The following is a 143,335-nucleotide window of genomic DNA, read 5'->3' as shown; positions in this document are numbered from 1 at the left end:
ATCATACACTCTGTTTATCAATTAGGTGACTTCTGAGAGCAGTTAAAGTGGCTGAAAAAAATGCACCCACACTTTTCAGATTCTTATTTTTAAAACTTTTGAAAACGATGGATCATTTTCCTTTGCAATACTTTATGTTAGTTTATCATATGAAATTCCAATAAATAAACTGATGTTTGTGGAAGTAACGTGAATAAATGTGAATAAAATCCAATGGGGATGAATATATTAGGAAGGCACTGTGTTGTTAACTGAAATTTAGCATTTCTACCGTAATTTTATGTCATGCCAGATGCAACCCATTTGGATATGAATTCTGGATGCAGCCTATGTCAAAGCTTACCCAATTTCATATTCTAGTTTTTATGTTTATGACAGTACTGCCTGTTTCACTGTTGTTTCTCAGTGGGTCCTACAGACATCCTGCATCCGCTGTAGTTTGCAGCCTCCCCACTGAGCTGCAGGTTGACGGTTCTGCTTATCCTTCATTAATCTCTCCCCAGCTTCTTACTCCCCACCTAATGTTGGGTTTTAGCCTATTAATGTGCTGTTTGCATGAAAAAACAACTTAATCTACAGTTGAGGCTGAAGACGTATGTGTTAGTTATAGTGTATAACTATAGTGATAGTTATAATGGAGTCAGTGGATAACGGATGAAGCTGTGGAACCAGCGTAAAAACAAACCAGAACAATGAAAACTTAAAAAGTGACAGAAGGTAGTGCAAATAAATGCTTAAAATTCATTCTACTGATCTAATTGAGAGACAAAATTTATCATTTATTATTGTCGTTCCTTCAGCAAAATAACAATGCTGCCCCCTGGCGTTGGAATGCTAAACCGCAGGTTTGTATGCAAGTGTGAACACTCAAAAACATTAGTCACTAAAACAAGACCTGAATTTTGCTAAAAGTACATTTATTGTGAATGATATGTCATTGTGAAATTAATAATGCAAAAAAAAAAAAAATGAAGAATTGATGAAAATAAAAGAGGATATTTGAAATCTACATACTTAGTTATTGTTTTAATTTAGGTTCAGATTCATTTTGTTTAAAATCCTCCCTCCCCCTCCTTGTATATAAAAATTACATAGAAGTATTAAAGGGAAAGCAGAAATAAATAAAAAACAAAAATAAAAAGAACACAAAAACAACCAAAGCAGACACCAAAACTGTTTAAATAAAAAGATAAATTGTTTTACAGCTGTAAAAGACACAGCAAATAAAGTCTCACGTAATTTACATAGAAGCCACTGGGAGGGTAAGTTATGAAGATAACTTATTTAAGTTATTTTGCATAATTCACATATGTCATCATGGTGTCATTTACAGTGGTCTCGAAAAGAAATATCTTTCACTTTCTGAAACTTGCAGAAACCCAAAGAAATAATTAAACATTCAGCAATGTGTGTTATGTTTGCATTTATTGTTGTGTGATAAAGAAATAAAATCCAACAATATTTTGTTTCTTAATACAAATGAAGTGCATAAATCAGATAAGCAAATTCAATGCTCCTCAGCATATCAAGAGCTTTGACACTTTTGTTAATAAAGCTTTTACAAGATATTTGATACAATTTGACAAGTAATATAATACTCTATTGTACTGCCTTGTTACATAAGACATTTAAACAGGTAATGTATATGAATGAATGCATAAACAATATCGCTACTGTGTGAGTTGAATTAATTTCCATTTCTGCGCTGTTGCAGGACAGTCTTAAATGTGTTACTAATAGCTGAAATTAACTAGAACATACGTAGCTGTTAAATGTTTTTTTGCCATCACTGCAGGTAAATCTCAAAAAACTGAAGTATTAGTTCTGGAGCTGAATGGTTTAATACAGGAAGACATCAGTAGGTCTTCCCCTTCCTTTACCAGCAACACTGTGAAGTCTCTGGAATTGTCAACATGTTGCTGCATGTAAGGGTGAGTAACTGGTTTATTTTTATTCCCACTAAGACGTGTCATTTTATGAAAAACATTGGCAGATAAAAAATAAATCCATGATTTGTTTTTACCTGGAAATAAAAGGTTTATTCCTCATCACCAGTACAATCTCATAATGAATTAAGAGCAGTATTTCATATGGATGTAAAAAAAACAAAAAACAATGAACATTCTTAGTAAAAATTTTTATTTTCACAAAATACAAACACAACAAAACTTTATAAAGATTTTATTTGCTTAAAAAAAACCAACACTACATAAAGATACTGCTGTGTTGAAAACCCCTACAGAGGGTTAGGGTATCCAGATTGTATGGCCCTATTTAGAGCACCGTTACTGGTTACTTCTGATTCATTTCCAATCAGGCATGGGTTGGTTACAATTCCTCTAATTGCAATAAACCCCCTTTAACTGATTGCTTGTAACCAGAGTTTTCTTTGGCAAAAAGGAGAAGCACTGCCCCTCCCCAACCTGTTGCTGTGCACTGTTGGGTAGCTGGAAGATAAAAGGACTAAAGCTGAGTGGGGACTAAAGTGGCTGCTACTTATTAAGGCAACGCTGTATCTACGAGCAGCATGTCTGCTAAAACCAGCCAGTTTTAATCCCAGTATCAGTTAAAAAAAAGAGCAGATGGGAAAGGGTATATTCTGTGCAACACACTTTAAAGCTCTAAAATGTTTAATGGATACTTTTGATCAATGCTATGAATCTCATACCAGCCCATGCCTGCTTTGCATTTGACATAAAATGTATTAAAATGAATTACAACATTCAGAAATTAAAACACTGACTTACTTCATAAATTTGGAACATAGAGTGTCAAAAACTAGAAACCTTTATGTCAACATAAACATGTTCTGAATCTAAATTTAACAAATTTATAGATAAATGAGTGAACCCATCACCACTGCCTGCCTTACATCTTCTCATGTCAGTTCCTGTAATACTCCCGTCAGGCTTTAAGAGTTAGGCGTGTTCATTATGAGGTCACAATATCCTATACATGCTGAAATTAAACAAAGGAATCTATAATCTGGATTTTTGCAACTGCTTCAGTCTAAATGAACAACACATGTAAACAAACCAGTCTGTCAATCAGAGCTAGCAAAAAAAGTGACATTTAAACAACGGTTTATGTAGAAATATTTTTTGCCTAAAGTAAAATTTAGTCAAGGCAGCAGGAATCTTAGTGTTCTGGACCTTCATATTTTCTCTGTGGAAATCTAGTGATATCATAACAAATCCATATTCAAGTAGTGTTTCTTCATTGCTTATGGCAAAAATGTATGAATTTTCCCCAATTGTAGCTTCTACCTTCATGTCCTGAGGTCTTTAAAATTTTACAATGAACTAGTCAGTCTGAATGGACCGAATGTGATCAACCACAAAGCATCTGGTTCCATTTATAAAAAAAAGAGGAAAAAAGAACTTTACTTTGATCTAAAAAGTCAGTTCAGATGGAAGTCAGACCTAATACTGCTGCTAAGTTAGCAAGAACACCAGCTGAAAAGATATTTGCTGTTTTTCCTCAACCAAGATGTGTGTTCTGACTTCAGCCATGTTTTATAACATTGGGGGGGGGGGGGGGTCTTCATCACAACACTTTGCACTTCCTCCTTCTTGGCTTCTTAGTGGGTTGGGGGCACAGGACTGCCCGGATGGCTTCATCAAACACGGTCTTAAGGCCGCGCTGTGTCAGAGCCGAGCACTCCAGGTACTTCACTGAACCTGTATGCAAAGAAAAAAATAGCAAGGCTTTTAAATGACAGAATAAATGTAGAAACACTGGGAAGAAACAGCCGATCACAGACATACTATAAATGTATTCCTCATATTGGTAGAAGTAAGGAGAGTGACAAATTCTAAGGTCCAACAATGGTTAAAATTCTCATCTATACATTAATTTAGAATGAGCCAGAAATAACAGTTCAATTAATAATGTAAAAATTGAAAATAAAAAAAACAGCTAAAATCAAGATTGAAGTGTATCATTATTCAACTAATATCTATTCTTAATGATTCACTAGCAGAGAGAAAATATGCACAAACATAAAGACTAATAAACAAAACCAAACACTGATCTACAGAGTAATTATTAAAGGCGAATCTGGATTACTACATTAGATTAAAATGTATAGATAATTAATCTACGCTAAAACTAAAATGACTATATTGTTATTAGTAATCAGAATGTGACAAAAAAAACAGTGTTATCTTTTCTATATTCAAAGTTAAACTAGAGATGACGTTTTGATGCTCTGAGAGCTTCTAATGAGTCAGATCATTACATCAAGTCTTTAGCTACATTTTCAATCTCAAGCATCCAGGATTATGAGATGAGTAAATCAGTATAGATAGCCTAGTGTGAGATTAAGTGATGTTAGTAATGGCTGACTGATTGCTTTGAGTGCCTTGTTGCTGAAAAGCGCTATATAAATAAACTTGACTTGACTGATGCACAATCTGAGTCTCAGTTGAGTAAAGCTGGTACAGTAGTGCCAATGTATGAGCTGTGGCGGCCGCCCTTTACTATAAAAAGAATATGCTAAGAAAAATACATCTGGGCATGTGTGAAACGAAAACTGACTTATTTCCTTGGCCATGGCCAATCCCTGTGGATAGATGATGGGAGAGAGTTTCTTCTCCTTAAGCTTTTCAACCGTGTCCTTGTCATCTCTTAGGTCCAACTTGGTGCCCACCAGGATGATTGGTGTCTTGGGGCAGTGGTGTCTGACCTCTGGATACCACTGCAGGGAGAGTAGAGAAGCCAACACTTGCAGTAAGGAATGTATGGGGGCAGCATTTTTATTGTTAGGTCAATGCTGAACATCAAGTTACTATCTAATTTATAACTTCATGCTTAGCCTTCCAAACCGCTGAACCATCAAAGCAGGCTTCTCTTACCTTGGCACGGACATTTTCAAAAGAAGCAGGACTGACAAGCGAAAAGCAAATGAGGAAAACATCCTGAAAGGAAAAAAAGATAAAAATCAGTTGATCAAAAACTTGATTTAAAATGTTACACAAGTATTTTATATCTTAATGTGAGAAATCACCAAAATCATGTTGGTTTAATCAAGTTCAAATAAATTGAATAGAATAATAATGACTAACACAAATGAGGACTCATTATATTGGTTAAACACAGAGTGAGTGTCTCTCTCTGGCATAAAGACCAGATTGTTGGTGAGACAAGAGCTGCTTTTACTCCATTTTCCAGACTGTGTATATTCAGACTACTTGTCTGAGAGGGACATTGTTTTGTTAGCTAAAGAGCCGTGTTCTGGTTGGCAGTGGCTAGCTAGTAAGGTTAGGAGATATGTAACATTTTTCCAACCAATATTCATCAGTCCAACAAATGACGATGAGCAATATATTTACACCGGTGATGTTTGGACCTTTTTGTGGGCAAAGCAAGGTAAACAGCCACGGACTGATTGCCAATTTAGAACACAAAGGTCCAAAAATGGAGGACCTAGTTATCAAAAAAAATACCAAGTCTCTTATTTGGGATAAAGAGATAAACCACAGTATGTAACTAAAGCGGCGTGCCGCTTGTGAAGACGTATAGAGGTCTCAAACATGAAGAACTTGCATGATCATTTACGTGTTCACCATCTGGCTGGTCGGAGCAGTGTGTCACATGTGTCCACAAGCTCGATGTGGGGACTTTTTCCCTCCATACAGTTTATTCTGTGACACCGCATATGCGGTCGTTCAAGTCCGGCGGACGTCCGCTTTGAGTCAAGTAGGCTATGCCCGACTATTTTTCAACTACACCTCACTGCAGCAAACAGAAAGGGACGGGGATTTGGAAATGGTACCATTGCACTCCGGAAATGAAGGGGCGCTACTTTCTATACCAGCAGCTTTTTCTTTTGAAATCTTTATTGATTCTGGCTGTTAAAACATAATGAACAACTTAGCTGTAGTGTCTCACGTTTTTAAAGAAAATCTTCATTGATTCCAGTCATAGTTAAAACAGAACTGTGAAAAAATAAAATACATTTACACCTAAACTATTATAGGTAATATACTTTGCTTGTATTCGTCATTTTTAAAACAAGATTATCCAATCATCAAACCAAACATAGTTTATATTTACAGCTATTATAGTTTATTGGTTTTCCTGTTTTTTGGGGTTTTTTTTAATTACAACTTCACTATTTGCTGAGGAGTGGAAAAGTGTGAAACCGATGCTATTCGTATGAATAGTGTCTTAAAAAAACAGCCGTTGAAGGGCTTAGCGTATCGTCGATGGTCGAGAAATTCGTCCAATCGCCCAACCTTACTAGCTAGTATGGATCTTTGCAGAACACTGGACAGAGATGAGCAGTTATCTCTGGTGTTCTTAGTTAAACTCACTGTCTGAGGGTAGGACAGAGGTCTGAGTCTGTCATAGTCCTCCTGTCCTGCTGTGTCCCACAGACCCAGGTTCACTGGTTTCCCATCCACCATCACATTAGCAGAGTAATTGTCAAATCTGCAGGGAAAGAGCTAAATATTAGCTTTCACAAACATTTTTGCTGACTAGGTGTTTAGTCATTAATGTAATTATCACATGCTCAGACCACCTCCCTCACATTAACCCGCCATGTGTGGGACTTACACTGTGGGGATGTATTCTCCAGGGAAGGCATTGGTGGTGTAGCTGATGAGCAGACATGTTTTACCCACAGCCCTGAGAGGACAGATAAGACAGTTATAAGAACTGTGAACTTCCTTTAACTAGCTAAGCAGCAACTGTATTTCTCAGCTGATACTGAACAAGAGTCACGCTCCTCCGTTTTCACAAAAACGTCTTCTTCTTTGTTGCTGGAAACAAACTGTAAATATTTTCTAGACCAAGAAAATACAATCAACTTGAAAAGTTAAGAAACTGTACACCTATATTAGACCTATAATATCTTGCTGTTTTCTACTTTGAATTAACTGCTGGGCCAGTAAGAAGAAAATCATTTACCATCAAACTAAAAATTAAGACCTTGTGTACTTTCAACTTGGCGATTTTGGTGCGTATGGTTCTAGGTAGAAGTGATCCATAAAAAAAAACTGCTCACTTCATCATTTTGTAACAATAATAGTAATAATTTATTCTGATATGATTTGAACATCTCATGGTTTGTTATTTCTATGGTTATCAGTGTAGCTGATTTCTCTGCTAAATAATATATTTAGCTTTAACAAATGTTACTTTTTGTCTAAATAAAAAGACTATATCAAGTAAATTATCTGACCCCAACCACTAAAAAGGCTAAATATTATTCAAAGAAACCAGAAATCGTTATTTGCGCTCTTTCACGGCTTTCAAAGTAAATTGAGCTTTTAAAAGCGGTCTTCGGCTACAAACATTATTTTGGTTAAATTGAGCAGTTCGTTTCAAGCGAACTCAGAAGACATGACTCGTTTTGACATCCAGCTTTTTGGAAAAATGCTCTAATATACCCACTTTTACTAGATGTGTTGGCAACTCAAACTTAGGGAGCATAAATCGGTCATAGATAAAGGTTAAAACATATAAATTGTTGCGTCTGACTGACGATAAATCTGTGACCCAACTGGGGCAGCAACTACAACAACTGTCGCTCTGTCGGAATGTCATCCATCTGGGACTGTTAGCCGCTAGCCAACTGTTGCTAACTGGGTCAAACCAAAACCGCGGCTTTAAGCTTTAATTCTCTGCCGTAAGAGTCAAACCGTAATATTAGAGGTTAGAGAAGTAGATTAGCTTACCCGTCTCCCACCACCACACACTTAATGGCCTGCATCGATCTCGGTTAGCAGGTCAAGCTAGAAGCAGCTAAACTAAACCCGTCCACCTGAAAAGTGCAGTAACAAGAGAGAGAATTACTCCGAAGTGATTTAGAAAAGCTCTACATGGAAGGAACTGTTCAAATCTTCCTGCCTAGTCAGAAGCAACACCCCAGAGAAACTTCAGAGCTGTAAACCACACAGGCAACACCCAGAAAAAAGATCCCAGTAGATCCGTGCGACTCACATCCGGTCAGAGCCGGACCCTCAAAGCATGCCCTCTGGTGGCTGTTACAATATATTACACCCTCTAAATACTTGAACATTCATGAAGAATGGATGTACAGGTCCTTCTCAAAATATTAGCATATTGTGATAAAGTTCATTATTTTCCATAATGTCATGATGAAAATTTGACATTCATATATTTTAGATTCATTGCACACTAACTGAAATATTTCAGGTCTTTTATTGTCTTAATACGGATGATTTTGGCATACAGCTCATGAAAACCCAAAATTCCTATCTCACAAAATTAGCATATCATTAAAAGGGTCTCTAAACGAGCTATGAACCTAATCATCTGAATCAACGGGTTAACTCTAAACACCTGCAAAAGATTCCTGAGGCCTTTAAAACTCCCAGCCTGGTTCATCACTCAAAACCCCAATCATGGGTAAGACTGCCGACCTGACTGCTGTCCAGAAGGCCACTATTGACACCCTCAAGCAAGAGGGTAAGACACAGAAAGACATTTCTGAACGAATAGGCTGTTCCCAGAGTGCTGTATCAAGGCACCTCAGTGGGAAGTCTGTGGGAAGGAAAAAGTGTGGCAGAAAACGCTGCACAACGAGAAGAGGTGACCGGACCCTGAGGAAGATTGTGGAGAAGGGCCGATTCCAGACCTTGGGGGACCTGCGGAAGCAGTGGACTGAGTCTGGAGTAGAAACATCCAGAGCCACCGTGCACAGGCGTGTGCAGGAAATGGGCTACAGGTGCCACATTCCCCAGACCTGGGCTACAGAGAAGCAGTACTGGACTGTTGCTCAGTGGTCCAAAGTACTTTTTTCAGATGAAAGCAAATTCTGCTTGTCATTCGGAAATCAAGGTGCCAGAGTCTGGAGGAAGACTGGGGAGAAGGAAATGCCAAAATGCCAGAAGTCCAGTGTCAAGTACCCACAGTCAGTGATGGTCTGGGGTGCCGTGTCAGCTGCTGGTGTTGGTCCACTGTGTTTTATCAAGGGCAGGGTCAATGCAGCTAGCTATCAGGAGATTTTGGAGCACTTCATGCTTCCATCTGCTGAAAAGCTTTATGGAGATGAAGATTTCATTTTTCAGCACGACCTGGCACCTGCTCACAGTGCCAAAACCACTGGTAAATGGTTTACTGACCATGGTATCACTGTGCTCAATTGGCCTGCCAACTCTCCTGACCTGAACCCCATAGAGAATCTGTGGGATATTGTGAAGAGAACGTTGAGAGACTCAAGACCCAACACTCTGGATGAGCTAAAGGCCGCTATCGAAGCATCCTGGGCCTCCATAAGACCTCAGCAGTGCCACAGGCTGATTGCCTCCATGCCACGCCGCATTGAAGCAGTCATTTCTTCAAAAGGATTCCCGACCAAGTATTGAGTGCATAACTGTACATGATTATTTGAAGGTTGACGTTTTTTGTATTAAAAACACTTTTCTTTTATTGGTCGGATGAAATATGCTAATTTTGTGAGATAGGAATTTTGGGTTTTCATGAGCTGTATGCCAAAATCATCCGTATTAAGACAATAAAAGACCTGAAATATTTCAGTTAGTGTGCAATGAATCTAAAATATATGAATGTTAAATTTTCATCATTACATTATGGAAAATAATGAACTTCATCACAATATGCTAATATTTTGAGAAGGACCTGTATAGTTTCTACAGAGAATTAACAGCAAATTCACATTCTTTTTCACTCAAGATTATATACAACTTTTTGACAAAGTTAATTTACCACAGTAATGCATGTTCTTAAAAAATATGGCAACATTTTGGAATAAGCTATGTGTAGGGGTACTAAGTAAAATAATAAACTGATAAAGTTTGTCCATCTAGAGCCCACTGGTGGCCATTGTTATACTAAAAACCACAAGGATTGGGGGTACCTCTCTCTGTCAGACTGATTATAACCATTGGAAAAGAGAAGGGGTCGCACAGGTAGCAGAAATGGAGGGTGTGTTTGCACCTCAACCATAACTGAGCCGGTTTAGACTAAACCTGAAAGAAGCATGAAATGCTCTAAAATTTCCTGGTACATGGTTGTGTTGGCTGTGGGTTTTAGAAAACCCAGTGGACCAGAAACCAGCAGATGACACAAGACCCCAAATCATCACTGACTGTGGAAACTTCACACTGGATTTCAAGCACCATGAATTCTGTGGATACAGCACTGTGTGAACAACCAGCTTCTTTAGCAATGAAGGAAGGAAGAGGAAGTGCAAAGTGCAAAATAAAGATGATATCACTAGATTTCCACAGAGAAAATATGAAGGTCACTTCTTCACACTAAGATTCCTGCTGCCTTGACTAAATTTTCATTTAGACTGAAGCAGTTGCAAAACCCCAGATTATAGATTCCTTTGTTTAATTTCAGCATGTATAGGTTATTGTGACCTCATAATGAACACGCCTAACCCTTAAAGCCTGTTATTAAATTATTAGTATTAAAGTTTTATTTTTCACATTTCCCATTGAGATCATAAATTTCAATTTAAGAACTTCTTGTAGATTATTCCAAAACCATGGTGCATCATGGGAAATGCTGTGAAATCCACCAGAACATTTAAAAGCCACCATTTAGAGGCAAGGAAATGGGAGCTAGTAAAGCTGAAAGAAAGCAGGTTAATGAGGTATACTGGGAGTTAACACAGGAGAGCTTCAAAAAGACATGGTGTCAAAGAAGTCAGAAGATACACAGAATCAAGGCTCCTTAAAAAGGAAGGGCAGCATGTATGTATAGTATTGTATATTACTGTCATAAATTATAGACTGAAAAGTGGCTCCAGCCAGATTTAATTCTGAAATATTTCTTTTTTATTTTGAACGTCTTAACTAGATGATATGTACATCAAACAAAAGCTTTTAATGGTCCATATCCCCAAGTTCTTTTAAGAAGAAATATTTTTAATCATTATTCCATCAGATACAAAATTTCCTAAATTGACAAAGTTTAGCTATATTGTCAGTAAATTGCTTTAATTCCTCACATTGTAATATTTTAGCTAAAATTTAGCAGGTAATCTGCAGGTTCAGAACTTCAGGTTAGTATGTAAAACACTGTAAGATAACACTGTATTTAAGGCAGTACAAGATCTTTTTGCTCATCTATTACTGAATTCATAGAGCAGTTTGCCCTGACTATTACAGCATCATGTATGCTGCATTCATATGATACATTTATTGTCAAGCACTCTCCAGTATGTGTAGTATGTGACATAAATTTTTCTAGCTTGTTAAGCTCATTAAACAACAGTTGTTTTTAAGTGAGCTTAATAGAAAAAGCTAATCTAATGTGGGATTGGTAGCTTTTAATTATCAGTGTCATACAATGAGACATTTGAATTAAATGTTTTACTAGAAGGTAAAGAAGACCTCCTGTTGTTTGTCTTTAACAATTTCCATAACATTCTGAAGAAGTTAAATTTACCTTTAAATACCAAGAAGATAAGAGGTAAAAATAGAAAGAAGAAGCATCTTTCACTTCATATTTTCATTTGCTTTTACCTTATGTTTGGAAAACTTGGAACTTAAACAGTTAGAAAACTTGTATTTTTATATTTCATGATAATAAAAAAAAGCATGAATACAGATTTGCACAGTGTGATGTAAAAATATAATAATCATTTTTGCTTTTGTTTGCTGAAACCAGGTGCAGTGAAGTACTTGGAGTGCTCAGGTGTGACGCAGCGCGGCCTCAAGACTGTGTCTGATGAAGCCATCAGAGTGGTCCTGTTCCCCCAACCCATGAAAAAGCAGAGAATGTGCAAAATACTGTGACGGAGGTCCACATTGATTACGATTAGAGTCAGAACTCAGCCACTTGGAGCCGTGTAGATTTTAGCCTAATTTCCACAAGCATCTTTGAATTCAGTTTCCTTACAAGCACAGAGAAGATGTTAAATTGGACTTCAATATAAAACTTACAACCTTGAGCATTGTTTGTCCTTTTCTAAAGCTCCATTGGTTGCTTTGGTCCTTTCAAACTGACAGAAAGAACGTTATATAATTTTCAACAAACAATGTGAATAAACATTACCTGAACTTAAAGATGCACAGATCAGACCTTTCCTTGGGATGATCCCGATGGTGGTCCGCAGTGACGTAACTATTTTTCAGGTACAAAGTATTTTAATGCGTTACCACTGAAAATTTGGTAACGAAACGTAGTTTCTTTTTTCAATTCGGCACAACGTTATTTTTCTTAGTGGCAGATCAGAGCCGTAGCTCTGGGACAGGTCTGACAAAAGGTGGGTGTGTGTAGATGTGTGGCAGGCTGTCACCCACCTACACACTCAATACTCAAATACTCAAAATAAGACAAAATATCGTCTACAAAATAAAAGCATTCATATTTCACACAGCAAATAATTGCAGCACTGGTCTTAACAATACTGCTGGGACTCAATCGATGATGGAAATGGGTCTACTTTATGGTTCCAAATAAGGCTTACTGAAACTTTTTAAAATAAAAGCCTCATACAGTCTTACATAGTTACTACACAACACATAATTAAAGCATTGGGCTTAACAATACCACTGGGACTTAGGGTGACCAGATGTCCCGATTTGTGCGGGACTGTGCCACATTTTTCACTCCTGTCCCGGTGTTCCTCAAACAGAAAAGTCCCGAATGGGCTGGGTTAAATTCTGATACGTCAAAAAACTATCCGACTGGAGCTCTTCTAAAATGTAAAGAAAGCAGAGCTGCAGTAATCATCACAGAGCTGCTTCAGCTGTGAATACACAAAATATGCAGCAGTGTCCCACATCATGACCAACCGGCGCGCTGCGATGCCAGTAAAATAAAATAAAACAAGAAAAGGATTTTCTTGTATAGATCACCTCAATAGGCTATACAGAATATAATGGAAAGTATGTCATGGAAAAGAAAATGCAGCTACAACAAAGACTGGGAAACGGTTTATAACTAGGTGAGGCCAGTGAAAGATGGTCTCTGAGGGATGTTTATGAAGTTTGCCAAAGTTATTTTTCAATTTCACACAGAGGGAAGCATGATGTGAAACGACACTATAAAGGTGAGTCGAACAAGAACTTCACAGCTGAGAAAACCACCTGCTGATCTATGAAGTCATTTTTACTCAAACCCAGAGATGACTGCCAGACAGACAAGGTAACAGCAGCAGCCTGGTTTAATAGTGTTAAACTTTAAAATCTTGTCAAGTTTTTTTCAAACCTGTGCTAATTCATTGTTGTGCACTAACAGGCAAAGCAGATTAATGAATGTAATGTGAGATCTTTGTTAAATTCAAATTTATGACATCATCATGGTGTTGGGAATGTGTCCCACAATGGCCCTCATAAGCTTCCTTATTGTCCCGCATTCAGTTTTTTGATATCTGGCAATAGTTACTATTGATTTTTTAAGCTGATAATACCATACACAGTAACTAGAATATCAAGAAGGTTCCATATTACTAATGGACCTAAACCAGTCACACAAGACAGCCATGCTGGACTTTGAAAATAAAAACTAGGCCTACTCTACAAAATAAAAGCCTTGATATTTCAAACAACAGAAAATTGCAGTACTGGCCTTAACTCCACTTTTGGAACTCACCCAGTGTTGGAAATGGGACTAGGTCGACCCATCTTGACTGGACAGTTTCACCCGCCTAGCTTTGGTCCTACATGTTTCATAGTGAGATCGTCTGTAAACATTGATGACCATTACAACAATTATGCATTGTTTGCTGTTATTTCAGCTTTTAACTTTGTTCTCTCTTTTCTCTTCCTAGAAGCTACACCTGGCCTGACTCTGTGTCTACCTGTGACACCTTCCTGGAAAGGGGAATCGTCCGAGCTTCTGCTGGGAACAACTTAACGTTCACCCTCTACGGATGATCCACATAGCCCTGTCTTTCAGTGCTTAACCTTTTCTATCTCCTAGACATGGCTACTGACTGAGCTTTTACTGTGACTAATTATATGTGCTCTCTTTCAGACTCTAACCTTGAACTAACTGGCTCAAAGTTTATCTGTTCTTTCTTTCTAGATGAAACGACTAAAGGAGCTACATCCATTAACATTTACTTTTCCTTCCCATAGAAAGTACTCCTGGATCAGTGCTTCTGTGTTCTTTTTGTGTCTCTGCTCTGTTCTCTCTAACCCCCAGTCGGTCGTGGCAGATGGCCGCTCACACTGAGCCTGGTTCTGCTGGAGGTTTCTTCCTGTTAAAAGGGAGTTATTCCTCTCCACTGTTGCTACATGCATGCTCAGTATGAGGGATTGCTGCAAAGTCAACGCCAGTGACTGTCCACTGTCTCTACATGCTCATCCAGGAGGAGTGAATGCTACAAGTCACTGACTGGATGCAATCTGCTGGGTTTCCCTAGACAGAAAAACTTTTTATCCAATTTGAATAATAGACTGAGTCTGACTGCACTGTTCAATGGTTAGGATTAATTAGAATGTATGAACCTGACTGTTGTGAAGTGCCTTGAGACAACATGTGTTGTGAATTGGCGCTATATAAATAAAACTGAATTGAACTGAACTGAATTGAAAATTACAGAGGTTCAAAGTCCAATGACAAAACAGTGAACATGTCTGAAAACAAATGCTGCCCTGTCAAAAACAACTAAAATAAAGCCAAAAAATGCTGCAACCAGGAAAGAGAACACGTGGATAAAAATATATACTTACGTACATAATGAAGAAACCGGTTTAATTTTTTCAGCTGTTTGCACACAAAAAAAAATAACTTAGCTTTAATGTATTCAAAGTTTTATTTACACTCGGATAAATAAAGATGACTTGATATCCTGAACTTGTACATAATTACAAGTTCAGGATAATGTCAAACCTTTGTAAATTTTTTAACATTTTATACAGATGGAGGCAGCACCTGCTGGAAACCATACCTTCTCAAAAGGAAGTTTTGTACTTTTTTAAATGGAAGTTATGGTTTAATGCTTTTTGACTTCAGTTTTGTTCTGCTATCTGTAAATACATCTGCATGAATGAAATTCTTACCAATGACAACACCTGAAAAAGATTCCAAAGATTCATCAGGGTGTTGTTTCTGGTACAGAAGAGGAAGTCCAATGATTCATGCTGTAGTCTTTTCTCCTGAAGCAGAGTGTTGGTCCGTCTCTCCAGAAGTGTTTCCTCTGTTTGCTTCATTTTTAAGACAACGCAGAGAACAGATTTTTGTTAATTCACCATTAAATTGTCGAGGCTGTCTGTTCAAGCTGTCCGATGCAGAACATTAAGTGTGTGGTGGTAGGAGATGGGTGAGTTACTTTTTTATTTCCCTACCAGCCTGTATATAATATAACATGAGCTGTATTTTAACAAAAGTCAAAAATAAGATGTTTTGTCTCCTATATTAAATGTTAAAAATAAGGTAACTTGTTTGTAATGCTAAACCAAAACGGGCAATGAAAAAGGTTCTCTTGTCAAATGATCAAAAATAAAAACATGGTGTAAAATATTATTTTTATTGTCTTCATTAGGCAGTAAAGTTGTTTGTTCTGATACTATTTTCGTATAAAACAACAACACTAAGAATGAAAATGTTAAATGAATTTGTTTTCAGGAAAACAAACACCTGTCATGGAAAAAGTGTTTCCAAACTAGTTTCTCCTCATATTGTACAGGTGGAACAGGTTTTCTCACATACTGGACATTATTATGCTATGGGTGCCAGGCTGAGAATGAACAGGAGACATTATCTCACTCTCTTTGACAACATGCTCAACATATTTTTAACAGCTGTTGAAAAATACATATGATTACCTTTATTTGTCTGTTTAAGCCAAAAGAAGCTAGTCTTAGGTTAGTGGTGGTGACTGCAGCAGCTGTTCAAGGGTGTGTTTGATTTATTAACCAGGGACATCTCAGACTGTGGGATATTTATGACTCATAATCTGTAATGTTAGCTGTAGCTTTATGATAATGATGACTGAACTCTGAATTAAATGACTTTGGGTCATTTAAAAAAACAAACTTAGCTTACCTCTAACATCTTATTCTCTCGCTGTTAGGCTAATGTCATTACAAATGTATTTCTGGCTTTTCAAAATAAAAATTCTTCCTGTTTGATTCATTCAGAAATGTGACATGTTATCCACTAGTTTTCCTTAAACATGCTTATATATGGATATTCTTGGGGTAAATATGATTCAATTTAGCCACCAGTCAGACATTCAGAAGAAATGAATAGTACAGAAATGTGCTACATATTGCACAGTTTTTATTGTTTTCTTATTTGTCCCTTCAGGGCTGTGGGTAAAACATGTCTGCTTATCTGCTACACCACCAATGCCTTCCCTGGAGAATACATCCCCACAGTGTAAGTCCCACAGAGCTCCAACAGCACCAACTAATGTCCAGATGTGGTCATATTCAACCATAATGTAGGGTCAGGATTGTAAAAGAAGGCAGGCTGCAGATTCCTGCTGTCGGCAGGAATTTGATATTTTCATCGTTTAAATTTTTTTGATAAAATACCAAGTACAACATAAGATGGTTTATTTTGTAAGCTGGTTCCTAATTGTTTTCCTTCAGGTTCGATAATTATTCTGCCAACGTAATGATGGATGGGAAACCAGTGCCCTTGGGTCTGTGGGACACAGCAGGACAGGAGGACTATGACAGACTCAGACCTCTGTCCTACCCTCAGACAGTGGGTTTTTTTAAGTGAACACGAGTGCACAAACAAACAAATATATAAATTGTTTCTTTTCTTCCCTTTTAGGATGTGTTTCTGGTTTGCTTTTCCGTGGTCAGTCCTACTTCTTTTGAGAACGTCCGTGCCAAGGTAAGAACAGCCTACTCTCCTCAACAACATCATCTGTTGAGATCAGTCGAAATGATTAAACGTTTTTTGGGGAATGAGATGAAGCTTGGAAACAGCAGCTACCATTTTGACCCATCTCAATGCCTAGTTTGGGAAAGAAACTTTATATTTTATTTATATAAATATATACATTTATATGTTTAGACATGGAGCGGCAACGGTGGCGCAGTTGGGTACTCCGGCTTCCTCCCACAGTCCAAAACATGCCTGTTAGTTTAATTGGTCTCTCTAAATTGCCCTTAGGTGTGTGAATGTGTGTGTGCATGGTTGTTTGTGTGTTGCCCTGCGATGGTCTGGCAACCTGTCCAGGGTGTGCCCCGACTCCCGCCCATAGACTATCTGAAGATAGGCACCAGCTTCCCTGCAACCCACTATGGAAGAAACAATATCAAAAATGACTGACTGACGGTTTAGAACAATATCCCTAAAGAAATTACTTGAGGATATAAATGAAATGCTAAATATAATTGAAATGGATGTAACTTGAAGTTTAGATATATTAAGGGTTTTAATGAAACTTGGAAATTCAGAATCAGAATCAGAATCAGCTTTATTGCCAAGTTCGTACATACAAACAAGGAATTTATCTCCGGTACACTTTGCTCTTTTGTTCTGTTTTTGCATTACAGAATATACAAATTTACAATTTACAATGCACAATATACACATATCTAATAAAAAAGGTGCATTTGCAACATCTGTATGCTGTTGTTTTGTACTCTATTAAATGTTCATCAGAGAAACAGCCTGGGGGAAGAAACTGTCTCTGTGGCGGCTGGTTTTAGTGAACAGAACTCTGTAGCGGCGCCCTGAAGGTAATTCATTAAATGACCTTCTGTTAGGTTTTGAAGTGCAGCCCTCATCAATTCAAAGTTAACAACAAACGTTTACAGAGACCATCAAAGATCAACCAGGTTTATGCTGGTAAAATTTTAATTAGTGAAGTTTCTGTTAATAAAAAGTTTAAAGATCAGTCCAGCAGCCCCCACACATTACCCAAATCAAACAAAAATGCTATCAATGGTTGATGCTACGTTGAGCAGCTAAAATGTTTACTTCTGTCACTATCATTTTAAAGATATTAAAGCCTTAAGGTCATCCAAAGGTCAACCACCCAACCCACTTTACCTGAAACCAAATTATCTGACCTGCATTTTGTTAGTGATCACCACACAGTTCACAATCAGTTATTGTATATCCTGTATTAATATCTTTAAAATAACAACATTTATGCTGCATGCATGCTGCATGAATGTTTAACACTATTTTTGTTAGATTTTAGGTACATTTTTGGGTCAAATTAACCCAAATCTCTAACGACAGAAATAAATTATATACATGTAATGGCAGCAAAATCCCAGATCCTGATATGATTTCTAGGAAACGTCTGACAGCCTGCACAGACCGACTTTGTGAAGTCATTCTTAAGTTTTCTCTCTTAATAGTAATGTGCTCCTACTTTGGAAAGAGTTGCACCTACCCATTTTATATACCAAAGCCTGCAAGAACCACCACACTGTTAGAAATCTCCTGACATTTACAGACATATGTTACAGTCAGTCTATAGCAGGATGGAGTCAGTAAGTGATGAACTTTTCATTTTAATGTCTAGAAAACTAAGGATGCATTCACTGATTTTAGAAAAAGTTATTAGGCTTTTCTCCCTGCAGTGATTAATGTATGTAGATATGATTTAGAAAGAAAGTACCTGAGGACGGTAATCAACAAAACCCTACCCATACTCACAATGTCTCTGCAATGAGATTTTCTTTCCAGAGGAAACTGAATACTTTTAATGTAAAAAAGAATGGGTTTATTTTCTGTAGGACTTTAATTGAGTCAGTTTATTATCTTTTGTTCCAGTTTTTGTGTTCAAAACAACAACAAGTCACTAGTTGGTGTACAGCTGAGCTCTCAGACACTAATATAAGGCAGACAGTTGTCCAGCCTGGATTAACAACTTTTTAATGAATGTATTCTTCTTCTTTCAGGAAGGAGATATATCCACCCTAAAACCAGAAGTTAAAAATATAAATGTTCCTTCATCAGTTTGCATAGTTCTTAATTCGTACCACTTTAATTGATCTTACTTCTCGCTTTCAGTCAAGTTTGGTTGTAGGACATTCATGTTTCCGCTTGATTTACCAACAATCTCCCTCACCTCCTAAAGAACAAAAGAATACCAATGTTGCTGCTGTTCTGTCAGTAAGGCAATTAACAACCGGCATACACTTCCCGCAGTGGAGTATTGAGTTGAAACACCACTGCCCCAATACCCCTATAATCCTGGTGGGCACTAAGTTGGACCTGAGGGAGGACCAGGACACGGTTGACAAGCTAAAGGAGCAGAATCTCTCTCCCATCACCTACCCCCAAGCCCTGGCCATGACTAAAGAAATAGGTCAGTAATTTGGTCTACATATGTACTAATTTATTTCAAATTGAAATTAAAAATTAGGAAGTTAAAAGTGTTTTTATCTCCTAATTATAGAGGTTAATTGGTAAGCTGCTCAGTTTAAGTTCATAAAAATGTTTGCATACAGTATTGTCCATGTTGTATTTACATAGATATGTTTAATATGCATCTTACGTGAAAGTGGTTAATCACCCCAGATTTTGTAGTATTTTCACATTTGCATTTAGTTGCTAGGATTGTAAAAAGTAATATGAACTTTGTTTGGATATCACAAATGCTTCACTATAAGGGAACAGGAGTTCCTGTCTTTGTTCTTAAATGTTCTTTCTGTCACTTTTTCAAGAGGTAAAACATCTTTGAAAAAAAACTCAAAAAATCAGGATGAAACTTTCTTTTCACAGATTTTCATTTGCTCTCATCTTCTATTAGGAAGACTTGTTCTGATTAAGCTAGAAGTCTATATCTAAATGTGCATTGCAATAAATTATTAAAAAGTTAATTTATGTCCGTATTTCCATTTAAAAAGAAAATGCATATATTATATAGATTCATTACACAGTGTTTATTTTTATGAATTTTTATGATTATCACTTACAGCTAATGAAAACCCAAAATTTAATTTCTCACATAATTAAAATATAACACATGACCAATAAAAAACAGATTTTTACCAGACAAATATTATGTTATGGCCTGCACATTCACGGGAGAGACTGATGACAGTTGTCCAGCAGAGAGTCACTGTCCTTCACAAGGGTAAGCTACAAAAGGTTGGATACAGCCCTGTTCAGATTGCTGTATCTAAGCCTATTAATGGAAAGTTGAGTGGAAGGAAAACGTGACAGAAAAAGGTGAACAGGCAGGAATAACTGCAGATTGAGAGGTGTATAATGACATTCACTTTTTAAATTGAATTACTGAAATACTCTTCAGTATTGATATTAAAATTTACTGTGGTGCACATGTAATTTGACATCCTGATTTCACACAGAATGATAAAGCCTTGTGAAAATGTAATGGACCCGTTTCCTTTCTGTTGACTGAAACCAGGTGCAGTGAAATACCTGGAGTGCTCAGCTTTGACACAACGCGGCCTCAAGACAGTGTTTGATGAAGCTATCAGGGCAGCATTGTGCCCTGCACCCACTAAAAACACAAGGGTGAAGAAGAAGTGCACTATGTTATAGTGAAGATCCCCAAGGATGGAGACAGCAGTTAGAACTCAGCCTTGGAAAAATGTGAAGAAAACAGAATCAATCAATCATTCAGTCAGTTAATCAGATTTTATTTATGGAGACAAATATGCCCAATATAAAACATGTTAGTCCAGTAAAAGATGTACTTTACTGATGCGACTAATATATGAAGATATATAACTACATCTTACTTATGATGGCATCTAACATAGTAGTTAAAAGCCAGATTTTAAAATGGTGAATGTTATTAAAAAGACACTAAGATAAAATAAAAAATGGCAAAAAAACATGCAATAAAAGAATTGTGCCCCGCCATAAGTTTTAGTTTTACCTCTAGGTTCCACCAGATGACCTTTCTCAGAAGACTTGGAGGTCTGCAGGGTTCGTAGGGTATAAGCAAATCAGATAAATAGGTTGATGTAGAGCACAGAATGCTCTAAATATGACCTTTCACCTTTATTAACTACCTCACAGCAAAGTCACTTGAAAATGTCCCTGGTTAGGGTTAGGGGTCTCATGAATCTTTAAAATATTGTTTTTCTGAACCTGAAGAGTTTTGTTCTATAAGTCTGAGTGTCTGTCAAAATATTTAAGTTCCTATATGAGGATTATCAAATGTTGTTATTTTAGAAATTCAGAATATGTTCTAAAATGATCTATGTTTAGTTGTAAATTGAAATAGTGATTAATGTGTTAAACTCTGTTTTTTCATTCAGTAGAATGGTTTACATGTTTGAAATCTTTCATTTGATACAGCAACAGTCAGGAGAAAGCATTTTTTCTCCAAGGATAGTTTATTTGCATTTGTTGTCTCTCAGTGAGTCTAAAACGTGATACAAATAAAAATGTTTTTTTCTTATTGGCTGCGTGTTTTCTAAGTTTGGCTCTGATTGGCTGATCAGTCCCTTGTGATTAATCCTGTTCCCAGAAGCTCTTGATTTAGAGGCAGGTTAGTTCTGAGAGTCACAGTGAAAAAAACAGAAAAAGAAGCAAAAAGCCTTGCTCCATAAGTCAGAACCAACCCTGGGTAACTCGGGAAATCTGTTTGTGATCATTTTATTTTCTGTCTTCGCTGTACAATTAGTTACATTTGTTTAATGTTTTGTTTGCAAGTTTTTTTTTTACATTCTTCACACTGTGAATAGGTTCAGCATTAGTCACCGTTTATCTTTAAGGGCCTTTTTTCCCTCTTTGTGTCACCCGGTTACAAAACCAGGGCGGGAACCTATCCAGTTTCATCCAACACCTAAACCAGAAGAAACAGCCCTTCCCTCCTGCACCAAAGCAACTTTCAGGCCAGTCTGACCAGCTGTTGTGGTGAGATTGTACCAGTAAGATGACCTAGAAGACAGACAGAACCACAGATCTCTGGTATATTAACACTATGAGATCTAGACCACAGTAAGGTGTACCGCCTCTTCCTCTAAGGTGTTTTTCTTTGTTGCCAACGAAACCGGCTTGTCAAGGTGGCTCTGCAACTTTAAATCCTCCTTTTCCCCTCTTACATTAAGGAGGTGGGGGTGCTAAGTCAGTCTTAAAAATTAGGCTGCAAACCTTTTTTTTCCTACTACTGGTAGTAGTGATTGTGGAATTTGCATATATATATTTGTTTTTTTTAATTGAATCTTTAGAAATTAGACAGTGTAATGTGTAGTAAATTCCTTGATTACTTCAATTATTAGCTCCCTGTAGTATTTTTCATATCATTCTTGATTGAAGTGCAATCAGATTAGTGATACTACACAAATCTTAAGTCTGAGAAATATTCTAACGTCTCTTCCGTGCATTTTTAAATCATCCAATAGGGAGAAACGAATGAATCCTTTAGACAAATTTCTGTTATGATTTGAGGTTGTTTGGTTTTGGGTTTTTTCTTTATATGTTATTTCACAGTTGAAGTTTTGAATCGTGTTTCTGTTTATTTTTCTGGTCATGTTTTAGTCTTGTTCATTTTTTGTCAAGTTTGGTTTTTGGATCTGGTTGTGTTTTAGTTTCATGTTGTTCTAGTTTCTGTTAGTTTGTATTCAAGAATCTGTTTTGCTCCAGCCACGTTTTGTTCTGTCTGTCAATTGTCTTTATTCGGTTCACCTGCTCCAAGCTAATCTGTCTCCTTGCTCCACGCGCCATAAATACACACCTGTTCAGTTACACATCGCAGAAACATTCGCGATCATGTCATGCCTGTCTTGCTTGCCTCATCTGTTTTGATTCTGCCTCATCTGGAGTGAGTTTTTGTTAATTAAATTATTTTTTCACTTACCGTCATGGTGCCTGCTAATCTGCATTCTGGGTTCCTCCGTTGCTCAAGTCCTAACAATTTCTGGTAGATAAGAATGATTATTTAGGTGCATTTGGCATATGTTTACATTGTATATGCGTGCTACATTAGGCTGAGATCATTAATACTTTTAATAAAACTAATAAAAGCAATTTAAAATCAATGCTGGGGCTTTGTATGGCATAGTGGCAGCACACGCGATCCATATGTGGAGGCCTCAGTCCTTGACACAGCCGTCCCAGGTTTGAGTCCTGACCTTGGAGACCTATGTTGCACTTCTTCCCCCTTTCTCTACCACTTCAAGTCAGCTTACTTAGCAAAAATAACTAAAATAAATCTATTCTAAAATGCAGAGGTAGCCTGTGCAGATAATTCAGCTGACTTGTGCAGTAATTGTAGTGGACAGATGCCCTTCTTAATAAAAAAACAGAAAAACATTGCAATAGTCCATTTATTGTGTTATAAAAGTATGTATTAAAGTTGAAAATGTTCAGAAGATAAAACACATTATCTGTAACATTTGTGTTTTTAGGAAAAAGATTTTGATCAAAACAACATCAAAAACATTTATTTTTTACTTGAAGTAAATGGACTGAATTTATACACACAGAACAACTGAAGCCAAATATGGTGCGGCGGCAGAAGCAGGGGAGCTTGGAGGGTCTAAATTAAGAGAGGTGGAAGAATACAACTCGCATGTAGGAAGATACATGCACAACTGACTGCAACATACATAAAAGCAAGTGAAAAATCCAACCAGAGCACAGAGTTATTATTGACGCTAACTAGCTATCTAATTTTCTTTACGCAAGAGACAGTGGCGCTAATTTCAGGATTTATTTGTCTGTTCCAAGTAATCTCACAACCAATGGGATGCGTTACAAAAAATGCTTTAAAGTCACAAAACACCATCGTCCATCACAGAATCCTGTAACTCGGTATCCGAGTCAAATCAACTCTCACGCCCATTGCTCACCAGTCGGTGCGTGTAAATAGCGCCAGTTTTGAGCCATCCCAGTCATTATGGTCTTTGATGGTCCAGTAATCGCTTCATAGCATTTTGAGTTCCCATGACATTGCTTTGGTGTTCACTGGTACCCATAAGCTGTCATCAACAGAGTCGCTCTAGTGATGCCATCCCCCAGCCAATCAGTGGCCAAGAGAGTTCTGACGTTGGATCTTCCGGCCAAGTAGGTACTAAAAAGAAGCTGGTACCAAGTAACCATTGGGAAAACAGGTACTAGTGGAAAAGGTGCTTTACTTGCAGAGAAGGGTGGGTATACAAAGGACTGGCTTTGGAGCTAAATACAAATGCATGCCTTTGTGTTCTGGTATCATTGGATCCACCAGCACAGTGAAGAACACAGAGCTGGTGATAGATTTTTACAGACACACCACACTAACACCAGTAAACATGCAGGAAACAAATATTGACAATGTGGATTCTTAGAGGTGCCTGGACATTCACCTGAGAAATAAACTGTACTGGCCTTTGTTGCAATGCAGAGGAAAGGTCATAGCAGACTGCTATACCCGCTAAGGAGACTGAGATGTTTCAAAGTAATATGAGCTCCTCTAAAAGTGTTTTTTTACTATGCTGCGTCATCAGCCATTTCTATTGAGTTATCTTCTGGAATTGCTGCATCTCAATTGAGAGAGCAAGACTGGAGGGGCTCACTAGGAAGGCCAACTCTGCTGGGATGACCCAATGCAGGTGGTGGAAGACAGGAGGATGCTATTAAAGCTTTTCATATCATTTAAGGATAGTAATAATAGAATAAATGTTATTTGACCAGCTTTTCAGCCTAGGTGTATTGTAGTTGTTAACACTATTGCTTTGAACTGAAAAGGTCCTGGGCTCGTATCCCAGCCAGGGCCTTTCTGCAAGGATCTTGCTTCTTCCCACAGTCAAAAACACATGTTACAATACAATAGTTGGTTTCTCTAAATTGCCCTCAGGTCAGAGTGTTTGTGTAGATGACTGTATACCCTGATTGCCTGTGTTGCCTTGTGACAGATTGGTGACCTGGTGGTCTGACAGACTCGTGACCTGATTGCTTTTTACAGAATGCATTTTTTCCCTTGTCTCTCCAGCACTTGAAAGTATGCAGAACATTGTGAGTCTTCATTTATAAATAAGAAGTTAAAGACCAGAATAACCATTTATAACACTACTAAAAATGTATAATTTTGAAAAAAAACCTATGGTCTATTTTCAGATGTAGGATTTTACTTTGATGTTATAAAGGAATCAAAAAATGTGTAGATAAAATATAAAATATATTGGATGCATAACATTGTACATAAACCTTCAGATTGCTGCTTGTAGATATTGTTCTGAATATTTTCTAATCTATGTTTTAGTGTGATTTTACCTGAAACTTATGATTTTGGAGAGAAATTAGGCTTCTTTTTTATACTTTCAATGACATTATTTAAGTGTCATAAGTCATTTTTGAATCAAAATAATTTAACTGACCAATGAGAATAGAAATGTTTCACAGTCATGGTAATAAAAAAAACTTATAGTCTTTCAAATCTTAGTTTTTATGTATTATGATGAGAAGAAAATATTTGTAACTAGGTTTTAAAATTTGTAGCTCTAACTTTAAGTGTGAAAAACCACAACAGAATTCCACACTGCAGTTATGTTTGAAACAAAAATGAAAAATTTATATGAGAAAAACTAAGTACACCTTTGTTGAAACTTTGGATGTGGAATTCTTTCCCTTTCTTGCTTGACAAAGAACATCAGTTGTACATCAAGTTGAACACAGAAAGTGTTCGTGGTGACATAAACGTATGTAGAGATTTTATTCAAAGCTGTTCAACTGATTTTGGATAATTATGTTGTGGTTCCCAGCCCAGGACACCATGGCCTGTGGGGCGCCACCAATACTCGGTGGGGAAAAACAAAAGTAATCTGCAGGTTGAGTCCCAAACCTGTTTTCTATTGCTTAGTTGCTTGTCTACTCAACAAGGAGTGGGGCTGAGAACACGGTGAATAACAGGAGGAAGCAGAAAGAGGGTCCCATAAAGGGTGCCATTCAAAAACTTGCCATTTTATGCGGTTTATTGCCAGTTTAGAAACTCTGCGTGTTTTATTATAAATACAAATCACAAAACTGTTTCTTTCCATTGAGAATTTATTTAAGATTCAAATTTACTTGTACAAGGACTCCTGTTCAACTCACTGCACACTAAGGTGCAATGTGAAACAGAAAGAGTGACAGTCATTGAGTGCATAGGCTACATGTTTTATACAATAGAGGACAGGAATGACAATAATTGGTTGTAAATAAGGTGGGGAATCTGTGGTTTAGACGTAGAACCTCCTTCAGTGGAGCTCATGTATGACTAAACATCTCTTTGTCTCTGCCTCATGTTGAAGAGATGATCCCTTCCGCTGATGTGTGTGTGTGTGTGTTATCAGACAGGCTTTTCAGCTCTAAAGACTGCAGTCTTAAAGGTGATTGTGAAGGCGGCTCCTCCTGCTGGTCTGTACCGTCTCTCTTTAGGCAGCTGCTGTTTTGGCCTCTTTGTATTAATTCTCAATTGAAAACTGACAGAGATCATAACTTTCTCCCCATAACACCATAACTTCTGGGTTAATCACACATAATGTTCATGTTTATTAACACAGCAAGACTATGACATTAGTGATGACAAACTAGAACATAATACTCAGAGGAATCGTGTGATCTCTACACATTGCTTTGGTTTGAATCTTTTCAGTTTTACATCTAAATTCAGTATCTTGGAATACCGTAATTGAAAAGCTTTGCTGTACTTTTTAGTCACTGTATCACATAAGACACTGAATGTTTATTCATATTTACCTCTATTTAAGGCATTTGGTCAGCATAGGTTCAAATATTTTTTTTATGGTCACTCAGTTCTAAGGTCACTGACTCATATTCACTAAGAATTAACATTATTCCAGTAAGCCACAGTTTATATGAGTAAAAATCCCTAAAATAACTGAATCTTTTATTTTAGCAGCTTTTTCTTACACTGAAATATGTGAACACAAGTTTGTGTACAAGTGTTGCCTTGTAGTAAACTAATATCCCTGAAAAACTCATATTTGCCTCAACCATCATGATTATAAAGTTCAAACTGAAACATCAGGAATCAGTAACAAGACTCATGATTTTGTGGCTTTAGCTGTCCATTGGTCAAACACTAGCTTAGCAGACACTGCATCTTCAACTCCCATTCCTGTTAATGGAAAAACAATAAAACATTTTACTGAGATCATTACAAACTACAACAAAGTGCAACCCAGTTATTAACCTAGTATAATTAAATCATCCAACATACCCAGGGACTTGAAGACAGTTGTCTTCTCTCTTTGAGCAGATTTTGTTCCGTTGATAACGTCTCCTAGCTCTGCAAACACCTCAGCCTGAAAACCAAAATTACGCAGTCTTACTGTAAATAAATACTGTATTTGACATTTCAGTTCTCCAACTGGCAATTTTTTTTTAAAACAAACTGACCCCCGAAAGGATGACATCACCAGACTCTGAGAGCGCCCCCTCCCTACTGTCCGTGTACACAACAGCACTTTTCATCAACATGTCATCCAGCTCTCGCCAGTCTGGCCTGCAGGCTCCCACAGCTGCTCCACAAAGGTAAACACGCGAGGAGTGATGATGCTGAACTCATATCAGTCCACATGTCATGACTATAGTTTTTTTTTTTTAAAGGGACCCAAGCAGATATTGACTGGTAGAGAGTTTTTTAATAAATAAAAATAGAAACTTGTAGATTGTGTGACACAAGGAGAACACAGCGCATGGGCAGGAAAACAGGCAGAGGTGGAAGATGACAAACCAGATGAGCTAATTAGAGAAGCAGCTGTGGTAGAAGGAAAGCAGCGAAGCTGAGAGAGGGAGACGTATTTACACGAGTGGAGCTGAACCAACACACAAGATAATTATCAAATCAAGGGGAAGGGTCTAACAGAACTAACAGAGATAATTCCAAATGTACACAGATCGGAACACAAGAATAAACTAAGCAACCAAACAAAAGGTAATTAACTCAAATGGCAACACTTTACAGAGTATAATGAAAACAGAGAAATAAACAGGACACGACAAGACCTTATAAAACATATTAAACAACAGGGAGATGATGAGAACACAAACACAAATGAAAACCTAAGGATCATGACACCATAACACTATGGCAACCCGAAGCGAAAGTTGTAATAGCAAAGACTCCAACTTGAATGCAAGTTCATAAAGTTAGGAGTTATTTGGGAATGTGTCAAGTGAGGAGGAAGACATCAGGAGGAACAATCTAAGGGCAGTAGTTTGGAGTCCCAACAGACTTGCAACCTTATCAGAAATTTAGAAGCGCTCATGGCAAGCCCAGTCTGTCTGTAATTCACCACAGTGTCAATTGATCAATTGTGAATAAACCTAAGATTCAGAAGACCAAACAATTTTGATAGCATTCAGATATACATTGTAATTTCTGCTTCAGTTTTGACCAGCATCAATGCTGTGGTGCACCAACACTTCCATGTCTCCAAACAACTGTCACCAGAATAGCATTCTTTAGTGAGACATGCAATGACTGTGTGAAACATAAAGGTAGTGAATGGAAGCAGCTGAAAATCTCACTTCTCTACATATAATCATGTTTTACTCATAAAGGCTTAATTCCACGCAAATAATGTGGTTGTCAAAACATTATTCCATCTGTCGAGGCAACAAAAGTACTTTTCTGACAACAACATATTCGGACCTAAAAAGTTACTTAAAGCTAAAGCTTCATGTGTGGTAGTTGGAAGTTAACAATCAGAGGGCAGCAGCAGTCATAGGTTCTCCCATTCATTTTGCTCAGACACAGAGAAAAAAATGACTAGCTGCTGCAGGTATACATGCTACATCATTATCTGTATATGGAAGTTCAGATCCATTTCTGAAAGAGTGTGACTTTTTTGTCTCAGAAACGTTAGCCTAGAAACCTAAAGACAACAGGAAGGCCAATTACAATATATAGTGTTTTGTTTGTTTTATACTTTCAAGATTTGGGAATTTTCTGTCTAAAACATGTTGATAATTGACCTTTAATATTGCTTCTGCATGTAAATATATTTCTCACCTGCCACATGGGCTCCTGCTTTGACCCACTGACCATACAGCACCGGTTCAGTGGATCTAGTTACTGTCACTATGACATCTGCTCCTCTCACAGCCTCCTCTGCTGAGCTGCATCCTCTTACAGGACCTTCGACTGAGTCGACAAACCTCTCAACTCTCTCTTTTGTCTGGCTCCAAACACGAACCTAAGGTAAATGACAGAGCAAGCACATAGAACAATCATGCATGACAAATAGGAATAAAAGATGCAGAACGAAGAGTGAGTCTCCATAACAACCATTAGATGCTATCTACATGCAAACAGGTTTTTCTGGAAGTGATACCAGAAGAAAACCATTTCATTCATACCATCACTGGGAGCTTTACTGGAAACGTGTGTGTTGGTGAGATGAATTAAGATTGAGCTTTTCGGTAACAAACTGTTGAGTTGGGTTTGGCATTAAATCAAGGATGAATATGTACAACAGGCCACATGCCCACTGATAAGTATGGTGAAGGATCTGTGATGCTTTGGGCTTGTTTGTTAGACTATGCTGCATCATAAATTGCTTTAAATTGCAGGAGGTTTTAAATCAAGCTTAAGTAAAAACATTTACATATACATTTAAACTAAAAGAAATAACATAAAAGTCATTATTTGGTCTTTCAGGAGGATATGATTCAAAACATATATCCCAATCAACACGGAAATACTTTAAGTTACAAAATCAACCTTCTTCTACGGCCATCTCAGGACCCAGACCTGAATCCTATAGAAAACCTGAGGAGTAAACTAGAAAGAAGAAAGCGTGAGGAGTCAGAATGTGGATTATCTAGAGAGGAATGCTCAATGATCCCTCTTTCTGTATGCTCTATCCTTGTAAAATGTTACAGAAGACTGAGTGCTGTCACTAAGGACTGATCTTAGGACTGAGGGCAGAGTACATATCAGAATACTATTAGTAAAACCGATTGATCTGAAGATCAGTAAAAATATGTTTTTTGAAGCAGATGTTTTACTCTATTCACCCATCTCCTTGTGTTGAACTATTCATAGGTCAACCGGTCACTTACCTCTTTAAAAGAAAAGATTTCAGTGAAGACGTTATAATGACTTAGCGCCTGTTTGCCAGTCCCCAGGATGGCGAGAACCTCTGCTCCAGGAGACATCAGCAGCTGTACAGAACATAGAGACACACCAAACAGATCCACGTTACTGAAATATCCCAGAAAACAGAGTGGTTTAGTGTATTTCATTGAGTCATCAATAGAGATGCCTTAGCAGAGATGGCTGAGACTGCAGCAGTCCTCATGTCGGTGATGACCTCCCCATCCATGACCTGCAGGTAGGAAATGACTACTGTGAGAGTGAAGCAGTCACAACTGAAGCTTCATTTGAAGCTATCCAGGTATGTTTACAGAGCCTCATAAAAGTATTCACACCTCCTGAACTTTTTCACATTTTATCACGTTACACATTCCTCAACAGGGACAGGGAAGCTGATCAGAGTTGATGGGAATATACTACATAGAGTTAAATAATGGGAAGAAAAGCAATTAGACGCAGCAGAAGATTGGTTGTGACGTGACAAAACGTGAAAAACCTCCAGGAGTATTAATAGTACTTCAAACTAGTCCAGGTGTGTCCCAGTCTGACTCACAGCCTTGATGTTCCCATATTCTGGATCCAACAGAACCACTGTAGCTTGAACAGCAGGTAAAGTGGAGCTTTCCTCCCTCTTGTAAAAACAGACAAACTTTGTGCACAGGACTCCATCGTTCTCCATGTATGTGGGCATCAGTCCCATGAAGCTGAAAAGAGAATGAATTTCAAGCAGTAGCAGCAGCAGCAGTTTGTTCATGCTTACTAAACTATATCAACTGCTTCCTGAGGAAGAGAGCAGGCCTACCCGCCATGTTTCTGCAGCGGCACCACTGTGCGCACAGGCTGGATCACCTCGGCGCTGTCGCGTCGAGAAAACTTCCCCAAAGCGTCCTCCAGACGGGGGATCAGGTCTCCGTAACGGAGCAGACTTCCAACCTCATGTTCCCAAATGATAACAGGAGGATCGACCATGGCTCCTTCAGCCTGGGGTGAACAAAGTTCAATACCCGGTCCGTAAATCACTGCGGTCAAGCCAGACCCCTCGAGAAGTGTTGTAGGTCCAAAAAAATACCTATATCCCTTGCTGTTGATTTTGCAAAAAAACCTTCAGTTTCCAGTGAATACTTTCGGTTCTGGGTTATAGATCAGCCACTCCGGATGTTGCCCAAGACAGTTTACCAAACATCTGTTTTGGAACTTCTTGATTATTCACTGGAAACAGACAGTTTTGTTGCATCATTGACAGCAACTTAGATTAAAGTAAAATTCCACATCAGATATTGAGGAACTTTGGTGGGCAGCATCTGGAGGTGTTCTACTGTCATCCTGGGTTTTAATTTTGATATTTTGTTTTAATAATTATGGAAACTAAGGGAAAATAGATACTCTCAAAAAAGTAGCATCCAAATGACCACATAAAAATTATTATAATTCTTGTTTTTCTATATTCACAGGAGGACATAAACATATTTTTAGAACAAAGAAAGAATGACATCAACTAACTCAGTCAAGAAAATAAAAAAAATATTGCTTTTATTTTGAAAGGTCCAAGCCAGCATCACTACCGTATTTCATTGTGTTCATGTGATCTACAAAAGCCCATGAGGGCTGTCCTGACCGCAGTCTGAAATCTGAGCTGCATTCAACGCTCCAGTAGAACGAGGGGTTGCCCCTTTTCCCCTGGCTCGACTTGGCTCCACGAACGTTTCCATTACTGTTCTTTCCGCACCGGGAACTACTTTTTAGGTTCCTGCTCCTGAGCAGGTCTGACCGGGGCAGAGTAGGGACTACATGTGATGTGACCAGACTGCTGTTCACTGATTGGCCATTGGAGGAGGAGAAACGATAAGGTTTACGTTGAGGTAATGCAGGGAAAAGTTAATAAAACTTAAGTGCGACTACAATAATATTAAGGACCACAGTAAGCCGGAACGGGTCATACATATATTTTTTCCATTTTCAGATCATAAACCATGCCTGAAAGCTGAGAAAAAGAAAAAGGACACACCAGCTTTCCGAATTACATCCAGGCAGCGCGCTGTATTTAAAAACACCTTAAATCAGCTGATCAGAGGTACAAACATTTCCCATAAAACACACAAAACAAAACCACCACGAAACATGTCTGGTTCGGACATTTATTGACGGTCCTTCTACCTTCCCCACAGAAAACACTGCTGCGTTCACTGCACGCACACTAAGGGAAACAGCCGTTCTCAACATAGAGAAGAAATGTGCGGCAAAAATCTAGAAATACAGATTTGATTCAGATTATCAGAGCCGGCCCCAGCCTGTATGGGGTCCTAAGCAGTTTAATTTAGGGGGTCACTTCCATGTAAGCTCATCTCAATGTTTCCAAGCAACTACAGGAAAGAGGTCCCTCACTGATTTATCTGCCTGTAGTTAGTGTTTGATTTAGAATGTGATTTATAGTTTATAAACCCACTGTGTGAATTCGTGTACAAAGTTTGTGACTACTTAATTTAGGGACCCCCAGGCAGTTTGGTAACACTTGACAATCTCACCTAAATATATTAGTAAACTGAAATATTGAGTAACTTCAAATAATTAGCTTTCTGATTTTGACTGACAAGTTCTAAACAAAATTTCTGATCCCCCAGTTTCATTATAAACTTAATTTAAAACACCAGCCTGAATGTCGTTTCGTTTTTAAAAATGTTTGGTTTCAGTCATGTGGTTATGCACATAATTCCAATACTGCTTCAATATGTTATCTACTCTTACTTTCTTCAGCTTTATTCATGGTCATAATCTTTTGCATATTATAATGATGGACTCTCAATACATGCTGCAACTCCAGAAAAGTTGAGAGGTTGGACCAGAACATTACTGAAGCTATGTGGAATCATTTTTGTAGAATACCAGGAAATAAAAGGAGTTAACAACCAAAACTACTCAAACGATAAAGTGGATTTTCACATCAAATGTTGACTTAGTCTTATAAAAATATGCAAAGTGAACGCAGTTAACCTTTTTTCATTGAGAAATGAAACAACCTTTGCTGCTGCACATTGTTCCTAATCCACATCTGCTTGAAAAAAAGCACAATTATTCATAAATGCATTTCAGTTTCACTGCCATTTTAAATACAAAAAGAAAAAAGAACACTAGTAAAAAACAAAAATAGTTTATTAAGATACAGGTGATGGTCCTGCAAAATAAAACAAGCAATACCCTTTAAAAAACAAAGTTTGTAAAACAAAATCTTACAAATCCAACAGAACATTCAAACAAGGGATCCATCCACCTTCTGGAATCTTTACCATTGGGGTTCAAAAGTCACACCAGCAGTCTTTCAATAGCCATCTGAACTGACTGAATTTGAGGCTTTAGCTGAGAGCCCTCCTTTATGGTGACCGAGGTAGCAATGACGGGACGGGACACACCACAGGCCCGGCCCAGCGCCTGCTTGGAGCGGACAAACACGTACGGGACGTTCTTGTCCTCGCAGAGCAGTGGCAGGTGGAGGATGATCTCCAGAGGCTCAGCGTCAGCAGCCATGACAATGAACTCGGCAATGCCTCTGTTCAAGGTTTTAGTGGCTGGTGAGAACAAACAGACACAAAAATCAATGCGACAACCTGCAGCCTAACTTTAAACAATACAAGACTGGTTAAAGCAATGCAAATTTACAAAAACAAAGTTATTTTTATGTATGCATTTGATTCCTGATGGCACCATAGCTGGGACTAAACATCTGACCTTTGGTCCAATCAAACTATTTCATCTGAAGAAGAGAGCTTTTTTTTTTTAAGTCAACTAGTTCATAGTAAAGCACCTATATTCTAAAAATCAAATGAATTGATAAACAATTACAAGCTTTCCTAACCTAAGCAAACACCAGCATGTTAGTAAAAAACTAAAAATAGTGTGATCATATGTGGGAATTAATGTTCCTTTCTGACACCACAACATGCATTTATGAACAACTGATCACACTCCACCTCTGGGTTTAATAAAGAGTTTAAAGATTATTCCGGGTCAAATTACTCACGTATATCTAAAATATTATTTTTTTTTGGGGGGGGGGGGGGACAATTGTGATTAATATCTGGTTTGGGGTAATTCTTCACATTTTAATGCCAATTGAGGCCATTACTGACTGATTTAAACATGTTGCAACAGTTTTACAACCATTAACATGGTGTTTGCATCAATTAAAAGGTCATTAAATGCTCTTTTAACAGAAAACTGTTTCGCCATACAACTCTTTACTATTGGCCCATATGGTACCGTTGTTTGAAGCCGTATTTAAGACATTTTAAACCTATAAATGGACAACCAGATGGCATGTGACCGATCCTGTATATTTCTCTCACCTTCATTGGCCCCCTTCCTCAGCTGTTTGTAGTTGGAGGCTTGCTGCACTAGTTCCAGAATGGTTTTGGTCAGAGTAGCGTCGGCCAGCGGGTAGGCCTTTGGGTTCACTTGAGGTTCGGTCTGAATAGAACACAAAGAATTAGCCCAAGTGAGACACAGGAGACACGCATTAAGTCCGAATAAAAACATAAATTCGAAGTCCGCAGTGCCTCATACGTGTTGACAGCTAGCCAGTGTGCTAGCTCGTTAGCCGAACACAGCACTTACCATGGCGGATTATTTCCTAGTATTTCGGCCCTCTCGGCGAAATGCTTCACGGAGGACTTCTTGTTTATCTCCTGGCTCCGAGAGAACAAAATGCAAAGGACGCGATGCTTAACCTAATATTTAACAGAGTAACAGACTGTACGCTCCGCGGAATGCAGTCAGTCCAAACGTTCACCAACACGTGTAGAGCAACAGTGCTGTGCACATGCGCGCTAAAATCTTCTTCTCTTCTATAATGGCGGATCGCAAACAGCTTATAGGTGCATACCACCACCTGCTGTACAGTTGTGTGTAAAATCCACAATTTCCACCCATTCATTTCTGATTTTCAGTTTTCTGTTGCGTAGACATATAAACAACACTTTTCTAAATAGATTTTCTCCTTGTTCCCAATATTCCTTCTGAACTCCATTCTTTTCCTGCCTCTCTTACTGTTTCCTTCAATCTTTTTCAGTTCAATACACATCAGTTCAACAATATATGTTCCACATTTCTTTTTCTCCACATCATATTTTTTTTCCTTTTTTCTCCCGGTTACATACAGGTCCTTCTCAAAATATTAGCATATTGTGATAAAGTTCATTATTTTCCATAATGTCATGATGAAAATTTAACATTCATATATTTTAGATTCATTGCACACTAACTGAAATATTTCAGGTCTTTTATTGTCTTAATACGGATGATTTTGGCATACAGCTCATGAAAACCCAAAATTCCTATCTCACAAAAGTAGCATATTTCATCCGACCAATAAAAGAAAAGTGTTTTTAATACAAAAAACATCAACCTTCAAATAATCATGTACAGTTATGCACTCAATACTTGGTCGGGAATCCTTTTGCAGAAATGACTGCTTCAGTGCGCCGTGGCATGGAGGCAATCAGCCTGTGGCACTGCTGAGGTCTTATGGAGGCCCAGGATGCTTCGATAGAGGCCTTTAGCTCATCCAGAGTGTTGGGTCTTGAGTCTCTCAACGTTCTCTTCACAATATCCCACAGATTCTCTATGGGGTTCAGGTCAGGAGAGTTGGCAGGCCAATTGAGCACAGTGATACCATGGTCAGTAAACCATTTACCAGTGGTTTTGGCACTGTGAGCAGGTGCCAGGTCGTGCTGAAAAATGAAATCTTCATCTCCATAAAACTTTTCAGCAGATGGAAGCATGAAGTGCTCCAAAATCTCCTGATAGCTAGCTGCATTGACCCTGCCCTTGATAAAACACAGTGGACCAACACCAGCAGCTGACACGGCACCCCAGACCATCACTGACTGTGGGTACTTGACACTGGACTTCTGGCATTTTGGCATTTCCTTCTCCCCAGTCTTCCTCCAGACTCTGGCACCTTGATTTCCGAACGACATGCAGAATTTGCTTTCATCTGAAAAAAGTACTTTGGACCACTGAGCAACAGTGGCTCTGGATGTTTCTACTCCAGACTCAGTCCACTGCTTCCGCAGGTCCTCCAAGGTCTGGAACCGGCCCTTCTCCACAATCTTCCTCAGGGTCCGGTCACCTCTTCTCGTTGTGCAGCGTTTTCTGCCACACTTTTTCCTTCCCACAGACTTCCCACTGAGGTGCCTTGATACAGCACTCTGGGAACAGCCTATTCGTTCAGAAATTTCTTTCTGTGTCTTACCCTCTTGCTTGAGGGTGTCAATAGTGGCCTTCTGGACAGCAGTCAGGTCGGCAGTCTTACCCATGATTGGGGTTTTGAGTGATGAACCAGGCTGGGAGTTTTAAAGACCTCAGGAATCTTTTGCAGGTGTTTAGAGTTAACTCGTTGATTCAGATGATTAGGTTCATAGCTCGTTTAGAGACCCTTTTAATGATATGCTAATTTTGTGAGATAGGAATTTTGGGTTTTCATGAGCTGTATGCCAAAATCATCCGTATTAAGACAATAAAAGACCTGAAATATTTCAGTTAGTGTGCAATGAATCTAAAATATATGAATGTTAAATTTTCATCATGACATTATGGAAAATAATGAACTTTATCACAATATGCTAATATTTTGAGAAGGACCTGTACAGCACGTCATTTAGACAGGAATGACCTACCTTCAGTTTCATCATTACTACTTCTTCTTTACTTCGTCTTTCTCCACTGTGTATCTGTCAACACCTGAAGCTTAACACCTGTGAGTATGAGTGTGGACGCGCTTTTGTATACAAAGTTTCTCCACAAAAATATGCAATAGCGAGTGCGAGGACCCACAGACCTCCCCCATGGTCCCTGGACGGACACTGAGGAGATCCGAGCCACAGACATCCAAAGGCCCACCAAAGCACAGGAACCCCAGGAGAACCACTGCTGGGACTACCGCAACACCCCCAGAGAAGAGCAGTGGAGAGTCCCAGGGGAACCACCCTGCAGCAACAGTGCAGAAGCCCCAGGGAGCTGCAGTGACGAGCCCAAAGGCCCTGCCGGCAGCCGTCCACACCCGAGCAGATCCAGCCATGGACCCAGAGACCCAAGACCCCAGGATACACCTCCCCCCAAGCAGAGGCCCGACAGAGCCCAGGGGGCCAGGCCCCAGCAACCAGCCACCAGGAGTGAGCCAGCACACACCAAAGCACCCAGCCCCGGACACCGAGAACCACAAGCACACCAGCGGGCAGAGACTCCAACCACCAGCATATAGTGTGGCGGGGAGGAAATAGGCCCCCCATAATATGGGGGGGCCTAAGCTGATCCAGGAGAGGGAGTAGTCCAAGACCCAACCTGTCGCCCATCTGAAGACAGAAGCGGGAAGATGTTTGGTTATTTGTTCTGATACATGCCGCTGGGGAACTGTATAATATTTTTATCCAGTTTATGAAAGAGCTTCCAAAACCAAATTTAGTCAAGGTTGCAAACAACAATTTCCAGTTAACTCTATCTAATGCTCTTTCTGCATCTAGAGATAATATATTGTTAGATAGAAAAACTTTTTATCCAATTTGAATAAAAAGCTAACTCTGACTGCACTGTTCAATTGTTAGGATTAATTGGAATGTACTGTATGTACCTGACTGTTGTGAAGTGCCTTGAGACAACATGTGTTGTGAATTGGCGCTATATAAATAAAACTGAATTGAATTGAATATTGGTCTCAATATTTTTACTGTAGGAATAGTCTATTAAATTAAGTAATCTGCATGAATTGCGGATGAATGCCTACGTTTAATAAAACCAGTTTGGTCAGGATGTGTTATGAGAAGAGTAAACTTTTCTAGTCTTTTTGCGAGGGCTTTACAGATTATTTTGAGATTGACGTTAATAAGGGATATGGGTTGGTAGCTGGTTGGGAGTACTGGGTCTTTTCCTGGTTTTAACAAGAGAGTGATGTTGGCAGAATTTATATTTGGCGGAAGTCTGCCATTTATTTCGATTTCCTGCACCATTCTTTGGAATATTGGGGCTAAAATATTCCAGAATTCTTTGTAAAACTCTGTTGGGAATCCATCTGGGCTTGGAGCCTTTTTATTTGGCATGTTTTTTAGAGCTTCTTGGATTTCGGCTGAAGTCAGTGGTACATCCAGGGCCATCGCTTGATTATCTGATAGTTTAGGAATTGTTATTTTATCCAGAAATTGATCAATGTCATTATCTGACGAGTCTATCTGTGGTGAGTATAAAGCTTTATAGAAATCTCTGAAAGTGCTGTTTATTCTTTCAGGATCATAAACTGTATTCCCTGTTGAGTCTTTTTCCTTTGCTTTAGATGGGACTCAGGACGACATAAATTTAATCCTAATCTTTTTTATGTCCTCTTCCTTAAAATCTTTGAAAATATATTTCCTCCTTACTGGATTAGGAGCGTAGTAATGTAGTAAATGGCTTCTCAGAAATGTATTATTACATCTAGAATCAGAGAAGGGAACCCCATCAATACGAAGCTGTTTCAGATTAGGAGTAATATTAGAATATAATATGTCTTGTTTAACCATAGCCTGAAAGGATAATGGGATAGCGTTTAAAATTTGGTTATATTTTTCCTTAGTGCAATGAATTTTAAATTTGTCACAGGATTCCTGATGTAAAAAATTCCCTTCGTTGTCCATAAAATGGGCAATAGCCCAAACCTCTTTTAAGAACCATTCATCAATAAATATACATTTTCTACTAATTAGAATGTACATATTATTCCACACTGGGGGTATTATGAGGTGTGAAATTGTGAATAAAAATTAGTTTCCAATAAAGAAGGACCTGTTTATGAAAATCTGAAAGTTTCAGTAATCTGCTTAACTTAAAGTCACACCGTAAAAGGAGTTGAAGGCCTCCTATCCTATTAAATACCAAATTGGGTATATGTGACCAAATTGAAAGGTTATTATTTATAAAAAACTTTAGCCATTTGAATTTCAAAATACCATTCATAATTTCAAAGTCTATCGCATTTCTTCCACCGTCTTCATAAGTTTTAATCAGGTCATCTTTCTGTATATAGTGATTTTTATTCTTCCAAATGAAATAAAAATGTAGTTTGTTAATAGCTTTAATCATCTTGTTTGATATAGGGAGGGAATAAGTCAGACGGATAAATCTAGAGAGACTATCCATTTTAGTCAACAAAATCCTACCAAAGATTGATATGTCCATGTTGTTCCCAGTATTTACCTTCTCAGAAATAGATTTTTCCTTTGTTATCATTACTCCCAAATATTTGACTTCTTTTTTAACCTTATGTTAAATAGTGGTTGTACTAGGTGATCTTTCAGGGAAAACAGCTCACATTTATCCAAGTTTAATTGAAGTCCAGAACCCCTAGAAAACAGATTTATGGTTTGAAGAGCTAAAAGAATTTGATCTTCCCTTTTCAAGAAAAGGGTCGTGTCATCAGCCAGCTGACTTATAATTATTTGCTTGCCCATTACTTCAATTCCAGTTATTCCGCCATTTTTAATTAGAATAGACAGCAACTCTGCAACCATTATGAATGGCAATGGTGAACATCCACAGCCCTGATGAATACTTCTATCAATGTTGAATCTGTTACATGTTCCATGACTTAGGGCTACAGAACTATTTATGTCTGTATAACGATCTTGATAAAGTTCCTGATTTGTTCTCCAAATCCTAAGTAAGTGTTTTAAAGATAAATTTATGTTCAACAGAATCAAATGCTTTGTAAAAATCTAAGAAATGAATAAATCCATTTTCATCAATCAAGTCACTGTAATCTATAAGGTCTAACACATTTCTAATATTATTATGAATAGATCTTCCTTTCAAGAAACCTCATTGAGTTTTATTAATTATATCTGAGATTCCATTTTTGAGGCTAGCTGCTATAGCACCTGAAAAGATTTTATTGTCTATGTTTAGCAGGGTGATGGGTCTTAAATTATCTAAGTGCCTTTTATCTTTGCCTGGTTTAGGGATCAGAACAATCAATCCTTGTTTCATACTTAATATTAATACTTTTTTGTCGACACACTCAAATAAAGCTCTAAATAACATTATTCTTATATCTTCCCAGAAAATTTTGCAAAAATTAACAGAGACTGTCAGAACCTGGAGATTTATTTGAAGCCATTTTCATAATAGCAGCATCCAGCTCTTCAATTATAAGATCAGCATCACAATCTTCTTTAAAAGTTGTCTCAATCTTCGGTATTAGAGTGGAAATATCATTAAAAATGTTATTACAATCAACTTCTGAATATTTAGTTAAGCACAGTTCAGAATAAAACATAAAAATGTCCTTCCCTACTACTTTAGGATCTTTACATTCCAACTTGACACTTTTGGCCCCAAAGAGAAAAGATCGGACGCCATTTTCGCCCAGGTTTTGGCCGCTTTGGCGCTTCATTTCTGTGTTGACACGAGAGGGCGCGCTTGTCTGCTGCGTGTCTCTGCTCGCGAGCGAAGAACGCGCGGTTAATTCTGGGTAGGACACTTTGAAGGTGGCCATATTGGTTTATTGTCCTGGCTGAAGGAGAGAGATGAAGGGGATCCGGGGAATCAGTCAGCTATCGGTGAGAGCTCGCCTAATGGAGCTTTTATGTTGGGTGTTTGGGGAACAGGAGCACACACCGAGACCTTTAGTCTTAGTGTTGAAAGAGGCGAAAACACAGGGGTCCTGCTGGAGGAGGCTGTGATGAAGAGCAGCCGAGGAAGCTGCTAGCTTAAGTGTTTAACCTGGGAATATTACATCATAAACACAGATTTACTACTTGTCAGCTTCCATGAATCTGCTACAGTTTTTAGAACTGGAAATGATTCATATTTGAGCCGAATGACAGCTAGCTGCTAGCTTCTTCTAACCGGATCGCTTTAACGCTTCTCATATTGGATTTAAAGAAGTTTATTGTGTGCTCAACTTACTAGCAAAACTGTTAATGTTGCCTAGATGCTGCTTAAAATGACTTTGGTAACGCTAGAACGTTCAATGAAATTTAACGTCATTGAACATGAAATAATTTTCCAAGTCTACATTTAGCTGAAAGTCTATGAGGAAGTAGCAAAATAAACCTTTTCAAATGACTGTTTTATTATATCAGTCAGTTCAGTGTGAATTATTCTAAATATTATTATCTAAAAGTATTTACCATCGTCAGTGTTACGGGGTGTCCTTGTGTCAATCTCCCCAGACCCCAGTCACACAGAAAATAAATGTTTAGCGAGTAATTTATATTTACTTAAGATGTGTCCAGCTTCCTGAATGACTGAAGACTAATTTAGCTTTAGTCATATTTGTGTGCTAACCTGCACTTAAAACTCATTAATGCTCTGCAGCTCTGAATAGATAACTATACCTTTAGATTATGATGTAGAATATAATGGGGAAAGTCATATTTGCTGTACATATATGAAGCATGGAGTTATTTTATAGTAAAATCTTTGAAGTGTCTAAATGTAAAGTTTTCTTTTAGTAGAAATGCACCAATCACAATTTTGTTGCTGATTTCCAATCTCTGGTTTTTCTAAGTTTTCTACCTGCCAACACCGATTTTCAGCCGATATGTCTTTATAAACTAGATCAGGGGTTCCCAAACATTTCAGCCTAAAAACTCCCAAAATAACATTGGCAGAGACTGGCGAGCCCCCTAAAAATACAATAAATTATTTCACTCTATACATAATTACATTTTTTTATTAATTTATTTTTTGTAATGACATTTAATTATTTACTGTGTGGCACAGTTGGTAGCACTGTTGCCTTGCAGCAAGAAGGTCCTGGGTTTGATTCCCGGCGGGGGGTCTTTCTGCATGGAGTTTGCATGTTCTCCCCGTGCATGCGTGGGTTCTCACCGGGTACTCCGGCTTCCTCCCACAGTCCAAAGACATGACTGTTAGGTTAATTGGTAACTCTAAATTGCCCTTAGGTGTATGAATGAGTGTGTGTTGCCTTTTGATGGGCTGGCGACCTGTCTAGGGTGTACCCTGCCTCTCGCCCATAGACTGCTGGAGATAGGCACCAGCTTCCCTGTGACCCACTCTGGAATAAGCGGTAGAAAATGACTGACTGATTATTTAATTGTGCCTTTCATAAATTAATGGTATATTTAATTATTCAATAATGTATTAAATAAATAATATATTTATGGCACATCTTTTTATTTCATTGTACACTTATTTATTTAATGGGACATTCACATTTATTTCATGATATATTTATGCAATTGTGTCTCTTTTGGCACTCCATATGCCTCAGGCATCACATAATGGTGATTCTGAAAATCATCTGGAGACCCACCACTTGGTGTCTCGCAACCCCCTAAAGGGGTCTTGACCCCCACTTTGGGAATCCCTGAACTCGTTAAAGATGTAAGATCAATATTTAAAATATATTTCTCCAGGCTTTCTGCTGTATGCAATCATTAATTATTAATTATGAGAAAGCAGTCACTATAAAATATTTGTTTATTGTTATTTTTATGCAAAGACAAGTATTTACACAGTTAACATTTTTGACTGTCTTCTGCATCTTATATTAGCGATAGGGTTGGTTAGTGCAACAAGCAGTACTAAAACCACAGCCTCCACATATAATCCACATGTTAGAAAATGTAGGTTGTTGTGTTCCTTTACATCTCTTACTTGATTTCAAACACCTCACTGATACTGAAATATCTATTTATATGCTTTCTGTAGTCAGAGAAATATACAGGATTGGTCTCATTTTTGAATCTGGTCACCCATCTGGACAAATCAAGTTGAAGATTGGCTTGTTCCCTTCACAAGCCTATATTTGGAATGCTGCTTATTTGTTTATATTATTCAAAGCGTTGATGAAGACCAAGTATAATATTTTGCTTAACATTCTCATTCTTAGTCGCAGGATCAACTGCATTGTTTTTCATCGCTCCTTGTAGGGCTAGCTGCTGAGCAAAACCATCATATACTGAATACAATTAGAGATGCATCGATCAGGGATCTTTGAGATTCACTCAATATATTCTTTTCTTGGCTTCTTGCTGTGAGCTGTCATTATTTGCATATATTGAGACCAAACATCACACTGTGTCACACTATGTGTGTGTGAAAGCAGTTGCTTATAAAACTGGGTTTTAATATTTTAAAACCAAGAAATAATCACAGTCTTTATCATTTTTTATTACTGATTAGTGTTGTTCGCAGTTTACTGTTAGTCTCTCTGTCTTTTCCATAGAGAATATAAAATCTTAACTCTAAGGTTTCCAAAAAGCTACCAACATTTTCAAATCCACTGTTTTCCATGTTAGACAAAGGTCGAAAGCTGAAAATAATAAAACCGCATAAAGTGACTCTTTTAGATTTAGTCTTCCTGGTATATATTAAAGCTGCTGGATCAATCCACTCCTTTGGCCCATTATGGTCACCAGCTTGCTTCCTGATGTATCTCTGCATACAAATATTGTATTAACCTGAAAATGGTAAAGACGTTTCCACAATATGAGTTCTTGAAATGGTCCATTATTCCACCACAAAGCCAGTAACACATTAGTTGTAAATTCCTGCCTTCCCATGTTCTCTGTTTTTCCAGACAAGGCTTTACGCAGCCCAGGCTGCCCGTAAGGTGGAAGCGACTGGGTTTCAGCCACAGGATGTGCAGGTCAGTAGATGTTGACAAGTTTTTTTTTCTCCACAGAAACGGTTCTATGCCGCGGCCAGAAAAGGCCAGTCCCTCAACGAGCCTCTGGTTGGTCTGAAGCTCTCTCCAGGAGCTGCCCACTCCTACCAGGAAGTCTGTGTATGTCGGGACATGTCCCCTGCAGGCTAGACTTTGCCTTCATGAGTCTGGACTCATCGTTTTGTGTTATGCTTCTGTTTGAAGTTGCTAAATTGTCTTAACTAAGCATATAGATGATCCTAGAAGCTAAGGCGTACTGGCAAGCTCTGTTGACTGTATTTTATGGTAACTGTCTGTGTCCCCCTGCCCAGGTAAGCAGGCTGCCCAGCGGACTGGTGATCGCATCCCTAGAGAACTACTCCCCAGCTTCTAAGATTGGTGTCTTCATCAAGGCCGGCTGTCGCTATGAAACCCCTGACAACCACGGTGTCACCCACCTCCTCAGGCTGGCCTCCAATCTGGTATAACCTTGCAGATATGCCTGTTGTAGTCCAATACTGTATGCATTGTTTTTATCTATCTTTTGTGCTACAGACTCACATTAGTGATTTAAGACGCCCAGGTACGACTAGACTTGTAAATATATTGCTAGTTGATAGAACGTCATTAATAATCTATAAGATCCTGTAATTTTTAATGGACTTCAGTGTTTAGTTTATGATTATTTTTGAAAATAAATCTCTTTTGTTGTTAATATTTTATTACTCAGCAAATATATTATATAGATGCATTACACAGTCAAATATTTCAAGTATTTGTTTCTTCATTGTTGGGTCTGGTGTCTCCCATCTTCCTCTTGACAATACTCTACAGTTTCTCTTTGGGGTTCAGGTCAGGCCTGTGTTCTGGCCAGTCAAGCACAGTAACACTATGGTCATTAGACCAGCTTTTGGTACCTTTGGAAGTGTGGCCAGGTACCAAATCCTGCTTGAAAATGAAATCAGTGTCTCCATAAAGCTGGTAGATAGCCATGTGGCTGGCGCACCTCTTCATACCACAATTTTTTCTTCCACTAACCTTTCTATGAATATGCTAAGACATTTTCACATTAACACAGGGCTGCATGGTGGCAAAGTTGGTAGCACTGTTGCCTTGTAGCATGAAGGTCCTGTGTTTGACTCCTGGTCAGGGGTCTTTCTGCATGGAGTTTGCATGTTCTCCCCGTGCATGCATGGGTTCTCTCCGGGTACTCCGGCTTCCTCCCACAGTCATAAAACATGACTGTTAGGTTAATTGGTCTCTCTAAATTGCCCTTAGGTGTGAATGAGTGTGTGCATGGTTGATTGTCCTGCGATGGACTGGTGACCTGTCCAGGGTGGACCCTGCCTCTGGCCAGTAGACTGCTGGAGATAGGCACCAGCTCCCTCACGACCCGCTATGGAAGAAGCGGTATAGAAGATGAATGAATGTTTTCACTATATTCTAAGACACTAGAGTGGGGTTTTTTATTATCTGTATGTGATAATTACAAGAACTAAAGCCATATGTGTAAACTATTTTTATTTATGTATTTGCTCACTTATGATCTCCTTAAATATTGTCAATCTTTTTAACAGAGTGATTTTGTTTTCTTAACAAAGTGTTACTTTGTTTTTAAAAATCTTATTTTTAAAGAACTTTAAAAGTTTTGAACGGTGCTACATGAATAGTATTCTTATTAGTAGTTTTATTGATTTGTTGTATTTAATATTAACATGCTTCTTTTTACTCTGCAGACAACCAAAGGAGCATCAGCGTTTAAAATTTGCCGCGGTATTGAGGCTGTGGGAGGCAGCCTGAGGTCAGTGACCCCACCTGGATACAACCCTGTCAGATTTATCCAGTTCTCTTATTCTCTATGTTTGGATGTTTCTGTGCAGCGTGACTTCATCCCGGGAGAATATGATGTATAAAGTCGACTGCCTGAGAGATGACATGTATGTGTTCCCACCATGCATTTCTATCAGAAAGTAGCTCATTTTATCTCTTCTTATATCCGCTCTTGTTTTTCTCTGCCTCCATCTGCAGCGATACAGTGATGGAGTTTTTGATAAATGTGACAACGGCTCCTGAGTTCCGTCCATGGGAAGTGTCGGACCTAACGGCACGGGTAAAGTGGGACAAAGCACAGGCTGCACAGAACTCCCAGATAGGTGGGCATTTAATATTATTTGAGTCACACTTGCTGAGTGAGAAGGATCACCACTAAATATGTTCCTTTATTTGTGCTGCATGATTAATAATACACCTGCCTGGTATTTACACTTATAGTACAGAGATACAAAGGGGAGAACAAATATTTGATATGCTGCTGATTCTGCATGTTTTCCTTCTTGCAAAGCATGTAGAAGACTTTAATTTTTATCATAGTTACTCTTCAACTGTGAGTGATGGAATCTAAAACAAAAATCCACAAAATCACATTGTGTGATTTTTAAATAATTCATTTGCATTTTGTTGCAAACAGAAGTATTTGATAGATCAGAATATTTGGTACAGAAACCTTTGTTTGCAGTTCCAGATATCAGATGTTTTCTGTAGTTCTTGACAAGGTTTGCCCACACTGCAGCAGGGATTTTAGACCACTCCTCTATACAGATCTTCTCCAGATCCTTCAGGTTTCAGGGCTGTCACTGGGCAATAAGGACTTTCAGGTCTCTCCAAAGATTTTCCATTCCAGGACCTTGAGATGCTTCTTATGGAGCCACTCCTTAGTTGCCCTGGCTGTGTGCTTCGGGTCATTGTCATGCTGGAAGACCCAGCCACGACCCATCTTCAACGCCCTTACTGAGGGAAGGAGGTTGTTGGTTAAGATCTCCTGATACATGGCCCCATCCATCCTCCCCTCATTACGGTGCAGTCGTCCTGTCCCCTTTGCAGAAAAGCATCGCCAAAGAATGATGTTTCCACCTCCATGCTTCATGGTAGGGATGGTGTTCTTGGGGTTGTACTCATCCTTCTTCTACCTCCAAACACGGCGTGTGGAGTTTAGCCCAAAAAGCTCTAATTTTGTCTCATCAGACCACATGACCTTCTCCCATTCCTCCTCTGGATCATCCAGATGGTCATTGGCAAACTTCAGACGGACCTGGACATGCATGGCTTGAGCAGGGGGACCTTGCTTCTGCTGCAGGATTTTAATCCATGACAGCGTAGTGTGTTACTAATGGTCTGCTTTGAGACTGTGGTCCCAGCTCTCTTCAGGTCATTCACTAGGTCCTGCTGTATAGTTCTGGGCTGATCCCTCACTGTAGGAGCTGGTGATGAAACTGTTTGGATATTTGGTCACATGGTTAATCAGCGGTCTATAAGGGCGGAACCTTTCTTTGTGAGGCAGGTGGAGAAACAGTTTTTGACCGCTGAAGTAAGATGCTGTCAACAGGTGTAAGCGTGTGGAAATATGTTTGTCTTCAAGAGGAAACGGATGAGATGTAAACAAAATAAATAGATGATCTGCATAATGAGTAGTGTTAACTCGGACTTTAATTCATCCAACAAGACTACAATCAGCGCATCAACACTATCCCGGTGTATCACCTCAGTGGCTTAAAGCATTGGCTTGGCCTCTACACTCACCTTCCTCATGATCATTGATGCCCCACGAGGTGAGATCTTCCATGGAGCCCCAGACTGAGGGAGATTGACCGTCATCTTGAACTTCTTCCATTTTCTTAGAATTGCACCAACAGTTGTTTCCTTCTCACCAAGCTGCTTGGTTATTTTCCAGTAGCCCATCCCAGCCTCCCAGCCAGGAGAGGTTGGAGTTTGTTTGACTGAGTGTGTGGACAGGTGTCTTCTATACAGATAACGAGTTCAAACAGGTGTGGTTAATACAGGTAACGAGTGGAGGACAGGAAGGCTTCTTAAAGAAGAACTAACAGTTCTGTGAGAACCGGGATTCTTACTGGTTGTTAGGTGATCAAATACTGATGTCATGCAATATAATGCTAATTAACTACTTAAAAATTACACAGTGTGATTTTCTGGATTTTGTTTTAGATTCCGTCACTCACAGTTGAAGAGAACCTATGATAAAAATGTAAGACTTTTACATGCTTTGGAAGTAGGAAAACCTGCAAAATCAGCCGCGTAACAAATACTTGTTCTCCCCTCTGTATTATTGCCTTGCAGCTCTGTGCATCATTTATGATTCTCAGGTTTCTGCAGGCATTAAATCCAGAATGGGAATAATATGACTTCAACAACACTGTTTCTATTCTGTTAAACCTTCCTCATTCAGGTGTGGTTGAAGGTCTCCATGCAGCAGCATACAAGAATGCTCTGTGTAACTCCCTGTATTGTCCAGACCACATGGTTGACAATATCCAGTCTGAACACGTGAGAACATTTTATCCTTCTTTTCATTCTGAAACATGTGTTTAATGTGTTTTTTCCTGATCCTTGTTTTTTTTCCCTCAGCTTCATCAGTTCGTCCAAAACAATTTCACAAGTGCAAGAATGGCTCTTGTAGGACTCGGTAAGAGGGATCGTCATAATTAAACATGATAGTGATATCGGTGATAGGCCTTGTGGCTACATTTGTAAAAGTCGTGAAAAATAATTGATCTTTTATTGTAGCAACACAACCTCACACCCCGGAAACTGTTAATTTTAGTAGATCCGTTCAGTGGAGAAGAATCCAACATTAGGAAAATTAACTGTTGGTCCTACTAACACTCCTTTTTCATGTTAAAGTACACAAAACCTTTTTCTTAATTTATTCTTTAGTTTTTAAGTTCAGAGATTCTGGGAACTTCTATCTAGTAATATATCACATGGGGTATCAATATGAACACAGGCCTGAACACAGAGGTCCCTCTCTGTTTGTACTGGGATGCGGACATTACCACCACACAGTAAACAAGATGTTAATGAAGGTGAAAAATGTCCAAAGCCCACTGCAGCAAAGATCTTGGAGTCCAGATATTCCATAAGGTGCTGTGGGCTAGTTTTTCCTCCCAAGCTCCTGGGAACCCTGTTAGAGTGCATGCTTCCATGAACCCACAATGGGTTCCTCACAATGGCTCTAGATTTTTATCTATAATCTTTAAAATACCAGTTCTGATTGTGATGTTCCCTGGTTCACCAGGTGTTGACCACTCTGTGCTGAAGCAGGTTGGGGAGCAGTTCCTCAACATCCGCGGCGGAGCAGGAACCACAGGGGCCAAAGCACAGTACCGTGGAGGTGAGCTGAACCAACAACACAAAGAAGAAGAAAAAGATGGTCCAAGATGTCTGACACCATATTGTAGTTACTGTACAGAACTTGATGTGAAGAACCATCCAGTTGTTGTCTGCTCTTGTCTGCAGGAGAGGTTCGTCTGCAGAGCATCGGCAGCCTGGTCCATTCTGCCGTGGTGAGCCAGTCAGCAGCAGCTGGCACCAGTGAAGCTCTGGCATTCAGCGTGCTGCAGCATCTACTGGGAGCTGGACCACACGTTAAGAGGGGCTCCAGCGTCTCCAGCAAACTGGTCCAGGGGGTTGCCAAGGCAACCGCAGAGCCCTTTGATGTGGGTGGCTCTCAGTTTCTCTTTAAAATGATTCATCTATAGAGGAAGATTTGAGCATGACATCAGCAGGGTGAAGGTCGCTATGTGCAGCTATGATTTTTCTTTTCTTTCCTCCTCCAATGGATTTCTAACAGGTGTGTGCTTTCAATGCAAGCTACTCTGACTCTGGTCTGTTTGGGGTCTACACCATCTCCCAGACTGCAGCAGCTGGTGATGTGAGTAGGTTTGTCCAGCAGAATAATCTCTGACCGACTGGTCTTCCCAGATCACCCTGTTCATATTTTTTCCTTTCAGGTGATTAAGGCTGCCCTCACCCAGGCTAAGGCTGTCGCTGATGGTGGGGTCACAGCTGCTGACCTGACTCGAGCCAAGTAAGAAGCACAGATGGACAGTTTGTTGAGAGAATTAGTTCACAAACCCATAACTATCAGTTTCTTCTTCTACTATCAGTTTAACTAAACCTAATTGTGATCTCACATCATGTCATTAAAAGATTGAAGAAGAGATCAACATTTTATTTCTCTCACATAAAATCATTTGTGGCTTTTCTCATTTTCTTCTTCAGGGCTCAACTAAAAGGTCACTTCCTGATGTCTCTGGAAACCTCTGAGGGTCTGCTGGAGGCCATGGGCTCTCAGGCTCTGGTTGATGGATCCTACCACTCTCCAGAGGAAATTTCCAAAAACATTGACAACATCTCCCTGACTGATGTAGCAAATGTAAGAGCTTTGGTTTTATCGGTGCTCAGTTGGGGCTTAGTTAAAACGTTTAAAGGTTGAACTGAGATTTGCAACCTTTTATTTCAACCCAGCCACATACAAGTGACGGAGTGACATTGTTTCTCATGATCTTCAGTGTTGTTAGATCTTTTTGTCAGATATTTCTGTGGTGTTCTGGAGTTTAATAATAAAAAGGTTCTAAAGGCTTTTATTAACAAATACATTAAGTTTATGAAGCCTTTCCAGGGGGATTAAGATTCGACGAGTTTTACAACCATATATTTAGAATTTCAATGATAATTCATTTAGCTTTGTGAATCAGGGCTCCAATATTGTGGAAGAACATCCTTGTTCATCACAAGGTTGCTCCTGGATCACCAGGCAGTGATTTATTTTCCCAAATGTCCCAAGCACTATTAATAACTCTAGTTCTCTGTAGTCCAATCCTGGTACTTCCTGCAGGATGTTGGTCTGTACTTCATGTTCTTGAAAATAAATAACTTCTTTGTTCCACTTTTTGACACCTTTCCAAAAGTCCATAAGATATTTGAAATGATGCTACCAGGTCAGTTTGTACAGAATCAAACATTTTGGATTTTTGAAATTAATTGCATTTCCTCTGATCATCTTCATAGCAACCTAGACTCTACGCATAAAAGCTGAAGCAGTAACAATTGTGGGAAAACATGGTTTCTGTCATTCTTGAGATATTTGGTCACAACGTCATTTTGTCATTCATCTTCTCCAGGTGGCCAAGAAATTCGTCACTGGCAAGAAGACGATGGTTTCCTCCGGCAACCTCATAAAAACCCCCTTCGTGGATGAAATTTAAGATGTTCTTCTGAACCTTTTGATTGGCAGCAAATTTGAATTTGTTTCTCCACATTCTAATGAAAACAAATATCATAATTTAGTTTTTTTTTCCAATGATACTAAGAACATTGTCATGATAACACCACTGAATCTTCTGTGTTGTAACAGTATATTGTCGAGTGATGCTCTGCTGCATTGCTGCGGCGTCGTTCAACTGTATAGCTGATGTAAAATAAGGAATAAAATTGATCTGCCTTCTAAGTGTTTCAAGTGCTCCCCATCCTGGATGATAGCTTTTAGCCTCCAAAGACACCTGTGGCAAAATCAGAATGAAGCTCACCTGGATCTGAGGTGTGCATATTCACTGAAATATATAAATCGCCTACATTTCCAAGGAAAAGAAACCCTGAAAAAATGAAGTATTGTGAAACTGAACTTAAAGACCCATTGCATGCTAGTGCTGCCACCATGCTTTGCTGTAGGGATAGTATTACTCTGCCTGGCAGGGCTTGGAGTTCATGGCAATCTGTGTTGAATGACATGAGCAAATGTTTGGTTTAATTATAGGTTGACAATTGTTGAGGCTGCTGTTCCTTATTAAAAGAAAACCAAAAAATGTCATTAAAATCTCTTTATGGCCGGAATGTATTGTTACACTCTACTCCCGCATGGTTTAGAAATGTAAAGAGTGATGCAGCAGTGATATCCATGCAAAAAAACTTCCTTGATATTTCAGATGTTATATATGAACCATTGTAGCCAGTCTGGAAGACTGACGTTAGAATTAGCCTAGCTGTTTTTACCTTTTAAAACGATACAAGTAACTAAACTGCAGAAGCAAAGATAACACTGTAAAACTGTCAACATCAGAAAAAAAAATCTATTTAAAATAATAAATGGATAGAGATACATAAAGAGGTCTGTTGGATCATTTTTATCCTCTAGTCACATCATTTCTATAAGCTCTAATTTTCAGACATTTTGCTCTAAGAGGTGTTAAACTAAAGCAGTTTAGATTTTATGTCATCTGAAATTATTTAGTAGTTGGAACCTTTAAAAATGATTGTTATGCTTAAGTGTTTGAACTTGGATGACATAAAGCAAAAACTAAAAATCAGAATCCTCCTATTTAATGCGGTTCTCACAAACATCCATGTTTGGATGTAAAACTTGGGATTTGCAGGGAAATAAATGTGAAGAGATGTGTTCAGGAGCAGCAGGATATCCTGGTTTTAGGCCTGATTGGAAAACCTGGTTCCCTCCAACCCAGTAATAAAATGATCACTTCATGTGTCCAAAATGAACTGAAGGTTTATCAAGCATCATAACCTTGAAACCATTGCTGCATCTCTTTCTTTCTGCCCATTTCCTGTCTGATTACAACAAATAAAGGCCAGTAGTGTCCCAAAAACTCTTTAAGATATTTTATTTTATAGATGCACCAGTTAATAGGCTGCAGGTTTAACTGGCCATTTTTCCTTTGATTAGCTCTTTGGTGATCTGCAGGCTAGAAGCTGAAAAATCCAAAAAAAATTTTAACCAAATCTTTCAAAGCATCAACACAGCATGTTTTTTCATAAGGATCTGATAAATGTTTAGAACACGTCCATTCATGCATAGATGGATATCTTGCCTTTCCTTCATTTCCTGTGGGATTCAAAGCTAAGTCTAGAAGCAGTCCAGCTCATCTGTCCACATGTCAGGAGAATGAACAGATCCTGATCCATGTGAAGAGATGAAGACAAAGAATATTATTTAAACACAAATAGCAGTAAGCATTAACTTCTGATCAACTCAACCATAATCATGAGAATCTTTTATTTGTTCCATTGTGTTATTTCTGTATTTTGAACTATTTTACTGTTTTCCCTGGGGGGAACGGAGATCTTTGTAGTTCTGTTGAGTTTTTGTTTGAAGCTTGATGTCATGTCAAGAAATTAAGTTGGAAATATTCTTACGTAGAAAGTGGTACATGGAAGTCAGCAGCAGTTTTACACACGGACAAAACCCCACTCTTTTACAGCCTGGTTGATTTTGTATTCACATCGCTGTGAAAAAGTATTTGCACCCTTACAGGTTTCTTGATTTTGCTTCAAACGTAATGTTGCTATGGAAGCCCTCTAAGGCAAGTGAAAAACCAGACATGTTTTAAACCAAATTTGTATGCAGATATGTATGCATATGTGTGTATATATGTATAAAATATGTATGTACATGTATATATGTATACAGGTCCTTCTCAAAATATTAGCATATTGTGATAAAGTTCATTATTTTCCATAATGTCATGATGAAAATTTAACATTCATATATTTTAGATTCATTGCACACTAACTGAAATATTTCAGGTCTTTTATTGTCTTAATACGGATGATTTTGGCATACAGCTCATGAAAACCCAAAATTCCTATCTCACAAAATTAGCATATCATTAAAAGGGTCTCTAAATGAGCTATGAACCTAATCATCTGAATCAACGAGTTAACTCTAAACACCTGCAAAAGATTCCTGAGGTCTTTAAAACTCCCAGCCTGGTTCATCACTCAAAACCCCAATCATGGGTAAGACTGCCGACCTGACTGCTGTCCAGAAGGCCACTATTGACACCCTCAAGCAAGAGGGTAAGACACAGAAAGACATTTCTGAACGAATAGGCTGTTCCCAGAGTGCTGTATCAAGGCACCTCAGTGGGAAGTCAGTGGGAAGGAAAAAGTGTGGCAGAAAACGCTGCACAATGAGAAGAGGTGACCGGACCCTGAGGAAGATTGTGGAGAAGGGCCGATTCCAGACCTTGGGGGACCAGCGGAAGCAGTGGACTGAGTCTGGAGTAGAAACATCCAGAGCCACCGTGCACAGGCGTGTGCAGGAAATGGGCTACAGGTGCTGCATTCCCCAGGTCAAGCCACTTTTGAACCAGAAACCGCAGCAGAAGCGCCTGACCTGGGCTACAGAGAAGTAGCACTGGACTGTTGCTCAGTGGTCCAAAGTACTTTTTTCGGATGAAAGCAAATTCTGCATGTCATTCGGAAATCAAGGTGCCACAGTCTGGAGGAAGACTGGGGAGAAGGAAATGCCAAAATGCCAGAAGTCCAGTGTCAAGTACCCACAGTCAGTGATGGTCTGGGGTGCCGTGTCAGCTGCTGGTGTTGGTCCACTGTGTTTTATCAAGGGCAGGGTCAATGCAGCTAGCTATCAGGAGATTTTGGAGCACTTCATGCTTCCATCTGCTGAAAAGCTTTATGGAGATGAAGATTTCATTTTTCAGCACGACCTGGCACCTGCTCACAGTGCCAAAACCACTGGTAAATGGTTTACTGACCATGGTATCACTGTGCTCAATTGGCCTGTCAACTCTCCTGACCTGAACCCCATAGAGAATCTGTGGGATATTGTGAAGAGAACGTTGAGAGACTCAAGACCCAACACTCTGGATGAGCTAAAGGCCGCTATCGAAGCATCCTGGGCCTCCATAAGACCTCAGCAGTGCCACAGGCTGATTGCCTCCATGCCACGCCGCATTGAAGCAGTCATTTCTGCAAAAGGATTCCTGACCAAGTATTGAGTGCATAACTGTACATGATTATTTGAAGGTTGATGTTTTTTGTATTAAAAACACTTTTCTTTTATTGGTCGGATGAAATATGCTAATTTTGTGAGATAGGAATTTTGGGTTTTCATGAGCTGTATGCCAAAATCATCCGTATTAAGACAATAAAAGACCTGAAATATTTCAGTTAGTGTGCAATGAATCTAAAATATATGAATGTTAAATTTTCATCATGACATTATGGAAAATAATGAACTTTATCACAATATGCTAATATTTTGAGAAGGACCTGTATATATAGATATATGTGGGTGTATGTATGTATACGTGTATATATGTATATATATATGTATGTACATAGATATATATATAAAAGCAACACAGTGCAACCCGATTTAAAGAAGTTAAACAACAGATGCCTTCAGCAGGTCACAAAAGGACCCAGAACAACATTTAAAGCTCTGCCAACCTCACTTGCCTCAGCTAAGGTCAGAGGTCATGATTACTCTGTTAAAATGAGAAAAGAGAAAAATTGTATCAATGGGAGAGTTTCAAGCTCAAGGCCAAGGCTAAGCAAAAAGAACACAAAGACCTGTCCCACATTTGCCAAAAAAACATCTTGATGATCCTCAAGACCTATGGGAAGATATTCTGTGAACTGGCAGATGTGGAACTTTTTGAAAGGTGTTTTTCCCGTTACATATGGTGTAAAACTAACACAACATTCCTACAGTCAAACACGGTGGTGGTAGTGTGATGTTCTGGGGCTGCTTTGATGCTTCAGGGCCTGGGTAATACAACTAATGTAACCATAAATTCTGCTCTCTAGCAGACATTCCTAAAGGACAATGTCCGACCATCAGTCTGTGACCTTAAAGTGCCTATGACATCAAATTTTCATGATAAATCCAATTACATTTATGGAAAAGAAACATGGATAAAATATTTTAAACAATAAATTCATGCAACTGAAATAAACAGTTGTTGAGATGTATGGTCATATATTGTATATCACTAAAAAGGCAGACTCCAGACTCCTCCTTTGTGATTTTGTTGCGCTCTATTTTGACGTCACAGGGGAAGCCTGGCAGGTAAACTGACTGCTGCTACAATGGCCAGCAACACAGACAGCTGTAAAGGATCTGATATTTCTTTAGATATATTTCAGTCTCTATCACAGAGAGACGAAGCAAAGTGACGGAAAGAAACCAGTTGTCATCAGATGTCAGAGCACAAGTGCTGCGGTGTGCAGGTATGCCAGATCACGAGCTGGTGTCAATCTGTATGAATCATACCGTACCACCAGGAAACAGAACGAGCACAACATCCGGATTATCAAAATAATTCACTAAAGACGGACTAGATCTCACTATATTAATAAATACACACATATATTTATATATACACGTGTATATATTAGCAGTTGTTAACATTATATCAATTAGATCAGTTACTGGGTTAACTAAGGTATCATAAACTGAGCAATTAAACATTAAATGCACCAAATGAAGCAACAAATATAGCTTCTCTGCACTCAGTGAACTGACTCATTGTAGAACAAAACACATGAAAATATCTTGATGCATAAAACGAAAAATGAAGCAGTTTAACTGGTTTAACTTCCACAGAATGAGTCGTTTTGGACTTGTTACCACATTTATCCACTGGCTTTTATTGCGTGATCTGCGTATGGTTCTGGGAGCGCCTCCGGGCTTCCCAGCGGACCGGACCGGAGCAGATACAGTGTAAATCCAGGGAATACGGCACTGAGTGAAACAACCGGAGGTGAAGCTGAGCAGCAGCAGACATGAGGGATGATTCAAGATCTGAAGACACTAGCTGGTAGGTCATTTTTTAACTTTGTATCAGAATCTTTAGAGAAACATTTATTTAAATATATTGTATGTAATTTATCTTATTTTAATAATAATAATAATTTTGTATTATTAATATAATGATAAAAATATAACTGCCGATATCTAAATGTACTTTTGCAACAAGGAAGTGTTCTTATATGCTGAGCCTTGGTCCATTTAGCAACAGCAGCAACAACCTTTTCTTTGGAGATCTTTTCCCATCAGATTCTCTGAGCAGTGTAGTTATAGACTTTGCTTCAACAATGCCCTTCATCTGTCAAAAATCCTGACCTCTGACATCATTTCTCTTGTGAATTCAGAGGTTTCTTGTTCACAGCAGTTTGCCGAATAGTCCTCCGATCACAACTGGCTGTGCGTGGTGGGACCAGCCCATCTATCCCTCGTCAGTTTTCCAGCTCTGATCCAGGCAGCTCTGATCCTCTTCGCTTCAGGAAAGTAGTGCAGACTAACTGCTGCTGTCGTGGTAATGCTGCCACCACCATCAATGCACCGTTTCACCGTATTAATTCTGTTTTTAACGCAGCTTGGCTTCTACCTAAACCAATGAATGATCTAGACGTCATTTTCAGGAGATTTGTACTTGCAAAATTTAACATAAAAATATGCCTATTTTGTGTTACAATAGTCTTTTATCATGTCTTAAATCCTAATATAATATTTCTTCAATATTAAGATGTTTTCTTTCAATTTCTGCATTTGTGGGAAAAGCGTAACACTGGCACTTTAAGCTCAAGCACAGTTGGGTTATGCAGCAGGACAATGATCCAAAGCACACCTGCAAGGCCAACTCTTCATGGCTCAAAAAACCAAAACACAGAACAAAATAAAGATTTCAGAGTGGCTTAATCGAGTCTTGACCTAAATCCAGCTGAAATTATATGGTGTGTCCTTAAGCAGGCTGTTTTTGCTCAAATACATACTGCGTGTGGTGAAATTATACCCCTTCTCTAAGCCTCCACAGCAATATAAAAGACTACCTGCCAGATGTTAGTGTTAGTATTGGAAAGGTGTGGCTGTATTTCACCTCCTAGTTTTACCAAACTTAAATCAGTTGTACTTTGTTCCAATGCTTCTGGTAACAAATTTAATTCTGCTTCTTTCAGAAATGGAAACTATACAAAAAGTGTCACACATTTTTGCTAATTATTTTAAGTTGCAAATAACTTGTATGGTCATGTGTAAAAAACGTTTAGTCATACTTAAATAATGGGTCCTTAGGAAAATCAAAACATTCTCCGGGCTTCCATAGTTCCCCTGATGCACCAAACTATATCCGAACCTACAATCCTGACCTCAGATGCTGGTAGAGAGAACCGACCTTCATTTGCATGTTTTGCTGGCAGGGAGAACATATTATTCATGTTGTCACGTCTCAGAACAGCAAATTGCAGTAGGGGCTTTGTTTCTGAGAAAAACCTTCACACAGCTATGAGAGTCAGGATGGATGCCAGCAGCATGAATCTAGTTGTGTCAAAGGTCAAATGGTGCCACTCTGCCCACAACATCAAAGTTCAAGCATCCAAATACACCTTTGAACTAAATGCCACAGTAACTGCTGTTACTCTAACTTTCTTCATTCTTTTCTTCTGGTATATGTATTAGTGCTGTAAGGGAAGCAGTAGGAGTAGGAGGAAACGAGCTTTACGCCTTGTACCATCGTCGTTTTTATACACTCAGATATCTGAAGAAACAGACCTTACAGAGGCTCACAAAGGTATCTATGCTTTATAGTGTGGCATGCACATGTATTCAGCCCTTATAACTCGACCTAATTCGTGAATGAAGTCCACCTGAGTGTAATATTTAATGTCATTATAAATCCAGCTGTTATGTTTCTTGCCTTAGAGGTTTGTCAGAGAACAAACAGCATCATAAAGACCAAGCAACACAGGCCAGAAGGTTGTAGAGACGTTAAAGCAGGATTAGGTTTAAAACAATATCCCTAGCATCTCACAGATCTCTGTTTTATCCATCATCTGAAAAAGGAAAGAGTATGGCACAGTTGCAAACCCATCAAGACATGAACGTCCATCAAAACTAACAGGCCAAGCCAGGAGACCATTGTTAAGAGAAGTGGCCAAAAAGCCTGTGGTAACTTTGGAGGAGCTAGAGAGATCCACAGCTCAAGTAGGAAAATCTGTCAACAGGACTACTGTTAGCCATGCACTCCCCAAACCGGACCTTAATGGATGAGTCATGCCCCGGAACACACTGTCCCAGTGGTGAAACATGGTGCTGGAGGCATCATGCTGTGGGACAAAGAAGCTGGTCAGAGTTGTGGGAAGACAGATGGAACTAAATACAGGGTGATCCTGTTACAGGCTACACAAGACTTGGGACTATTACAGAAGCTCACTTTCCAGCCTACAATGATCAAATAAAACTGATTTTTCTCCACCACCTATGTGAGCTTGAGGTATACTGCAAAGAGGAATGGGAATACGTTCAGTCTCTAGATGTGACAACGCTGGTAGGGAAACACTCCTAAAGACTTGTAGTGGTGATTTAAGCAAAATGAGGTTCTATAAAATATTGACTCAAGGGAACCGAGTCCAAATTCAGTTTTTAGATTTTTATTAACTACTATTATTTAATAAAAACAATCATGCACTAGTACCCTGGGTCTATCACCATACAATCACAATAGAATCCCTTAAAGTTATTACCCATCAATTCATGGAAAAGTTAAAATATGAATAAAACTGTACAGTAAACTCTGAAAAAGGATAAATGGTGCAGCACTGTGACATTTTAAGTTGTTACATGTAACAAAATTGTATAATAATGTTTCAGTAAATTTATTTTAATCACACTGTACGATGTCACATGTCAACAATTAACACTTTGTGTTCTTTATCCAACTGAAAACAGCCAATAGGACTCACATGATGAAAAGAGAGGAAAGTTTTATGGGAAGTATGATCTTAAAGACAACTTTATAGATTTTACTTTTTACATCAAACTCAGGATTTGTTTGCCACAAATAAAACAGAATGATCAACATTAAATGAAAAGTGACCTCAATACACACCACTAGAGGGGACAACTGATCACACCTCACTCACTCTTTGCTTCCTGGGAAACTCTTGCACCACTTGCAAAGATGCAGGTTAATTTTTTATGGCAGATGCATCCACCGTAGGTGTTCTTCTGAGTTCACTCTGGCTTCAGGTTCATTTTTGCACATCAGGGTGTGGAGAGCTGTTTCAGGCCTTGGTGGGACCTCTTTGCTGCAGCTTGGTCATCTGTGCAGCAATGAGCAGCAAAGTTCCAGTGAGGAGCTCCAAGCCGTAGGAGAGCCAGACCAGACCTAGAGACCAGCCGAAGGAGGTGTGGATGTAGGCCAGACCTTCGGGTCCCACCAGACTTTCAGTCTCAGCCAGTGCCTGGTATGAGTAAATGATGTAGAGACTTGCACCACACAGAGTCAGCAGACCTGAATGTGGAAGCGTCGCATGCAAACAAAAAAAATGGTGAATTCAATTAGTTGTTGGTTTCCAAACATATTTTGATTTGCTAAATTGTGGAAAACATGGAGCTGTGTTCAGCTTCAGAAATGATCATAAATTAGTACTTATAAACAACTCTGCACCAGATTACTTTTGCTTGGACTATGGGAACATATAACTTAATGAAGGAGGACCTTTTTATTGTGGTGTTCACTACTTATCAGTTTTAAACATTAAGACTGTCAGAATTCATGATGTTCTCCACCACAGGACCATAGAATTATTAAGTAAATAGTAAAATATCTCCAGATGTTTTAGCAAATAAAAAAACATTATTGGAAGTATTATTTATACAGTTAATACATAATGTGTGTATTTATTACCTTTATAATTATTTAATGATACACGGGAATATTAATCCAATTATTTAATTTATTAGATTACCACCAGGTGAAGGAATGAGATGTTTGGATGTTTTAATGAGCCAGAGTGAAATCTGCATCACAGGAACTATAAAATATTTAGGTACTGAAGTTAATTTTAATCAAAACAGATTATATAAATTTATTTTCTCACAAAAATTATTTAAAATACTGAATTTTTATCTATTCATAAAGCACCCTTTAACTCATGTTCTGTGGGAAACCCTGGATATTCGCTCAGCTAGGAGTTTTCTAACTATTGACTCTACTTATTATTCTATCAACACTACAGTAACCTGTTTATATGATTTAACATTTAAAACAGCAAGCTATAAAGACCTTTTTAAATACGTTTGTGGACACTAACTTTGCCTGGAGCTGGCAGTAAGAGCGCTAATCTGAGAGAAAAAATCAAGCTGCCAGAAATCCCATATCGAGAGACAGGAAATGCACTGATGTGTGTGATATTAGCCTCCATTATCTACATAGAAAAAAACAAGACACATGCACAGTCCACATGAGTTTCACACAGTTGCTATTGGAAACCTTTTTAATTTTGACAGCTTGCTCCTGGTTTTATTGGATGCAAGTGGAGCGACCCAGGGTGGTGACTAATAAAGATTTTATTACAATTAGACCCTGAGGTGCAACAGAGAGGGGGATGTGATGAGGAAACCGGTCTGACGTCTCATTGTTATGCTCTTGACAGCAATGAGTGGAGATACGGAAAGAGACAGAGACCCAGCTGGGAAATGACTGAACTGCAAACAGGAAGGACTGCCTTTATTGTCAGGAATTAGCTGAGTTCAGTTTCATTTGTCAGGGATTCGTCTGTCAGGCGGAAAAGTAAGATGTCGTCTTATGTTGTTAGGAAATGTGAAGAGTATTTCCCATCAGCTAGTTTCAAGCCCCATATCTGTCACATCCGTGTTTAACAGGAGAATTGTGATCATAAAGCAAATTGGGTTTATGGATACATATCAGGAAAATTGTTGACATTCCCATTAAAGTGAACATGTTCACCTTTATCTGTCAATTAACAGTGGTATAGATTATATTACCACCTGGATGGAACAGCAGGTTCCATAAATACAATACCTGATAATAGAAAATTAAACCGAAATAAAAGCCGAACTATTTTCAGCTGTGATTAGCCTTGATAATTCTATCAGTAATCAAAAATTCAATTTGGCTCCATTCTTTTCTTCATGCTTTGGATTAGAGGGCCTCTCAGAAACACAGAACCTCACAGAACTACTTCAGCTTTTCTACCACAAACTACACTGAGTTCTAATTGGATTTTATGTAACAGACCAACACCAAATATTACATAATACTGAAGTGGAAGGGAACATGTTTTTTAAGTTTGTTTACTGATGCAAATCTGAAGAGTGTAGCATTCATTTGTATAAAACTGCCTTTACCCTGATACGCCTAAATAAATCTAGTATAACCAATAAAACAATGTCCCAACTCAAAGAGCACGGTTCAATCCATCCTCAGAAAATGGAACAAGTACATTACAACCTCCAACCTACCAAGACATGGACCTCCACCTGAACTTCATCAGCAAAGCATAGCTGCTCTGGAGAGGCTGAAGATATCCTCAGGATGGAGAAGCTGCTTTGAAAAGGTAAGACTAAAACTGAGCTTTCTGGTCTACCTGCACACTGCTATTTATGACAGAAAACTAATCCTGCACATCACCGAACATGCCACCCCGATAGTGAGACATAAAACCACAAAATGGACTGAAAATGGACTGAATTTACAGGTATATAGTGCTATTCTAGTCATACTGTATTAAAAGAGCTTTACACTAGTGACACATTCACCCAGCTGCACCCTTTCATACACCAATATGCAGATCGGTAGGCTACTTGGGGTTGAGTGCCTTGCCCAGGGGCTCATTGACATGTGACGGGGAAACTGGAATCAAACTCACAACTTTCCGATTGTAAGAGAACTACTCTGCACACTGATCCACTCAAAACAAGTTTTCCAGAACAGTTTTTATTATTTGGGAAGTTTTTCCAAACTAAGTTGAGATGGTTATTCCTGCTTTTGTTTCCTCACGTCTAGAATTTTTATCGACAAAATATCAATAAAAAAAGACGTGGAGCTCACAAGAGAGAGCTGACTCAATGTATTTGCATTGGCACCTGTAATCCCAACTTTAAGTTTCAGGGCCCTGCATGGTCAAAGCCTCAGGTCCTCCAACCAAGTTCTACTTGTAGTCCCAAGGGCTGGATATAAATTTCGACATCCATCTTTATAGACTGTTGTACCTTGAGTATGAAATGAGTTTAAGAGATTAATTTAAAAAGCATCTGAAGACATCCTTCTTTTTCTTAAGATCAGTTTAAATATTATTGCATATTTAATTTTCATTATATATTTTTTTTGTCTTTTTACCATGTTTGAACTTTTATGCTCTGTCTTTGTGAAGCACCTTATGATCTTTAACTATAAAGATGCAACATAAATAAAATGTACATACCTACTACCAGCCAGAGCTACGATGGAACAGTTTAGATCCAAGCACATACATGGTACAATGACTCAGGCTTTATGTGCAAATACTATGACAACAGTATACCTTACCTTAGCAACATAGACTAGACTAGAACTAAACTAGACTGAGCTGCAATCTACACATAAACATAAATTATTTCCCATCATAAAAATTTTTCTGGATTTTAGAGGAAATCTCGCTCAGAGCGCCACTTACACTGGAAAAGGTTTTATTGAATGAATCTGAAAAAATCCTTTAAAATGCTCGTTATGCTTGGTGATTGGTGAGGAGTGTTTGCATCATTTCTATCACACGGCACAACAAATTAACAACATCTGAGAGCATACCAGCTAACACAAAACAAGGAGTTCAGGACCAGAAATATTTTATACCTTATCTCTGGTAAACATTTCTTCCTAGTCTTCCTGAGGAGTGTCAAAGACTTTATTTGCAATAAGGGTAAACAGTTCTGATAACAGCCATCAAGCTGTAATCATGTCTCTCCTGGGTTTTTAGTCAATTTTTTAATCTGCAGGTCTGATGATTTGATTACGGCTTGATTGCTACAAAATGACACATTAAAAAAATTAGTTTTTATTAACATCTTATTGTGAGACAAATTGCTGTTCAAAGCTACATTTTCCCACAAACATTTCCTTTATCCTGATGAATTCTGAATCTTGCTACCTTTTTTGTGTGGTTAAGTAGTTATTTCTGTATTTTACAAAAATTCTCTTTTCTTTTCAATGACACCTGAAAGAAGAGGTCTGTTTTATAGGATGATTTTTAGAGTTTTTTTTTTTTTTTTTACCTGTTTATAAACTAAAGTATTTGCTCATCTGCCTTCACACATAAACTTTACTGACCTCGCCTTCTTCATTCAAAGCCTGTAAAACTGGGCATTGGGCAACACTTTGAAGCTTCAGATTCAAAACCTCTAAAATGGCTTTCCAAGAGGTTTAAAAGATCCAAGAGGTAAAAGATCAGACACTGATGTAGGATGGGAAAGCCTGTCACACTGCCTGTCTAGTCTAGTGGTGGTGATGTGAGGCTTGAATGCAGCTGCTTGGTCATGAAAACCCATTCCATGTAGCCCTCTGAACATTGTTCTGGAGCTAATGTGAAGGCCACATGAAGCTTGGAGAGCTATAGCTAGGCTGCTGATCTCTAAACACAATGTGCCTCAATGGATTGAGGCGCGGGGATATTATTGCTTGAAGCAAGAACTCCATGACTGGAATTATTGCACAGGTGCATCCTATCACCACACTGGATTATCCAGTGGGCACTCTGGGTCATTCTGGGCATCTACTTATTTCTGAGCATCTTCTGTGTAAAAAGATGTGGGAGAGAACACAAACGATAAAAAAAGCTGAGGGTGGTCCTTTGGCCGTAGAACAGAGGTGGTGAGTTTGTTCTGTTTTTTTAATCTATAGGTTAGTCTGTCTGTGTCTATTTGTTGCACTTTTATGCAGTGCTCTACAGCAACACAGCAATATGGTGCATTAAAGTGCAGCTTGTACATTGAAACATCTATGTTAAAACACATGTATAGCTATTAAATCTAAATGTGTTAAATCATGAAATGCCATGAGTCTTATTGAACATTTTTAAACATTTTTGACTTTTTCTTACCGTTGTTTGTTGGTTTATTTAACAAATCTTCAGTCACTTCTACACTGTTTTTAATATATAAAATATAAGACCAAGTTGTTAACAGAAAACGTCAGTCTTGATCAAGTAACTAATTAAGCACCTTTGGTTTACCTGTGAGACTATTGTACTTCAGCATAAAGTCAAACTTATCGAGGAACCACTGTCTTTATACTGGACACACAATCTTTGTGATAATTTCAACTAATTTAAAACCTGATTTATTAAAGAAATATTTTTAATAACTGAAAGACTCATTCTTGGTTGATATTTTGCCTTCACAGAGGTTTAGATTAAGACTGACATTTTCTGGAGTTTTGGTAAAATGTTATCGTTTGACAAAATGAATGGATAACAGTAAGATTTGAATATGGTTTAGGATGCCATTTAGGAATTGTTGAGTAAGATAAAGTTTAATTAATGCAGAGTTATAGCAATCTAGGCTAAAGTATAATTTGACTCTAATGCACCATGGAGTTAAATGGCTAAAAAACTTTGTAGAAACACAGCTGGTGTATAAATAGGTGTCGACGGGAACTCCAGCTATACATAATACATGAGTTGGTGTCTGATTATATATATATATATATATATATATATATATATATATATATATATGTGTTGAGGTGCAATTATGGACACCATAGTAACCTGTTCCCCGGTGCGGCACCCACACCATCGGCTTCATCGCTGTCATCATAGGATGCACAATAAAAGCAGGTGAAAAAACACAAGGGATTCAGGTTTCAGCAAAAGGAGGAAAAAATATCTGCAAAAGGCCAGAGGCATGCATCAAGTCAAAGTAAAGTCACGAGTCATTGGTGTGAAAGTTCAAGTCAAGTCCTAAGTGTTTGGTGATTTTATCAAGTTGAGTCTAAAGTTATTTTGTCTAACTCGACTCCGAGTCATGAGTCCACACCTTTGTTTTTTGGCAAAAGATGGTTGCAGGTAATATTAGCAAGGTTCAGTTTTTTGAATGCAGCAGAGCTGATCAACAAATAGTTTAATTCAAAAAGTTGAAGTTCACAAGAAGTCCCCAGTGACCCCAAAGCGCTTTACACTACAATCAGTCATCCACTCATTCAGTGGACAGTGGTAGACTACAGTGTAGCAACAGCTGCCCTGGGGCACACTGACAAGTGTGAGGCTGCCATACACAGGCGCCACTAAGCCCTTCTGACCACCATCAGCAGACAAGTCGGGTGAAGTGTCTTGCCCAAGGACACAACGACTGAGACAGACACATTGTTCAAACCAGCAAGCCAATGGTTACAGGACAAACCTCTACCAATGTCGCCCCATGATATATTGAGCAGTTCACCTCAATAACGATAAATGGACGATAACTCTAACACATACAAACACAGAATATAACAGCCAGTCACCCCCAAAGATAACTCCATTAAGATGTGCACACTTAACAGTTTCCAGGTGCAGCCTGTGCCCAAAGCATTGCACTCACATTCATCTATTGAGTTCAGCAGCTTTAATTATATTTGCGCCATTGTCAGTAGTAATAGGGACAAGGTCCTCTTCCTTGATGTCCCATGAAGACAGCATCGTGCTTAAAACTAGTCCGACCATCTCCCCGATATGATCGGCTGGAAAATATGCTGTCTCGACCACTCTGGTGCGCAGTTTCCTTTCGTCATTGATGTAATGTACAGTCAGACTAATGTAACATGTCACAACTCAGCAGCGACCTTTTCTCTCTCGGCCCTGTACATATCTATTTCCATGATGGCAGACTATATCTCCTTTCAACAGTCTTCATGAGATGTATGAAGTCCCTGCACTCCACTGTAGCAATGGGAGCCATGTCTTTGGTTGAGAGCCAGCAAATGCTTCAGCTATTGACTGCTGCCTGGTCATGGAAGCACTTTTTGCTGAACCTCGCTTTGAGCTTTTTTTAGTTCTTCTCACTGGACCAGGTGGTTGTGCTGCAGGTGGTGGAAGAAGTTGGATGTATTGAATAGGCTTTTCGCCACAGTCTTGACATTTTTTTGTTCATTATCGTCCTTGCTGAACCCAAAATGTTCCCAAGCGACTGATTTTTGGAGAATGAGCTGCTCCTCTTCCTCCTCGACCAGCAATACCGGCGCCCTCGCTTTAATATTTGAATTTTCTTCCATTTTCTCAACCTCACCACCTCTTTCACTTCTTGTTACAGACTGGATAGGGTGGAGTCAAGTAACTACAAAGTGTACACGTAGCGCAGCGTCTTAAGGGACATGAGCATAGCCTACATATGCACAGTTAAAAAAGAAAAAACAACTTTTCTTTTCAGTTTTTAAAACACCGAAACTACAGACATGGGTGGTATCATTGTTGTAAATTTCGGTGTTGGTAAATTTTCAGCTTATTGCCCAGGCCTATGCCATATATAATTACATTTATGGAAAAAAGAATGATCACTTTTTCACCTAAATTAAAAACAATAGAGTGAATATATTTTATTAGAAAAAGCAGCTTTGGTCCATCTGTGTGTGCTCCATCCTGAGAAGAGCATTATTATTACTATGCATTGTTATGCTGGGAAGGGCTATGATTGAGCTTTAAATATTTTATCATTGATTTACCCTCTAGAAGTTAAGCACTCTGCATTATGGCTACTTATTCAGACTTCTTTAATCCCATTATGAACTGAAAGTGCTTTAGATGTAATGCAATCATGCTGTCACAATGCATGAATTAGTCATACGTCTCTCCGGTTTTTAGTATAATAATTAGGAGCCCCAGTTGTTTTGAGAAGCTTGGGCATCAATTATGTTTGTAAGATGGAAGTAAGGCACTTTGCACACAATGAAACTGAATCTTAGATGGTTTTAAATATAAGCCATTAAAGTACTGTAGAATATGATCAAACATATTACTTTGCAAATGTAATATTCATTAATGAAAACAACAAATGTCAAAGTTCAAAGTGTAACACAGGCCGAGCCCAAGACCCAAACATCACATTCCGAGACCAAGACTGAGCCCGAGACCGGTCTCGAGACCTCCACAGGGATGGAGGTCTGCTAAACTTTTAAGTTTGACTGTTTCAACATTATACTTGTATTCACACACATCTATTCTTCCATTTATCAGTAAAGAGGTTTCTGTACCAATGGCTGTAACTAAACCTCCAAACATGTTGAATCCACCTCAGTGGTTAGAAGCCAGAATGGAGTTTTCCTCATCAAATTCAGAACCCCTCCCATTTATCCCTACAAAAGCATAATTTTGCATTTGCCAGCATCAAACGATGTGTTACCATTATCAATCCGCAGATCTAGTTTAAAATGTGTCTAAGTTGTTTGGATGTTTTTGTCTGACATTTTTTTGCTGAAGACACCTAATTTAATTTCTCAGAATTAAATAAATCTTTCCAGACCAACACTTTTGCATGCCAGTTCTCTGAGCTGAACAACCCATTAGTTTCGCATCAGACCACAGAGCTGAACAAATAGAAACCACACTTGATCATTAGCTTGTTAATTGACGGAAAATTTACAGAAACCAACATTTACATTGATGACCGACGTCATTTTGCCAATGTCGGTATTTTCGGTGTTTTAAAAACTGAAAAGAAAAGTTGTTTTTTCTTTTTTAACTGTGCATATGTAGGCTATGCTCATGTCCCTTAAGACGCTGCGCTACGTGTACACTTTGTAGTTACTTGACTCCAGCCTATCCAGTCTGTAACAAGAAGTGAAAGAGGTGGTGAGGTTGAGAAAATGGAAGAAAATTCAAATATTAAAGCGAGGGCGCCGGTATTGCTGGTCGAGGAGGAAGAGGAGCAGCTCATTCTCCAAAAATCAGTCGCTTGGGAACATTTTGGGTTCAGCAAGGACGATGATGAACAAAAAAATGTCAAGACTGTGGCGAAAAGCCTATTCAATACATCCAACTTCTTCCACCACCTGCAGCACAACCACCTGGTCCAGTGAGAAGAACTAAAAAAAGCTCAAAGCGAGATCCAGCAAAAAGTGCTTCCATGACCAGGCAGCAGTCAATAGCTGAAGCATTTGCTGGCTCTCAGCCAAAGACATGGCTCCCATTGCTACAGTGGAGTGCAGGGACTTCATACATCTCATGAAGACTGTTGAAAGGAGATATAGTCTGCCATCATGGAAATAGATATGTACAGGGCCGAGAGAGAAAAGGTCGCTGCTGAGTTGTGACATGTTACATTAGTCTGACTGTACATTACATCAATGACGAAAGGAAACTGCGCACCAGAGTGGTCGAGACAGCATACTGAAAACATCATCTGATTACACGACAACATTAAGTTCACGGCAGAGGATGCCACAGACAACAAGCAACCTTCTTTTGGACTGTCTGGTGCATGTTGAAACAGAGCGAAGCCTCACCGCTGAAGTCTATAGAAAACCCCCACGCACGGACCAGTACCTACTCATTAGAACCTCGCAGCAGCAAGCTGAACAGGTCCCCACAAAGACAATGAAGGACGAGAAACACAAGCACATCAAGAAAGCACTTCAAACCTATGGTTACCCTTATCAAGTAAATACTCAACTCAGTCTGATTTAAAGGTGGAAAAACATTGTCATTCTAAATGTGGCTGGAAATTCCAAGAAACTACGCAGGATATTTTCCAAGCATAATATAAAACCCATCAACACTCTTGGACAGACTCTGATTCATCTCAAGGGTAAAACACCCAAACACAAGCTTAGCGCTGTGGTTTATGCAGTCCAGTGTAGTGAGGAATGTTCTGACCGCTACATACAGCAGCTACACAAATGGAAGGTCATACACAGAAGAGCTCCTCGGGTCAAAAATCAGCTCTTTGTTTAGATCTCAAGGACAAGGGACACTTGTCTGAAGACATCAATGTGCACATTTTTGGACAGGGAAGGCAGATGGTTTGATAGAGGAGTGAAAGAAGCCATCTATGTTAAACATGAAAAGCCCACACCAAACAGAGAAGTGGCCTCGGATTTCTTCTCTCTAACACCTACTCTGCACCCCTGACTTGTCTCTTCAATTACAGTTTTACAGCAATTCACACATTGGGACGTGACCAAAATAACTTCTGACTACAACCTATTGGTCCCACCTCGCTCAGAACTGAGGATATTTAACTTGGTCACTCCTTTAAGTTTCTTATGTTGTAAATTTTCCCCTACTGTACAGTGTCTTATTCTTGTTTTTTCTATTTTTACTTTTGTGTGTATCTGCATGCTTCCATTTGCCTTTCATTTTGCTGCTGATTTACCTGAAATTTCCAAACGTGGAACAATAAAGTATATTTCTATTCTAATCTATAACAGCAACATTGCGACATCACTAAAATAATATGAAGCAAGAACATTTTTCATACTCAGAGCAGAAATTAAAAGCCTTCCGCTTTGAGTTGGAGCTACTTGGTCTTAAATGCAGATTTTTATTGTTTGAGTGTTAGTTTCTTCTGAGGATTCAGCGAAGTCATATACATAAATCTCCACAAATCAGAATATTATCAACAAGTAAATGTATTTCTTAAACATTACACACAAAGTCATATATTTCAAGTGTTGATTTCTGTTCATTTGGTTAATTATGGCTTATAGCTAATAAAAAATACAAAATGCCATTTCTCAGGTTCTACGAATATTAAATAAAACCAAGAAAAAAATTTTTATAAAAAAATGTAGGCCCATTGCAATGTATGTCGATGTACTGTACAGTATATACACATAATACTTAGTTGGGCTGCTATTGCATGAATTGCCTCAGTCAAGCATGATATGGAGGCAGTAAGCCTGTGGTTCTGATGAGGTGTTAAGGAAGCCCAACAGTAGATTTCAACTTGTCTGTATTGTTGGCTCTACTGTGTTTCATCTTCCCCTGACAATTCCCCATAGATTCTCGACTCTGAACATGATTAAAAACAGTGGATCAACAACACAAGATGACACGGCTTCCTTAATCATCACTGACCCTGGACCTCAAGCAACTTGGATTCTGTTCCTCTCCACTCTTCCTTCAGACCCATCATGGACCCTGATTTCCAAATAAAATAAAATAAACACCTATTTCTGCCACAGTTTTCTTTTCACCCAACTTTCTATTAACATGTTTTAATATGGCACTCTGTGAACAGCCAGCTTCTTTAGGAATTACCCTTGGAGGCTGGTTTTTGTAACTGACTGCCAGTGACTGCTGGGCAATATCATAACATTACATAACACGTATTTTAAAATTGATGATTCAAATTTTCAGAGAAGTTTAAATGTCTGCTTTTCATTAGATCTGAGCCATAATCATCAAAATGAGTAGAAATAAATGTGTAAAATATATTACTCTGAATGAAGTGCAGAAATATATGAGTTTGAATTGTTGGAATGAATTAACTTTTTGTTGAAATTCCAATTTATAGCGATGCAGCTCCATATAAGTGTATGAACTGAAGCTTAACTTACTGCAGACAAAGAAGTAAAAGGCCGTGCTGGTGAGCAGAACCGGGCTCCGAGCCAGGGAGCTAACCAGTCCGCAGATTCCTCCAAACAACAACAGAACCAGGCTGAAGGGCAGCATCACCACTATGGCACCGTGCATGCCTGAGGTGGAAACAGATGGAGGGTTTGAAGTATCAGTGGACTTATGACTCTCCAGACAGAGAGAGCTGGAAGACTCACTCAGAATGCGCAGCTCAGTCTCGGTGTATTTGGAGGAATCTCCAGAAAATGAATCAATGGACTCAGCCTGGATCTTTCCGCCTGGGTTCAAGGAAAACGGCCACAGGATTGTTTACATATAATAACCAAGCACCTGGATGATGTAAGTAAAGTAACAGGTTTAAGTTGCAACCTACCTTCGTTGATGCGCCACAACCCTGAGTGAGAGCTTACATCCTCAAAGTCAGTCGCATTCATCGGGTTCATCTCTATGATGTACCAATGATCGGTTCCGAGGGACGTCGCCAAAAAGGCGAAGCTGAGAATGCCGCAAACACCAGCAGTGATCACCAGAGCGCCAAAAGGTACCTTCATGATGCACGGCCGGAGGTTTGACTTCATGCGTAAGGACGACCCAATCTTTCTACCGTTTCTGTGACGCGGTAAAACGTTCAGGAAACAAAAACGACTTATGAAGAAATTCTGACATCGACTGGACTAAAGTCTGACGGCAGGCTGCCCCAGCTTCTGTCTGGGAGGGACTTGGATCCACTCAATAGGCGCTTTTACGCAAGGCGCGGCTGGTGGGGAGAGAAGTAGGATCAACTCTACATATTTAGCTTCTGAAGCAAAGGCAAAAAGTAGCTATCAAATAAATGACTAAAGTAAGAGTAAAAAAGTATTGGTAAAAAACAGGCTACCGAAGTACTGAGTAAGTGATCCCAACGTCTGATTTAACATTAAAAAATGATGTAGTCAATAATGTAAACTGGAACAATTGGTCTCATTTAGAGTTAAGACTGATAATCATCTTATGCGTAGGCAGTAAACATTAAGCACAAAGAGCAAACTATGAAATTATCATTTATAAAAGCAAAAACAGTGCCATGTAAAAATATGTATACCCTTTAAACACTTTTACCCGTTGACACTGATACTCCTAAATGCAGTCTAGTTTAATTTCAGTATAAACCAAGCTGGTATCTGAACGCCTCAGAGGTTTGTTAAGACATTGTTGTCTTCCTAAACTCAATGATTCCCATGGTAACTCTGGAGGAGCTGCAAAAATCGGCACAAATCTGGCCTTAGTGAAAGATTTGCGAAAGTAAAGACGTATAAAGTCCTGGGAGAACAAATAAAAAGAACTATTACATGATATGTCATCTTGAGTTAAACGGAGAAAATGGTTAATGGATGGCTGCAAAATATATTTAGATAAATATTATCTGTATTTGTTTGGCCTACTCCAAGGTTTATGATTAAATAATTCACAGTATGGTCCAAGTTGACAGAACTAAAAGAAAATAACTAACAGTCCAGTAAATTCCAGTGATGGAAAAATCAGTCATATTTTAAAAGAAAATAACCATCATTTTATTTTTGCACAGATTTATAGATTTAAAGCCAGAAAAAATGACAAAAAGGTGATTTCTAAATGAAAATAGTTTCCGGACATAGAGTAATTAAGTAATGGGTTGTGACCCTGTTGAATGTATTGGTATATATGTAGGATTTCCAAAACAAATGAGCTGATTTTCCCGATGTATTTTCTGACTAGTTGTCTACATTTCCCGTTAATCTGCATTATTCTCTTGGCAACAGCTGATGTTAGTTATTTCCCTTATTGATCAGAAAACCAACACAGAACATCGACCGGAAACACATCCTTCCAGCAGTGAAACATGGTGGTGGCAGCATCATGCTGTAGGGATAGTTTTCTCCAACAGGTCAGGGTTAATGCGAGGATGGATGGAGCTAAATAAGGGACAATCCTGGAGGAAAACCTGTTAGAGGAGGCAAAAGACTTGATGTTGGAGCAGATGTTCAGCTTTCAGTAGGACAATGACCCTAAACACCCTGGTGGAGCTACAATGAAATTGCTTAGATCAAAGTAAATTCAAGTGTTAAAGTCCTGAATCTGATTTAAAAACTGTGGCAAGATATCACATCTGATGTTTAAAAACAGGCATGATTTTCCTTCTACTTAATCATTCACTGCTTTCTGTTGACGTATCAAATGAAGTCCACAACCCCACAATAATGTTTGTGGTTGTAACATGATGAAGTGTGTGAATATTTCCCATCACTACGATGTTTTGTGGGAACAAGTGAATTAAACATAAATAATCCTGTTGAATCTATAGGTTGTAAAGCCTGATAGTAATATAAACCAGAACATGACACAAATAACATTTAAGACAGAACAACTTTAATGAATGAACACAGAGTGCAATTAACAGCACAGCAAAGACATGAATACAATGATTTCAGTGAGAAATCGCTCAGCCTCGACAGCTTTCCACTCAGGCACACCTCCCTCCCATCTCCCTGTCTGGATCGATTCCCAGTTCACTCCTCTCCCATGGCCGTCTTGAAGATTTCCACTCGTCTCAGTTTGGCTGCTTCTTCAAACTTGGCAATGGCCTCATTTCCAGCTTTGTTCTATGAATGAAAGCAAATTAAGTCCAAATCTAGATTATTTGCAGAAAACCATAATTGATAAATGATGATGTGTCATAAAGAAGAACATACTATGATAAATTTGTGCCTCTCCTTCTGAAGTTTGAAGAATTCTTCTGTGGTCAGATCTTCTACTTTTTTCTTCAGAGCGATAAAGTGGCAGGATGATGAATGAGATTTGTGCTCCTTCCTGATGAAACAAACAGCCGAAATGATGACACACATTAACAGATTTATGGATCTTTAACAACTAAAACAAAAATTAGAACTCAATACTGTACATTCCTCGCAAAATGTAGTGTTCCTTATGGCAGAAAATCAAAAGGTGAAAAACTATTGAACAAGTATCAGAATTGGACTTTCACATTTAAAATTAAGGCAAAGCAAATCAGGACTCAAAATCATTATCCATTTCAAATTTCATACTTTCACAGACCCAGATTTCCTGAATTAGAGGCCATTTTTGACACTGAATTATAAATAAAATGTAGAGAAGACGCTCAGAAACCAAGATACTGATGGGAAAAATGTTCAGCCCGGAACCCAAAAGGACCTTGAAGTGACAGCAGGATGAGACAGATTACACGAAGAATGTTAAAAGTTAATAGAAGTGAGATTTTTATCTTTTTGGAAAACGGAAGCTGATATAACAATACAAACGTTTTTCCATAACCTGTTTTCCTTTTCCCAACTAACCCTTACTTAGAAAATGCTAAAAGCAAATTCCATCTTTTTTAGAATAGCAAGGCAGCAATAATTACAACCAGGGGTGAAAGTGAGCCGGGACGGTCCGGTACTGCGTATCATTAAAAGATTCTGCGCCAGTACGCGGTATCGGGAAGAACGGCTGCCTACTATGAAGCTGTCATCCAGAACCAGTTGCAACTGCAAGAATTCACGAGCACACAAAGAAGATCAGATGCGCTACCAATAGGCAGTCTACAACATAAATTTAGCTTTTTTTCCCCTCATTCTAAATTGTTTCTGAATTGTTCTGCTATGATGGAGCCTCAATGCTCTTGCTTTGCTTCTCTCCCCTTGGAGCTCGAGGTTTTTGTGAACGTCCAGCCTTTAAAACAAGCACCGCTACGTTTAATGTCTGTCTGCTCGCTGCTAAATACTCCAGTTAAAAGCAAAGGGAGATTAACTAGTTGTGTTTCATGTTATTTTGCTGAATTACAACAACACAATACAGCTCGAAAACACCGCTTATGACCAGAGATTTCACATACGTTACATGAGAGCACATGCGTGCTTACCTCCAAAACAGAACGGTTACCAAGGAGATCAATGCGTTCGATTTAATAGCCTGGGAAATTTTACACTGGTGGTGCACAGACATACAAAACCTCCGCTTGCATTAAGACAGGATGAACAATAAATCAATTACCATCTACAGACCTTTAAATAAAAACCGCAAAAACAACCGAACTTTCAAATTTTTTATTTCAATGAAATCAAAACTTCACCACAATGCAGAGAACAATAACTTCTTTGTTCAAAAGAAAAGACGGAAACTGAAGATGAAAAGTTATGCATCAGAAAATGGTATTTCTGCCTTATACAGACAGCCTACAGTAAAGTAAAATATTGATACGTTTAATTAGTTTAAGTTTGGACACACACACACACACACACACATATATATATATATATATATATATATATATATATATATATATTGCTGCCTTGCTATATATATATATGTCCTTCTCAAAATATTAGCATATTGTGATAAAGTTCATTATTTTCCATAATGTAATGATAAAAATTTAACATTCATATATTTTAGATTCATTGCACACTAACTGAAATATTTCAGGTCTTTTATTGTCTTAATACGGATGATTTTGGCATACAGCTCATGAAAACCCAAAATTCCTATCTCACAAAATTAGCATATCATTAAAAGGGTCTCTAAACGAGCTATGAACCTAATCATCTGAATCAACGAGTTAACTCTAAACACCTGCAAAAGATTCCTGAGGCCTTTAAAACTCCCAGCCTGGTTCATCACTCAAAACCCCAATCATGGGTAAGACTGCCGACCTGACTGCTGTCCAGAAGGCCACTATTGACACCCTCAAGCAAGAGGGTAAGACACAGAAAGACATTTCTGAACGAATAGGCTGTTCCCAGAGTGCTGTATCAAGGCACCTCAGTGGGAAGTCTGTGGGAAGGAAAAAGTGTGGCAGAAAACGCTGCACAACGAGAAGAGGTGACCGGACCCTGAGGAAGATTGTGGAGAAGGGCCGATTCCAGACCTTGGGGGACCTGCGGAAGCAGTGGACTGAGTCTGGAGTAGAAACATCCAGAGCCACCGTGCACAGGTGTGTGCAGGAAATGGGCTACAGGTGCCGCATTCCCCAGGTCAAGCCACTTTTGAACCAGAAACAGCGGCAGAAGCGCCTGACCTGGGCTACAGAGAAGCAGCACTGGACTGTTGCTCAGTGGTCCAAAGTACTTTTTTCGGATGAAAGCAAATTCTGCATGTCATTCAGAAATCAAGGTGCCAGAGTCTGGAGGAAGACTGGGGAGAAGGAAATGCCAAAATGCCAGAAGTCCAGTGTCAAGTACCCACAGTCAGTGATGGTCTGGGGTGCCGTGTCAGCTGCTGGTGTTGGTCCACTGTGTTTTATCAAGGGCAGGGTCAATGCAGCTAGCTATCAGGAGATTTTGGAGCACTTCATGCTTCCATCTGCTGAAAAGCTTTATGGAGATGAAGATTTCATTTTTCAGCACGACCTGGCACCTGCTCACAGTGCCAAAACCACTGGTAAATGGTTTACTGACCATGGTATCACTGTGCTCAATTGGCCTGCCAACTCTCCTGACCTGAACCCCATAGAGAATCTGTGGGATATTGTGAAGAGAACGTTGAGAGACTCAAGACCCAACACTCTGGATGAGCTAAAGGCCGCTATCGAAGCATCCTGGGCCTCCATAAGACCTCAGCAGTGCCACAGGCTGATTGCCTCCATGCCACGCCGCATTGAAGCAGTCATTTCTGCCAAAGGATTCCCGACCAAGTATTGAGTGCATAACTGTACATGATTATTTGAAGGTTGACGTTTTTTGTATTAAAAACACTTTTCTTTTATTGGTCGGATGAAATATGCTAATTTTGTGAGATAGGAATTTTGGGTTTTCATGAGCTGTATGCCAAAATCATCCATATTAAGACAATAAAAGACCTGAAATATTTCAGTTAGTGTGCAATGAATCTAAAATATATGAATGTTAAATTTTCATCATGACATTATGGAAAATAATGAACTTTATCACAATATGCTAATATTTTGAGAAGGACCTATGTATGTATATATATATATATATATATATATATATATATATATATATATATATATATACATGCATGCATATATGCCCCCAGTGCCTCCCCAGCCCCCCTCTAGCTCCGCTCATGAGTACCGGCAAGAATTTAAAACTACTTTCACCCCTGATTACAACCTAAAAGGAAACTACAGGTCCTTCTCAAAATATTAGCATATTGTGATAAAGTTCATTATTTTCCATAATGTCATGATGAAAATTTAACATTCATATATTTTAGATTCATTGCACACTAACTGAAATATTTCAGGTCTTTTATTGTCTTAATACGGATGATTTTGGCATACAGCTCATGAAAACCCAAAATTCCTATCTCACAAAATTAGCATATTTCGTCCGACCAATAAAAGAAAAGGGTTTTTAATACAAAAAACGTCAACCTTCAAATAATCATGTACAGTTATGCACTCAATACTTGGTCGGGAATCCTTTGGCAGAAATGACTGCTTCAATGCGGCGTGGCATGGAGGCAATCAGCCTGTGGCACTGCTGAGGTCTTATGGAGGCCCAGGATGCTTCGATAGCGGCCTTTAGCTCATCCAGAGTGTTGGGTCTTGAGTCTCTCAACGTTCTCTTCACAATATCCCACAGATTCTCTATGGGGTTCAGGTCAGGAGAGTTGTCAGGCCAATTGAGCACAGTGATACCATGGTCAGTAAACCATTTACCAGTGGTTTTGGCACTGTGAGCAGGTGCCAGGTCGTGCTGAAAAATGAAATCTTCATCTCCATAAAGCTTTTCAGCAGATGGAAGCATGAAGTGCTCCAAAATCTCCTGATAGCTAGCTGCATTGACCCTGCCCTTGATAAAACACAGTGGACCAACACCAGCAGCTGACACGGCACCCCAGACCATCACTGACTGTGGGTACTTGACACTGGACTTCTGGCATTTTGGCATTTCCTTCTCCCCAGTCTTCCTCCAGACTCTGGCACCTTGATTTCCGAATGACATGCAGAATTTGCTTTCATCCGAAAAAAGTACTTTGGACCACTGAGCAACAGTCCAGTACTGCTTCTCTGTAGCCCAGGTCAGGCGCTTCTGCCGCTGTTTCTGGTTCAAAAGTGGCTTGACCTGGGGAATGCAGCACCTGTAGCCCATTTCCTGCACACGCCTGTGCACGGTGGCTCTGGATGTTTCTACTCCAGACTCAGTCCACTGCTTCCGCAGGTCCTCCAAGGTCTGGAATCGGCCCTTCTCCACAATCTTCCTCAGGGTCCGGTCACCTCTTCTCGTTGTGCAGCGCTTTCTGCCACACTTTTTCCTTCCCACAGACTTCCCACTGAGGTGCCTTGATACAGCACTCTGGGAACAGCCTCTTCGTTCAGAAATGTCTTTCTGTGTCTTACCCTCTTGCTTGAGGGTGTCAATAGTGGCCTTCTGGACAGCAGTCAGGTCGGCAGTCTTACCCATGATTGGGGTTTTGAGTGATGAACCAGGCTGGGAGTTTTAAAGGCCTCAGGAATCTTTTGCAGGTGTTTAGAGTTAACTCGTTGATTCAGATGATTAGGTTCATAGCTCGTTTAGAGACCCTTTTAATGATATGCTAATTTTGTGAGATAGGAATTTTGGGTTTTCATGAGCTGTATGCCAAAATCATCCGTATTAAGACAATAAAAGACCTGAAATATTTCAATTAGTGTGCAATGAATCTAAAATATATGAATGTTAAATTTTCATCATTACATTATGGAAAATAATGAACTTTATCACAATATGCTAATATTTTGAGAAGGACCTGTATTTACAGTCAGCAAAAAGTAATTAGCACCTCTATTGTTTTACAGGGTATCTGCAGGTTTCAGCGAGTTAAATTTTACTACTTTTTTGGTCCCTGCTCTTGAGAATGTCCAATTGGGGCTGAGTAGGGACCACATGGTACATGAACAGACTGCTGCTCCCTGACTGGCCATGGGACTAGGAGAAATGAGAAGGTTTTCGCCGAGGTCCTGCAGGGAAACGTTAATAAAACTACTACAACAATATTAAGGATCACAATGTCCAGAGCGGTTCAAATCAAAATATTATTTTACCATTTACAGATCATAAACCATGTCTGAGGGCTGAAAAAAAAAAAAAAAAAGGACACATGAGGTTTCTGAATTACACGCACGTAGGGGATGCTGTATTTTATAACTTCCTAACTGATCCAACATAAAATGAGCTGTTCAGACCCACAAACATTTCCCCCAAAACGCACAAAATACAACCATGAATCAGTGCTTTGGGTTCGGAAATGTATTGACGGCCCTTAAGCGAACCAGCATCTGCAGGAGGAGGGAGCAGGCAGAGAGAAACTGCTTGTAATCAGACTGCCTGCATCGGATCAAACAGGAGGAACCCGCTGAATCGAACCCAAATAGCTAATATCCATCCTGGATATTAGGGTTGGGCTTTATGAGAAACAAAAACTTCCTCATAAAGCCCAAAATTGTACCTTCTTCAGGCAAACTCTGGAGCATCATCAGTCCAGATGGCAACATCTCTCCTCTCTCCTTCTCCTGCCACACCCCTCACATCAGAACCCCTGAGCCTTATTTTATTCAAGTTCTGGCTGAGCTGTGGTTCAGATAATTATCCTAGTGGATCATTTTATACATGAAAAAACATATCTAAGACATTCTTCCATATACAATAATACAAACGTTGCTACTATTTAGTTTTATGTTTTTACTTTGTGTTTAGTCATTTTTTTTATCATTTCACACAGTTTACTGTAATACACAGTAATGTTAATAGGTGCAAAGCTCACCATCAGTGGTTCAGTGGAAACACAACTGGTTCTGTACCGAGGAGAGCGAAACCTAGTGGAGCGTAGATGCACGGCCTAAAACGAGCCAGAAGAAAAGGGCCATATGTGGCTCTTGGCAGCGGCTTTGTGCTTTTCACACTTCGGATGGCTCTCTACAACCTTAACTCCCATAGTGCAAAACTTAAATGATTTTTCCACAGAATGCACCTGGCCTCGTATGGGTCGGCAACAGAAGCGAGCCAATTGGAAAAAACAAACGTTTGCACAAATCCATAATAGACACAAAAAAGCTTGCTAGCAAGGGTACATTATCAGCTAGTTACCTGTACCTCGTAATCAGACACACAATGAGTTGCAAAAGTATTCACGCCTCCTGAACTTTTTCCCCCATCTGTTAAGCAATAGCCACAAGCCTCAGTATACTTTACTGAAAGTTTTGTGACAGTCTGACACAAAGAAGTGTCCAATTATGAAGTGGAAGGAGAATTATGTTTTTCTGTTTTTGTTTAAAAGTACAAATCTGAAAAGTACAGGGTGCATATGTATTAAGCAACTTCATAATTATCTATTTCAATTTGGACTGTCACATAAAATTCAAATACAACACTAATTTCACTATATGTGCTTTGTCTTATTTCTTATTATTTATATATGTGCCTTTCAGAACCCAATATCCAGTTAAGCGTGGCTCTTACTCTGGGTCATCCTCTGGCTCCCAGCCTTCCAGCTCCTTGAGGCAGAAGAAACACGTTGCAACGTCTGGGCTGTTCTCTGAGGGGGTGTGGACGAAGCCGGCTCTGGCCATCTAGAGGAGCAGATGAACAGACAGGCAACACTGAAAAAATGTTTGACTTCTGGGATTCCTACAGGTCCACACTCTTCCAGACTTACATTTCAACATTTTAGACCTGCACATTAAAAAATAACTGGCTACATTTAGTACTGGGAGCAACTTTATTAGCGGACCAACATATTTCAGCCAATCACCACACCCTACCATATACACATGTTGGCAATCCATCATGACCTTTATTTTGTTTGTAGAATTTCCTAAAAATAGGATTTTCATCACTTTGGCATCTTACTTCCACCCAGGTAATAAATGCAGATCCAGTTTTGAACCACAGGGAAAAAAAAAAAAAAAACACTGAAATTGCATTTTATTCAGCTTTTGAATGACTGAGCATTTATCAATGGGTTCCATCAGTAACTCAAAACACAACTGGGTCAATAACTTGGGCAAGCATTTAGGTTTTAATGTGGAGACTCAAAGATAATCATCAACATACTGCGTAAAAAAAATAAATCTTCATTTTTCAATTAGTCCAAACAGATAAAAAAAAAAGAGTGGTTTCTTTGCTTCAAACAGATACTAATCAAAACTTCAGAAGAGAATATGCAGAAAACTGCATTTTGTGGACATCCTGATAGTAAAGAAATAACACAGTCCAGCCTTTAAGTAACAAATGCATGAACTAGTCTTTCAGCCTCACTCCTGGACAGAATATTTCTAATTTTGTCTATATTCAGGAGGTGAAAGAAGGAAATACTAGAAACCTGTTTAATATGGAATTTGAACCCTAAACACACTGGAAATCAACTTTGCAATATTTCATAAATGATAAAACAAACAAACGAGCAGTTTGACTCCTAATGAAAGACCTTGGTCAAAACAACCCCAAGGTTCTGTCCTGTCTCTGCATTCAAACTAAAAGGATAAAACCCATGATACTAAAACCCGGGGGAAGGGGATAACCATTCCCCATAATGTTTAACCAATAGGCTTACAGAACAACACAGTATTCAGCTGTTCTAAAATAGCAGAAACAATAAGGAATAAAATGTGTCAGGAAAATGTGGGTTAATAATACATTAATTTTGCCATAGTAACCCTCAGCTATAGTATTGATATAAAATATTTATTAAATCTTTTGCAGCCCTAACCTGAAGTATAAAAATTAATCTGACTGCAAGTATAATAACAATAAGTTACAATATACCATGTCTGTTACATTTATTTGACATTAGAAAAATGCGGAAAACTATGCTTATTACAAACGGATGCTGAATATGTGTATTAATGTATGGAAGGATATAATGACACCCAAAGTGCCAGAAATGAATGTTTTAAAAGCAAAGCAGCCATATTGGATTTTGATGTCGTGGAAAACTTCGTTCCTCCCTCTTGGACTTCAGTAGAACCTTCCCGTTTATTTTTCAAACTTGGAAATTGTATTTCATACGTAAAATAAAATTAAGACATTTAAAAAAAAAATTGTGACAAAAAAACAACATACGTGAACAGTCCAATCCCTGTTTGTAATATCTTTACAGGTAGTTGGAAAAAGAGTTAGTGAGGTGGTTCTAATAAAAGCTTTGAAAACCAGCGGACAGAACATCTAGCTACAGCGGCCCACAGAGCAACAGTTTCATGTTGCAGTGTTATCCCGCTGTGTTTGTGTCACCATGTTAACAATGCAACGTTATATTAGTGAGCGGAACTCCACCGTTTCAAACGTTTACTCACGTTTTCAGGGGTGCATACGCAGTCTTCCTGGAAAGGCCACCCTCCAAAGGTTTTAAGTCTGTTCTCGAAGAAATACATCTTGATATTCTCTTCGTTAAAGTCCACTGTGTTTAACGAGCAGAACCCACCTTCTTTTAGCTCTACTTGTGCCATCTTAGTAGCTTCTAAGCTAGAGGATGTTTTTAAATTTCGGCGGATGATCACTTCGGCTGTTTTGATTGGGCTTTGTCTGTCTTCTTCTTTGGTAGTGGATAAACAGAAACGTTTACACGAACGCCACCTAGTGCTATACAGAAGTATAAGTGCGGAAATTGTACTGAACGTGCATATGGTCTGTTTGGACTTTATTTAAAGTTTTCCTGATTAATGAAAATACACCACAAATACTTTCAGTCGGTCTAGCGCCACTAACTTAAGCAAACCAAGAGGACAGAGTGCAGAAATCCATGTGATTTATTTTACAGTCCATTTCCTTGGATGGGTCGTGGGTAATGTAGTTCATGACTGCCATTGGTTGAGATAATGAGGCGCGGGACTTCTGACGTTGTCCCCTTGTCATGAGCTGGTGGCCACCACGTTAACTTTCACCTCCACATCCCTGACCCAGCTGACAGAGTAGTTGTTCTGGGAACGTCGTGCATGCACCCTTCGCCCTGATATAGCTGGGTAGTCATGATGGAAGGACGATGTGCTGCTGAGTCCTGGGCTGAGTTCGGCTGTTTACTAAAATCTGGGACACCGCTGGTCAGGTGTGGTTTGGGGACGGATGTTTTCATCTCGACTGGCAGTGAGGAGATCTTTGTCTTCACTGCGCTGAAAAGAAATCTCAAGGTAATCAAGTATAGTTTTTAAGCGATTAATCCACAAATGCATCTCAGTAAGATGGGTTATCATTGAAAGGTTCTTGTAGTTCAGTGATTCAGTTCATAAAGTCATACTCATATGTACAGATTCATTTTACACAGACTGCTAGAATTCAAGCTTTCATTTCAGATAAATGTGATGTAAATTCGCTTTCTTAGAAAATTAGAACATTACACTAGGACAATAAAAAAGATTTTTTTTTAACACAGAAATGTAAGCCTGCTGAAAGGAATGACCCTGCAACCTGCCGTCAATGCACGCAATACTTGGTTGGGGCACCTTTGCACGATGATGAGCCTGTGGCCCTGCTGAGGTCTTCTGGAAGCCCAGGTTGCCCAGAAATTAGCATCTTGTCAGCGGAGAGAGCATAAAGTTCTTTAAATGTTCCTGGTAGATGGTTGCATTGACCGTGGACTTGATAAAACAATGAACCGACACCAGCAGATGGCATGGGACCCCAGATTATTACTGACTATGGAAACTTCACACTGGCCCTCCAGTAGCTTCTTCCTCCACACTCTGGAGCCTTGATTTCCAAATGAAATGCAAAACATGATTTCATCCAAAAAGAGAACCACTGGATCACTAAGCAGCAATCCAGTTCTGTTTTCCTCAGCCCAGGTGGTATGCTTCAGATCTTGTCTTTGGCTCAGGATTAGCGTAATTAAAGAAATGCTTAAGGCTGCTGTTATCTTTGATGCTTGTGCAGACTCTCAGCTTTCACTTTAGGGTATCCACATTAAAGACCAATATCAGGAGTTTTAGCTCCTTAACATGCGCCACAGTATTTTTAAAGGGACCAAAACATTACTTCATGAGCAGGTATGGGCAATTCCTTCATTATGCTATCATCAATTAAGCAGAAAATGGCCTGGAGTTGATTTGAGGTGTTGTGTTTGCATTTGGAAGGTGTTGCTATAAACAGACAACATGCGGTCAAAGGAGCTCTCCATGCAGGTGAAACAAGTTGTCCTTAACCAGCAAAAACAGAAATATTCATACGACAAAATGCTACAGTATTAGGAGTGGCAGAATTGTACATCCTGAGAAGGAACGCCCTGGTGAACTCAGCAATGCAAAAAGACCTGGACCTCCACAGAAAATGCAAGCGCCTTATAAGCCTCAATAATAGAAAGGCTAGTTTAGACTCTGCTAAAAAAAAACATTTAAAAAAGGCATCAGAGTTCTGGGAGAACATTCTTTGGACAGATAAAACCAACATCAACCTCTAAAAGAATGATGCAACAAAACAGTATGGGGAAGGTGAGGAACATCTCATCATCCAAAGCATACCACATCATCTGTGGAAACGTGGAAACCCAGCATCTGGAGATGTCTGTGAGCTCAAGACTTCAGGTTGTCGTCAGCAAGAGGTTTTCATACATCTATTAGAAACGAACAATTTATTTTTTTTTATTTAATTTGCCCAATTACGTTTGAGTCCCTGAAATGAAGAGATTGTGTTAAAATGCTTTAGTTCATCACATTTTTATGCAGTCTTTCAGTTTAGCCCACTGAATTAAAGGTAAAAGTTGGATTTGTTTCATTTCAAATTCATTGTGGTGATTTACACAACCAAATATTTGGTTGGACCTGACTGTAGTGTATTATAATAGAGGTTAATGTGTTATTATAATGCATGCAAAAAATACAAGGAAACAATCTGGCAACGTTTCAAGGAAAATAGTTTTATTTGTTAAAATCTTCCAAAAAAACATTTTTAAACTGTTTTAATGTTAAGAAGCAGAATTTTCTGAGAACTACTTCTTGTATGAGAGGTAAGTGTTTTAATGCCTCAGGACTGAGAGCAGTCATTGTTTAAGTCTTTCTCTGACTTGAGTCATTCAAGTCCAGGTTGCATGACTGGCGTCCACAGCTCTGGTACTTACTGTTTGGTTGCTGTGTTGCAGGCAGTGCTTCAGTTGCCGTCTCCTGTGAGGGATCTGGTTGTCAGCAATGGCACGCAGCTCCTCTTTGTGGCATGCAGTAGTGGAATTTATTGTGTCAACCTCCAGCTGCTGTTACACAGGTATAAATCACTTCCTGTCACTCAGAAACAGAACCTTTTCTAGATTTAAGTGCTGTTTGTAACATGCCTGGGATTTCACCTTTTTTCTTCTCGGTTTTGTCCTCAAAGCGCCTCCACTGATGCGGGTTCTGGTCCCGCTGAGCTGAAGATCTCCTCTGAGTTTCTTGTTGTCGCCGATGGAGTGTCGTCTCTCCTCCTCGTTGGCTCTGTGCTGCTGACCCTTTGTCAGACAGACTCGTCCTGGTTGTTGACTTTGTATAAAACACCAGAACAGTCCCAGTCTAACCACTGTGACGTGCTTAGTTCCTTCTTTCTGCCACTAGTCTCACCTTCTGTACAAGGCGACGCGGAGTCAAAATCTGTACTGATTTGTGTCTACTTTAGTGATATGACACAATCCTCTTCCTGTGCTGCAGCATCAGATGCATGTTCGTCTGGTTCCCACTTTCTCCTCCAGGCTGTTCTTTTTAAGCTTTTGTTCGGGGTGGAAGCTGCGCTCTCCAAGTCACCGGTTATCCTTTGTGGCCTGCCAGATGGACGCCTGTGCTTCCTCCCGATGCGCCTCCCAGGATCCCGGCTTCGGATTCTCCATAGCCTCGAGCAGCCAGTCGTGTTTATTGGAGCATCTGCTGTCATGGAAACTGATGCAGGTGGTGCAGGGTGTTTGATTGCTCTGGGAAAACAAGGCAGAGTGGTGCTGATTAAGGCTGACAGGGCCGGGTCAGAGAGAGGAGGCAGCATCGCCGGTTTTACTGAAAGGTGTGTCCCTGGACCTGTGGAGTGTGCCTGTGTGAGCAAATGCTACCTTTACTACAGCACCGGATCAGACCTCCTCATGTTGGGTCTGTCAGAGGGTTCTGCTGGGAAAGGACAAGATGAGGGGGCATCCAGGTGGAGTGATGCTGCTCTTTACAGACCCGTCAGTCTGAATGTGAGCGGAGTCATTGCTTTGGATCAGCCTACATGCAGCGCTGCAGGTGAATAGAGGAGACCTCATTCAATGTATTTTACATGAGGCCAACATAAAGTAGTGCATAACCATGAAAGGGAAAATGCTTGGCTGCGTTTGTGTTCAGACCCCTTTACTCTGATTCACCTAAATAACAGCCAGTGCAACCAACTGCTTGAAAGGTCAGCTAGTAAACAGAGTCCACCTGTGTAAACAGCATCATAAAGACCGAGGAACTCAGCAGACATGTCAGGGAGAAAATTGTGGAGAGGTTTAAAGCAGCTATAGGTCATAAAAATATCCTAAACTTTAAACATCTTATGGAGCTCTGTTTAATGTGTCGTAAAAATGGAGAGAGTATGAAAAAAACTACCAAGACATGGCCATCAACCTAAACTGAGAGAAGCAAGAATCAAAGAAGCAGCCAAGAGGCCCATAGTAACTTTGGAGGAGCTGCAGAGATCCACAGGTGGGTGAATCTTTTCACAGTTGCACTCCATCAATCTGGCCTTTATGGACGAAAGCCATTGTTGAAAGAAAGCCATAAGAAGCTGCATTTACATTGTGCCTCAAGCAATGTAGGGGAAACGGGATGTGGAGTAAGGAGCTCTGGTCAGATAAGACCAAAGCTGCTCATTTTACCCTACATGCAAAACTACATGCTGTGTATACCAAACGTGGTGGCAGCAACATGCTGTTGGGCGGCTTTTCCTTAGCAGGGACAGGGATGATGGGAAGATGGATGGATGGGAGAAGCCTAGAAGAAAACCTGTTAGATGCTGTTGAAGACCTGGGTGGAGGTTTACCTTCTAGGAGAACAACAACCCTAAACACACACCCAGAACTACAATGGAATGGTTTCATCAAACCATATTTATTTCAAAGAATGGCCTAGTAAAAGTCCAGACCTGAGTTCAGTTAAGAGTCTGAGGAAAGACTTAACAACAACTGTTCCCCATTCAATCAGACTGAGCTCCAGTTATTTTTACATAGAATAATCTGGAAAACGTTCTCTCTCTAGATGTGCAAAGCTTTTAGGTTCTCATTTATTGCAAAATTCAAAAGCCATGCATCATTTTCCCTCCACTTCTCAACTTTGTGTTGGTCTGTCACATAACATGTTATAACATGACAAAATGGAAAGAATAGTTTAAGGGGTTTGCATACTTTACTAGGCTGATGGTGGATTCTGAAAGTGTTTTCCATCCTCAGGTGAAGTTCAGCTGCTCAGCCTGTCGGTCAGAGGGCGGCTGCAGAAGATCAGTCTCCCTGTCAGGAAACAAGAGGAAGGAATGTCCAAGCTTCCCTCCTCACAGGTTGGCCGCAGTGTTGGGGACCTCCTTTCGGCCATTGGGGATGTTTGTGAAAGGTACTAAAACCAAAGTTTTAGATTTATCAGCCAAACCAGAGATTTGTTCAGCCGAACATGGATCACTGGGTGAAAACAAAACTGAATCGAGAAAACTTTGTCAGCTGAACATAACGCTAATAATATTAAAATTCTGTCTTCATCTTCAGTTTCTTTTGTGTGTGTCCTACCGTTCCCAGACCTTATGTGCTTTTATCCTGTTTTTCTTTAGAGCATCAGTGCTGAAAACTGTCATCAAATCTAAAAATCAGATTCTGAAGCAGCTGAATCAAGTGGTTAACATAAGTTTCCTGCTGACCGACAGTGCAAAGACTGAAGACAGGCTCATCAGGTGTAATGCTTTGGTAAGGTGGAGCAGACTGCTTCAAAAAGACTCCCTGGGTCTCACATGTATCCTGGAGAATCTAAGTCCCTATGTCCTGGAGCGAGGTTGGACGCTGAGCATCATGGTCCTTCCTCTGTCCTGTTCTCCAAAAGCAAGAGAGGAAACCTGCTCTGCAAATTTCTCATTTCCATTCCGCCGTCTCTGTCCAGGGGAGTCCTTGGAGGTGTCTCTGCCTGTCGCAGCTGCAGGCGATGCCTCCTTCCCCGTAACCGTGACCTGCTCGCTCATTTTCTCCGTCTGGAGTTTCCTGGGAGGGGACGGGTCAACGACCTTTCCTGACTTACACAACGGCTGCTTCAGTTTGCCCTTAAATACCCTGACGGTGGACTGGCTGCACGCCCTGCGAGTAATCAGCCCCACATCTGCACAGAAAACCGTTACATCGCACTCCGGCAGCAATCCAGCAGACATCATCCAGGCTTTTATTAGCTCACACCAGAACCGGGTCAGAGGAGGAGATGGGGCTTCCAGGCCGCACCAGTATTATGCTTGTGTTCGTGTGTCATCAGAGTTACTGAGGGATGCACTGAGGTTGCAGAGACATGATTCAGACTCAAATGGGTCTAAGTTGGCCTCTCAGAGCTCTTGTGTGTCTCTGCTTGAATGGCTGTTGTCGGCAGGTTGTGGAGGAGTGAAGATGGGGCATAGTGGAGACCAGACTGGCATAAGCAGTTCAGTGGTCTGTGGCCACGCACCAAATAAAGCCACAGTTAAACTGACTGCAAAAGAGGTAAACCGTTTACTGTAGAGACATTGTTACGTCGACATGCTTAGCCTTCAGCATCCATCTTCTGGTCTGCAGGTAAATTTAGAGGAGGAGAGTCCTGGGAAGGAGTCCTTGGTCAGCGTGGAGGTTCAGGTTGAGAGCTCGTCAGTAGCAGCCGTGTGCGGCCTGCACCACGCCATGCTGCGTCGCATTCAGGTAGAAACATCCTAACTCACCTCAACAACCTCAGAGAAGCTCACAGGTTATCCTCACATTCTTCCTTGAAGAAGACTGCAGGAGGATCATGTTTTCAGGTCTGTGTGATTCTACACACGAACTGCCATTCAGAGTTTTCTAGAACTTGCTGAGGAAGTTGAGCCAGCATAAACAAAAAGTCCAGTTTTGCTGTGGGTCCAAAATGCTGCTTTTAACCATACAAGAGAGCCGTCCTGGATGGTAGAAACCAGATGGCAGAGTTCTAGCTTATTTATAAAGCAACCAAAGTTAATTTGGGAAAAACTTTACTGCTTCAGTTCTTTGGGACATCTAGGAAATGGATTGTCAGGAGAAGAAAAATCCTGTGCCGACAGTTAAGCATCCTTAGACCATTCATGTGCGGGGCTTCCTCTTGTCCAAGGGAATGGGCTCACTCATAATTTTACCCAAAAACAAGATCAAAATGACAACTTTGTCTAACAATCTAGGAGCAACTTGGTGACAAACATTGCTTGCCACATCCCAATTTATATCTCCCTGAAAATCGTGTTAGTTTGTAAAAGGTGGAAGTATAAACAGAAGCCAAAAATAAAGATGGACTCCATGAACCAAAAACGCAAGAACTGGTCCCCATTGGTCCGGATTTGGCCCAGGAATACATATCCTGTATGTTCTGTTCCAGAAGTGTTGAAAAAGAAAAGATCAACACAGTAAAAATTGTATCTCTCAAGGAAAGCCATTGAAACATATTAAATTATATTATTAAACTTCGGCATACCATCGAAACATCTGAGAAAGATCTAAGAATCCTGAATAAGTGAAGTTTTAAAAAAAACAAAACCAGTCAGTCTGAAATAATAATTTGGATCATGACTGTAAATTATAATTTACTGGAGATTTCCTGAGCTTTTTATGCTCCTTCTATTCTAGACAGAAACATGCTGGGCATCAATTGCCTGGTAAAAGTATTCAATTGCTATGAACATTTTCATTTTGTCACATTGGAACCACAAACTTCAGATATAGTTGACAGAGATTTTGTATGATAGATCAACACCAAGTAGTGCCTAATTGTGAAGTGGAAGGAAAATGAGTTTCATTATTTTTTACAGGTTAAAAATCTGAAAACTGTTGAATTCATATGTATTCAGCCCACTGAGTTAACACTTTATTCTTTATTCACTTTGTTCCAATTAAAGCTACAGGTCTTTTAGATGATATCTCTACCAGCTTTGTATATCTAGAGAATAGCTCTGGACCATTCTAATCCATAAATATTCCATTGTAGCTCTGGCTGCATGTTTCCTGATGGAGGGTGAACCTCACCCCCCTCTCGTCTGACTTTTTTTTGCAGCCTCTGACAGGTTTTCTCCCAGGATTGTCCTGTAATAAGCCCTTCTTATCTTCTGATTGGGTTAGGGATAGCGTCCTTGTCTTTGCCAAAGAAATGCCGAATGGTGCCACCACCATGTGTTACAGTAGGAATGGTGGGTAAGGTGTTTTGTATGTAGGCTAATGTTTTTTGTAAACCAGCTCCCACCCATCCCTAGTTGGCTTTATCCACTAATGTTTTCTAATAAGAGAACAGCTGGATTTAGACTGAGGTTCATTTACACACAGAGAGGCTAATCAGGTGACATCAAAAGTAAATGGGTTGCACTTTGAGGGTGTCAGATTTGTATTTGCTGAAAGACATAAAATCCTAATAAAAGAGGCTAATTTTGTTGGAAGTTGTTCAGGGTTGTGAATACTTTTGTAATGCACTGTAGCAGTTTGCCCGTTGTTTATGTATTTCTTCATAAAGGAAGATGTGCTGTCTAGGATAAATTAGAATTATGAGCTAAAATAGCCCAATATATTTCTCCAGCTCCTTTTTCCTCTGTTGAAACTTGGTTTTATTGGGTTATTTGATCTTATGTCAGAGTTCTAGAAACCTTTTCCTTAACCTGGCTTATCTGCTGTCCTGCATCTTCATATTTTTACCTTATTTGTTGCAAGAAGACTTTGTTTCTGCCCTTTAAACATAAAGCTCGGTTCTCATACATAGATGCTGCTGCAAAAGGCCCCTCAGAAAGCCTGTTCCTTCAGCGAAGTGCAGATTTCAGCTTTGAGACGAACACTACAGCAAGCCGAGGTAAGACCTACGTACTGACTTATGTTCACAACATTCGGCTTTATTCTCTTCACCTGCATTAGAAATCCTTTGGAGAATACCAAAGAATTATATCAGTCTTCATAACACCCAATACCTGCATCCAAATGATATTTATTAATTGATGGGCATGATTACATTAATTATTCAGTCTTTCTCAGTGATTAGGTGTTCTTTGAAGCGACACAGCTGCACTGTTTATAACTCAGTTGAAACCGACCAATCATGTTGCTTCTTTCCTTCTCTTGTATGATCAGAGTCAGCAGGGTCAAATCTCAGAGGCCTTGAGCGTGGCCATGTCCCCTGGGCAGACTCACCAGATCCTTCTCCGTGTTTACCAACAACTCAGAGACAGTCCTGTCCTCATAGTATAACACCTACTCAGCTGCTCTCAACCTTGCCTGACGTCCTGCAGCGTGATTAAGAAGCTGCATCCATGGTATCTAATTAACTTCAGCCTGTATATATGCTGTATATTATACTTCAGTATCTCAGACAACAGATGATTCAGAGCATGCAAAAGTATTCACACCCCAATGAACCTTTTCACGTTTTATGGAAGTGGAAGGAAAATAATAAACGGGTTTCTTTTTTTTCCAAATAAAAAAATCTGAAAAGTGTGGGGTACCTTAGTATTCACCCTGTCTTCTGTTTCTACCTGCTTTTACACCTGAAGACTGAAAGTTTCTTCTTGGCAATAAAAGCTCAGGCTCAGTCAGAACCTGCAACAGCAATTTCCCAGCCTTGTCAAATATTCTTTAATTGATTTAGGCCTGGTATCCATTCTAACACATTAATATGTTCATTCAGTCGTAGCTCTGGCTGTATGTCTAGGATGGTTGTCCTGCTAGAAGGTAAACCTCTACTACTACAGCCTCACATCTTTTCAGCCTTTAACACGTTTTCTTCCAGGATTGTCCTGGTTTATCTCCATCCATCTTTGATCAATTCTAACCAGTATTCTTGTCCCTGTTGAAGAAAAGTATCTCTGCAGCAGTGTTTCTGCCACACATAGTGAAAGTTCGGCCCAGACCACCTTCTTCCACATGTTTGCTGTGTGGTAAATTACAATTTTTTATGGCCTTTCAACAATGGCTATCTTCTAGAAAGACCAGATTTGTGGAGTGTATGATTCATAGTTTTCCTGTTCGCAGAATATCCCCCCTTAGCTGTGGATCTCTGCAGCTCCTCCAAAGTTACCATGGAGCTGTTGGCTTCTTCTCTGCTTAATTCTCTCCTTTTCCAGCCTGAGTTCAGGTGGATGGCCATGTTTTGGTGGATTTGCAGTTGCCCCATACTTTCAATTTTCAGATGAAAGATTGAACAGAGCTCTGAGATGTTTAAGGTTTGGCATATTGTTCTTTAACCCTAACCCTGATCCAAACTTCTCCACAATGCTCCCCCTGACCTGTGCTGTGCTCCTTGGTCTTCGTGATGCTTCTTGATCTCTAATGCTCTCTAAAGAGCCTCTGAGGCCTTCACAGATCAGCTGCATTCATATTGAGATTAAACTAGACAGACTCCATTTACAGTTAGTTAACTTCTGAATGCAGTTGGTTCCACTGGTTTTATTTAGGGGTATCAGAGTGAAAGGAGCTTAATATGAATGATCATCACAGTTTTCATAATTTTGTTAAAAAAAACATAGAAAACCATGCATCCTCTTCCTTCCTCTTCACGATTATTCCTTGCTTGGTGTTGGTGTTTATGATCAAACTCTCTTTTGTAGTTGAACATTGTGAAGGGAAAGAATAAAATATATTTAAATGGTTGAACTGTTCTGTCGTTGGTCTCCTGAAACTGGAAGACATAGACAGTGAGATCTTTCTGCCTTTCTGAAGAAAACCTCGACTGGTGGAGACCCAACGAAGCTGCACACAGACGTTTTGGGTCCTGATTGTTGAAGGACTGTTCGGCTTTGAATGCTGACTGATCTACATCATGAATGTGTAAAGGTCTATGAAAGAACTAAAACTTAAGAAGTTTCCAGGTTAACTGAACAGAAGAAGAATATAACCAGATCAGGGGAGTAACTTTAGAAAGTGTCTGAGTGAGATTTACCTGTTTAAATAAAAGTTAAATAAAAAGCAGAATCAGGAATTGTTTTATTATTTTAGCTTTCTTACTGATGCATTTGAAGCCTGCTATAATAGTAAATTTGTTGTGGATTTTCTCTAATCCAACCAAACTTTTACACACAGGCTCTTACATAAAAGTACACTTCAGCCGTCCATCCATAGTGCATACAGACTTATCCTTGCAGGGTGGGGTGGGGGGATAGGGCTTATCTCCAGTGGTTATTGGGCGAGAGGCAGTGTACAACCTGTACAGGTCGCTGGTCCATCACAGGAAAACACACAACCATGCACACACACACACATCCACAAGGAGAACATACAAACTCCATACAGAAAGACCCCAGGATCCAAACCTAAAACCTCTATGCCGCAAGACAGCAATGCTACCAACTACGCCACCGTGCAGTACACACCCAACTAATTCATTCATCTCATTTCATCCATTGTATTTATTTGTATAGCCTTTTAGAACAACGGATAGGCAACCAAACTGCTTTATACTACAAACATAAAAGGGGAACATCAAACAACCAATAACAGGAATAACAATAAAACCATAATGTGCCACCAAACTACTGGATATTAAAAGCCTTTCTGAATTAAAACGGTTTAAGGTTGAATTTAAAAAGGCCCAGGTCAACTAATATTTAGACAAATATCGATCAACAAGTTGCTCTTCATTGCTATCAGGTCTTAGCCTTATTCTAGCTGGGGTTTTGGCCTCTTCTTATGAGCGGGGATGCCAACTAAGAATAAAGCCCCTGCTCCAAACCCAACACCTTGAATTCTCAACTAAAATTCATGGTTACCCACATCAACAAGTCAGATTGCTACTAGAGAGCAAAATTAAGGTTCATAACCTAAAACAAAGATTGAGCTTTTTGTCCACAATGAAACATGAAAAATGTTTGGAGGAGTCAAAGTGAGGCACTGTACCAACTGCCAAGCGTGGTGGTGGTAGCATCATGCTGTGGGGTTATATATTTGCCACTTGTATACATCAGGATTGCACAAAGTGGGTGGTATGATGAAGGACTACCTTCAAGTTCTTCATCTTCACCAAAACATATGGGCTGGATGGTTTAAACCTGGACATTTGGGTACTTTAGCAGAACCATGGCCCTAAACATATATGAAGTGGTTCTGGATTGGACACAGCAGGTTAGCAATATGGCCTAAAACCTCCGCCTTATTACAAATGTATGACCTGTATGCAAAAGGTTGGTGTTTGCCATGAAACAAATCGATTTAAATGCAAACTACCATTTCTAATAAGAAGGGTGGTCATTTATAAGGCCGCAGCTTGCTGTGGGTTAGAAAAAGTGGGATTTCTCTGCAACTTGCAGAGGACATTTTTCCAAATATACATAGAAATGATAGAAACACTTGTTATGAGTTCCTGCTTTTAAAAATCATTAAATCTTCTAATCAAACCACCCTAAAATGCATAATTTGAAATTCTGAGTCAGTGTGACATTTGTACCCATGATGTATGCCTGAATGTAAACTTCTGAATAAATCTGTATGTCTGCAGTTTGCGGTATAACATGAAGACAAAGACGATTGATTGTAGCAGTGATTACATGTGAATATTTCCACTTGTGAATAAATGCCTTTATTTCTGTAGTTTCAGACATTAACTCATGCTTGCATCAAATATCTAAAAGGATAACACTAAACTAATGTCTATTTATAGTAATTCTGGGCCTACAGATCAAAATCTTGTAAATACATCTGCTGGTTGATTATACTGCATGGTCAGTTCTCCCATTTTCTTCACCTGCATGTCTTCAAATCTGAGTCTCAGGATAGTTCTTGTTTATGGTGACATGGAGATTTCTTGGTGAAAACCCCAACCTTTTAGAAGAGTTGGGTCTCATCTGTGAGCTCCATGTTGGTTGGATTTAGTACTCCCACAGAGCAGAGCTGCAAAGGCTCAGTCCATCTCCCTTGAGCATGCCTCCCTGGTCTCCATGTAAGTATTTGCCGTTTTTGCCTCTGATAGCAAGGCGGCCACGCTCCAGGAGCTCCAAAGTGAAGTCCTCTGGAGATTCGCCATCCGAACACACCAGCCCGGCACTGCTTACATACCAGTATCGCCCATCGGCACCTGTAACGGCACAAAAAAACCCCCCAGTGGGGTCAAAAAGCAGCAAGTAGGAGAGTAGTGAAGCTGCAGCATGGGTGACCTTTAATATGACCTTTAATATGGTACGCTCCGTTGCTATACTGCAGGGTGAAGATGTCATAGACAGATCTGCTAGCGTCCAGCGTGTTGGAGTTCCTGTGGTGGCAGATGAACCCATTGTTCCCTCTGAGGATCAGCATGGGCCGGTTGATCAGTTTCAAAGTGAGCTGCTCGTCCTCTCCTGGAAAAAAAAAGGAGCAGCAGCACAGCAAGGGTTAGAGTCTGGGTCAGAGGAGATGAGATCCAAGAGAAAAGAGGCAAGAAGTCACCTATGGTGTCACAGACTGCAAGTAACTGGCCATTCTTCTTGGTGCAGATGTATTTGCCATTGCTTGCTTTTATTGCCACCTTGTGGCTGAGCCATTCCACTGAAAACATGGTGTTTGCAGATCTGTGGTTAAAAAGCATAATGTAAGCTTCTCATAGAAATATGTTATATATGTCAGATTCATTGAAAAAAGAAAGATTTTGCAGCCATAATGCAAGTGTCTAGCATTGTATTTCTATTCTTTCTTACCAGATGACAAGAACATAATCCCCCAGCTGCTTCTTTGCAGACAATAAAGCATTTTGTTTTATGACAATCGTAATACTCTGCTCAGTATGGGGTTTATTTTAGTGTTTTTTCCCAGCAACAGCTAGTAATAGTGCACATACACATGTTGGTTGTACCAACTTTTTCTGTACATCTGATACAGCAGCAATCACTTACACTTCTGTGGCTGTACTCTGGATGCCTCCGTGAGCCACCAGAGCCCAGTAGTAGCCTTGGCTGGTGCGGAACGTGCACATCTTGGTTTCCCTGTCGAACTCCATCTGGAATGTCTCCGTGTCAGTTTCATCTTCTTGATTGGCAGCGAGGCTTACTCCTGGGAGGGCCAGAGAAATGACACATGCTGTCATTATCTGGTTAAAATGAGAAGAACCTAAAACAGCACTTTTCTGTTTCTGATAACCTCTAGAGCTCAAGCTGCTTTCTGATGAGAGATCAACACAAAATCTAATTTCTCCATTAAACTAGTTTATATATTTAAGCTTAATGTCTGTATGCTGTAAAACTCATTGTTTGTGCACATGAACTAGGCCAATGAAGCAGATTCTGACAAATAAGAATCTTTTTTCACATTTCAGCACGTTTATCATTTAAGACTAACAATCATTTATGTTTTTATATTCATAGACACATGAGAAAAGTCAACAATACAAAATAGCTCAAGGTTTAATGTGTTTGCTTTATGCTAATTGTGTCTTTAGAGCAAAAAAGACATTTGATGACAATCATATTTTTGAACTTAGATTCAACAGACTTAAACTTAAGGAATAATTTTATCCAACTCTTTTGGCCTTGTTTACTCCCAGGACCTTTGATTTGTCCCAGGGTTTAGGATTGGGGTCAGGCATTGGTGCTCCATTCTAGGTGAGCACTTTCTATTTGCAAGGGGAGAAACACTCCCTTAACATAGATGTCTGACTTGATAAATTGGAGGTTCCTGGCTAACCCCAATATGGTTGAATATGACAGCTGCTCATGTACAATAGTGAAAGTCGTAGAAATACATTGTTTTTGCATTTCAGACAGTTCTTTTTATCTCATTCGGCAGTGGCAAAGATAATAAGATACAATCTCTGTTTATGAGAATTTCCCCTTACTGTTTGAATGTATAAAAAAGGAGAGACTTATTATTGTCTTGTATTGCTAATATAAGCTAGCCTAGTCACTGGGCACAATTAGCAAACCCCACTGGTTCTCCAGCATTCAACTAGAACTCAGTATCAGTACTATTTGCAACACCAGCTGATATCAGTTTTTTCTTCAATTTTGTGGATTTAAGCACCGAAGAAACATGCTCACAAATAGTGATTGTGGAGCACCATGTGTCCCTTGTTACTTTACATTCTGTATTTCGATGCATTCTATTGTTGCATTCAGTTTTCCATGGAAATCGGAGGCTAGATCTGGGAATGACATCACACACAGGAAGAGCGCATCCTGACAGTACAACCATTTAAAATCCAAAGTGTTACTCTCAAATGAAAGGAACTGGGTAAGGATGCGTAGGAACAACACAGGAACTACCAAGGCCCAAGCCAATCATGACCAAACACATAGTGAGGGTCTGCTAGAAACATCTGGCAGAGCCCTCGGCCAGGGATGTATTCAACTCCCACCTCCGGGAGAGCTTTGACCAGATTCTGGGGGATGTTGGAGACAAGTGTTGGAGATGTTGGGATGTTGGAGGCAAGTGGACAATCTTCTCCACACCTGTTGTCGATGCTGCTGCCCGTAGCTGTGGCCATAAGGTTTGTGGTGCCTGTTGCCGTGGCAATCCCCGAACCCGGTGGTGAACGCCAGCAGTGAGGGATGCTGTCAACCTGAAGAAGGAGTCCTATCAGCTGTGGTTGACTTGTGGGACTCCTGAGGCAGCTGACGGGTACCGTGAGGCCAAGCGTGCCACGGCCCAGGCTGTGGCACTGGCAAAAACCCGGACCTGGGTTTTTGCCTCTGCCAGTTGTGGTGGCTCGGGTATCCATACCAGATGCCTACTGGACGCCTTCCTCGGGAGGTGTTCCAGGCACATCCCACCCCGGAGGAGGCCCAGGGGACGGCCCAGGACATGCTGAAGGGACTACGCCTTGGGCTCCCCCCGGAGGAGCTGGAGGAGGTGTCTGGGGAGAGGGACATCTGGGTGTCTCTACTGAGTCTGCTGCCCCCGCGACCCGGTCCCGGATAAAGCGGAAGACGACGAATACGAGTACGAGAGCCATGCTTCCAATTTACGTGAAATTATCTGTTCGGTTATACTTTTTGTTCCTTTGATTCAATTGTAATTTTTCCAGCTTTAATTCAATCAGTCATATGTTAGCTTAGTTCAGATTGGTCAGAAATGGTCAAAAATGGTTAATTCTCTGTCTGAGGTGAGCAGAAGTTGCAGCTGGGAATACATTTTATGGAAGAAAAATGTTCAGAAAAAGAGTAACGAGAAAAACGTCACTTAAATATACACAGAAAAAGACACAACTGCAGATGTGCACAGCTTTAGGTATAAGTTCCCAAATTACGCTTTAGAACGGACCACAGGTCCGAAACATAAAAATTAAATTCAGTTTTATTTATATAGCGCCAATTCACGTCATCTCAAGGCATTTCACAAAGTGTTTGGAATGGTGCGGGGTTGTTGGGGAGGTTAGATTAAACTACTGAGTGTTAGAGTTTGGCCGTTTTAGAATAGGCTACGAAAGAACAACTAAGCGCCTGCCTGTTTTACTTGATTATGAAGTCAATCAATGGCATCTCTATCTGTGAATTTGTGGACAATCAGTACATGCTATAAAGAAAGAAAATATGACTTCTCATTAGAAAACCTTTGAGGTTAAAGCAAGAAAATAGTAATTAAATACAATAAAAAAGGCAATGCAGGAAAGATTCACCTCATTTGACACGAGGTTCTTGTTAGAGTATAAGATTACAGTGAGAACAGTCCCTGCATCATTTATACCTAAAGAAAAATCACACCTTTAAAACATTTCAAGCAAATCTCTCAGAAAGCAATTATTTATCATTTCTGTTAATTATGCATAAAAAATAAACAGATGTTTATGTCCCAGAAACAACAGTGACACCCTTTCATCAACATGGTGTGCATGGTGTAACATCCTGGTGCAGAAAAAAACAGTTAGCTTTATGATCAGTCTGCTCTTCTTCATCTGTTTAGCTGTCTTTCGCTCCTAGATGAAGCCTCGGAAGGAGCTACAACCATTAATGTTTCAATTTTCTTTCCCATAGAAAGTACTCCTGGATCAGTGCTTTTGTGTTCTCTTTGTGTCTCTGCTCTGTTCTCTCAAACCCCCAGTCGGTCGTGGCAGATGGCCGCTCACACTGAGCCTGGTTCTGCTGGAGGTTTCTTCCTGTTAAAAGGGAGTTTTTCCTCTCCACTGTCGCTACATGCATGCTCAGTATGAGGGATTGCTGCAAAGTCAACGCCAGTGACTGTCCACTGTCTCTACATGCTCATCCAGGAGGAGTGAATGCTGCAAGTCACTGACTGGATGCAATCTGCTGGGTTTCCTTAGATAAAAAAACTTTTAACTAATTTGTATAATAAACTGAACCTGACTGCACATTTTGATAGTTAGGATTAATTGGAATGTATGAACCTGACTTGAAATCTGTATGACTGGATTGAATTGACTTGAGGTGACATGTGTTGTGAATTGCGCAATATACGTAAAAGAAAATTGAATTATATTGAATCTTGTAAGAGCTGCACGGTGGCGCAGCTCTTACAAGATTCAAGGACCTTCCTGCAGCAAGAAGGTCCTTGGTTCGACTCCTGGCTGTGGGTTTTTCTGCATGGAGTTTGCATGCATGGGTTCTCTCTGGGTACTCTAGCTTCCTCCCACAGTCCAAAACCATGACTGTTAGGTTTATTGGTCTCTCTAAATTGCCCTGAGGTACTAATGGTTGTGTGCATGGTTGTTTGTCCTATGTGTTGCCCTGCAAGGGACTGGCGACCTATCCAGGCTGTACCCCACCTCTCGCCCATAGGCCGCTGGAGCACCAGCTCCCCTGCGACCTTGTATGGAAGAAGTGGGTATAGAAAATAGATGGATGGATGGATGGATGGATCTTCTAAGAGCTTTACCAGCTATTTCTTAACTATATTTCACATATGACCTCTGTTACAGGCATGAAGATAACCCTCTGAAACATCTTAAACAGATTGTTACATTGTAAGAGATTAACGTTTGCCACACCACCAGATTGCAGAGGGCCAAATCCTTAATTAGATGAATCTCAAAATATCCCCCAAACATTTTCTTAATCCTTTAACAACACTAATCTCTATGCCTCTTAACTCTTCCTGCTCTTGTTAGTTTTACCTGTTCCCTTCCCCCGCATCTTTGTCCATACCCCTGACACCCTAAAGTCCCATCCCAAACCATTAACCCACTCGTAGCCCTGGCTGTCTGCTGTCTTCACAACGGGGCTCAGATATAATCAGCTTTAGAGTACTGCCTGCTCAATCCTTTCAAAAAAAAAGGAATAAAGACACAAACAGGAAGTGAGAGGGGGATTGTATGGACCACACTTAGCAGATAATTAAAACCAATCCTAAACCGTAAGGTGAAAAACTACAGCTGATCAAACATTACGGAGATTACTTAACTTCTAACACAATTTCTCAGACCCATTAGGGAGATATAGGTAATTTAACCAAAGTTAACGTCAACTTTATTTCTATAGCGGTTTAAACAAACAGCAGTCGTACGGCTCAGCTACGAGGGATAGACTATAACTACATGAAACAATAAAACCAAAAATCAAATAAAATAACATGAAATCAATATAAAATATGTCAGGCTGTACCCAAATTGAATCAATTTCAAACCAAAACTTTGAAAATGAATGAAACCTCAGAATAGATATGAAAGACAGTAACATTTCAATGTATATAACAGAAACACAGTTAACATTGCATATGAGCCATTTATGTGGAAAGACAGATCAATACTGAAAATTGGTCTTTAATTAAAGAGCACTTTTCATCCACAGTGAGGGCTTCACAAAACAAACGTTAATAAACCAAACCTGCTGACCGTGTCAAAAAGACCCACACTGTGGTAATTAGCTACCAGATTGTTGTTATATGGCAAAATATAATGAACAGATAATAAAAATCCCATCATATCTGAAGAAGTTCCTTTTCTAAGTTCCAGTAGCAAGTAGGTGTTCTTCAGTGATTCCTTCACCTTGTTTGCACACAAAACAACAGGGTTGAGTATTTTCAGACATTTCATACTGAATTTTTCAGAGCCATCTGCCATTTTTATCAACTGTATGTTTCAATTTGAGCCCAAATTCATTTGTTTCCTACCTACTTGACAATTTAAAGTAATTTTGTACCTTCTACTCACAGATTAAACGAAGGAACTGCTGTAATGTAGTAATAAATAAAATCTACCAGCAGGAGTAATTTTGCTTGATCCTAATCTGTTATATTTCATCAGTGTCAGGTGACCTAAATGGGTATTAAAGCTATAAATACATAAAAAACAAGGTAGCATTTTATATATAATCTTCAACTGAATTAAGTTGTTTGTGATATTTGATCATTTTTATAAAAATAAATAAATATTGTATTTATATATGTATTAAAACGTAACAAGTAACATAAACATTCCCAGGAGGACATGTGAAGCAATAACGCATGAACTTTTGAAAAGGCTACTTTTCTTCGCTCCTGCAGCAACTAGCTATGCTGGAGAGATCACTCCAGTGCCTTTAAATACTCCTTACAGCTCTACTTTGATAATCTTGCCTCCTGTTCTTGACACATCTTCTGGTAGGAACTTTTTTCTAGTGTGGTGTGAAGCCACTGTTGTTTATAAATGCTGTAGTAGGACCGACCAATGAGAACGTCCCAACAGTCTGCTGCAGAGTATAGTAAAAGGTCCTGGCCAGAGGGAACTTTGTTCTTCTTCCTGCCACCTTTATGATCATGTATTTCACTATTAGCTTGTTTGTGAGCAAACAACATGACAGAGCTGTGTGATTGTTATTGACTTCAAATGACTAAAATCTAAATTTCTGAAGCACAGAAAATGTGATGTTTTTCTTATGATGTTTCCTCTAAGATTCTCCCTTTCTAAAGATATTCAGAAAGCCTAGAGAATCTTGTCTGCTGCTTAAGACCAGGTTACATGAAAAGTCTGACTCCTTTGAAGCAAAATATAAAGACAAAAGAGGTGCAGATGACTTTTGTCAGTATGAAATTTTTACCTATGCTCAGCTTTCTGCAGATGGTTCATGACAGTGTTAATCCAATTTGTTTTAAATATTCTTTTGGGGCATTTGAAAACTGACTGCAGAGATAAGCTGGGGGGAAGAGGGGCTGATACACGACAAAGATGTCACGCTTACTGAGCTGCTGGGATGGTTTAATCAGATCTTATTCGCACCTGATAAACTAGGTATCATTAGGTCTTACAGCTGGTTAAATTATCATTGATCTTAAGTGCATCTGAAGCATAAATTTAAGTCCTTGCACTTCGTAGCCATGCCTGGGGGCCCATCACTCCCATTCTCTCTCATCTCAGCTCAATGTCATGCTTAGCCTACCTATTCCATGTGTCTATTTCACACTAATCCAACCCAGAAATGATCTTCAGACAGAGCTCAGCTGGGACCTTATAGTTGCTGTCTGACAGATGAGACAAGAGCAGGCGGTGGAAGGAAAGATGGAGGGAGAAGGAAAAAGAAACCTGCAGAGGGGGAAAGGAGATTGGATATGCTTTATGATTATATTGACAGCATTGTTGATGACCATCTTTGACACAAGAAAAAGAAAAAAGAGGGCAGTAAATGTATCAGTACACTTCCAGGTGCTCCTGAATAACACAAAGGTACCTATGATGGTGTCTTATTTCAGATCAAAGGCCAGATCTAGCTCCCATTCCTCAGGTTGTTCTACCTACAAGTCTGGAAGTGGGACAGACCTAACTAATCCATCATCGATAGTCGGCTCTGACATAAATTATTAATAGTAAGCCGATACCACCCTTCCTGCGTCCCTTATTACCTCACTCTCTCTCATCTTTTCATCCATCACAACCACACTGACAATTTTTGTCCTGGGCTTAATGTGTGTGCACATACAAAGTCAGTCCTTTAGCAAAAAGAGAGTTTCTTTAATGGGTTTAGTCATCTTGACACTGAGACTAGAGTGGACTTTGTAGACACAAGGTGAGCAGGAAGGTTGTGGCAGGCCAGCGACACACTGCATGCAATAAAGACCGACTCACTGCATTCCTACAATATAAATTATTTTAGACTTCTATATCTTAATGTTCTGCATAACAGCTGCCCATCGTTATCACAGAATCTTTTACGTTAGTACTTTTCTGCCAGAAACTGAGCCTACATGAAAAGTGCTTATTAAGCTTCTGTCACACTGTTTCATATCTTTGCATGCTTTTGGTGCATTAAAAGGTACTGTTACACAGTTACACTAAATGTGTAAGGATATGAAGGGGATTTTATGGAACAAAAATTACTGTCAATTACTTTGAAGTATGTGTGTCGCTTTTAATTAGCTCATGGTTGGAAAAGTGACAGTGCACTAGGATCAAGGTTGTTATTTCATGACATGAGCTAGAATTGTTTTGCGAGCATCTTTTGCCTGAAATCCTGAGATTTTAATGTGATTAATTTCTATGTCTAAATTCTGAGCAAAGTAGCCATGATCTTGAACCTGAGACACAACACGCACTCTTTATAGTTTATAATTTGTAATTTACAGTTTCTATTTCATTAATTAATCAAATAATAATAATACAAACATTTGTACAATCAATCCACAACTTTCATCACCTGTCCAGGGTGTATGCGGGTTATCGCACAATGCCAGTTGGAGCTCGATGCCAGCAACCCTGCAAGGACCAAGCCGCTAAGAAACACGGATGGATGGATAATGAAATGTATTTAAAATGTCCAAATCTGTTTGGTGTTTTTCTGTTGAGGTGGTATGTAAACCTCTTCCCTGACAATCACAGCTAAGATGTGCTGTTCATTGGTGACGACTGTCTCAGAGTTAAGAAACTGACTTTGAGACAGTCGTCACCAATGAACAGCACATCTTAGCTGTGAGTTAAGAAACTGACTTTAGCATTGGCCCTGTCACTAAACTAGAACTGGATACAGAGTTAAATACTTGTTCCAACACAGACATTTTATCGATCACTCTTATGTTAGTTCCTAACTTGTACTAAGTTGATATATTAATTTATGATAAACTCACATAAACACATCATCCTTACTGTTTCCAGGTTACATTAGTAGGTTAGAGCCGGACTCACAGGGCAGAACTTTTGGCTGCAGGTAAAAGGCAGCTTGGGTTTCTGAAAACAGACTCCCCCCTACGCCCTCCAGGAACTGGGACCAACTTCATCAATAATTCAAAACACCTCACCACTCGCCTCAGCAGGATGGCATGATTGTGAGTGGGCGAGCACTGCAGACAATTTATGCATTTCTTTGTGTATTGTTACTATTGGAAGGGTTAAAAACAGGACAGGGAGGAGCATGTAAGCAAACATAATTAGCATGCATAAATGTACTTAGCATGGTATCCCAAATGTTTGTTTTATACAAAACCAAATGGTACATTTTCCCCGTACCTAATCAGTTTGCAGTGTTTGCAGCAATTTGGTTCCTGCACGGAGAAACCATTGCTAACTAGGAACAATGAGCGAGAAGAGATTCAGTTACAGCATCCAGGGTTGTAGTAACTGGAGCTTGCAGACAAGAATCTGCAGCCTGGTGATGGCTGACATGATCTACAGGGGTTGGACAATGAAACTGAAACACCTGGTTTTAGACCACAATAATTTATTAGTATGGTGTAGGGCCTCCTTTTGCGGCCAATACAGCATCAATTCATCTTGGGAATGACATATACAAGTCCTGCACAGTGGTCAGAGGGATTTTAAGCCATTCTTCTTGCAGGATAGTGGCCAGGTCACTACGTGATACTGGTGGAGGAAAACGTTTCCTGACTCGCTCCTCCAAAACACCCCAAAGTGGCTCAATAATATTTAGATCTGGTGACTGTGCAGGCCATGGGAGATGTTCAACTTCACTTTCATGTTCATCAAACCAATCTTTCACCAGTCTTGCTGTGTGTATTGGTGCATTGTCATCCTGATACACGGCACCACCTTCAGGATACAATGTTTGAACCATTGGATGCACATGATCCTCAAGAATGGTTCGGTAGTCCTTGGCAGTGACGCGCCCATCTAGCACAAGTATTGGGCCAAGGGAATGCCATGATATGGCAGCCCAAACCATCACTGATCCATCCCCATGCTTCACTCTGGGCATGCAACAGTCTGGGTGGTACGCTTCTTTGGGGCTTCTCCACACCGTAACTCTCCCGGATGTGAGGAAAACAGTAAAGGTGGACTCATCAGAGAACAATACATGTTTCACATTGTCCACAGCCCAAGATTTGCTCTCCTTGCACCATTGAAACCAACGTTTGGCATTGGCATGAGTGACCAAAGGTTTGGCTATAGCAGCCCAGCCGTGTATATTGACCCTGTGGAGCTCCCGACGGACAGTTCTGGTGGAAACAGGAGAGTTGAGGTGCACATTTAATTCTGCCGTGATTTGGGCAGCCGTGGTTTTCTGTTTTTTGGATACAATCCGGGTTAGCACCCGAACATCCCTTTCAGACAGCTTCCTCTTGCGTCCACAGTTAATCCTGTTGGATGTGGTTCGTCCTTCTTGGTGGTATGCTGACGTTACCCTGGATACCGTGGCTCTTGATACATCACAAAGACTTGCTGTCTTGGTCACAGATGCGCCAGCAAGACGTGCACCAACAATTTGTCCTCTTGTGAACTCTGGTATGTCACCCATAATAAGAAACTACTCTAGGGTCAACGCGGAGTCCATCAGCACTGTGATGTGATGTCATAGCTAAACGCAGATCAAATAACCCCTGTAATTCCCACAAGACCAAAGAGTTAATACAGCATCAACAGAAATTACTGGTCATAAGTAATTGCATCACTAAGAGCATGGAGCTACATGAGAAGGTTCAAAAGCAAGGTTTTTTTTAAAGATATTAGATAACAGAGAAGTAAAACAATTACCTTATGCATTTATAATATTATGATTTGTAATTTATGATTAAGTCTCAGTAGCCACCCAGTAAGGTCTGTTCATGATTCAACAATTAGAAAGAGACTGGGCAAAAATTGACCTCTGTGTGAGAGAGCCACTACCTCCCAAGGCCAGAATCACTGTTGACCAAAGAATACATAGACCCATCTCAAATCTGCCACAAATCTTAATGATCTCCTAGAGTTTTGAGACAACATTCTTCTAGAAGCATTTCATAGAAAGAACATCAGTCAAACATGTTGGCTGTAGTGTGATGTCTTGGACTATATTCCTGCTTTAGGACCTGGAAAACTTGCTGTAATTAATGAAACCATGCTCTCTACAATAGAATCATAAAGCTGAAAGTCCCTCCATCAAATTGTGACCTTAGGGTAAGCAGTGAGATAATGATCAGAAGCTCACCAGCAAGACAACCTATTAATTGCTCAAAAATACCAAAGTGAAAATTTTGGATTGGCCTAGTCAAAGTCTAAACTTAACTCTTGCTGAGATGCTGAGATGTAACCTTAAAATGGCAAATCAGGCTTAAAACCCCTCCAATGTCACTAAAATAAAGAAGAGTGGGCCAAACTTTATCCACAGTGACTCATTCTCAGGTAACACAAGCACTTGTTGGCAGCTGGTGAAGCCAAGGTGGCCACCAGTTATTAGGGTTAGGGGGTAAATACCTTGTCTCATAGCCCCAGGTTTGGATAGAAACCTCTTTTTATATTTACTCAGGTCATCTTTTTCTGTTATTAAAATCTGTTTGATGATCTGAAACATATAGGAGTGACAAATAGCAAAACAGATGAAATGTGTAAGCAGGGAAATAGTTTTTACAGAACTGTGAATCAGTTACAGTCCCAAAAACATCAACATCATTCCCCTCTGGTGTCCTTGATGAGCCCCAACACTTAAAGTCAGCTTCATTTTTTTGTTCTTGTGGAAAGATACAACCATTCACTGTAAAGTAGATACATGCTGTAAGCAGGGTGCATTACTCACAATTACTATGCACGCCTCACCAGTCTTCGTTTCTGCTGCATTATGAATGTAAGCAGGTTAGAATGTGTCAGCACAAAGCTTGTGTGACCAACTGAAGGTCTGCCTTCGTTCATTCCATCAGATAGGTGGGATTCCGTGTGATGTTTTGGGAAGACTAACAAAATGCCCTTGGAGCATGGCTTCAATGAATTTAAGGATTTATGAGAGCAAACAGTTTTAAAGATGTGTCTGTGTTTTCTTACCCTGTCTGTTGGAGACATAACGGCCATTAGCTGCTATCAGAACAACTTGAGGGTGGCTCTCCTCCAAGTCAAACAGTTCGTCTTTGCCTGGCTTGGAGCATCGTCCTGACCTCAGGGTCCCTGTGGGCCCCATAGGAGACAAATACTTTCCCTCACAGTCTTTAAATGCAAGATTGCCACACTTTAGCTCCAGTGTGTATGCTGTGGCCCTCCCATTCTCTGTCAGCAGTTTCCCATCGCTGCTGAGGAAGCGGCTGTCGCAGGTCTTTAAACAGTACTTTCCGTCCAGGTAGACAAGAGTCAGGAGTGCTTCTACACCCCATGGAATGTTCCGGTCCACAGCGATTTCTCCATCCACCGTGGAGAGGTGGGCATAACGCTTACGGGCAACAGACAGCAGGTTGGCTTGCGGATGCAGAGCCAGGTGCATCGCCCAAAGCTCGGCATCTGTGATTATCTGAGCAAAGCAAGACAGGTAGTCCCGAGAGCCACCGAAGAAGCGGAGGTATTGCTCTGACTGAAGGGCCCAGCGGCCGTCTGACTGCGGTACGATGAGGAAGCGGCAGTCTGAATTATGGCCATCTGCCTCACAGGTGACTTTGCCATCCTTGTCGGAAGCCAAGTAACGTCCCAGGTGACTGCGTAAATACACAACTTGGGTCTCCTGGGAGTCTTGCTCTAGAGTCCATATCTGTTTTTTCTTCAGACTTGGAGCTGATGCATTCAGCTGAGACACAAAAGAGGTGTCCTTTTATTACATGATGTCTACAGATGATATGTACCACCACAACAGTTTCATCAGCTTGCATTGTTTACCTTAAAACCAAAGTTTTCTGCAGTAAGGTAGCGACCCTCATGATTGATTAGACCAAACTGTAACTTCAAGGGATGGTTTCCATTAGCAGGCATCTTCACCTTTGGATATGTAGGATCCAGAGAAAGGAACGACATGTGAAAAGTGTTGGCGATGGAGGAGAAGTTAGAAGTGGGGACAGGGGACACAGAAGAAAAAATTATGAGCAAATAAAAAGGAGAGTTTTTTTAAGCTGTAAAGAATAAGAAAAGTGTCAGAGTGAATAGTGAAATGCAAAAGCTGTAAAAGCAGGAAATCAATTTATTAAGGTGCAGTACATAAAGCACTCCCAAAACCTCAAATTCCTTCCTCCATCCATGATCATACGTTTTTTTTTACCGCAGCCTCCTAATTTACTTACTGCGGCTTTGTGGCTTTCCCTCTGCGGTTCCTGTGGCTCCAATTCCAGCTCCCCTATTTAAGTGGCTTCTTTCGTCAGGCTCCCTCTTGTAATTCTTTCTCCTTTTTCTTCTCTTCTTGCTGGCTTGCACTTTCTGCTGATCGGGTCTCCAAACTCTGCTCCACCACCGCTCCTGTTCCCTAATCAGGTTAGAGGCAGCAGACTGGAGTCAGCCTTGATCAGCCTCTTCTGTGCAGTGTCATCCCCTCTTACTCTGTGGACTAATTTTGCTCTGGACTGCTTAGCTCTGCTTCAGAAGCCCTTCTCTCGTGCTGAACAGCTTCACCCCTGTTCTTGCATGACTTGTTATTTACCCCGAAGGCTCAGTCTCTTGGTTCCCCTTGTCTAGACTTCTCTTGGGTGTTGTCCCCCCTCCTCCTTTGGCTTCTTTGCCTATACTATGTTTGGATGAATCACATCAAATAGCTTTACACTTTTCTTCACCTTTCTTAGACGTCCACACTTCTAGTTTGTGAGATGCAAGTTTAATCAAAGGTGGAGAACATCCTTAGAGGCCCTAGAAACCTGAAGGACTGCTTCGTCTAAAACATAAGCTGTCTATCACAACTCAAGCCAGCAGTGAGCGATGCTCTCCTTTGTAATTTTAAGTCTCTCCCTGCTGATTTTTCTTCCCATCCTCTCCTCTTCCCTCCGTGCCTACCTCTAACCTGCCAGGTGTATAATCCTGCCTTTCTCTTTCTCTGCACCTCATTTGGAGCTTTGCTCTTCACCTCTTTCTGCTGCACATAAAAAGAAGAGAGTAGAAACAATGCTCGCATATGCTCCCACAGTGCCAGGTAACCAGAGCACTCCCTTTGCCTTTGGGGTACTTGTCTGAGTGCAGCTCCTCTTACCTGCCTGTGTTGGGTTTGGTTACACCCCGTCTCTGATTGCAAGCTCTCTCAATCCTAATGTGAAGCGTGTCTGAGAGGCAGGGGAAGGCAAACTTTACATCTAAATTTAGGAATAGAGATGGCAGGTCTAAAGGCAATAAGCCAATAAACATGCAAGTTTTGAATGAATGAGCTAGTGTGTGTGTGTGTGTGTGTGTGTGTGTAATCAGCCTAGGCAATCAGCCTATTTTAAGTCCTTTTTGTGAGGAGTAAACAGATGTGTCTGCTCCTGAATCTATCTAATCCTCAACCCAATCATCCCAACCTGGCTAATCTCCTACAACCACTCCTCCCTAATCCTCAAACATTCTCACATACAAACATACCATCCCCATCCCCACACATACACACACACACTCTCCTCCTGTACAACCCAAACAATGACATTTGCTCTGCTTGTCATGACTATAAACATATACATTTACTCACTGACAGAGTAATATGTCACCAAACAGAGAAATTAGGTTCAGAGGAAGCTGTCAGGGTCTGCAGCAAACACCATCCACAAAAAAAGATTTACTCCTCCTGAACTGCTGCATAAACTATAGTGGACATTGCATGCCACAAAGAATGCTGACACACTCACTGAAAAAAATACAATAATTACATCCACGCTGCAAATGACAGCAAAGTGATGCTGTTTCATAAATGTTAGCCTTTCACCTGCTATGTAGTTAGCATCCGTGTTTCCAACTCCTGAGTAAGGAAAATAGTTACTGGCTTTCCTAAATCTCTAGAAGTCACTAAATGATATCATCACCTATTGCATAACTGTCCATTTGCATTTCTTACATGCTATAGGTGAGAGAATAAAACATTGTGAGAGACAAAAAGTTAGTAAAAACACCCTGAATATGTTTAGAACTACAAATAAACTATATTCTGTCAATTATTATTTTCATTATGTCACAATTACAGCCCTCCTTCTGAATCTGGCCTTCAGAACATCAAAAATTATAATTTTTTTGTTTTCTAAAAACTGGTCTAGCTTTCAACCCTATGGTCTACTTGGGAGCTTAAAGCAAGAACAACCAAGTGTTTTCGAGCATGCGCAATTAATTTGCAGTCTGAAAATGGAGGGGTGAGTATATGTCTTGCTCTGACTGCAGCTGAAAGGGACTGTGGCACAAGGACTGGGCTGCTTTAGGATGGGGGTGGGGCCCACCACAGCATGTACTGCATGTGAATGTGAGTAGGAATGATATATGCTTTCAGGTCAGCATCTCCAAAAGTTTTAGTTAACATCATAAAAATTTGCTAAATTTCTCCTTAGTCATTTTTGTTGTTTTTTTTAAAGAATCACTCAGCGGTTTTTAAAGTGTAAAAATATTAAGGTAATGAGGAGGAGCAGCAAGAATGCAGTTTATAAAGTCAGGTAGTGGCACCCAAAATTACAAATATTGCAGTTTTTTGTAACAAGGGTTGACTTTTATTTTATCAAGTATCAGTGTACAGCATGTGGGAGGAACAGTTGTTCAGGCATCTATACCAGCATAAATACTCCGTATGCACATATAAAAACATCTTTTGCCATCATATAAACAAAAAGTCACTGTACGACTATTGCTAGAGAAGCACTTGCCATGGCGGTTACCAAGTAGGATGGAACGTCCTATCCAAATGCAATCTTTAAAACAATTGAACAAATAACAAATAATGGTTCCCAGTTCACACATGGCAAAAATCAAGTCATAAATTATCCCAGAAGCCATGAGAACCTTGAACAGCTACTTTTCTAGCTTTCTGTGCCAGCTAGCTTAGCTGCAGTGCTAACGTTATCTTGCATGTCAACATGATGGCAGATTCAGTTTCAGATTTGTTATTTTGTGTCCCATTGCAGCAGTTAATGCCATGTTTTTATCCACACACATTACAACTTCCTTTGCTGTTGCTTGTGTATCTTTCATCCATTTTGTTAATGTCATAGAATCTTAGAAATTGCGTTTTTGTGGGCACCCTGACACACTGGAAACAGAAGTTACTTAACATATACAGCATTCAGTATTTACTTCCAAAAAAGAAGATGCTATGGGATTTGGTTCTATTTCTGAAGATGACAATATAACATCATTTTCTTGTTAGGTTTGGGCCACAGGTAATGTGAGGGGTTATAATTTGAGAAGAGAATGAGTGAACATGACTAGTAGCATCACATTGTTAAAGTGTACTTCTTTACTGGCAGACTTGATTTTTTTTTAATGATCTCCTAAAACTCTCAGTGCTCTATAACCAGAAAGTACTATTCTTAATTTCTGACTTGCCACATTTTATTAATAAAAAATATATTTTTTCCAATGTAAAAGTCTGAAAATGCTATTTGAATAGTAGTGCACTAATCACTTCCAATAAAGTAGGAGAGTAAAGCATTAAAATAAATAGCATAATCACAGGCCAGGATTGCAAAACATAAAAGAATTCAAAACTGATTTGATATTGTGAAAAAAAAAAAAACCTACCCAGTAATAATGTTAGATTTATATTCTAACAGCAGTAAGACAATAAAAATTGTAACTGCAAAGATGCAGAAAGATAAAACACCTGGGTTCAAATTAGTGTTGTGGAAATTTAGTAGCAATAAATAGAAAACATGAATAAAGTGAATATTAAATCCAGTTGGATAAAAAGCTTTCCTTACATACTGCAAAACTGAAAATTATAAGAATTTATATATTGGATGCATTTTTGGATGCATAGTTTCTTGCTTGCTTCTGCCTGGATACTTGACAACTCTTGAAATATCATGTAGATTTGTTGTTTTTCTGACAACAGCTCAGCTTTTAAGCATAGTTCACAAATTTTCAATCCTGTAAAGTCGGAGTAATTCCAGAAACGTAATGTTTTTCTCTCCTTATCCTTTACAAACCAAGTTTTCATGTGTGTTTGGGATCATTGTCCTACTGGAACACCAATTTTTGTCTAAATTTTGTGTTTCCTGCTGGAACACCCAGCTTTTCATCTCCATTGAAATTAAAAAAACTTGGAGGCACTCGTACTCGTCGTCTTCCGCTTTATCCGGGACCGGGTCGCTGGGAAGGCAGACTCAGCAGAGACGCCCAGACGTCCCTCTACTCCGAGCCCCTCCCGGATGGCCGAGCTCCTCACCCTATCCCTAAGGGAGTGCCCGGCCACCCTACGGAGAAAGCTTATTTCAGCCGCTTGTATTTGGGATCTCGTTCTTTCGGTCGCTTTTCGGCTCAGCTTTCTCTTCACCACAACGGATCGGCACAGTGCCCCCATTACTGTGGCATCCGCACCGATCCGTCTGTTGATCTCCTGCTCCATTCTTCCCTCACTCGTGAACAAGACCCCGAGATACTTAAACTCCTCCACTTGAGGCAGGAACTCCCCTCTAACCTGAAGAGGACAAGCCACCCTTTTCCGGTCGAGAACCAAGGCCTCGGAGGAGCTGATCCTCATCCCAGCCGCTTCACACTCGACTGCGAACCACCCAATGCATGCTGTAGGTCTTGGCTAGAGGGGGCCAGCAGGACCACGTCATCTGCAAAAAGAAGAGACGAAATCCTCTGGTCCCTAAACCAGACCCCTCTGGCCCTTGACTGCGCCTAGAAATCCTGTCCATAAAAGTTATGAACAGGACTGATGACAAAGGGCAGCCCTGCCGGAGTCCAACATGCACCGGGAACAGGTCTGACTTAGTGCCGGCAATGCGAACCAAACTCCTGCTCCGCTTGTACAGGGATCGGATGGCCCCTAATAAAGGGCCCCCGATTCCACACTCCTGGATCACCCCCCACAGGGCATCACGAGAGACACAGTCGAATGGTTTCTCGAGGTCCACAAAACAAATGTGGACCGGTTGGGCAAACTCCCATGAACTCTCGAGTACCCTGTAGGGGGTATAGCGCTGGTCCAGTATTTCATGGCCGGGATGAAAACCACACTGCTCCTCCTGAAGCCAAGGTTCGACTATCGGCCGGACTCTCCTCTTCAATACCCTGGCGTAGGCCTTACCAGGGAGGCTGAGGAGTGTGATCCCCCTGTAGTTGGAACACACCTTCCGGTCACCCTTCTTATGAAGAGGACCACCACCCCAGTCTGCCAGTCCAGAGGCACTGTCCCCGACCGCCACGCAATGTTGAAGAGGCGTGTCAACCATGACAGCCCCACAACATCCAGAGACTTGAGGTACTCAGGGTGGATCTCATCCAACCCCGAAGCTTTTTAACCACCTCGGTGACTTCAGCCTGGGTGATGAAAGAGTCCAACCCCGTGTCCCCAGCCTCTGTTTCTACCAGGGAATGCATGACAGCAGGATTGAGGAGGTCCTCGAAGTATTCCTTCCACCGTCCGATAATGTCCACAGTTGAGGTCAGCAGCTCCCCACCCCCACTGTAAACAGTGTTGGCGAAGCACTGCTTCCCCCTCCTGAGGCGCCGGACGGTCGCCAAAATCGCTTCGAGGCCAACCGGGTCCTTCTCCATGGCCTCACCGAACTCCTCCCAGGCCCGAGTTTTTGCCTCTGCCACTGCCTGGGCCGCGGCACGCTTGGCCTCACGGTACCCGTCAGCCGCCTCAGGAGTCCCACAAGCCAACCACAGCCGATAGGACTCCTTTTTCAACTTGACAGCGTCCCTTACTGCCGGTGTCCACCACCGGGTTCTGGGATTGCCGCCGCAACAGGCACCGCAGACCTTACGGCTGCAGCTACGGGCAGCAGCATCGACAATAGATGCGGAGAACATGGTCCACTCAGACTCTATGTCTCCAACATCCCCCAGAATCTTGTCAAAGCTCTCCCGGAGGTGGGAGTTGAATACATCCCTAGCAAAGGGCTCCGCCAGACGTTCTCAGCAGATCCTCGCTGTGCGCTTGGGCCTGCCAAGTCTGTCCGGCTTTCTCCTCCTCCAGCGGATCCAACTCACCACCAGGTGGTGATCGGTGGACACTCCTTATTTATTATTCCATCCAGTTTGTGCAATTCTTCTGTGCCCCTAAACGTGAATCAGGCCCACACCATGATGCTACCGCCATCAGGCTTGACAGTATACAAGCCTCCCCTTGATTCATCCAAACATGCTTCTTGTCACTGTGGCCAAAAACCTCAATCTTGTTTAAGCTACATGTTCAGCTGAGCTGGAAGAAGATGATGACTTTTGGAGCAGGGACTTTCTTCTTCAGCACCATCTTTGTCCACGATGAAGCACTCACTCCTCTGTGGAGAGTCATACTGGTGTTCTAGTGGTTCCCAGTCCATGAGCCAACCATGATTGAATAATAATAATAAAGAAAAAACATTTTTTATATATGTATTCAATGCTGAAAAAATAACCATGCAAATGTGCAGTTGGAAGTCCAGAATTATGACATACATGCCTTTGATGCACTGTGCTTATGTCAGAGTGACAAAAAAATATTATGAGTATAAAGCAGCCAGCACAAAGACATGCAAGAGGTTTTTATATGTTAAACCAGACCTCTATGACACTCAGGTTCATTGTGCCACTTGTTTAATGTTAAATGATTTTTTGAAATATATTTTCTTCACCTCCTCTCTCAACATGTTTATGTTTCAACTTTTCTCCTCATTACTTAGGATGATACAGAAAAAGACTGATTAAATTTTAATTAAAGGCTTCTTTGAAAGAGCTTACAATAAGTAGAGACACAAGAACTGAACTGGTTCTGACTACTACTACTGCTTCACCTATAGAGGGCATCCCTGTTCTACACACAGAAGGTCCAGCACATGTCTGAAAGATGTAAATCTGTAGTTTCACTCATATTTTAACACCTACATGTGGAGAAAACATCTGAAATGCAATAGTTTCTCTTCTTTTACCTATTAATGTTCACTCCTCCCTTCTTGTTATCTGATCTATGAGCAATGGGCTCCGTGGCAGGCATGTGTGTGCATGGATGAAATTCATCGTGAGCTTAGCAGCCATCACTTCAAAAAATAAAAGAATTAAAATGGAAATCAGACCTTCGCTTTTGCATCCTTGAATTTCTAATCATGGATCTCGTCCTTTCGATCCCGTTCCTTAAATTAAACAAAAAAATCTTCAAACGCGGGGAAAACTGAAAGAAGAAAGAAAAAGGTTCGTTTAGAAGAGAGAGACAAACATGGTGCTAACAGATCAGAAAGTCATACACTGTTATCATTACCAGTGCTATTGTTTTCATTACTCTCTATATTATTACTATTACTGTACTTCGTCCTCATATGTATCCTATCCCACGCATCATTAGCTCGCTCTCTGTGGCCCTTGGGGGCTGCGTCATCATCTGCTGCTGCTGTTGGCACAGTGACGCCTGTCTACAACCAGCCAGAGTTTTTCCTTCTTCTTCTTTCTCCCTTTTTTTGGGACAGCGGCTGTGCTAGGTTCACTGTGTCAACCGTGGGATGTTGCTTTAGAAGCCATTACAGCGATCCTCTGATGACACTCAAATAGCTATCATTACACCTCCTCCAAGAAGATGCACACAGGGAGAGGGGTGAAGGGGTAGTGGGGTAGCAGCGAGGTGGATAGGAGAAGGCACTGGTGCAAGGAGTGATAGGAAGGAAGACGTGGAAGGTAAAAGGAGGTAAAAGAGAAGAAAGCGGGGAGGGGGGTTAAGGGTGCTGGAAGACACAGACAGGCAGAAAAGGAGGGAAAGAGTTAAAGTGCAGGAAAGACATAGCAGTGGGAAAGAAGAGATGGAGAATTTAAAATGACCGTTTCTGAGTTAACAGCCTCCAGCCTTTTTCTACCCTATTAAGTTCTATTCTGCCATTACTCGAAACTGCGGGGTGCTGCCTCGTACCCCACAGTGAACCCACCACTCCCCCTACACGCACACACATCATCACCACATAGACACCCCCTCCTACACTCATCCTCCAGCCATTCTCATCTCCTCGTTTTTTTCTGTAAGTCCAATAAGTCTGCTGCCTCTCAGTCCTTCCTGTCTGCTGATCAGTTCATTTCCAGTGGTTGTGAACTGAATGAAGGAGAGATCAGCCGGATCAATGTTTGAGTCCGCCGGTTGTCCGTGTTGTTGCTTCTCGCAAAAATGGGTCGAAACAAGCTGTAAACATTTTATCTGGTGGCTTTTGAGCATCATTCACGTCTTTCTCTGTTTCCTGCACACGTTCCAGACAAATTCACCATCAGTGTAAATGAATCTCAACTTGGAGTATTCAACTTTCACTATAACCCCAATAATGTGTATTATAAGCGGCTATAATTTAGCATAAGTCACACAGAGAAGTATTCCAGGTCTACAGCGTCCCCTACACTTATTAGCAGCCTTGGAAAAGATTGGTAAAAGGTCTTTAAAAAGTTATCTGTTATGAGTGCAGCATGATTTCATGCTAGAGAATAAAGAAAAAAATCCTTTGTAAAAAATTAACTGCTTGTTACTAACTAATGGTACACTTTTTAATTTCAATAAACTAATGCAGCTAAATTATTTCTTGTCTTTATTTTTGTGTGTGTCTGGTAATGTTTGGTCTTCTTGTGTATAAATATGACATGGCGCAGGGGCTAATTTCTCTTGGCCACACTTAAGAATGGAAAAACAACCAAACATGCCATTCAAGTAAAGCAGATGTGCGATGATCTTCATAACTCAGGGAGCAGCAACTAAAATATCTACTAATAGAACTGAGTAGCTGTTAGACGCTATCTAGGTGCTAACAAGTTGTTTGGGATGAATGAAAGCAAAAAACCTTTTTTGGCCTTCCATCACAAACATAAACATGTGGAGTTTACTAAACTTTAACAGGAACCTTGTGCTTTGGTCAGATCAGACAAAGACTTGGCTTTTAAGGAACAAACATTCCTGGTAGGTTTGGCATTGAATCAAAGGATGAATAACACTGTTAAACTCCCTGAAGAATCTGTGATGCTGTGGGCCTGTTTCCCTTTCAAAGGGAACTGCAAGGAAACTGAGAAGATACATATCCAAATATGTGAGCAAATCAGACCCAAATTCAGCCTTACACTGTGGCCACTTCAGTATGCAGGCCTAAACCTGGTCAACTGAAGATAAGAGAGCAGTTATTTAGTTGTACACAACCTAAGATAAAGAACAAATAACAATCCTGCTTTAAATTCTAAGAAACTATGAATTAATTAACTAATCAGACAGGTAATATCTATTTCTTTGCGGTAAATAAAACAAGAGCTAGAGCAGCTGTAAATCGAGGTCCGCGAGTCTGGAGGAGGAGTAGAGAGGCACAGAATCCATGTTGGTTGAGGTTCTCTGTGTTTTATTGAGTCCATGGTCAGTGCAAATATCTACCAGGAAATTTTAGAGCACTTCATGCTTCCTTCTGCTGACAAGCTTTATGAAGATACTGGTTTTATGTTCCACCAACCCACACTGCCAAAGATACCAGCACCTGCTTTAACAACCATGGAATCACTGTGCTAGACTGGGCAACAAACTCTAATTACCTAAATCCCTTAGATGATCTATAGGCTGTTGTCAGGAGGACGATGAGAGACACCAGAGCCAACAATGCTGTTAAACCAACCTGGGCTTCCTTAACATCTCAGCAGTGCCACAGGCTGATCACCTCCATGCCATGCTGCACTGATGCAGTAATCCATGCATAAAGAGCCCCAAATAACCATTGAGTACATATTCTATAAAGATTTATGGGTATACTTTTCATTTTGGAATAAAAATGTTTTTGATCGGTTTTGATGTAAAAATCAAATTTCCTGACAACATGTAATTTAGGTTATTATCATCCATGGTCATCAAATTTAGCCAAAATAAACACTTGATGATGAAATAATTTAACACATTTATATATTAGACTGATAAATTTTGCATTATATTCTAATCTGTTGAAATGCTTCTTTCATGTCACAAATAATGTTGTGCAGGGCAATCTGCAGTGCAAATGAACTGAATGTTGTTAAAGAACATAAATAAATCAAATAAAGAATAAAATGATCGAATGCTGATCAAATCATTTTATTCTCACTCTAACCTTTCTTTTCAGTACACAGAGCGGCCACAGAGCGGCGGTGTCAGCCTTCTCCTGCCTCTGCATAATATGAGCACCGTTCCTATATGTTTCTTGAAGTTCGCAAAATAAGGAAGGAGAGAAGATTGATTCTCGGTTTGTCAGTGTTGGTGCCTGTATGACTGCATAGCGGCGGAGGGACTGACTGTAGCGCTATTTAAAATGGATGCTTAATGTTTATTGCTTTCTTGGGGTTGGAGATGGGGGGAGGGGGGACTTGCAGAAAGTGAGAAGCGCCCACGACACGTGAGGCTTCATCAACTATCAAATATTAGCCTGAGAGGGACTGTTCTCTTTGTTTGGATCACTTCCGATCACTGCTTCCCGCCTCTGGTTCTGTTCTGCTCAGTTTAAGCAAGGCGTGAATGTGGTTTCTACATCACTGCTAGCCCGGGTCCTATCATGTGCTTTTGTTCTCAACGTTTTCTTTCATACTGATTTGATTATGATCAGGTCAACACGCGTTAAAAAAGAAAGCTGCACCGCTGATCTGGTTCGGTTCATCACCCATGTGTCTGAAGAAGCTTTGAATCAGTCCGGACTAACTTAGGTTTCTATAAACAACCCGCCTCAGAGTCATTCATTAATTCACATTTAGCTTTTACAGAGCAGGTTTGTGCTTTATGGCCAGAGAGCAGCGCCATTCCGTGTGGTAGGAAGGAGTTAAAAACTATGGGCTAAACGCGTTGAGTGACGGGACTTTGTGGACAGAAAAAACTGCGAGCCAATCAGCGTCAAGATTAACACCTTTCGGAGCTATGATTGGCCTAAAGCCTGGTCATTGTCGTTCGGAAATCAACACCCACGTGGGGTTTCGGCGCATTTCGCGAGCTTTGACTGGTTGAGACGCTGCCGTTAAGCCCCGCCCACGGCTGGTCTGAGAGTGTGATTGGAAAATCTGCCGCAGAGGATTGCTCTCCTCCTCTCCGCGCCTTGTTTTTCCGTCCGCGTAGGGAAGAAAACATCTCTGCCGATGCCCGCTGTAGCGTCACAACTATTAGGAGGTAGCGGTCTCTCACCGCGAGTTTCACCGAACCGAAATTATAATAAAACAAGAAGAGTAAAAACGATAATCAGACATGACCCTTAGCTCTCCGCCGGGCTCGTCTCTGGTGGAGGACTTTGCAGTTTTAGCGCAAATGTCTCTGACATGCTGCTCTCTCGTTCTGATCTGGTCTTCAAAGGAAGCAGCCACCGTGCTTTTATGCTGTAACCAGCACCCTTTTTATTGGTCACTGTAATAAACCACTAATAGTACGAGCAAATATGTACAGGCTAAGCAATGACTTTGAAACCATACCCATTTATCAAAGTAAGACTGGAAGTACTGGCATTTGTCATTATATGTATAATTAAGATGAAAACTGTCTGTTAGCATGACCTTTGAAATTTACCTGGTATTTCAGAGTTCAGCCATGTACTGTTTTTATTACTGGGTCGTTTGAAGAGAAGCAGGCCCACAGCATCACAGATCTTCCACCATACCTAACATTAGTTAAGTAGTGCCTTTCCACTATTCATACTTAAACCCACCTGCAGTGTTTGTTGCAGGTCAACCAAGGTAAATGTTCAATTCACTGTTCTTGATATATCATTTCAAACCTTTTTCCACCTTTAATGTGATAAATGTTCAATTCAGTTGAAAAACAAATACTTCTGTTTGGAGAAAAAAAGTAAAATAGTAAAAGGTGCCAAAACTTGATTATATACCTTTGTATCCACCGATAAATGAAAAAAAGAAATGTTAAAGCACCTTCTCCCAAGTATAGTAAATCTGATCCTCCAGAGATAAGTTTCAACTTTCTTAGAATCCTGCTGACATTTGTTCATTTGCATTATTTAGAGTCATAGTTTGCAGACAGGTGAGAAAGGTTTAAATGTATCAAAGGTATCAGTCAGGAGAAGATAACAAACAAATCCATAATTGGAAAAAATATGGGACAACAATGACGTTAATACAACTAAAGCATTCTCCAGAATGGATAAAAAGACAAGACAGAAACTGTTTGGGGAAGGTGATAAGAGACAGCAAATTTAATAAGATCCAGACACTTCTGCAAAGAAAACACTCAGGCCTGGCTAAAATGTAAAACCTTATGGGAGGATATGTTATAGTCTGATGATACCAAACTAAAGCTTCTGAAAGGTAAGCTTAACACAAAAACAACAGAAAAATACCATAAGGACGCTCTTACCACAGTGAAACATGGTAGTGGCAGCATCATGCTCTGGGGTTCTGTTTCAAGGACAAGACATGTCCTCACAATCTGATGTACCTGGAAAACGTTTGCAAGGTAGATTGATCAAATATGACCAAGTCAAGAAGTAAAATGCTGACAGGCTCCAAGCAAGGAAGACTTTAGATAGGTTAAATGTGCACACCTAGACTTTAGACAAGACTTAGACTTCAGATTTCGTTGCAAGGCTCAGAATAAAAACAGAAAAACAATAAAAGGAAGACAGTATAAATATAGCTATATGAAATATAAAAAAGAATAAAAAATATATATAAAAGAACAGAACAACAAGAAGTAATGTGGCAAATAAATAAATACATAAAAACTTTAAAAAATATTATGTACAGAAACAAAAAGTATATGTAAGACAATATGAATAGTGCAATGATCTGTAGCAGCTGGATGTGCTGTAACAGTTCACAGTGACCATGTACAGTGACTAGTGTTGTATGGGAAGGGAGAATTATTGGGAATTTATCCGTTTTTTGATGTAGGGAATGAAACTGTTGTAGAATCTGGTTGTTCTACATTTCACACTACAGAACAACCAGATTATGCAACTAGGTTATTTTTTTAAATCCTACTAACAGATTTATGTTTATAGTTGAATTTGCACGATGATCCACATTTAAAATATAATTTTAACATATATGAAAGAAAAACAAGTCAAGTTATTTAGAACAAGATTTCAAATTGTAATGGTTGGGAATAGTGGTAGATGTAGTCGTGGAACAATTTAAAACTGTCTGTTATATCAGCTCATTTATGATGTAACCATTAATTAGCAATGAACAATCTTTACCTCTGTAGAATAGTTGCAGAAAAGAATCATTAAATGTGCATCTTGGTAGCTAAACGGTCTCAATTAGCTGTTTTTTTTTATCTGTTGGGGTAATTTTGAGATTCAAATTGTGCATTAATTCAATTAGCAGCAAAAGAACGTAAAGCGAGGTACCATAAACTTCCGCAACAGCCATTACATAATGGTGCTTCTCGGTGCCAGAAATGCACAGTGTGTTTGCTTCTAGGAGAGTAAAAGCTCCAACTTTGGCATGCCGTCAAAACCTAATCAGAGCTCCAGTGGGAGGTGCTGGATGTTAACAAATAATTGTTGCTTCTGGTTTGATCCAGATGATGAGGTGTTGATATTTTAGTGCAGCATCAGTTTTGGAGATGGGCGGATTTGTGTTTCAGGTGTCAGGGAAGTAAATTTAAACCTCCCCGGTGAAAGAGACTGAAGTGAGGCCAGGGGAAATGAAATTCACTGGTAGTGGGAGCCTTTAAATGACAATGCTGTATCTTTTATTTATTTGTTGATACGACTGGTGTGTAATTGTTATCCTCTAAATGTCCAATGCATTTAGTTTAACTGACAAACATGAAAATAAAAAAAGACAGACTGACCCATGTGCATTTGTGTTCTTCGACACAGAAGAGACAAACTTTTGGGTTACAATTCTCACCCCCTCCTTCAATATGTAGTTCTGTAAGGGTAGGGTTTGGGTTACTGTTTTTTTAATCCTAAATTGTCTGGTTTTCACAGAAATCCTTAGTTTTCTTCAGAAACAGCAAACTTTTCCTTCTCGACAAGAGTTTTTGTGCGTCGACTTTCCCGGCTGAGGATGGTTCTCATTCGGCCTCCCACTTCAGCTGTACAGAACCTCCTTTTCTTCCTCCATGACATGCCCACCAACCTCCTCTTGAAATACTGCATAATATTGCTAACCTAGGTCAGACCGAATCTCCTGTCCATTCAGATCACCTCAGAATGGAGGTCAGTCAGCTTTTCCTCACCTCATCCTGTGCTGGGGATTTAGCTTGCTTCTGATCCGGCAGCAGCAGGCGCGGCGGCCCTCGCTGCGTGAAAGAAGCTGGGGGCCGCCTGGAAGGGGAAATCCCCCCCTTCGCCAGTTTGAGCTTGGCAATTGTTGTCCTGGTGATGGTGGTCATAGTGGTGGTTGCCAGGGAGATGGCGGTTGCTTGTCTGACCCGTCCCTCTCGTGCTGTCACCAGCGTTATTGATGCACGCCGCTGCTCGGCATTGTGGGAGTGTAGGAGGGAGGACGGAGAGAACAGTGGTTAATGAGTTCAGGTGGAACGGGGACTCAACACGCTCTCCCTCTCTAGTCTTTCTCTTATTCTCTCTCATTTCTCTTATTCCCTCTCAGTCTGAGTTTCCCCATCACCCCCATGACCCCCCTCCTCTCCTCTCCGCTCCCCGTTTCTCTCTTTCTCCCTTCATTTCTCATGGGCGTCCGACCTGTGGAAGTATGACCTACGAATGTGCGTCTCTCATGATCCATCATGCCAAAACCCAGCTTCCGACCTTTTCAGTCATACAAACATGCATCTTGCAATAACATGAATACACCTTTAGGACACTGACATCGCAATCCTTAAATCCTACACCTTACTTGAATAGCATAACTGACGCATTTGCAACTATTCATTTAACTCTCAGACACACAAACACACACACACACAGAACGATGCTGCCCTGCTGTTATGCCTGAAGGTAGAAGAGACAGAAAGATTAATAATGACCCCTGACTCCCCACAGACAGACCAAAATACACACAGTTTGCAGAGAGAAAAAGAGCAGTGGCGAAGGGAAGGGGTGGAGGAACAAGCTGAGGCTAAGTGCTGACTAAAAATATGCATTATCAAAGCATAATTAAGGGAAATTGTTTCCAATTTACAGAGAAATATAGTGATGAGGGAAAAAAAGGGAGGAAAATGTCATATGTAATATTTGGTATTAATATTGGTGAAGAACAAAAGAGGAAATGAGGCTTATTTGAAACTGCAACAAGTCCTATTTTGTGGTATAGGCTGCTAAGTCCTACACCATAAATCATCCTTTGGCCTACATCCAGACCTGAACCCAACAACTGTTTTAAAGTAAAACTGCAGAAATACCTATTGCAAAATGTAAAGCAGTGAGATTTATTAAAACATTTTCCAGAGCTCCTAAATCAACCCAGGAGAAAAACTATTTTTAACAGAAATATGGCCAAATGTACTCGAAATACATGATTGATTTTGCACAATCTATTCTTACAGTAGGTTTAGGAGTTACTGCCCACCTTGCTGCTTTGAAATGTAAACTTTGTTACACTGATAAGGACTCATGTTTTCTAGTTGTTTAAGGCTTTTGTTTGGAAGTACAGGCAGGGTCCTTCTTGCCCTCTCAGCAAAGTGTGCAAATGGACCCGACAAGCTAGCAGCTGCTCAAACTGAGCTGATTCTTTATCAAGTTTTAAACTGGCTTTATAAAGACACAACAGTGAAACAATGAGGCACAGAACCAATTCAATTCAGTTTATTTATATAGCGCCAATTCACAACACATGTTGTCTCAAGGCACTTCACAACAGTCAGGTTCATACATTCCAATTAATCCTAACGATTGAACAGTGCAGTCGGATTCAGTTATTTATTCAAATTGGATAAAAAGTTTTTCTATCTAAGGAAAACCAGCAGATTGCATTGAGTCAGAGATTTGCAGCATTCACTCCTCCTGGATGAGCATGTAGAGACAGTGGACAGTCACTTGCATTGACTTTGCAGCAATCCCTCATACTGAGCATGCATGTAGCAACAGTGGAGAGGAAAAACTCCCTTTTAACAGGAAGAAACCTCCAGCAGAACCGGGCTCCATATGAGCAGCTATCTTCCACGACCGACTGGGGATTTGAGAGAACAGAGCAGAGACACAAAGAGAACACAGAAGCACTGATCAAGGAGTACTTTGTATGGGAAGGAAAAGTAAATGTTAATGGATGTAGCTCCTTTAGTCGTTTCATCTAGAAAGAAAGAACAGATAAACTCTGAGCCAGTTTTCAAGGTTAGAGTCTGAAAGAGAGCACATAGAGTTAGTCACAGTAAAAGGTCAGTCAATCGCCATGTCTAGGAGAGAGAAAGGGTTAAACACTGAAAGACAGGGCCATGTGGATCATTGGTAGAGGGTGAGCATTAAGTTGTTGCCAGCAGAAGCTTGGACAATGCCTCTCTCCAGAAAGGTGTCACAGGTAGACACAGAGCCAGGCCAGGTGTAGCTTCTAGGAAGAGAAAAGATAGAGAACATAAAGTTAAAATCTGAAATAACAGCAAATAATGCAAAATTGGAGAGTAGTGTGAGAATGTAGCGAAGAGGGTGAAAGTGGTCATTATGTCCTCCTGCAGCCTAAGCCTATAGCAGCATAACTACACAGATAGCTTCAGTTTGTTGTAAATATGAATCTGAGAATATTATTTAATATTTTAATATTAATATTTTACAAAATAATATTCCGGTCTGTTAAGGATTGTCCTGTGAATACCAGCCCCATTACGGCGATGGTATTAGGACAGAATAGAAAGGTGTGAGATGAGCTCTGACATTATTGAACAGCATAAACTCTGCACACATATGGAATGAATTCACACAATTTCTTAAAATACAAGAATTTATTAACAAAAATAAGTCAACTCAAAGTCAAACATATTTCAATCAACAAACTCTTTACTATGCTAAAACAATCCAACTAAACTACCAAGCAGAATTAAAGAATAATGACAACTAATGGACTATGTACAATATAAACAAGTTGATTAAAGATGATTAGAAATCATGACCAAAAAGAGTGATGCAACATTACCATGCAATGTTTATGTTTGAGAACCACGGATTATCTTGAAGAATCTGGAAGTGAAGTTAAGTTAGTTTTGGAACTAACTTAGAAAATAATCAGCAACCTTTAGACAACCCTTCACAATGCAAGATCAGATTAAATATTATTTTAATAAAATAATGTTTTAAATAATGATCTGCTGAATAAAACCAACCTCCTGGATGACTAATTCTCAACGGTGTCTAATTAACTACCTTCATTTATTAAAATAATGTTTGAAGAAATATTATTGAGTATTTTGGAAAAGAGCCACATCTTTCTGGAGAAATGGGGCTTAATGGTGTTTACTTAGTTATCAACTCTAGTAAATGATGTTCAGGGACTATTATTCACTAGCTTGAAAACTAACAACCTTTCTGTTGACTAGCCTTAATGCTAGCACACGTGTTCTTACCGGCTGGCCGTTGGGCTAACAAAGAAGCTAGCTAAAGTGCTAAGCTAGAGATAGCTTAGCGCCAGAATCAACACATACCTTTAAAATACCAGGGTTAAAATGCATAAGCGCTGACGGCGCGTTATGAGCAATGTTCTGGTTAAAACCACCCTTTAAATAAAGTTTATCTTAGCTTTAAAATATACAAAGAACCCGAACCGGCCTGGGTGCTACAGGTAGCATGCTAGCACCAAGATAGCCGAGTTCCACAAAACAAACTTCATAACATGAAAACGTTTAGATCATTTCATCCTAAACCAATCTGTTAATCTGCCCAAACCCCAACCTCTGAAGCTGTTGAGGGAATGTCGTCCCAAGGCGAAGTTTGAAGAAGATATCCGTCGTGAACAAAGAGTTAGCTTCCCGCTGATCGGGAGAAACTGAGGAAAGTTTCTCCCGATCAGAAGGTGACCAGCTGTTCGTTACCGTAAACACGGTTGCAGCCGTCGTCTTTCCTCCAGACTCGGCTTGTCGAAACAGCTTCTCTCGGAACACCGTTTGCTTCTGTGGGGCCTCGAAGAGAAAATGTAAGCAACTCTTACACCTTAATTTCTCCGTTCATGAATGAAAATACCGGATACACAGACAGTATTTCATTCTACTTAACTTTTGCAAATGATCGGTCCTTGGATCCAGTTGAATTTATGTCCTTTTGCCAGCAAAAGACATTCAGCGCGCTGTGTTCCCTCCTGACCCGATGGTCATCGGTGTGGAAGAGAAAGACTTGTGGAAAGGTGGGGCTTTTATTTGGGTATTGGCGCCACAGGAAGTCCGCAGTTACCCCATTTCCTGGCTGTGCTGGAAGAAGGTTAATGCACTTTGTTTTGAAAGGTTCCAGGAAAGTATGTACCAGAGTTTTAGTGTTGAACACCCATGGCTGTGTGGTCCCAACAAGTTTATTTATTTATATAGCGGTTATTTACAACAATGTCGTCTCAAGGCACCCCACAAACGGTCCAGAACAGCACGGGGCCGCCGGAGAGGCCAGACCAAACTACAGAGTGCCAGAGCCCGGCCACCCCAGAACGCGCTGCATGTAGGGGCACTAAGTAAAATAATAAACTGATAAGGTTTGTCCATCTAGAGCCCACTGATGGTCATTGTTATACTAAAAACCACAAGGATTGGGATACCTCTCTCTGTCAGACTGATTATAACCATTGAAAAAGAGAGGGGGTCATACAGGTAGCAGAAATGGAGGGTGTGTTTGCACCTCAACCATAACTGAGCCAGTTTAGGCTAAACCTGACTCCCCCTTACTCCATCCAACAGGGAGGGAGGAAGGCTCCCTCCCTGATAAACTTAAGCCACTCTATCTATAAGCTTTATCAAAAAGGAAAGTTTTAAGCCTAGCCTTAAAAGTAGACAGGGTGTCTGCCTCACGGACAAAAACTGGGAGCTGGTTCCACAGGAGAGGAGCCTAACTAAAGGATCTGCCTCCCATTCTACTTCTAGAGACTCTAGGAACCACCAGTAAACCTGCAGTCTGAGAACAAAGTGCTCTGTTAGGAACATATGGACCAATCAGATCTCTGATGTATGATGGAGCTAGACCATTAAGGGCTTTATATGTGAGGAGGAGAATTTTAAATTCTATTGAGGATTCAACAGGGAGCCAATGAAGGGAAGCTAAATTAGGAGAAATTTGACCTATCTTTTTAATTTTCACCAGAACTCTTGCTGCAGCATTTTGAATCAGCTGAAGGCTTTTAACTGCATTTTGTGGACATCCTGATAGTAAAGAATTGCAATAGTCCAGCCTTGAAGTAACAACTGCATGGACTAGTTTTTCAGCATCACTCCTGGATAGGATGTTTCTAATTTTGGCAATGTTCCGGAGATGAAAGAAGGAAACCCTAGAAACCTGTTTAATAAGGGATTTAAATGACATGTTCTGGTCAAAAATAACACCAAGGTTTTTTACTTTATTATCAGAGGTCAATTTAATGCCATCCAGGTTAAGTGATTGACTAAGCAGTTTCTTTTTTACAGACTCCAAAGATAACAACTTCTGTCTTGTCTGAATTTAGAAGCAAAAAATTTAAAGTCATCCAAGTTTTTATATCTTCAGGACATGCTTGTAGTCCATCTAACTGGTTGGGCTCATCAGGATTTATGGATAAGTAAAGCTGAGTATCATCAGCGTAACAGTGAAAATGTATCCTATGCTGCCTGACAATTTGACCTATTGGAAGCATATATATAGTAAAGAGAACTGGCCCAAGTACTGAACCCTGTGGTACTCCACAATTAACCTTGGAGTTTAAAGATGATTTATCATTTACATGAACAAACTGGAATCTGTCAGACAAATAAGACTTAAACCAGCCTAGTGCCGTTCTCCTGATCCCTACAGCATATTCCAACCTTTCTAAGAGAATATTGTGATCAACTGTATCAAATGCAGCACTGAGATCTAACAGGACAAGTACAGACACAAGTCCATTATCTGAGGCCATAAGAATATCATTAGTGACTTTCAACAGAGCTGTTTCAGTGCTATGATGAGCTCTGAAGCCTGACTCAAACTCTTCAAACAGGTCATTGCTGTGTAAATGCTCACACATTTGATTAGCAACTATTTTCTCAAGAATTTTAGATAAGAATGGAAGATTGGATATACAGGGGTTGGACAATGAAACTGAAACACCTGGTTTTAGACCACAATAATTTATTAGTATGGTGTAGGTCCTCCTTTTGCAGCCAATACAGCGTCAATTCGTCTTGGGAATGACATATACAAGTCCTGCACAGTGGTCAGAGGGATTTTAAGCCATTCTTCTTGCAGGATAGTGGCCAGGTCACTACATGATACTGGTGGAGGAAAACGTCTCCTGACTCGCTCCTCCAAAACACCCCAAAGTGGCTCAATAATATTTAGATCTGGTGACTGTGCAGGCCATGGGAGATGTTCAACTTCACTTTCATGTTCATCAAACCAATCTTTCACCAGTCTTGATGTGTTGGTGCATTGTCATCCTGATACACGGCACCGCCTTCAGGAAACAATGTTTGAACCACTGGATGCACATGGTCCTCAAGAATGGTTCGGTAGTCCTTGGCAGTGATGCGCCCATCTAGCACAAGTATTGGGCCAAGGGAATGCCATGATATGGCAGCCCAAACCATCACTGATCCACCCCCATGCTTCACTCTGGGCATGCAACAGTCTGGGTGGTACGCTTCTTTGGGGCTTCTCCACATCGTAACTCTCCCGGATGTAGGGAAAACAGTAAAGGTGGACTCATCAGTCAACAATACATGTTTCACATTGTCCACAGCCCAAGATTTGCGCTCCTTGCACCATTGAAACCGATGTTTGGCATTTGCATGAATGACCAAAGATTTGGCTATAGCAACCTGGCTGTGTATGTTGACCCTGTGGAGCTCTCGACGGACAGTTGTGGTGGAAACAGGACAGTCTGCTCTTACTGGTGCAATGTGCAATCAATGAACACTACTACTAGGCTACTAGGCTGGTCCAATTTAGCCATGAAACCTCCCACATTAAAATGACAGGTGTTTCAGTTTCATTGTCCAACCCCTGTAGGTCTGTAATTTATTAAGTCATCTCGATCAAGCGAAGGTTTCTTAGGCAAAGGTTTAATTACAGCTACCTTAAAAGCTTGTGGGACATATCCATTTACTAAGGATAAATTAGTCATATCTAAAATGGGGCTGGTAATCAGAGGGAACACTTCCTTAAATAATTTGGTTGGGGTTGGGTCTAACATACACGTTGAATGTTTAGATGAAGCTAATATTTCTGATAACTCAGGAAGCTCCACAGGATCAAAACAGTCCAAACACAGATCAGGTTCTACAGTTATTTCCAATGTTGTCTCACTTGCTGAGGATGAAGTAATCATTTTCAGGAGTATGTCAAAGATTTTCTTTTTAATAGAATCAATTTTATTTAAGAAGAATCCCATAAAATCATGACTGCTGAGAGCTAAGGGAATGGATGACTCAACAGAGCTATGACTCTGTGTAAGTTTAGCAACTGTACTAAAGAGAAACCTAGGATTATTCTTGTTATCTTCTATTAATGATGAGAAATAAGCTGTTCTGGCTTGGCGAAGTGTCTTTTTATACAACAATAGGCTATTTTTCCAGATTAAGTAGGAATCCTCTAGGTGTGTAGAGTGCCATTTTCTCTCCAATTTTCTAACATTGTGCTTTAAAGTACGCAGATCTAAATTAAACCAGGGAGCCTACCTCCTATGAATGAGTACTTTCTTAACCACCGGGTTTCTCACAGGGATTTATCTACACCAGTAGTGTCCAATCTTTTTGCTATGAGAGCTGAAATCATTAAGTTAAAAGCACTTGCGGACCACAAAAATTAATAAAAAAAAAAAAACACAAATATTTTTGTAATTGTTTCCTCAAATTCCTTTTCTTATATAATATTCTAATTTTCTGACACTGAAATTTCGGTTTCCATTATCTGTAAGCATTAATCACCAAAATTACAAGACATAAAGGTGTGAAATATTTCACTCTATGTGTAATGAATCTATATAAGATGTAAGTTTCACTTTTCAAAATAAGTGAAAGAAATAAAGATTTTATTTGAGATGTACCTGTACATTCTGTGTTAAAAACATTCAGTGTTTGTGAGCAATCTTTATTGTTCTGACCTTTTTCGGCATTTTCTCATCTCTAACCAGAATTCATAGCAGTAACTAGTGCTGCAATTGTTATTTCTAGCAGAATTTTTTTTAAAAACAATGAAAAAAATACTGAAGGAACCGACAGTGATAAAAACTAGCTGGGATCATAAATTCAGCTTAAAATGCAGTTGAGTGCAGCTCTGTGCCATGCATTGACCCATATTCACTGTGCAACAGATGTTATTGAAATAAACATGAAGATTAGAGACAATGAGGTTGTTCTTCTCCAGTCTTAACCTGATATTTTGTCCATCTTGAATGGTTTTTCTTGCTGCAGCCAAAATTAGGCAAGCCAAAACTGAAACCATTTGAGTTTTTAACATGGCACTTGCAACATTTTAATTGTTTGCTTGGAACATTCTTGGACCCTGATAATTACGGTTCCTTCTTCCGGACTGAATGGTAACATGAAGCCAATTTTACTGTGTGGGAATATGTGCTTTTCCAGTGGAAACATAAATACCTGCTCTCAAGCAAACAGTAATCCCCTACAAAAATTTAGGGTTAGGGTTAGAACGATGTTGCCACATGTCTAAATGCAGTTAAAAGGTGGTTGGGGATGATCCTATAGGCCAACTGTCTGATTCTCAACATCTTTCTTAAGGCAAGATTTGCCGGGACTTGTTTTTATAAAAAGTTGCAATTTTCAAATTTTTCTTCAGGGCTAAATAAAGACCACTACTGACCAACCTTAAATAGCAATAAAAATATCTCCAGTGTTTTGAGGTCAGCATCCGTTTAAAACAAGAATTATTTTAGCAGTGTAAAAAAAAAATATTGTGGCAGTCAAGGTGCAAACAACAACATTCTAAATTGTTAACCTGGAGCCAGAACTAGCTACTGGACTTACTGAAATGCTAATATATGTCCACATTGTTTTCACGATTATCCAGAGTTTCCTGAAGAGACAGTAAAGATATTTCCACTTGCAGTGTGTTAGCACCTCTCATAGTCATAGACTTCCGCATGTTTTTCTCAAACATGTTGAAACACACATACACACATAAAGTACATGCAAATAGAGACCAAGGCTTCCATAGCCTAGACAGAGTGACTAGACAGAAAAACACAGATACCAGCAGCAATATGCAGAGAAATAAGCACACACGCCTTCCGAAGCGCTGGCATGGATTAATGTGGTTGGCTCAACTATTTCATTTATTACTGTCTGGGGCCTTTTGTGATGAGGGCATTTTTCAGGTTGGTAACCATTATTCCCTCTAGGCCCGAGGCTCCTCAAAGGGCTGATTCAGTGTGTGTGTGTGTGTGTGTGTGTGTAAAACCTACCCAGCCTTATGGTTATGGTCCAACCAAGTAGTCAGATTTTTTCTTTCTATTCTTCAGGGAATTCATGTAGCCATTTCTGACTTTACTTAATGCTCCATGCCCATTTGTCAACACATGCCTAAGCTGCTCGGAGCCTGTTTGTTTAGCCACGAAAGGTTTTTTTGTGCCCCTATCATACCTTGAAATATTGCTGAGTGTGCTGCATCCATCAACGTAACAGCTAAGGTAGAGGGAAAGGGGGGAAAAACAAAAAGAAGTTGAAGAAACGCAACAATGTTAGCCGTCTCTCTCCCGATAGGCTTTTTTGTCCTTTCCCTTGAGTATTAAAATATGTTTACATAATACTTAGATCTACTGCACAAATTATATTCACATTGATCTATACATTCAAACCACATGCCTTTGCTTCTTCTTTGATTTATGTTTCTGTTTGGGTCTTTTTGCACAAGCTTGAATCTAGAATTGGCTCAGGAATAAATTTATTCTGTGGTTTATTTTGATTTTGTTTCTTGGTCGAAGGGTTGAGGAGCTGTAGGACACTGACCCTCTTTATCATTAGACCATTCAAATGTTTCATAATAACAATTAAAGCTGCATGAATAGGTGTATGAATTGTTTTAAACAATTGACATTACAAAAATGGGACAATTCTGTTTATATTCTACATGTCCCATTGGTCCACATTTCTGGACTAAGAAATATAATTGTGAGACAAAATGTACAGGGGTTGGACAATGAAACTGAAACCAGTCTTCATTGATTGCACATTGCACCAGTAAGAGCAGAGTGTGAAGGTTCAATTAGCAGGGTAAGAGCACAGTTTTGCTCAAAATATTGAAATGCACACAACATTATGGGTGACATACCAGAGTTCAAGAGAGGACAAATTGTTGGTGCATGTCCTGCTGGCGCATCTGTGACCAAGACAGCAAGTCTTTGTGATGTATCAAGAGCCACGGTATCCAAGGTATTGTCAGCATACCACCAAGAAGGACAAAGCAAATCCAACAGGATTAACTGTGGACGCAAGAGGAAGCTGTCTGAAAGGGATGTTCGGGTGCTAACCCGGATTGTATCCAAAAAACATAAAACCACGGCTGCCCAAATCACGGCAGAATTAAATGTGCACCTTAACTCTCCTGTTTCCACCAGAACTGTCCATCGGGAGCTCCACAGAGTCAATATACACGGCCGGGCTGCTATAGCCAAACCTTTGGTCACTCATGCCAATGCCAAACGTCGGTTTCAATGGTGCAAGGAGCGCAAATCTTGGGCTGTGGACAATGTGAAACATGTATTGTTCTCTGATGAGTCCACCTTTACTGTTTTCCCCACATCCGGGAGAGTTACGGTGTGGAGAAGCCCCAAAGAAGCGTACCACCCAGACTGTTGCATGCCCAGAGTGAAGCATGGGGGTGGATCAGTGATGGTTTGGGCTGCCATATCATGGCATTCCCTTGGCCCAATACTTGTGCTAGATGGGCGCATCACTGCCAAGGACTACCGAACCATTCTCGAGGACCATGTGCATCCAATGGTTCAAACATTGTATCCTGAAGGCGGTGCCGTGTATCAGGATGACAATGCACCAATACACACAGCAAGACTGGTGAAAGATTGGTTTGATGAACATGAAAGTGAAGTTGAACATCTCCCATGGCCTGCACCGTCACCAGATCTAAATATTATTGAGCCACTTTGGGGTGTTTTGGAGGAGCAAGTCAGGAGACGTTTTCCTCCACCAGTATCACATAGTGACCTGGCCACTATCCTGCAAGAAGAATGGCTTAAAATCCCTCTGACCACTGTGCAGGACTTGTATATGTCATTCCCAAGACGAATTGACGCTGTATTGGCCGCAAAAGGAGGCCCTACACCATACTAATAAATTATTGTGGTCTAAAACCAGGTGTTTCAGTTCCATTGTCCAACCCCTGTATTCCTTACAAAGAAAACATCTAGGCCTGCTTAAAATCCCCCATAACCTTGTGAATGAACATGATATGATCTGATGCAAAAAAATAGCACTGCACAACCCATACTCACAATGACAGATGATATTGACAACGTCCTGCTTTAGGGAAGCGTTACTTCATGCAGAATGGTCCCTGATCCCAGTCAGGTTTGGCCTAAAACCTTTGGCTGCATGTTATAAAGCTGAATTTAGAGAGGGATTTTATTTTTCAGTGTAACAGTGAGTCAAAGCATACTTTCAAATCAACAGAACAAAAACGTCATGAGAGGAAAATCAAAGTGTTGGAAAAGCCTGGCCAGAGTCCAGAACTGAGCCTGACAAAAAGTCTGTAGCATTCACAGAAGAGGGCTGTGGACAAGAGATTTGGAAGAGTTTTGCAGATATTATCAAGTCAAGATCCTGGATGCTGATAGACTCGTACAAAAGAAGACTGAACGTTGAAATTGATGCAAAAGGTTTTTCGCATCACTTTCTGTTTTCGCCGCTGCCCTTGGTGGCTCTGATCTAAATTCTCTTTACTGTGACATTTCGGAATTATTTGAACATATAAGCACGTTTAAACACCTATTTTCTTTTGCTGCACTTTACGTTTGGGAACCCTCCATGTTTCACATGATTTTTCTGTGTGGTAGGGGGTCACTAGGTTATCATTAGCTTTAGCACTACTATGGCTATCTGTTCTGTCTCTTCTGTTGTTTCTCCAACTCTGAGTCTCATCTTGTCTCCTGCTCTCTGTGTCAGATGTTAAGTTACTCCTCTATCTCCTTTACGGATAACAGTACATGTAATAAATGAAGTATTTTTGTTAATTGGAGCCGACAGTCTCAGAATTGGTGGCCCGGCTCCAACTGGTGAAAAGCCCGTAGACAGCTGAGGCCCTGGGCCAGCGTGGAACTACTAAGGGTAGTTTCACATAGTAGTCCTTTAGCAGAGCCAGTGCAGAAATTATTTCAGGCCGGTTGAGTGACAATACATAGGAAGCATAGTCCTAGATCCCAGCCCATGGGTCAACATCAACACGTTCGCATTTCTAACAGATTTTCCCTGTCCAGTGACACACTTGCTGAGAAGCTGACTTCTATTAACTGGCAGCTCCATAGTCAGAAATGTGGCATTGGAGACACCAGCGACCATAGTCAAATGCTTGCCAGAAATGGAGAACATCTATTCCTTCCTGAAACTGCTGGCTTAGGCTTAGAGTGGCATTGGTTATCCTGAGCTATCTGTGTAGTTACAATGCTATAGGCTTAGGCTGCTGGAGGACATAATAACTACTTTCCCTCCCTCTGCTATATTCTCCTACTACTCTGCAATTTTGCTGTTATTTCAACTTTTAACTTTAAGTTCTCTCTCTGTTTTTTCTTTTCATAGAAGCTACAGCTGGCCTGACACTTTCCTGGAGTGGGGTATCAACTGGACTGCTGCTGCCAGCAACTTAACGTTCTCTTTCTACGGATGATAAACTTGGCCCTGTCTTTCAGTGTTTAACCTTGTCTCGCTCCAAGAGAGCAGAGCTTATCTGCTTAGTTGTGGTTCTCTCTTAGATGAAGCGACTAAACAAGCTTCTACTACAAGTAAAATGTTAACTTTCTTTAACATAGAAAGTACTCCTGGATCAGAGCTTCTGTATTTTTTGTGTGCTTGCTGTGTCTTCTCAAACCCCCAATTGGTCATGACAGATGGCCGCTCATACTGAGAAGAAGTTTATTTTCATGGTCTACTTCAGGGTTCTAATACCTGACAGTTAATTTAAAGGGAAATGTTTAGGGAAGAAAAAAATGGGACACTCAAAGTTTCTGAAACCACCTGACATCCAAAGAACCGGGCCAGAACATCAGGGATGGAACCAGAAAAGATAAGCAATTCAGTTCAATTCAATTCAATTTAGTTTTATTTATATAGCGGCAATTAACAACACATGTCGTCTCAAGGCACTTTACAAAGTCAATTCAATCGAATCATACAGATTTCTAACTAACTAACTATCAAACAGTGCAGTCAGATTCAGTTTATTATGCAAATTGGATAAAAAGCTTTTCTATCTAAGGAAACCCAGCAGATTGCATCCAGTCAGTGACTTGCAGCATTCACTCCTCCCGGATGAGCATGTAGAGACAGTGGACAGTCCCTGGCGTTGACCTTGCAGCAATCCCTCATACTGAGCATGCATGTAGCGATAGTGGAGAGGAAAACTCCCATTTAACAGGAAGAAACCTCCAGCAGAACCATCTTCCACGACCGACTGGGGGTTTGAGAGAACAGAGCAGAGACACAAAAAGTACACTGAAGCACTGATCCAGGAGTAGCAGCCCGTAGGCTGAACCGTCAGCAGCAGGACCGCCCAGCATCAAGCAGGGGAGATCCCCACAGTCCCCAACACACCAGGAGTCACCTGCCCACCACGGCAGCCAAAACCTGGAAGGACCAAGGGAGGACATTACCATCCCACCTGGTTACTAGCCCCTGAGAGGTCAAGAGGTTGCCGCTGTGCCCTACGGCTGGCCAGTCACATCCCTGGGAGCCAAATGACCACCCACGCAAACAACACCCCACCAAGCGGGGTAGCCTTGGAGACCAAACCAATTTGAATTTCTTCTCATGGTTTTTCTTACAAGCAAACAATCTTTCCATAGGAACAAAATATAACAAATTTAAACTTTTTATTCTTCCAGTTCATTTCTATTTCAATGCTCAGAACTCCAAGAACAGTGTGTCATCTATCCGTTTCCAAATTCACTTTCGTGACGTCACCAAAAAAGGAAAGTGAGGGGCAGACTGAGACTGTGTTCTCTATGCATGTTCATAGTTCTTCACATACATTTGGCCAAACGGGCAAAGACAGGCAGACAGTGGATGAGAGAGAATGATCAGGTTAATCTCCCATGCAGTTTGGACATGTTAATAAATGAGAAACCCATTTAGAACATCCTCTGTCCTGTGTAGCACCCTCTATGAAGGCTTTAGTATTGCAAAAGCTAAAGGTTGGCAATTTGGGTCATTCTAAAAGTGTTTGTGCAAATTCTACTCGAATAGATAAGATCTGTTACAATAGATAAATCAACACCCCATTTACTGATGGGAAGTAAGATTGTTCAATCTTCTGAAAGCAGTACCTTCTGAAACCTTCTGAAATGTAATGAAGCTAGTTATTACTAGAGGAAGTTCCAGGTTTATTTGTTTAATCTTAAATTTGGACTGGATAAGAAATTTTAGTGGTGGTATTCAAAGAATTTATTTTTGTCAATGCCATGTTGAAAATTTAAGAGCCATTTTACTTTGCAGGATGTCTGGGATGTTCCAGATGGGTGTGGAGAATTAAAGAACTGTTAGAGATGTACTGATACTGATACTTTTAAAACAGATGTGCTGCTTAAAGGGCTGATAAATACACAATCTTTTGTTCAGTTTCTTTCCATAGACCGTCTGATGTCAGTCAGTCATTTTCTACTGCTTATTCCATAGTGGGTCACGGGGGAGCTGGTGCCTATCTCCAGGAGTCTATGGGCGAGAGGCAGGGTACACCCAGCCGGAGTACCCGGTGAGAACCCACGCATGCACGGGGAGAACATGCAAACTCCATGCAGAAAGACCCCTGGCTGGGAATTGAACCCAGGACCTTCTTGCTGCAAGGCAACAGTGCTACCAACTGTGCCACCATAAAGCCCACCGTCTGATGTCTGAATGGATTTTTCCAAATCCATTTTAGGATATATTGTAATCTATTATGCCAAGAAATATTTATAAAAATTTGGAAGGTCCGATCCTCCTAACCTTTTTGCCTTTTGTAGAGTTTTTAAACCCATGCATGGAGGTTTAGATGTCCATTTAAAATTGATACAAAGTTTTTGAACCAGGTCTGGGCTGGTTTAACTAGGATCATAGAGAAGATATAGTTCATTTATTTATGATCCTCAGATGTTGACATTTTGAGTTTTTTCATGTCTCTGTTTTATTCATTTCCCTGTTGCTTATTTTCTGTAGTTGTTGCCATTATAGTTCATTCTTTGTGTATTAATTACCAGCTCATCCTTGTGTTCTTGTACTTTTAGATTTATTCCTGTTAGATTTCTGCTACACTTGTGTTAATTAGTCTCTTCCTCCCTCAGCTCCTCCTGCCTCAGAGGTTCTATGTTATCCTCTGCTCACACCTGCACACTGTGCCTTTCTCCACTCTTCTCTCTGTATTTAAACTCTCTGATTCTCATTGTTCTTCACTGGTTCCTTCCGTTACTTTGCCTCACATACCTTTTACATAACAGAGTTGGTGATTAGAAAGATGTCTATACAAGAGTAAGAGCGGTGGACTGGTGAGAAAAAGGTGAACTCCTTATCTGATGGTTAACATGAGCGCCAGGCATCACACAGAAGAAGTGCAGAAGATCTGCTGGGCCTGTCTAACTCTATGTTCACAGTGAGGTTAAAAAAATCATTAATTGCAATTGCTGTTCCAAAGACTGGCCAAGTCGTGGTGAGTGGGTTGGGTCTGGTTTCTTGCTTGGATACAAATTTTCTGAACAATCCATTATGAAGGAGTCTACCATTGACACTGCACCTCTGCCTAGACTAGGCTACCCAATCAGAACCGCAGTTTTGGGCAAAATGTGGGATGCATCATATTAAAAGGAGTCTTGAGAGTTTTCCTCTCAGACTTTATCTAAATTTATTTTATTTTTAAGTAAAACAAACGGCTGAGATCTGCATGCAATAATTTCACAGTTCCATAGTCCAAAAACATGACTGTTAGGTTATTTAGTCTCTCAATTGCCCTAATGTATGAATGGGTGTGTGCATGGTTGTTTGTCCTGTGTGTCTCTATGTTGCCCTGTGATGGACTGGTGACCTGTCCAGGGTGGACTCTGGTGTGACCTCTCGTCAGTAGGCCTCTGAAGATAGTCACCAGCTTCCCCGCAACCCTGTACGGAAGAAGCGGGAATCGAAAATGGGTGGATGAACCTTTGAACTATTGTGTCAAAAAGGAACCAAAATGATTAACCTTTGTGATCTCTTGTTTTGTTTCGTATAGAAGAGTGCAATGCAGCTGCAGATGGTGGAAGGATAATACTTTGTAATGGCTGAACTGGGGGGGAAATGGCAGGAATACAACATGCAACATGTTATTTTGGTAAGTATAATGAACATTTAAATAAATATATATAATATAATATAATATAATATATATAAAAAAGAAGAAAATAGCATTTTGGTATTTTTTTCTCTTTAATGCTGTGGATAATTATACACAAAATTGCAACTCAACACCCAATCTTTGTGTTTTCCATTGATATGCTGTACTGTCACTTCCTAGCCATCAAAGCTATTTCTCACCAGCCACTAAAGTGAAGGGAGGTATGCTATTCATGTTCTGGCTTGTGATAGAACTGTTGCCTGGGCATGCAGGTATATTAGCACCAAATGTGTTACCGAGGTAATGAAATGCTTTTTACAGCTATGCATCAATGCAGACTGAGGTATGTTGCTTTGTCGAATGAAAATATAATTACTGAATAGTTATTAACAGAATGAGAATTTCTAAACTTCACATTTGGTTTTTGTAAATGTTTTCATGAAAATGTATTGTTTTCAAATGTCATGTTTGTGATTTAGAAACAGTTGCTGCCAAAGTCACAGCAGAACATGATAAATGTCACAACAAAATGGGCTCAAGAACCCGATGGTTCCAGACTAAAAAGAAAAGATGAAGGAAATGATGAAAAAAAGAATGAAAAGTGAATTCAGTCCCACCATCCACATCCACCAGACCTTAAGATTTAACACATTTCCTAAATAGAACCTGACACTGTGTAGTAGGTTAAGGGTTAGGGTTAGGTTACCTTTATTGCTGTTGTATAAATGTACAGTACAGACCAAATGTTTGTACACACCATCTCATTCAAAGAGTTTTCTTCATTTTCATGACTATGAATATTGTAGCTTCACACTTAAGGCATCAAAACTATGAATTAACACATGTAGAATTATATACTGAACAGAAAAGTGTGAAACAACTGAAAATATGTCTTATATTCTAGGTTCTTCAAAGTAGTCACCTTTTGCTTTGATTACTGCTCCGCACACTATTGGCATTCTGTTGATGAGCTTCAAGAGGTAGTCACCTGAAATGGTTTTCACTTCACAGGTATGCCCTGTCAGGTTTAATAAGTGGGATTTCAAGCCTTAGAAATGGGGTTGGCACTATCAGTTGTGTTGTGCTGGAGGTGGATACAGTACACAGCTGATAGTCCTACTGAATAGACTGTTAGAATTTGTATTATGGTATTTTTACCTCTTGAATCTCATCAACAGAATGGATGGACGGATGCATGGATGGATGGATAGAAGGACGGACAAATGAATGCAAGGACGGATGATGGATGGATGGACGGCTAGATGGATGGATTGATGGATGAATGGATGGATGGACAGACGGACATACGATTGATGAATGGATGGATGAATGACGGATGGAAGATAGATGGATGGATGGATGGATGGATGGATGGATGGATGGATGGATGGATGGATGGATGGATGGACGGCTAGATGGATGAATGAATGGATGAACGGAAGGATGGATGGATGGACATACGATGGATGAATGAATGACGGATGGATGGATGGATAGATGGACGGAAGGACGGATGGACGGATGAATGGATGGATGGATGGACAGACGGACAAATGGATGGTGTGTAAATGGTCAGATAAATGGAAGGGCGGATAATTTTAAACACTTAAATAGGGAAAAATCTGGAAAAATATTTTTTTTCTTTACCCTGTTTTATTTTTCCATAGTTATCCAGACTTGCAAAGTACCTAAATTGAATCCCCTAATTTTCCAGGATGTGCAAAAACTCTGCTCAAATTGCTCTGTAAACTGTGGTCCAGTGTGTGTGTGTCACTTTCGGACCTAGTATTGTGGGCTTGCTGTTTATACCCTACCACCCACTCCCATAGCTCTTCAAACATGATTAAGGTCTGCCAACATGCTAAATATTAAAACCATATTAATGTTTTCTCAACACGTCAGCAAATTTTCTGCTCCAGGTGTTTTTCATACCTGCATGTGCTATCGTCTGCTGATCCTGTGTGCTTCAGCTGATGAAATAAGTAAGCAGACATGTTCAGCAACACATTGGCGCATGTAAACATTGCAAACAGTAGCAATTACCCTCATCCATTATCTCTACCGTCTCCTTACCATCGCTCTCTGTCTCTTCTCTCTCTACTTGCCAATTTCTGTTTATCTGTCTCATTTGTTTAGGCCCTGAAGCCCGTTTTCTTCACTTTTCTGCCCTTTTATTATCATAATATTACTCCCTTTGTCCTTAAACACCTCTGTTGGCATTATTTATTTGTTCCTTCAGTACCATTTGTCTGATGACCTGCCTGCCTCTGAAGCCATTCATCCACTGTCACTCTGTTGGTGATGTGGTGTGATGGAGGAAGTAAATAAACAGAGCCGAAGCCAGGAATCCTAAAAGATCTGGTCTTTGCATGAATGAAGGTAATTCATCACCACCCTATCCCTGCCTCCTTGGTTCCCTCTGCATACAGAAGATTTATCTCTAATAGTAATAGTGAGTCAGGTGATCGAGGAGGTTGGGGGCGGAGGTTAGCTAGAGAGAGGACATTATTAAATGTCACCGAAGGTTTGATGCCACCTGGGGCCAAGATGCTATCTTTGTTTTGGGCTTAGACTGCTTGATGCTGGTCAGATGGATGCATTAGCTTTATTGGCATGTATTTTCATTTCTAGTTCACCCCATGGCATGAAGTAAAACGTACAAAAAGAGAGGCAGAAGAGACTGGAAGAGGGATTATTCTCGCAAATGGAGCTCCAGAAAGAATGTTTTTGGGATATAAGGAACGTGTGAAAGAGATAAATGTGATGAATAATTGCAAACAATGGGAGGTGAAAAATAGAAGAATTACACGGCAGTGGTACACCTCATTTTAAAAATCCCCCCACCAAACCTAGGCTTCCTTCATCGTAGTCCACCCCCCCCCCCCCCTCCCCATCCCCCCGGCACCCCTTCCTCCTCCCCACATAACCAATTAGCTCTGAGGCCATAATGGATGTTGTTTGCCGTGTTTCCCTGTCAGCGGATTGAATTAGCGCCTCTGTGTGTGCGAATGCATGTGTGTGTGAGTGATCATCTTATCGCCTCTTAGTACAGTAATGAAACACAGTTATAAATGGCTGCAATCCTGTTAACAAAACAGCACCTGAGTGCGGCTGGTGAGATAAATCAGAACTGGGCCGCCACCACACCGACCCGCCGGCTGTTGCTAAGGCGTGGAATCACTGGGGCACAATTGAATCATTTGCTCGGTCTCTGATAAAGCGTCTGTCTTTAACGAGCGGATCGCTGCTATGAAAAAAATAAGACCATTTGTTATGGCCGTGCTTTTCCTGTCATGGGATTGAAGAGAGGTCCAGCTGAATTTCTGTGTTTTTAATCGAGCCGAGCCGATATGACAACGAACATTTGATGCTGAATAAACGGCCTTTGCCTTAGTTCTGGGTTTACCTCGTTTCCTCATGGAGATACCGGCAGTCATGCATGCATTCTCTGTCTCTCTCTCCATCAGATATTTGGCAAGAGATGGGGACATCCTGGACAGGTTGCTAGTCCAGTGCAACAAAGAGCCACACAGGACAAACAGATCATTCAAACACACTTACTCCTAAAAGGGCAATATAGAGATACAAGTTAAACTGTTGCTGTACAGCAGATAGAATTGGGGGTATCTGTAAACATATTTTTACAAGTATTGCCATAGATTCACAAATGAATCTTGGACTATGCCAATCTAATACAGGAACATGCTGTGATCCAAACTATTCCCTTCTAGTTATGGCAGTATGTTTTTGGGCGGTTTTCCTGTAAGAAGAACCTCTGCCCCACTCTAAAATCTTTTGGATCCTCTTTTCTTCCAGGATTGCTCTGAATTTAGCTCCATCTATCCACCCATCACCTCTAATCAGGTTCTCTCTCTCTGCTGAAGAAACGCATCCCACTGCACAATACTGCCAACACTATGTCTCACTGTGAGGAGGGTGTGTTCAGGGGCAGGTGCCATGGTCTTTCCAAACACAGTTCACTAATGTTCTCCATTTTGAGGTTAGATTAGACACAGGTCGATTAAATTTACTAATTAGGTGACTTCTGAAGGCAGTTGATGCTTTAAATGTTATTTAAGAATAGGGACTGAATATGCATGCCACCCTTCTCAGATTTCTAATAGTAAAAAGGTTTGAAAACCAAGCATAATTTTCCTTTTACTTCACAATTAGGCCCTACTTTCTGTTGGTCTATCAAAAAATGCACTGCAGTTTGTAGCTATAACATGACAAAATCTGAAAGATTTATTGGATATAAATACTTTTACAAAGATTGTACCTGTCGTTTGTTCCCTGTCCTCTAACGTTTACATGTACGTATATGTGCACAGAACAGATAAAATAACTTTGTTCTGCGCAATGGCAATTGACCATTACGTAGCATGACTTTGCTTCATACTACTGTTTTATCTCTCCGTTCCTGAAAGCTGTGTGTGTGTGTGTTTAAGCCTGCATGTACAGTACAGTATATGTGAGTGTGTTTGCATGCAGTTCCCTGTTTACAGAAGCAGCTCAGAAGCTTTCTAGCTCAAGCTAGTCAGTTGAAAAATTAACAGCTTCCCCTCAAACGTTTGAAACATGTCTGCAATTGTTTTTTTCTCCAGTCATTGATCACACCACATTATCAGTTATTGTGCATACAAGGAGAGAGAACTCTGTTAGCTTGTCCACACACACACACAAGCAGTGGGGCATGAGTCAACTGTACAGGATAAGAAAAATAAAAAGCGTGTTGCGCAGTCATTGCTAGCAGAAAAGACCCCACTGAACCAGAACAGAGTGAGAGGTGTGTATTTAAGTGTGTGAGAGAAAGAAAATGTGAAAATGTATCTTTGGTGTTGTATGTTCTTCGGTCAATCATCTTTCACTTTCTTGCTGTGGTGATTAATTGTAAAGATGTTCTCGACCACGGTTTACTTGCTGTCACACATAGCTGCATGTGGGTCTATTTGCAGGGAAGATAATAGGTGGATATTACCAGTTTATTCTCATGTCCCGTCAAACTGCTGTGTATGCAAACTCCTATATAGCCTCAAACCATCTTTCTGTGCACCAAATGCCTTGAAGCAAGCAGGTATTGTAAGCATAGCATTGTGTTCTGCAGTTGCTTATCGACGTGTTAAAAGGGTGCGATTAGCAAAATAAACAAAGCAAACCAGTGATGAATTGGGCAGGTTTTATTTATAATAGCTGCTGTCATTTCATGTGCAGATGGTGCTGCCATAACT

At 40.1% G+C, this 143,335-nt stretch overlaps 9 protein-coding genes across 12 annotated transcripts; 3 read left to right on the top strand and 6 right to left on the bottom strand.

The window, feature by feature from the left end:
- Positions 1–2,122: 2,122 nt before the first annotated feature.
- Positions 2,123–7,979, bottom strand: LOC124875407 (ras-related C3 botulinum toxin substrate 1-like). Of its 2 annotated transcripts, XM_047377550.1 has the most exons (7): positions 7,858–7,979; positions 7,686–7,771; positions 6,562–6,633; positions 6,318–6,435; positions 4,857–4,919; positions 4,540–4,699; positions 2,123–3,680 (listed from the first exon to the last, which is right to left on the bottom strand). In XM_047377550.1, the coding sequence occupies exons 2-7, from the start codon at positions 7,718–7,720 to the stop codon at positions 3,547–3,549; spliced, it is 582 nt and encodes a 193-aa protein (XP_047233506.1). In that variant the 5' UTR covers positions 7,721–7,771; positions 7,858–7,979; the 3' UTR covers positions 2,123–3,546. The 2 variants fall into 2 exon arrangements, with proteins under 2 accessions (XP_047233506.1, XP_047233505.1); XM_047377549.1 differs by having other exon boundaries at positions 7,686–7,957.
- A 7,072-nt stretch (positions 7,980–15,051) lies between these two features.
- Positions 15,052–21,256, top strand: LOC124874627 (ras-related C3 botulinum toxin substrate 1-like). The gene is made up of 6 exons (XM_047376056.1): positions 15,052–15,217; positions 16,207–16,278; positions 16,494–16,611; positions 16,684–16,746; positions 19,027–19,186; positions 20,252–21,256. Exons 1-6 carry the CDS (start codon positions 15,183–15,185, stop codon positions 20,386–20,388), a joined length of 585 nt encoding a protein of 194 aa, XP_047232012.1. The 5' UTR covers positions 15,052–15,182; the 3' UTR covers positions 20,389–21,256.
- Positions 21,257–25,803: 4,547 nt separating this feature from the next.
- crym (crystallin, mu) lies at positions 25,804–31,101 on the bottom strand. The gene is made up of 8 exons (XM_047376209.1): positions 30,684–31,101; positions 30,435–30,585; positions 30,051–30,113; positions 29,848–29,949; positions 28,796–28,979; positions 27,178–27,299; positions 26,999–27,083; positions 25,804–26,896 (listed from the first exon to the last, which is right to left on the bottom strand). The coding sequence occupies exons 1-8, from the start codon at positions 30,848–30,850 to the stop codon at positions 26,823–26,825; spliced, it is 948 nt and encodes a 315-aa protein (XP_047232165.1). The 5' UTR covers positions 30,851–31,101; the 3' UTR covers positions 25,804–26,822.
- Positions 31,102–33,010: 1,909 nt separating this feature from the next.
- Positions 33,011–34,699, bottom strand: LOC124875256 (NHP2-like protein 1). Its single transcript, XM_047377291.1, has 3 exons — positions 34,487–34,699; positions 34,219–34,339; positions 33,011–33,441 (listed from the first exon to the last, which is right to left on the bottom strand). Exons 1-3 carry the CDS (start codon positions 34,487–34,489, stop codon positions 33,179–33,181), a joined length of 387 nt encoding a protein of 128 aa, XP_047233247.1. The 5' UTR covers positions 34,490–34,699; the 3' UTR covers positions 33,011–33,178.
- A 5,644-nt stretch (positions 34,700–40,343) lies between these two features.
- Positions 40,344–51,468, top strand: LOC124875570 (cytochrome b-c1 complex subunit 2, mitochondrial). 2 transcript variants are annotated; one of them, XM_047377792.1, is made up of 14 exons: positions 40,344–40,455; positions 43,551–43,652; positions 43,844–43,993; positions 45,248–45,312; positions 45,392–45,448; positions 45,540–45,664; positions 47,752–47,849; positions 47,931–47,988; positions 48,601–48,696; positions 48,822–49,021; positions 49,156–49,236; positions 49,316–49,392; positions 49,587–49,740; positions 50,489–51,468. In XM_047377792.1, exons 1-14 carry the CDS (start codon positions 40,423–40,425, stop codon positions 50,570–50,572), a joined length of 1,380 nt encoding a protein of 459 aa, XP_047233748.1. In that variant the 5' UTR covers positions 40,344–40,422; the 3' UTR covers positions 50,573–51,468. The 2 variants fall into 2 exon arrangements, with proteins under 2 accessions (XP_047233748.1, XP_047233749.1); XM_047377793.1 differs by lacking the exon at positions 43,551–43,652 and adding an exon at positions 43,446–43,514 and having other exon boundaries at positions 40,363–40,455.
- Positions 51,469–58,534: 7,066 nt separating this feature from the next.
- Positions 58,535–71,176, bottom strand: tmem235b (transmembrane protein 235b). Its single transcript, XM_047377614.1, has 4 exons — positions 70,822–71,176; positions 70,646–70,726; positions 70,430–70,567; positions 58,535–59,413 (listed from the first exon to the last, which is right to left on the bottom strand). The coding sequence occupies exons 1-4, from the start codon at positions 71,024–71,026 to the stop codon at positions 59,184–59,186; spliced, it is 654 nt and encodes a 217-aa protein (XP_047233570.1). The 5' UTR covers positions 71,027–71,176; the 3' UTR covers positions 58,535–59,183.
- A 1,635-nt stretch (positions 71,177–72,811) lies between these two features.
- On the bottom strand, positions 72,812–81,959 carry birc5a (baculoviral IAP repeat containing 5a). Of its 2 annotated transcripts, none has more exons than XM_047377704.1 (4): positions 81,718–81,959; positions 79,886–79,995; positions 73,157–73,274; positions 72,812–73,066 (listed from the first exon to the last, which is right to left on the bottom strand). In XM_047377704.1, exons 1-4 carry the CDS (start codon positions 81,868–81,870, stop codon positions 72,974–72,976), a joined length of 474 nt encoding a protein of 157 aa, XP_047233660.1. In that variant the 5' UTR covers positions 81,871–81,959; the 3' UTR covers positions 72,812–72,973. The 2 variants fall into 2 exon arrangements, with proteins under 2 accessions (XP_047233660.1, XP_047233661.1); XM_047377705.1 differs by lacking the exon at positions 81,718–81,959 and adding an exon at positions 81,488–81,631.
- A 130-nt stretch (positions 81,960–82,089) lies between these two features.
- faap100 (FA core complex associated protein 100) lies at positions 82,090–92,158 on the top strand. The gene is made up of 8 exons (XM_047377702.1): positions 82,090–82,548; positions 84,492–84,610; positions 84,719–85,587; positions 86,772–86,928; positions 87,140–88,043; positions 88,116–88,235; positions 90,283–90,369; positions 90,645–92,158. The coding sequence occupies exons 1-8, from the start codon at positions 82,390–82,392 to the stop codon at positions 90,759–90,761; spliced, it is 2,532 nt and encodes an 843-aa protein (XP_047233658.1). The 5' UTR covers positions 82,090–82,389; the 3' UTR covers positions 90,762–92,158.
- A 1,906-nt stretch (positions 92,159–94,064) lies between these two features.
- On the bottom strand, positions 94,065–108,743 carry fscn2b (fascin actin-bundling protein 2b, retinal). The gene is made up of 7 exons (XM_047377703.1): positions 107,787–108,743; positions 107,389–107,487; positions 106,573–107,299; positions 95,366–95,522; positions 94,923–95,044; positions 94,667–94,834; positions 94,065–94,575 (listed from the first exon to the last, which is right to left on the bottom strand). Exons 2-7 carry the CDS (start codon positions 107,479–107,481, stop codon positions 94,370–94,372), a joined length of 1,473 nt encoding a protein of 490 aa, XP_047233659.1. The 5' UTR covers positions 107,482–107,487; positions 107,787–108,743; the 3' UTR covers positions 94,065–94,369.
- Between the last annotated feature and the right edge of the window lie 34,592 nt (positions 108,744–143,335).

This window comes from Girardinichthys multiradiatus, chromosome 10 (assembly GCF_021462225.1).
Source record: "Girardinichthys multiradiatus isolate DD_20200921_A chromosome 10, DD_fGirMul_XY1, whole genome shotgun sequence".
Lineage (NCBI taxonomy): Eukaryota > Metazoa > Chordata > Actinopteri > Cyprinodontiformes > Goodeidae > Girardinichthys > Girardinichthys multiradiatus.
This window is presented reverse-complemented; position numbering and strand designations above follow the sequence as displayed.

Coding starts and splice junctions, on each gene's coding strand:
- LOC124875407 (XM_047377550.1), bottom strand. CDS start 7,720: ATGCAGGCCATTAAGTGTGTGGTGGTGGGAGACGG. Junction 6,436..6,561: donor GGAGAATACATCCCCACAGT/GTAAGTCCCACA, acceptor CTTTCCCTGCAG/ATTTGACAATTACTCTGCTA. Junction 4,700..4,856: donor TTGAAAATGTCCGTGCCAAG/GTAAGAGAAGCC, acceptor CTCTCCCTGCAG/TGGTATCCAGAGGTCAGACA.
- LOC124874627 (XM_047376056.1), top strand. CDS start 15,183: ATGCAGAACATTAAGTGTGTGGTGGTAGGAGATGG. Junction 16,747..19,026: donor TTGAGAACGTCCGTGCCAAG/GTAAGAACAGCC, acceptor CACTTCCCGCAG/TGGAGTATTGAGTTGAAACA. Junction 19,187..20,251: donor GGCCATGACTAAAGAAATAG/GTCAGTAATTTG, acceptor GACTGAAACCAG/GTGCAGTGAAATACCTGGAG.
- crym (XM_047376209.1), bottom strand. CDS start 30,850: ATGGTCGATCCTCCTGTTATCATTTGGGAACATGAGGTTGGAAGTCTG. Junction 28,980..29,847: donor AAATCTTTTCTTTTAAAGAG/GTAAGTGACCGG, acceptor CATTTACCTTAG/GTTCGTGTTTGGAGCCAGAC. Junction 27,300..28,795: donor AGCAGGAGCCCATGTGGCAG/GTGAGAAATATA, acceptor TTTGTGGAGCAG/CTGTGGGAGCCTGCAGGCCA.
- LOC124875256 (XM_047377291.1), bottom strand. Junction 33,442..34,218: donor GAGGAAGGGGGCCAATGAAG/GTGAGAGAAATA, acceptor TGTTCTCACCAG/CCACTAAAACCTTGAACAGA.
- LOC124875570 (XM_047377792.1), top strand. CDS start 40,423: ATGAAGGGGATCCGGGGAATCAGTCAGCTATCG. Junction 47,850..47,930: donor ACAATATCCAGTCTGAACAC/GTGAGAACATTT, acceptor TTTTTCCCTCAG/CTTCATCAGTTCGTCCAAAA. Junction 49,237..49,315: donor AGACTGCAGCAGCTGGTGAT/GTGAGTAGGTTT, acceptor TTTTCCTTTCAG/GTGATTAAGGCTGCCCTCAC.
- tmem235b (XM_047377614.1), bottom strand. CDS start 71,026: ATGAAGTCAAACCTCCGGCCGTGCATCATGAAGGTACCTTTTGGCGCT. Junction 70,727..70,821: donor GTTGTGGCGCATCAACGAAG/GTAGGTTGCAAC, acceptor CCTTGAACCCAG/GCGGAAAGATCCAGGCTGAG. Junction 70,568..70,645: donor GACTGAGCTGCGCATTCTGA/GTGAGTCTTCCA, acceptor TTTCCACCTCAG/GCATGCACGGTGCCATAGTG.
- birc5a (XM_047377704.1), bottom strand. CDS start 81,870: ATGGCACAAGTAGAGCTAAAAGAAGGTGGGTTCTGCTCGTTAAACACA. Junction 79,996..81,717: donor GCGTATGCACCCCTGAAAAC/GTGAGTAAACGT, acceptor CTGCTCCTCTAG/ATGGCCAGAGCCGGCTTCGT. Junction 73,067..73,156: donor AGAGGCACAAATTTATCATA/GTATGTTCTTCT, acceptor TTTCATTCATAG/AACAAAGCTGGAAATGAGGC.
- faap100 (XM_047377702.1), top strand. CDS start 82,390: ATGATGGAAGGACGATGTGCTGCTGAGTCCTGGGCTGAGTTCGGCTGT. Junction 84,611..84,718: donor CTCCAGCTGCTGTTACACAG/GTATAAATCACT, acceptor TTGTCCTCAAAG/CGCCTCCACTGATGCGGGTT. Junction 86,929..87,139: donor ATTGGGGATGTTTGTGAAAG/GTACTAAAACCA, acceptor GTTTTTCTTTAG/AGCATCAGTGCTGAAAACTG.
- fscn2b (XM_047377703.1), bottom strand. CDS start 107,481: ATGCCTGCTAATGGAAACCATCCCTTGAAGTTACAGTTTGGTCTAATC. Junction 95,523..106,572: donor TTATGTCTCCAACAGACAGG/GTAAGAAAACAC, acceptor TGGCCCTCCCAG/GAGTAAGCCTCGCTGCCAAT. Junction 94,835..94,922: donor TGCAGTCTGTGACACCATAG/GTGACTTCTTGC, acceptor TTTTTTTTCCAG/GAGAGGACGAGCAGCTCACT.